Source organism: Lampetra planeri, chromosome 38 (assembly GCF_965212315.1).
Source record: "Lampetra planeri chromosome 38, kcLamPlan1.2.h2, whole genome shotgun sequence".
Classification (NCBI taxonomy): domain Eukaryota; kingdom Metazoa; phylum Chordata; class Hyperoartia; order Petromyzontiformes; family Petromyzontidae; genus Lampetra; species Lampetra planeri.
The window spans coordinates 5,537,607-5,652,019 of NC_136144.1; the positions used below are offsets into that span (position 1 = coordinate 5,537,607).

A 114,413-nucleotide genomic window follows, 5' to 3' on the forward strand; every position below is an offset into this window, starting at 1 on the left:
GAGGTAGTTAACATCTCCTAGCCACCATGGTAATGATAAGAGAAAGAGAGAGAGATGCAAACTTCAAATATACAGCGGGCGTCAGGGTCGTGATGGAACCCACGCTCTCCTGTGTACCAGGCGAGGTAGTTAATATACAGCAGCAGGCGTCAGGGGTCGGGATCCAACCCACGACCTCCTGTACACCAGACGAGGTAAACATAACCCTGGGCACAAGCGATCAACAAACACACATGCAAGATGCCCGGTTCGAATCTCGGTGAGCCTTGGAAGCCAAGTGGGCACCGCGATGAGCTCTCGATAAAAGAGCCCCATTGTGTCGACCATAAATCGTGGGCAGGGCGGGCGGGCGCTAAATAAAGGAACCGTCGGGGGTTAAAAAAACACACACAAAAAAAAGAAAAATCCAGATCACTTTATTCAGTGTGCCCTGAACTCCACGGTTACATCACGCCGTGGCCCCCGCACACACGCGCGCGCACAAAAACTCGCACGGGGCCTCTCCGCTCACAGCCTTTTGTCAGCATCGTCCACGCATTGACCCTGATTGATGATGTCTCTTTTGGGGGACAATGTGGTGGTGATGGTGGTGGTGGTGGGGGGGGGACCACCCCCCCCCCCTAGGGGGGCGGTGAAGCGAAAGGACAAATTAATCGCCGCACAAGTCGGAGCGGTCGTTTGTCACGGCCCTGACTGCAAGAGGGGAAGGGTTGCGAGTTCACCCTGGGGTGTGAGTGTGCGTGAGAGTGTGTGTCTGTGTGTGACTGTGTGTGTGACTGTGTGTGTGACTGTGTGTGTGTGACTGTGTGTGTGTGTGACTGTGTGTGTGTGACTGTGTGTGTGTGTGTGACTGTGTGTGTGACTGTGTGTGTGTGTGACAGTGTGTGTGTGACTGTGTGTGTGACTGTGTGTGTGACTATGTGTGTGACTGTGTGTGTGTGTGACTGTGGGGAGCGGTAGTGTAGCGGTTAGCGCGCTGCGCTATGAACCCAACGACCCGGGTTCGATTCCCGTTCACGGCCAATACCAGTGACGATTATCTGAACCGGTTCTGGGCCTCCCCTAGGTCGACTCAGCCTCAAATGAGTACCTGGTGCGATGTGTAAACATTGCCACTAGGGAGACAAAGGCGGTCGGGCGTGGTGCTGACCACCCACCCCCTCGTGTACCGTTCCGGCCTTCATAGGTGCTCGCTAACAGCACTTGCCCCAACAGTCTGTTCAGGCTATACGGGGGATCTTTGTCTTTGTGTGCACTTGTATTTTAGAGGAAAAGTTGGGGGGGGGAGGGGGCTTGCGTCTCACAAACTCTGCCGTAGATTCATCGAACCTCACGGCCTGAGTTCCGAGTCCCGCTCACGGCCAACACGACTGATAGAGAACATCTTACCCGGACACTGGGCCTCCCCTAGGTTTACTCAGCCTCAAATGAGTACCCCGGTGCGGTGTGTCGTAAACATCGCAACTGGGGAGGGGGACGGGGGGGGAGACAAAGGCGGCTGTGCGTGGTGCTGGCCAATAAGGTTGCTGCTCGCTAACAGCACTTGCCAAGATATACCAAAAAAAACTAAATTTCGATTTAAAGCTTTCGTGACTGCAGGGAATCATCTTCTTTGTTCTTTTTTTTTTACCGAAAGAACCAAGGAGAAAACAAACTAACAAAAATCCGTTCAGGCTAAATATAAACGCGGGCTTCTTTGTTCTTTGTGCGTTCGACACCAAGAGTTGGACGCACGGAGGCACGGGGAGTTCTAGATCCGTCCTCTGCGGAACATCTTCGTAAATCCGGTGACTGCGGTTTAAACTTTAAACACCAAATCGTTCCGTTTTTCGTGAATCATCGTCAGTGAGCCTGGAGAAGTTACTTGGTCCAACGGGAGACCCCATCGTGCCTGCATCACAGGTGCTATAGGCTCGTGGTTTTCAATCTTTATTTTGGCTCCTGTCTAACACCCCCACCCACCCACCCCCTTACTCTTTCGGTAAAGTCACGTAGGTATACAAATAATAGATCATCGTCATCAGCTGTGGTTGTCCCACCTGATGACGATTGCTTGTGTTGCGATCGAAAATTCGTGATTTATTAATTTTCTACCTACGTGACTTTACCGAAAGAACCAAAGAGCATGGATTCCCGCAGTGACGAAAGCTTCAAATCAAGACCCCCACCCCTTGTTGAATTTTGTATCAACTCAGTAACCGCCCCCCCCCAACCTTGCCTGACACAACGTGGTGCATGAGAACTCAATGCACGAACTGTGAACGTCAACATTTTCTTGGTTCTTTCGGTAAAGTCACGTAGATGGGAAATAATAAAATAATTCTCACCTGAGGACGGCTGCTTGCGTTGTGGTCGAAACGTCGTGAGAATGATTTTATTATGTTTTATTTTTATTATTTTATTATTTCCCGTCTACGTGACTTTACCGAAAGAACCAAGAAGATGAATCCCTGCAGTCACGAAAGCTTTAAATCGAAATTTAACGTCAACATTTTAACCAATTGTCCATGTTGTGTCCCTAACTGGCTGAGTAGTTGCGAGCGAATAATGCACGGTCGTAGCAAAGCGCCAAATCAAGTTCGTAGCAAAGGAGTCAACATTGGGGGGGGGGGACCAAATCTTCCAGGATGTCTGGGGGTCCCAACCCAGAAAAATATCTAAATTTGAAAACTCATTTCCTGCCTATAATATTAAAAAATTCACTAACACATGGAATGGATATTTTTTAACAATGTCTAATAGTGTATTGTATTACATTGCTCTGTTTTAACTTTTTTGACAATTTCTTGTTTCATTGTATGTAATGGCAGAGATAAGGGATTAATAAAGTACAACCATAACCACAATCATATAAACAGAAATCTATGCATTTGTAGTGGTGTTAACTACTCGCTGTTCGCAAACTGTGAGAGAGCGGATCGTAAACAAGGTTTTCCCGCTCAATCAAACGGTCAGGGTCAAATGGGGTGAGGTAGGATCCAAACGCCAGATTGGGAAGGACCAATCGGAGGGTCCCACAAGGTGGCCGGGGATTGGACAACCCGGCCACGAACAGGTATAAAAGCCAGAGCGCTGAGAGCTCTTGGCGAGTTCTGCTACACGAAGACCCAAGTCGGCCGAGGACATCTAGGACCCTGGACCAAGCCCTCCAGCCCTTATCAGGGCTAGGGCTCAGAGTAACCAGTGGTCGGCGAGAGATCTCCTAGGTCCAGCCAGAGGACGCTGTGAGAGCAGGGAGATTAGAGAGCCTGCAAGGTCCGGAGGCTGTGTCTCCTCAGGGTAACGGGTGAGGGGACCATATACCCCTTAGTGTGATAGGGACTGTGTATTAAGATAATAAACCGTGTGTGCCATAAATAAATTTAGAAGTCCGTCCTTTACAACACTACACATTGTTATATGAAGACAAGTCCAGATATTGTGGCCAAGGTTTAGCAAATTGTTGTTTTTATTTACATAGCATAGCAATTTTGTTTTCATAGCAATATATTGGGTGGGACATTTTGAGCATATTTGAATATTGGGGGGGGGGGTGGGTGATGTGTGTCCCCGTAATATATATTATAATTACAGCCTTGGAATAATAAAACAAAGTCATCGGACGCTCTGCGTGCGGTGATGCTCGTTATGTGACGCATGGAAACCAACATTGCTCTCGATTAAAGTTTAGAAATAATTATAATCATAATTTAATTGCATAAAGTGCCCTTTAAACAATTGTGCTTTTTATATGCATAGTTCTAGATTACCACTTGGATCACAGCATGTTATATCGAAGTTATTTAATTTCGGCAGATTCACGCCTGATTGTTCTACCCAATGACTCTCACGTGTACGATGTGATTTCACAACATTTATAAATCAACTCGCGTTATCCCCTTTGGGGCCGTCCATAAATGACGTCACGCACCTAGGGGGGGGGGTTGAGAAATGTGACGTCACATCAAATGCGCCACTTTAAATAAATATAGACAACACGTTCTACTTGATTAAATATACGTTTTAGTATTTATTTTCTCCTACAACATCAGAGTACAGCGCCAAATTAAATACCCACTACAATGACAATAGTTTAAATCCATTTGAAGCATGTTTTATTTTCAAAATGGAAATAAGGTTTTGGGGGGGGGGGAGCAGAGCTTTGTGACGTCATATTTGAGGGGGGGGGGGTCTGACTTTTTGTGACGCCGTGTGACGAGGGGGGCGGGGGTCAAAAATCGTCCAAAATCGCGTGACGTCATTTATGGACAGCCCTTTGGGACATTGCCACGTTACCCCTCAGGGGGTCCGCACAACCCACCCCCCACCCACCCGGTTACGCTGTGGGCAGCAGAGGGCAGCAACATCCATTGTTAGCCTGTACTTCTATGCTTCCGTGCCTTCGCTTCTCTCCCCGGGACAAACCCTACAACTGCACAGTGAGGTATGATCAAATAGTCACCCACCATTCACGCTACGTGGGTAGGGCCTTCATCCAGCAGTGCATTGACTATGTCTGATGATCATCATAATCCATACCTAGTAGTGTAGTGTATAGTGTAGTGTACAGTAGTGTGTAGTGTATAGTAGTGTAGTGTATAGTGTAGTGTATAGTCTAGTGTAGTGTATAGTAGTGTAGTGTATAGTGTAGTGTATAGTCTAGTGTAGTGTATAGCAGAGGTGGGACAAAGTCATTGTTATGCAAGTCCAAGTCGAGTCGCAAGTCATCAAATTCATGACTCGAGTCTGACTCGAGTCCAAGTCACATGACTCGAGTCCACATCTCATAGGTGGGACAAAGTCATTGTTATGCAAGTCCAAGTCGAGTCGCAAGTCATCAAATTCATGACTCGAGTCTGACTCGAGTCCAAGTCACATGACTCGAGTCCACACCTCTGGTGTATAGTGTAGTGTATAGTAGTGTATAGTGTAGTGTATAGTAGTGTAGTGTATAGTAGTGTATAGTGTAGTGTATAGTAGTGTATAGTGTCGTGTATATAGTAGTATAGTGTAGTGTATAGTGTAGTGTATAGTGTAGTGTATAGTGTAGTATATAGTAGTGTAGTATATAGTGTAGTGTATAGTGTAGTATATAGTAGTGTAGTGTATAGTGTAGTGTATAGTAGTGTATAGTGTAGTGTATAGTGTAGTGTATAGTGTAGTGTATAGTGTAGTGTATATTAGTGTAGTGTATAATGTAGTGTATATTAGTGTAGTGTATATTAGTGTAGTGTATAGTGTAGTGTATAGTGTAGTGTATAGTAGTGTATAGTGTAGTGTATAGTGTAGTGTATAGTGTAGTGTATAGTAGTGTATAGTGTAGTGTATAGTGTAGTGTATAGTGTAGTGTATAGTGTAGTGTTTAGTAGTGTAGTGGTGGTGGTGTTGCGCCACCATTGGGTTATTGCCCCTCCCCCCTCCACCATCTGCGCGTGCCCACAACGGCACAACCACGGGGCTCGCTCCCCTCGCAACGAACATCAACCATCGCCCGCCAAACTAGTGTACAAAACTCAGGGCGCTCGGCAGATTCACGGCTGGTTCATAAGCCAACTGGCTACATTCTTGATCATTAACATCGCGTTATTGTCGTTGTTGTTTCACGTATCTCCACGCCGTTTCTGTTAACGATACCGTTATGTGAAGGCCTAGGAGGACGGAGCGAAGCCTACGCGCTTGCCTGGATCCCTCGGCCGGGTCGAGCGCTCCCTGCTCCCCGTGATCGCGTTGGGTGGGGGTAGGTCACCAGCGGCAAGTTACGCATTTTATTTTATTTCTTTTTTGTGTTTGCGCGCAGTGGTTATTTATTTTAACGCGGCATTTATTAACGATGTTGGTGTTTTCCGTTGCTCTAGCAAGTTGAACGTGTGCCTTTAGGAAGTCTGGCTTTTGTAAGAATGTTAAGTGCTGCATAGGTAACGTAGTGTATATGTTATATCAATGCTATTGTTGCAGTACAAAGTCTCGCATACGTCGAATATACATTTTAATAACGTCTGGCTCTGGTAATGATTTTAATATAAAGTGATAACGGCCGTGGAGATTAAGTCGGCATTGCGAGAGCTCAATACGACCTCGCTTACTACTAATTATATACAACCGATTTAAGATGTTTTAAAGCAGGATAATAAACAACGTTAACTCGCACGAACTGTTGGAACAATTACTGATCCTGAGCAGAATCATAAAGAGGGTCTTAAACGACACACGCCGATTAACAACAGGATTTTAAATCGACTCGGGACATTTGACGGAACGAGTGAATACATTCTGAGATTATAGCCACTCGGCAATTCTCATTGTTTCTAAGTAATAAATTGTCAAAAAAAAAATCGATCAAGCCGGTCTGTTAAGAGAGCCTCCTCCATATCCTTAGGGGTATATTTCGATGTCCAAACGGGTTTCAGACGAAAGCACGGTGTGGATTTAAAGCGATTCAAAGCATCTTTATTTACGACTACCCATCCATTCGTGAAAACCGTGCCAACGCGTAACTTGAAATTGCCCCCCCAAAAAAAAAAACCCAGACACGTCAGGGCATTGATTGGGGCACATAAAGCCGTGTAGTCAGTTTCATAGCGATTTGCTTCTGGGCTTTTATAAGTTATTTTACGAAAACGTGATGGATGAACTGACGGACAGATACAATATTTACTGGGTATAGCAATATGTAGTCTTATCAGCTTTTCCTTTATACGCTCCGGGGCAAGTGCAGAATCATAAGTTGTCAAAACATTATTAGAGAACACAGAAAGATCAGACCACATTTCCATCACCTCAATCGCTTCTTAGGTAGTCCTCAATTGAATCAGCAACCAAGTGCACGATCCTTCTCTATCCGATCACTTCAGTAATTGATTACTCGGGCGATTATTATTTAGGTCATTCGACTAATCGGACAACACAAATATTTGGGGAGGGAAAAAAAGTGGCATCTCTCTGCGCACGTGTGCCGCTGGACGGGAGGCAATGGACGGGGCTTGGTGACATCATCATCAGCTGCATCACTCTGGGCGTGGCTTGTAAGCGGGGTTTCCCACCTTCGGAAGGGCAATATGTGGGGGTGACCTCCATTTTTAAAGGTCGCCCGAGTGATCGACCACGCACAAAGTACATGCTCGATTATAATTTTTAGTCGCTTAATCGCCTTCATCGTCACACTGCCCCAGCTATAATCTCCCGCCCTACTTGCCACGAAAGGGACACCTCCACCGACCCACCTCTCCAGGCGCTTCACGTAACGGAACCACCGTCATGGGCTTACACGGCAGCTCGCTGAGATGGTTTGGCACCAAACGCTCGGAAGGCGATCTGGACGGCAAGGTGTCCGCGTGGTGCAAGCGCTCCCCCAGCTACGACCACAACTGGACAGACCTGCACTACGCAGCCAGCCGGGGTGACCTCCACAAGCTCAACATCCTCCTGCACACGACAGGTAGCAGATGTGCCGTGTGTTGCGTGCTGTGCGTGGTGTGCAGGTTTGAAAGTGTGGCGTGGAAGAGGAGGGCGCCCGGGTGGTTCAGAGGTCAGAGTGTTGGGCTGACGCCGCTGAGATGCTGGGTTCTGATCTGGGTTTTAGCAGCCTCTGATTCAAAATAATTATTAATTGTAATGAGTTGATGGTGTCTGCCTCTATACCAATGCAAACATATACGGTAGTAACATACTGAGAATTAAAGATAATGGTTTGACTGTCGTCCAGCGGACATCCGAATGCGGTTTGTGGACCAGAGGGCAATTAAATGGTAATCAGAAGTAGTTCTGTATTATCTGATTCCTTGAGCCATTTCCCTACATGAAGGGCTGCACTTGCTGTACACGAGTTCTGAATGGATACTCGGACTCCATTACCTTTAACCCCCAATAGCACAAGCAGGTAATTTTTTTTTGTTTTACTCGGCACCACTTGTGTGAGCTAAACATTGATCGAGCTATTGAGTGCAGGTGGTGTAAGTGCTCCAGGTACCACAGGCTGGACAGTGGGTGAAACTGCACAGCAGGTGCCCCCATATCACTCTGTGTACCAGGACCCATGCCGTCCACTGGCTCACAACAAACAAAACATGGTGGCCTCGCGCCTGGCGAATGTACAGCTACGCCTTTGCTGTTGGAACTGCTTCTTGTGTGTTAGTTTGTTGTCCTTGCCCCCCGCAACCTCCGATCAGCACGGTTGACTACGTACGGTGCGAAAGAAGTTCAACATACACACGTACATAGACACGCATAGTCACTCACCCACTCACCCACTCACATAGTCACTCATCCACACACTCAATCACCCTCCGATTAGAACGGTTGGCTACTTAGTGCGAAAGAAGTTCAGCGTACTTAAGAAAGCGGCGGATCGTTCGTGTGTGCCACCGCGCTGTAATTGGACATTCGTCAGTGGCTGCTACGGCTCGGTAAACTCGTTACAAACTCTTGTCGCCATTTGCCCACCGATTTATCATCCCCCGTCGCGCTATCGGCGTCAAGCCTCTGAGACGTTGGAGCCTCGTTCGGAAGTGGATATCACAGAGCCGCAGCGCTTTCCCCACCGGATATCACAAAGCCATCACTCGTGATTCCTTCAAGTGACCTCCAATCCACTAATTAGAGGGCAGCACTTTTCCCACCGGATGTCACAGAGCCGCCACCCGGGATTCCTTCAAGTGACCTCAGATCCACTAATCGAAGGGCAGCACTTTCTCCACCAGATATCACAGAGCCGCCACTCGGGATTTCTTCAAGTGACCTCAGATCCACTAATCGAAGGGCAGCACTTTCCCCACTGGACATGACAGCCACCACTCGGGATTTCTTCAAGTGACCTCCGATCGACAAATTAGAGGGCAGCACTTTCCCCACCGGATATCACAAAGCTAACTCTGAGATGTAAATCTTCTGTTGAGCTCCCCCCCCCCCCAATTCGCGCTGCAGTGATTTCCCCCCCCCCCCCCCCGCCGCCCCCCGCCGTTTTTTTGCAATGGCATCAGACACCGACTCGTGCGACCGCAAAGACTTCTACGGGAAAACGCCGCTGTACTGGGCGGCGTACAAGGGTCACAGGGCGTGCATGGAGCAGCTCATCGGCCACGGCGCGGACGTCAACAGCCAGTGCAAGCACGGCAGCACCCCGCTGCACACGGTCATCGGCCTCTACCCGGACTGCGCCATCCTTCTTATACAGGTCATTATCACCGTGTGTCAATGGGGCCTTGTAGAGGTCATTATCACTGTGTGTCAATGGGGCCTTATGAAGGTCATTGTCACTGTGTGTCAAAGGGGCCTTATAGAGGTCATTATCACTGTGTATCAATGGGGCCTTATAGATGTCATTATCACTGAGTGTCAATGGGGCCTTATTCAGATCATTATCACTGTGTGTCAATGGGACTTTATGAAGGTCATTATCACTGTGTATCAATGGGGCCTTATAGAGGTCATTATCACTGTGTGTCAACGGGGCCTGATACAGATCATTATCACTGTGTATCAATGGGGCCTTGTACAGGTCATTATCACTGTGTATCAATGGGGCCTTGTACAGGTCATTATCACTGTGTGTCAATGGGGCCTTAAACAGGTCGTTAGCACTGTGTATCAATGGGGCCTTTTTTTCCAGGAAGTGGCCCCGAAGCTTGCCATAACGTAAGGGACCGTGGTGGTTTACAGCCAACGTCAGTTGAGCGTTGGCAATTAGACCCAAGCAGAAACATAACATATACAAATGAATGTTTTATAATACTTTTTTTTATATATAGAATATATTATTGTCATCAGTATGACATGAGTATACCACGTTTTCAGTCGATACCACATTGGGAAGCGGGTTAAAATTAATTACAAGATTTGAGGATACGACAACAACAACAACAGAGTGAGTTAAATAAAAGCGTGTGATAATAGGTTTTACCCTTTCTGGCAATACAACAGGTGTAAAGATGTTCAAACATCAAATAGGAACCTTTTGCAAGGCATCAAGTCTGCATTAACCACACATACTTGTGGAAAAACATGCAAAACAAACATGCTTTGATAATATATAAATGGCTATCTCTGGTGTAGGCCAATCAGTTTCAAAGACAATGCATTTATTATCGGATCATGTTTGTTTGCATGTATTGCCACTTGTACGCGTGGTTAATGCAGTCTTGATGCCTTGAACATCTTAACGCCTTTTGGCGTCATCTGGTCCAACCCATGTGAGACTAGGCTCTAAGGAAAGCTGTCTCGGGTGTGGACCAATCAACTTCAAGGACAGTGCATACATTATCAGAGTTGTGTTTTTTATTTGCATTATGACTGCAGGTATTGTGGTCTATGCAAACATGACTCCTCGTAAAAAAGGTGTCAGTTTTGTTGCCAGATAAAAGGGTAAAAAAACAATTATCATCTTAACACCTGTTGTATTGCCAGAAAGGGTAAAACCTTTTCTTATTTTCTTTTAATTTTTACCAGGTAAGGCCCACTGAGCTATATCGCTCTTTCTTCCAGAAGCTAACCGGCCATCACAAATGATAGCTGAGAACGACGTGGCTTGTCACATGGACATTTATAGCGGCTAAATACTCTCATGCGCATGTTGATTCTAAATGTGAAGGGGAAAACATCTGAGCCACCGTGGCGAGATGTTAACTACAATGACCCCTTCCACAGATGGTCTCGTCTGTGGTTTACTTTCATACTTATTAGTTTTTCCTTCTCTCAGCCATCAAATTATTTATGGTGACGTACAGCGCCTTGGAAACCTTACGTTGTAAATGTAATTTATATCATTCTCGGCACCCGACAATGCCTTCCCCTTTTCTGTGCCAGATATTTCACGTTTAAACAAATGTTTGATTTTGTTTGCGTGCCACGCAAAGACAAAGACATCCCATATAGCCTTCACCAGACTGTTGGGGCAAGTGCTGTTAGCGAGCACCTCTGAAGGTCAGAGCACGGCACAGGAGCGGGTTGTGTGGCCAGCACCACAACTGGCCACATTTGTACCCCCAGTGCCGATGTTTACACACCGCACCAGCTGCTCATTTAAGGTGAAATCGACCGAGGTGAGAGGCCCAGAACCGGTTAAGATAATCGTTGCTGGTGTTGGCCTTGAGCGGGATCGTACTTGGGTCGCCTGGTTCTGCGGGCATCACGTCTGCCGCTGCACTACCTGTATGCTGCCATCTAGTGGCAGCATCTGGTCATGATCAAAATTTCGATTTAAAGCTTTCGTGACTGCAGGGATTCATCTTCTTGGTTCTTTCGGTAAAGTCACGTAGAAGGGAAATATTAAAATAATAAAAATAAAACATAATAAAATAATTCTCACGACGTTTCGGCCACAACGCAAGCAGCAGTCCTCAGGTGAAGAACAGGTCTGTCGGGAAGACAGCGTCTGAATGACGCTGTCTTCCCGACAGACCTGTTCTTATTTTATTATGTTTTATTTTTATTATTTTATTATTTCCCTTCTACGTGACTTTACCGAAAGAACCAAGAACATGATCAAAATGTTTACCAAATAAATCAAAGTTGACAGAATTAATTGAAACATGACTGGCTGCAGGCTGATGTCAAGTTGAAAAACGCATGGCTGTGAAAGGAGTTACTCGATTATCCGTGGGTGGATTGCCCGTCTTACGGATTAACCGTGCTTGCGAAATCGATTTACGCGTGAAGGGTCAGTGGACCCAGTGCCCACTTGAGCGCACACGCGTCGGTGAGTGAACCGAGACAATAGCAACAGGTGACACATGTTTGTCCCTCATTTACAGATACTTTGCGTTGCCTGCGTTTTTGTTTTATCTGGGCCACTCTTTCCCGCTCCGTTATTAATTCATTTGTATTTTACCAGGTTAGGCCCACTGAGCTATATAGCTTATTTTCAGAAACGACCTGGCCACGAATGATAGCTCAAAAATGTGGGCTTATCACGTAGGAAATGTTTCGCAGCAAAATACTATTAAACGCTTGTCGATTCTAAATGTGGAGGGAATAACTGGAGGATCCGGAGAAATATCCACGCGACCACGGGGAGAGAGACATGCAAACTCCAAATAGACAGGCGTCAGGGTCAAGATCGAACCCACAGCCTCATGTATACCAGGCGAGGTAGTTAACATCTCGCCACCGTGGCGTCCCGCGTTACCCCCGATGACCGAGAGATGACTGTGAATATGATTTTGTCCATCCAGTTGTCTGTCCATCATCACCGACCAATCAGAACGCTCCGTACTTCACCGTGCAGGGTTGGTAAAGGCAGGGAGTGTAGATGTGGGGGCATTTCAGTACAGGGACAGCGATGGACTTAGCTGACCGCCCCCTTCTGCCCACCCTTTTAGCTGCAACGTACCGCGAGCCCTAAGAATCACCGAATGGACGAATCAGTTTTTTTTAGCGTACCAATGTAACAAAGGTCGTGGAAGCGACTTCTGGAATCCGGTCTTTATTTGTCTGTCGTTCACAACACTCCCGTCTTACTCCTTCACGCTGCTGACAGACAGCGTGAGAGGGAGAGAGAGAGACACGCGCGCGGCCACGTGGCAGCCTGGACCCCGCTCCAGCGTGGCCTCACCCTCCGTTCGTTCCAGATCTGACCACGTGTTGTCCGTCTCCACCCCTTTTAATACCCGGGTCACGTGGTACCTTTCCACCAATCCTGGTTACTCTCTATGGAATCTTCTAGACTCCATGGTACGTTCCCAGGACCACGCTCCTGACTCGTCCCCCCATTGGCTGTGGCTAAAGCCAGCAGAACCAATCCTCTACTTACAGATGTCACCTTCCCATTACGTCAGGGCCACGCCCCTAGACTTCCCCCCCATTGGCTATGGGCCAGGACCGGCAGAGCCAATCATCGTAACGAGGTGTGATCCATCAGCAACCCGGATATATCCTCACATTACACATGCACCACCCCTTCAACGAAGCCCTCCCCAATGCTCGCTGCCCCTTTTGTCAACGCACGTCGCCAACAATGAGACGATCTCTGTCCCACGACAGCACGGTGCGGACGTGAACCAGTCGGACAAGTGGGGGGTCACCCCGATGTACCTGGCGGCGTGCAACGGCCATCTGGACGGGCTGCGGCTGCTGGTGCACGCTGGTGCCGTCATGGCCTACAGGAACAAGGTAACTACAGCCTGTTGTGTGGCATCATTAGCGTCATGACCTACAGGAACAAGGTAACTGCGCCCTGTTGGGTGGCATCATTAGCGTCATGACCTACAGGAACAAGGTAACTGCGCCCTGTTGGGTGGCATCATTAGCGTCATGGCCTACAGGAACAAGGTAACTACGCTCTGTTGGGTGGCATCATTAGCGTCATGACCTACAGGAACAAGGTAACTGCGCCCTGTTGGGTGGCATCATTAGCGTCATGACCTACAGGAACAAGGTAACTGCGCCCTGTTGGGTGGCATCATTAGCGTCATGGCCTACAGGAACAAGGTAACTACGCTCTGTTGGGTGGCATCATTAGCGTCATGGCCTACAGGAACAAGGTAACTACGCTCTGTTGGGTGGCATCATTAGCGTCATGGCCTACAGGAACAAGGTAACTACGCTCTGTTGGGTGACATCATTAGCGTCATGGCCTACAGGAACAAGGTAACTACGCTCTGTTGGGTGGCATCATTAGCGTCATGGCCTACAGGAACAAGGTGACTACGCTCTGTTGGGTGGCATCATTAGCGTCATGGCCTACAGGAACAAGGTAACTACGCTCTGTTGGGTGGCATCGTTAGTGGCATGACCTACAGGAACAAGGTAACTACGCTCTGTTGTGTGGCATCATTTGCGGCATGGCCTACAGGAACAAGGTAACTACGCTCTGTTGTGTGGCATCATTTGCGGCATGGCCTACAGGAACAAGGTAACTACGCTCTGTTGGGTGACATCATTAGCGTCATGGCCTACAGGAACAAGGTAACTACGCCTGTTGTGTGGCATCATTTGCGGCATGACCTACAGGAACAAGGTAACTATGCCCTGTTGGGTGGCATCATTAGGGGCATGACCAAGCTGTGACGCGTTTGCCTCTTGCGGGATACGTTTGCGGTTCGAGACCCAACGCGGCCGGATGTTTGAGATCCCGTGCGTGACGTTATCGGAAAGAGAGTGCCGTTGTCAGGTTTGAAAAATGGGGGCGGCAGTCATCGGCCCCCCACTGCGAAGCTACTGCAGACTATGTGAAACGTAATAATGAAAACTGAACACATTCGCCAACAATATAATCTCAATTTCGATTCAAAGCTTTCGTGACTGCAGGGATTCATATTCTTGGTTCTTTCGGTAAAGTCACGTAGAAGGAAATAATGAAAATAAAACTATAAAATTATCACAACGTTTCGATTGCAACACAAGCAATCATCATCAGGTGTGAAAACCACAGCAATAAATTGATGATTGCTTGTGTTGCAAACGAAACGTCGTGAGAATGTTATTATTTTCTTTTTATATTTTATTATTTCCCTTATACGTGACTTTACCGAAAGAACCAAGAATATAAATATGATCAAATTCTAATCCTAATTTATATTAACAGAGCGCCTTCGCTCAAGGCGCTTGACATAGCTTAAAAAACGATGACAGAGTGGCATGATGTAGTTGACGGGCGTACGAGGATTGAGGAACGAGTGACAGCGCTAGGGGCGTACTTTGGGATCATGAAAGGGTAGGGGAGGGACGAGAAGGAGTGGAGGGGCGAGGGGAGGCAAGCGGAAGACAAGGAGCAACAGTCAAATATAGAATAGGCGACATTTCAGGCAGTGGGAATAAAGCAATGGTTTTATCATAACGCACAAGCAACGTGATTTTCGTCGAATCGCGATCGCGACCATTCGTATCGGTGCCCCCACTGTTCCTCGCACGTCACGTGACGTCACCGTGCTGCCCGACTAATGCGCAGGCCGTAGTCGGGGCCACCTGACCTCGCTTCACCTTGCTTCGGAGCGTCAACTCGGTGGAGTGGAAGTTGCGCCGGTGTTTATATTCGACAAAGGCAGCAACAATGAGACAACTGTTTAGCAGTTTCGCCGGAGTGTCGGATGTACTCGAAACATTTTTTTAATCCGCTCTGGAATGGTGATGGCGCTTTCATTTTTGTGTAAGTGCCAAACCAATGACTTAGCCCATCAATACTCCATATTTTCTCAGGCTGTAAATATCCGCCTTCAAAAATAACGCCCCATACGTGGAGCTAGAATTTAGGCGTTTTGAACCTGAGGTTGCCCGATTCGTGAAGCTGTCCATTGGCGGAACGGCTTACCCGAGGGGCGTAGTGAAAAGGACCCTGGGTAATTACTCCGCCTGACAAAAACGTGGCTCTCAATTTCAATCAATCGCTCAATATTAATTTTACGTGCCAATATCGCCCGCCCCCCCCCCCCCTCCCTTAAAGTGGGCATCGGTGCACATTACAGCGGAACGGGAAGAGTACGAAGGGGGTGGAGGGAGGGGGAGGGTGGCACGGAAGCAACAGGAATGAAAAGAGAAAGGCGTGACGATCCTCGAGCAGGGTGAATCGCGATGGGGAAGAAGCCCAGCCGTGCTTCCTAAGCGGGTAGCGTGGGAAAAGGTTTCGGCGGTACACCAAAAAATTAACTGAAAAGTAAAGAGACGGTTTTAATTGAATGATTCATGGGAAGAAGGAATATCGATGGAAGGGTCAATTTTCCACCATCGGGGCACACGGACAACTCGCTGGTTTTATTGACCCCTAAATTTCAGGGCATCGTGGGGGGGGCTCTGTCCTCTCCTCGCTGCAAAGGACCCCCGGCGTTAAATTTCCCCGCACGCTCCAGCGGGTGAAATGAAACTCTCCGATGCCTAACGTGAAACCCCTCCAGAGTTTCCAAAGCTAGCGGCACCTCTGACCCGACTCAAATAGAACATTTAAACAAACCCCGCAATGAGATACGCTAACACTAACTGGTCTCCCTTGGCTACGCTGCTCTTAAATGCCACCTTAGCCTGGCTCTCTCACTCAGGCTAGGGTGGCCCTCTTCAAGAGCAGTGTAGCTCTATCAGTCAGACTAAGGCACTCTTCAAGAGCAGGGTAGCTCTATCAGCCAGGCTAAGGCACCCTTCAAGAGCAGGGTAGCTCTATCCGTCAGGCTAAGGCACCCTTCAAGAGCAGTGGAGCTCTATCAGTCAGGCTAAGGCACCCTTCAAGAGCAGTGGAGCTCAGTCAGGCTAAGGCACTCTTCAAGAGCAGGGTAGCTCTATCAGTCAGGCTAAGACACTCTTCCACAGCAGTGGAGCTCTGTCAGCCAGGCTAAGGCACCCTTCAAGAGCAGGGTAGCTCTATCAGTCAGGCTAAGACACTCTTCAAGAGCAGTGGAACTCTCTCAGTCAGGCTAAGGCACCCTTCAAGAGCAGGGTAGCTCTATCAGTCAGGCTAAGACACTCTTCAAGAGCAGTGGAACTCTCTCAGTCAGGCTAAGGCACTCTTCAAGAGCAGGGTAGCTCTATCAGCCAGGCTAAGGCACCCTTCAAGAGCAGGGTAGCTCTATCAGTCAGGCTAAGACACTCTTCAAGAGCAGTGGAACTCTCTCAGTCAGGCTAAGGCACCCTTCAAGAGCAGGGTAGCTCTATCAGTCAGGCTAAGGCACTCTTCAAGAGCAGGGTAGCTCTATCAGTCAGGCTAAGGCACTCTTCAAGAGCAGTGGAGCTCTATCAGTCAGGCTAAGGCACTCTTCAAGAGCAGGGTAGCTCTATCAGTCAGGCTAAGGCACCCTTCAAGAGCAGGGTAGCTCTATCAGTCAGGCTTAGGCACTCTTCAAGAGCAGTGGAGCTCTGTCAGTCAGGCTAAGGCACCCTTCATGAGCAGTGGAGCTCTATCAGTCAGGCTTAGGCACCCTTCAAGAGCAGTGGAGCTCTGTCAGTCAGGCTAAGGCACCCTTCAAGAGCAGGGTAGCTCTATCAGTCAGGCTTAGGCACCCTTCAAGAACAGTGGAGCTCTATCAGTCAGGCTAAGGCACCCTTCAAGAGCAGGGTAGCTCTATCAGTCAGGCTTAGGCACCCTTCAAGAGCAGTGGAGCTCTATCAGTCAGGCTTAGGCACCCTTCAAGAGCAGTGGAGCTCTATCAGTCAGGCTTAGGCACCCTTCAAGAGCAGTGGAGTTCTATCAGTCAGGCTTAGGCACCCTTCAAGAGCAGGGTAGCTCTATCAGTCAGGCTTAGGCACTCTTCAAGAGCAGTGGAACTCTCTCAGTCAGGCTAAGGCACCCTTCAAGAGCAGGGTAGCTCTATCAGTCAGGCTAAGGCACCCTTCAAGAGCAGGGTAGCTCTATCAGTCAGGCTAAGGCACTCTTCAAGAGCAGTGGAGCTCTATCAGCCAGGCTAAGGCACTCTTCAAGAGCAGTGGAGCTCTATCAGTTAGGCTAAGGCACTCTTCAAGAGCAGTGGAGCTCTATCAGTCAGGCTTAGGCACCCTTCAAGAGCAGTGGAGCTCTATCAGTCAGGCTTAGGCACCCTTCAAGAGCAGTGGAGCTCTATCAGTCAGGCTAAGGCACCCTTCAAGAGCAGTGGAGCTCTATCAGTCAGGCTTAGGCACTCTTCAAGAGCAGTGGAGCTCTATCAGTCAGGCTAAGGCACCCTTCAAGAGCAGTGGAGCTCTATCAGTCAGGCTTAGGCACCCTTCAAGAGCAGTGGAGCTCTATCAGTCAGGCTAAGGCACCCTTCAAGAGCAGTGGAGCTCTATCAGTCAGGCTAAGGCACCCTTCAAGAGCAGTGGAGCTCTATCAGTCAGGCTAAGGCACTCTTCAAGAGCAGTGGAGCTCTATCAGTTAGGCTAAGGCACCCTTCGTGAGCAGGAAAGCTTAGCCAGACTAAGGTACTATACTCTTTGGTTCTTCCGGTAAAGTCACGTAGGTATAAAATAATGATGACGGACGCTTGTGTTGCGCCCGAAACGTCGTGGTTTATCTTATTTTCTACCCACGTGACTTTAACTAAAGCTCCAAAGAGTATGGATTCCTGCAGTCACGAAAGCTTCAAATCAAGAATGAGACTAAGGTACTTTTCAAAAGCAGGTTAGTTCATGAAGAGTCTACGTGGCTTTACCGAAAAAACCAAGAATATGAATTTGATAATTGTAATGCGCCTCGAGCATAAAGGCGCCACTTGAATTTGCATGAGATGATGATAATAATAATAGTTCAATTTGTAACGCGCGCAAATTTGCAGACGTAGTGGCCTGAGTTTGTAATGACCACGTTATGGCAGGCCAAAGTTGACTCAAGGTGACTATCGATGGAGGCTGGGGTATTGCCGGGGCAATTAAAGTCACCTGTAAGCACGAGCCTGTGAGATGGGTTAGGAATCAGATATAGGAATTCCGAAAGCTCATTTAAGAAGGTGTTGATACTGTCATCTGGAGGGCGATAGATGGAAATGATGGAAAAGCATTCGTTGTTAGTAGTAAGATAACCGACTGTAGATTCAACTCTTTTTTTCGTGGCGGCGGGGCGGGGTGTGAATTCTCGCCGGGCAGAAGACAGGCGAGATTCCCAAGCAGCTGGCGACGCGGGCGTCGGTGGTGTCGTGGCTGGAGGCCTGCGCCAGCACCCCGCGCTCCCTCAAGCACCTGGCGCGCGTGCGCATCGCGCGCCAGCTGGCGCGGCCGAGGAGGGAGGAGGCCGTGCGTCGCCTGCGCCTGCCCGCCGTCCTGGAGAGCTACCTGATGTTCGACGACCTGGCGCAGTGCCTCGCCGACGAGAGCCTCCTGCTGCTGCTGCTGCTGCTGCCGCCCGTGCACGGCGCCAGGGCCGACCAGCTGGGCGCCAACGACGCTGCCGACGACGACGCCGGCGGCGGGCGGACGTGAAATGGGCTGTCGCGCGACGGACGTTGCTCTCTTGCGGCGGGGCTGGTAGTGGAGGTGCGGGGAAGTTGCCGTCTACCCCTGCTGCTGCTGCTGCTGCTGTGAGCAGTAGAGAGAGAAGGGAGGCTTGGGGGGGGGGTCCCACATGGTTTTTTTTTTTTAAACCAAAGTTTGAGTGGGGGGCACGGGGAGTGGGGGGGGGTTGAGTCTTAGAACCTGGCAGACGCCTACGCGGATGTGGCGATGGGGAAAGAAGCTGCCGCCAAACCGTCTCTGGGAGGAGGCTCTGCGGTGTCCGCTTCTGCGGGCCGCTGTCACCCGACGCGACGAGTTGGTCGGCAACACGGGGGGGAGGGGGGGGGGGTAAAAGACTAACCAAGCTGAAGAGAAACCAACGTGAGCTCGTGGATTAATGCGCAACGCTTTCCGACGTCCGTTTGTCTTGGGAAGCATTTTGGTGAGCGGCATGGAAGCCTATTCGATTTGAAGCTTTCGTGACTGCGGGGATTCATATTCTTGGTTCTTTCGATAAAGTCACGTAGAAGGGAAATAATAAAATAATAAAAATATAAAACAATCAAAATTCTCACGACGTTTCGACTGCAACACAAGCAATCATCATCAGGTGTGAAATCCACAGCAATAAAATTTGAGGAAAAACCGCCACTTTTTTCAAAATTTCTTGCTGTGGATTTCACACCTAATGATGATTGCTTGTGCTGCAGTGGAAACGTCGTGAGAATTTTAATTGTTTTATATTTTTATTATTTTATTAATTCCCTTCTACGTGACTTTACCGAAAGAACCAAGAATAGGCATGGAAGCCGGCAGGTGTCTTCTGTAGCAGCGTGTGAGTGTGAGAAATTCACTTGCACATTTGCCGAGAGTTAACAAACAAACAAACACATTTTAGGTTTCGCGTCTTTGACAACGGTGACAATCTTACCGGGTGGGAGCGGGTGGGGGGAGCGGGGGGGGTTTATTGACCGAGAAATTTTGGTCGCCATTAGTTTTTGTATGCTGCTCCGGTTTCGGGGTCTTCACCACTCTTCGCTTCACTCGGCCGGACTTTTACACATTTACCAACAGCTTCGTCCATCGCGGATCATCTTCATGAGAATCACAGTGACCTTGTATAATTCACCCCCTCTCCCCCCGTCATCTTCTAGCCCGGCACCTGAGCCCCCTCTCTGGTCCTTAGTACCTTAGCCTGGCTCTCTCAGTCAGGCTAAGGTGGTATTCTTCGAGAGTGTAAGGTAGCCCTCTCAGTCAGGCTCAGAGGTCGCAACCGGGTACCCGATACCCGTACCCTACCCGATACCCGGCTACCCGTACCCGGCCTGGTATGGGTACGGGTAGCCGTTTGCGACCCTGGTGCGGCCGGGTACGGGTAAGGAATCAAAACCCGTTTGCGACCTCTGGTCAGGCTTAAGGGTAGCTCAGTTGCGCCGCCTGCACGATCGATAGCTACGCACGACATCGATTTCACGTGGCCCGCCAACACGCGCATTATTTTGGCTTCACGCTTTGCCGAACGGACACATTCCGAGGTCGCACTCGTGGCGCGCGCAGTGCTTGGCCACAGATGAACCACCAATGGCCTCGCTGCTGATCACGTCAAGGAGCATAAACCATCGTCACGCGAACTCTGGTCATCCTCGGAGCAGCGGATGTTGGCTGACCATCGATTAAAGACGGCGGCCGCCGCTTTGCACGCTTTCGGATGCCCTTCTGCGGCCGTCTGGAACGCCCTTCCTTCCGATGTTAGGAAGCCACTGGAGCTATGCACTTTTATACGTAGCTTGAAAAGTCGTTTCTTTAGAACTCCTTTTTGTGTTTAGTTCGTTGTCCTTCCCCCGCACCTCCGATTAGCGCGGTTGGCTACGTACGGTGCGAAAGACGTTCAACATACGTACATACGTACGTAGCTGAAGAACCCTGCATTGCATCACGTGTAGTGAGGTTGATGACCAGAGTGTTTTATCTTTGTACTATTTTATAACGTCTGTCGCTGGTTAATTTGCCACGTTGCTGGGCAATTTACCCGGCTATTGCCTTGCATGGTTTTTTATTTTATAACGCTCGCAAAAATTTTTTTTAAACAACGAATTTTATCGCACCCGTTCACTATGAGATAACCTCGGTTTTGTACGATACGCGTGACGGTGCATGATCACGGCCCTTTTTTGCCATTCCACTGGTGGATGATTGTGCGGTGGGGGGTGAGGGCTTACGTGAGCGTACTTTGTCGCGCCGTTCAGTGTGGGGCGGTAGAGGCGGTGGGAGCGTGGAAGTTGACGACGAGGGTGGATTTTAGATTTGAAGCTTTCGTGACTGCAAGGATTCATATTCTTAGGGTTTTTTCGGTAAAGTCACGTAGGTAAAAATTTAAATTAGTAAAAATAAAATAATAATAAAATACATTTTTCTTATTTTTTTTTACTTTTAAAACATTAAAATTAATAAAAGTAAAATAAAAATGAAAGAATAAAATTAAAATTAATAAAAGTAAAATAAAATAATAAAATACATTTTTTTTATTTTACTTTTAAAAAATTAAAATTAATAAAAGTTAAATAAAAATTAAATAATAAAATTATTTTATTTTATTTTACTTTTATGAATTTAAATTTTTTACCTACGTGACTTTACCGAAAAAATCCTAAGAATATGAGGGTGGATTTCTTTTGCCGCCGGTGCCTTCTGCCAGCCGCGGCGTTTGCTCCGCGCCAGGGGGCAGGCAACCTAAAACAACAAGGAGAGACATGTTTTTCTTTCGAGTTCGGTAAACAACAACAACAACAATATTTCAAGGGCACGTGGTTAATATGAGACGATCCTTAAAGAATAACATGACGAATCAGTCCTTATTGACCCTCGTGTTTGCTTCGGAGCAGCACGCTTTGCCGACCCCTGGCCAAGTTCAATTTGAACTTCATTGGTGAACTGGACTCCCACTATTAATAGGGTTTTTCCACTTTTTTCTGGCAACAAAACTGACACCTTTTGCAAGGAATCATGTTTACATTAACCTACAATACTTGCAGTCAAATGCAAACAAAAAACAATGCTCTGATAATTTATGCATTGTCCTTGGACCAATCAGTTTCAAGGACAATGCATAAATTATCAGAGTATTGTTTTTTGTTTGCATTTGACTGCAAGTATTGTAGGTTAATGTAAACATGATTTCTCGCAAAAGGTGTCAGTTTTGTTGCCAGAAAAAAGGGGAAACCCCCTATTAGTATATTTTGGTACTGGCAAAGGAGGTCCCATGATGGACTCCCACTAGTTAACTGGACTTTCGAGAAGAGGCATTTTTTGTTTACGAATTTCAAGAGCCGCCACCGCCCCGCGGGTTGGCTGACCCCTGCCCCATAACAACGGAGTCCGTCCGACCTCATCGGATCTTGGAAGCTGGGCAGGATTGAGCTTTGCCGGGCGACCGGCCGCGCATCATAACCTGGCGTTGTGGGCCACGGCGGGTCTACGTAGGGAGCATGCGGAGGGGCAGGACTGTGCTCCCAGATCCACGCTTCCCGCCTTTACCAACCCGCACTGCAGAGGTCGCGAACGGGTTTTGATTCCTTACCCGTACCCTGCAGAGGTCGGAAACGGGTTTTGATTCCTTACCCGTACCCTGCAGAGGTGGGAAACAGGTTTTGATTCCTTACCCGTACCCTGCAGAGGTCGGAAACGGGTTTTGATTCCTTACCCGTACCCGGCCGCACCAGGGTCGCAAATGGGTACCCGTACCCGGCTGGGTACGGGTACCCGTTCCCTACCCGTACCCTACCCGAAATGAGTGACAAACGGTTACTCACCAGTGACTCACGGCCTACCCGTACCCGTACCTGGCTGCACCAGGGTTGCAAACGGGTACGGGTAGCCGGGTATCGGGTAGGGTACGGGTATCGGGTACCCGGTTGCGACCTCTGACGCACTGAAGCAGTGTGTAGGGCTGAACGATTTGGGGAAAATATCCAATTGCGATTTTTCTGACAGATATTGTGATTTGATTTGCGATTGCATTTTTTAAAAGTCAAGCCTTCAGTTCAAAATTCACTGTGTAATAGATTTTAAACACGTGATGGAGCATTACCACGTGATACCATCAAAATATGAACTGCTCTATATATTATAATGCAATGATGAGGACTTTAAAGATATGAATTGCTTCGAACATGTTTTTATTACAATGTTTTAATTGAAATAGAATAAGTTGAATAAATGAAGTTATTATAATAATAAAATAATAAATCAATTCCAATAAGAAAGTCAAAGGACTTTTCAAATCTCAAAAAATCGCAGCCTTTGTTTAAAATTTTAAATCGATGAATTGGTCAGGCCTACCAGTGTGGTCATGACATACGGTCGGATTACCCCCCGCGCCCTCATCCAGCAGGGCAATAATAATTAGTAATAAAACATTTACAATAACTGGTGTGTTTTTTTTTTTATCTTTCGTGCAACTGTCTGTGAGAGATCGGATTTGTTTAATTTAACATGCGGACTCCAAATGTACAGCAGGCGTCGGGGTCGGGGATCGAACTCCCGACCTTCTGCGTACCAGCCGAGGAGGGTAACGTCACATCCACCATGTCGCTTGTGGGAGCTGCAATTTAAAACGCATTCCTGCGGAGGGAGCTGGTAGGAACGTTGGGTTGCTCGGTCAATGGCCAGGGTCAACGGCGGCGTGGTGTATTCCGCAAATATGGCCGACTGTGAGAGCGGGCACAAGCCGGCGTGAGTAAGTTAAACATTGAGTTTTATAAGGGCACCACGGGGTGACCAGCCCCTCACCACCCAGCCCCACCCAGCCCACCCAGCCCCTCCCCATCCTCCCCACCCAGCCCCTCCCTCCCCACCCAGCCCCTCCACGACGGACGGACGGACACAATAATCCCCTGTGGGATGGTGTAACCAGGAGGTTCCTTCCAGTATAATCAAACAGCCAAGAAGCAGCAGAAGACGCTCAGTCTCTGAGAAAGTGAAAGCAAAATTAAACGGCCAATTCTGAACGTAACGTTACATCCAAGAGAAAGGATTAAAGATGAAATGTCCCCGTGAGAGTACGGACCTCTTATCTAGCGGAACACGCAGTAACAACCGTTCCGTCCCTCGTCTCATTAACATACGGAGTATGATGATGATGGTGATGATTTGTGTGCTGCCCACGGTATGGGAACTGACAGCTAAAGGTGCAGCCCTGCAATTCCTCGCCCACGTAACTGCCGGCGAAAGGGGCTGTCCACTCGATGGTGTTCGTGGGCCGACTTCTCCACGCCAGTCAGACGCGTTGGGAAGAAGTCGGAGTGCTGCCCACACACTACCGCAACCATCACGCGGCCTTGCCCATTGACTCAACGTGGTTGTGCAGTAGCTCATTTACACCGCTCGGGGGACACTGCCGTACCGGGAGATCGAACCGGGGCGACCTGGCGATTAAACAACGGCAGCATAGAGGCAACAGTACAACATCGGGGGGATCCGCTGCACTGCTCACAACAGCTCCGCAAGAGTCGATAACAGTCGGTCACACGCCACATCAAGCAAACTAAACTCAACACTACCAAAGCTATTGTTTTATGTTACCAGGTAAAGACCTGCTGAGCTTAAATAGCTCTTTTTCAGAAGCGACCTGGCCACAAATGATAGCTCAGCCAAGTGCCTTGTCACGCGGACATGTATTATAGCAACCAAATATTCTGAACGCGTAGTGATGTTGATTCTGAATGCGGAGGGAAAAAAACCCGAGGACCCGGAGAAAAATCCACGCGGCCATCACGGGGAGAGAGAGAGAGACACGCAAACTCCAAATATACAGCAGCAGGCGTCATCTAGCCACCGTGATGATGATGAGACAGAGACGCAAACTCCAAATATACAGCAGCAGGCGTCAGGGTCGGAGTCGAACCCACGACCTGCACACCAGGCGAGGTAGTTAATATCTAGCCACCGTGACGATGATGAGAGAGAGACGCAAACTCAAAATATACAGCAGCAGGCGTCAAGTTCGGGATCGAACCCAAGACTTCCTGTATACCAGGCGAGGTAGTTAACATCTCCTAGCCACCGTGTTCATGATGAGAGGGAGACACACAAACTCCAATTATACAGTAGGCATCAGGGTCAGGATGGAACCCACGACCTCCTGTACACCAGGCGAGGTAGTTAACATCTCCTAGCCACCGTGTTCATGATGAGAGGGAGACACACAAACTCCAATTATACAGTAGGCATCAGGGTCAGGATGGAACCCACGACCTCCTGTACACCAGGCGAGGTAGTTAACATCTCCTAGCCACCGTGTTCATGATGAGAGGGAGACACACAAACTCCAATTATACAGTAGGCATCAGGGTCAGGATGGAACCCACGACCTCCTGTACACCAGGCGAGGTAGTTAACATCTCCTAGCCTCCGCAGCGTCCAGGCTGAGCCGTGCTTAGCTCCCGAGGTGTGACGAGAGAGACGCCTTTGGTGAATTGGATCCCAGGCGGAACAATGTTAGCGGATTAGCGAAATCCTGGGGGGGGTTGGAGGGCACGGGACAGGTGGTGGTGCTGCTGTACGAGCCCCGACTGCGAGAAACCACCCCATCGCCCCCCCCCCCCATGTCTGTTCCTCACTTTCTCTCTCCCGAACTCTTTCTTTATTTTACGATCAGAGGAAACAAGAAGATGCTCGGATTAGTCGGCACTTTGCTTCGTTTATTATTTAGTTGTTGTTTTTCATTGCTTTGCTTTATGTGCCCCCCCCCCTTTTTAAATGAAAGATTTTACGTGTTTTACCATTGGGCAACAAAATCAATCTGTGCTAATTTCTTTGTCGACACAAACATCAACACGAAGAAGCACGCTCTGATCCTCCCCGTTACCCCTATCCCCTTTCTCTCTACCCCCTCTCTCTCTACCCCCTCTCTACCCCCTCTCGCTCTAACCCCTCTCTCTATCCCCTCTCTCTACCCCTTCTCTCTACCCCCTCTCTCTACCCCCTCAATCTCTACCCCTCTCTCTCTACCCCCTCTCTCTCTACCCCCTCTCTCTCTATCCCCTTTCTCTACCCCCTCTCGCTCTATCCCCTCTCTCTACCCCCTCTCGCTCTACCCCCTCTCTCTCTACCCCCTCTCTCTCTACCCTCTCTCTCTCTACTCCCTATCTCTACCCCCACTCTCTGTCTACCCCCTCTCTCTTTCTACCCCCCCCCTCTCTCTGTCTACCACCTCTCTCTTTACCCCCTCTCCCTCTCTCTCTCCCCTTGCCTCTCCCCAAAGCTCTCCACCGACCCACCCACCCACTCCCCCCCGCCCCCCACCCCCCGGCAGGTATTTTTAGCTGTGTGAGAGTCCCCAGGGGGAGGGGGGTGCGAGGCGGGCACCACATCGCCAACTGCGAGGCCAGTAGCACCCCAAAGGCCACAGCGCCAGTCACGAGCCGCCCCCCCCCCGTACGACCGAGTGTGTTCCCTACTCTCTATCGGTTAGCCCCCCCCACACCTCCCAGGATAAGTTAGAACCTGGGTCCATTAGTCGCCGGGACGGTGCCCACAATCACTAATTTCCTCGGGCTCCCCCTCCCAAAACCTCGCTGGTTGCGACTCACCCCCTCCCCTCCCCCCAGCAAGCGAGACTCATGGAGCTGAACGGCCACTTCTCGTCCTGGTACCGGCTGTCGGCCTGGTGAGTGAGTGGGTGAGTGCGTGGGTGGGTGGGTGCGTGGGTGGGTGGGTGAGTGGGTGGGTGGGTGAGTGGGTGGGTGGGTGAGTGGGTGAGTTTGTGGGTGAGTGGGTTAGTTTATTGAGTGAGCGGGTGAGTACGTGAGTAGGTGAGTTTGTTGAGTGAGCGGGTGAGTATGTGGGTGGGTGGGTGAGTGGATGGGTGGGTGAGTTTGTTGAGTGAGCAGGTGAGTACGTGGGTGAGTGGATGGGTGAGTGGGTGAATGGGTGAGTAGGTGGGTGAGTTTGTTGAGTGAGTGGGTGTGTGTTTGTATGACTGAGTGAGTGGGTGGTTAAATAAGTGGGTGAGTCATCGAGTGAGTAAATGGTCGAGTGAGTGGGTGGTTGAGGGAGTGAGCCGGCAAGGGGGCGAGTGAGTGAATAAGCAGTTAAATGGGTGAGTGGTTAAGTAGGTGAGTGGTTAAACGAGTGAGTGGTTAAGTAGGTGAGTGGGTCGGTGAGTGGTTAAATGAGTGAGTGGTTAAACGAAGGGATTAGAGACCAGTGAGTGAGATAGTGAGTGGGTGAGTGAGTGAGTGGGTGAGTGGATGCTTTACTGGGTGAGTGAGTGGATGCGTTATTGGGTGAGGGAGTGGGTGAGTGGATACGTTACTGGGTGAGTGAGTGGGTGATTGAGTGGGTGAGTGAGTGGGTGAGTTAGTGGGTGAGTGAGTGAGTGAGTGGATTCGTTATTGGGTGAGGGAGTGGGTGGGTGGATGCGTTATTGGGTGAGTGAGTGGTTGAGTGGATGCGTTAGTGAGTGAGTGAGTGGGTGAGTGAATGCGTTATTTGGTGAGTGAGTGGGTGAGTGGATACGTTACTGAGTGAGTGAGTGGGTGAGTGGATGCGTTATTGGGTGAGTGAGTGGGTGAGTGGATACGTTACTGAGTGAGTGAGTGGGTGAGTGGATGCGTTAGTGGGTGAGTGGATGCGTCATTGGGTGAGTGAGTGGGTGAGTGGATGCGTTACTGGGTGAGTGGTTGAGTGGATGCGTCATTGGGTGAGTGAGTGGGTGAGTGGATGCGTTACTGGGTGAGTGGTTGAGTGGATGCGTCATTGGGTGAGTGAGTGGGTGAGTGGATGCGTGAGTGTTTGAGTGGGTGGGTGAGTGGATGCGTCATTGGGTGAGTGAGTGGATGCGTTAGTGGGTGAGTGAGTGGGTGAGTGGATGCGTCATTGGGTGAGTGAGTGTGTGAGTGGGTGAGTGGATGCGTTACTGGGTGAGTGAGTGGGTGAGTACATGCATTATTGGGTGAGTGGGTGGGTGGGTGGTTGAGTGGGCAAGCAAGCGAGTAAGCTGGTGAGTGAGTTCACAAGCAGTGGATTAAGCGACGAGTCAGTATTCGCGTTCGTTCCGATCAACAGCTCCCTTTCTTGCGACGCAGCTTTACCCGCGCTAAATGACAAAATAAATAAGCGGGCAAAGTCGCCGTCAAATATCTCCATCTCTGCACATGCCTTACATAACTCCAATCAGCCGTTCAGCTGCACTTCTGGGACCGCACACCATCAGAGGAATTTTTGATTTGAAGCTTTCGTGACTGCAGGAATCCATTCTCTCTGGTTCTTTGGGTAAAGTCACGTTGGTAAAAAAATACAAATTGTGATATATTATTATATTTTTTCATTTGAAGCTTTCGTGACTGCAGGAATCCATACTCTTTGGTTCTTTCGGTAAAGTCACGTTGGTAGAAAAATACAAAATAAATATTGTGATATATTATTTTCTTTTTCGATTTAAAGCTTTCGTGACTGCAGGAATTCACATTTTTGGTTCTTTCGATAAGGTCACGTAGAAGGGAAATAATGAAATAAAAAATAAAATAAATAAGAATTAAATAAAAATATATAAAACAATAAAATAAATTATTTCCCTTCTACGTGACTTCACCGAAAGAACCAAGAATATATATATATTATTTTTTGTTTTATTTTACCTTTCTGCCTACGTGACTTTACCGAAAGAACCACAGAGTATCGGAGGGAATTGAATCAGGACCAGCAGAAACGTCTGTCCCTGTTGTGTAAACGAACGCGGCGTGGTCGTCCCATCAGCGCGATGTTGACGACTGGGCGATCTTCCAGGGCGAGGAACCATCTCGGGACGACATGGGGACAGAGTTGAGCAACAGAACGACGTAAACGCATCACTCGAAGACAGAAAGTATGAAGAGGGTCACTGTCTGCGACTTATATTTTACACACACACACTGCTCGAGGATTAGGAGGGGGTAGATGCGGCCATCCAGGGCGGTGCGGGCACATCATTGATAGCCCACGGGGTACGGGAGTTTCACAAGGACATCTGTGTGTGATCCACCAATCCTAACTGCCGCTGCACCGGATGCACTACAGGCAGCCCGCGTGCAGCAGCAGCAGTAGTAGCCACCATCATCATCAGCAGCAGCATCATCATCAGCACCATCATCAGCAGCATCATCACCACCATCATTATCACAATCATCATCACCATCAGCAGCAGCAGCACCCTCATCATCACCACCATCATCACCATCATCACCACCCCCACCATCACCACCACCATCATCACCATCATCACCACCATCATCACCACCATCATCATCACCACCATCATCACCATCATCACCACCATCATCATCATCATCACCATCATCACCATCATCATCACCACCATCATCATCACCACCATCATCACCATCATCACCACCCCCACCATCACCACCACCATCATCACAATCATCATCATCACCATCATCATCACCACCATCATCACCATCATCACCACCATCATCATCATCACCATCATCACCACCATCATCATCATCACCATCATCACCACCATCATCGCCACAATCACCACCACCATCACCACCATCACCACCACCACCACCACCATCATCACCACCGCCACCATCAACACCATAACCACCATCATCACCATCACCACAATCACCACCACCATCACCACCACCATCACCACCATAATCATCAGCACCATCATCAGCACCATCATCATCATCACCATCATCATCACTACCATCATCACCATCACTACCACCATCACCACCATCACCACCACCACCATCACCACCATCACCACCACCATCACCACCATCACCACCCCACCACCATCACCATCACCACCACCATCACCCCCCCCCCCCCCACCACGCGAGGCAAATTCATTTAGTTCCCCAAATCGGTTCTTCCCGTGCGCCTTCACGATGTCGCTGCCGGCGCCGTGAGCCACTGTGGGCGATGGTGACACCACGCAGATCGCCCCCGTCTCTCAAGTCGCCCTGGGTACAGGGGAGGGTGGACCTTCTTCAGTCCACCCACAGTTGCAGCGACGCGCAGGGAGAGATTTCGGATGGCCTAGTCATAGGAGGAAGTCGAGAAGAAAAGTGTTGACGAATGACCGGCGAATTCACAATTGACCGCACGCACGAGCCAGGCACGAGCCAGGCACGCACCAAGGCCACAAAGGCAAAGATCCCCCCCACACAGTGTAGCACTGAACAGACTTTTGGGGCAAGTGCTGTTCACGAGTAAGCACCGTATGAAGGCCGGCACTGTGTCACATGATGGGGTGGGGGGGGCAGCACCACGCCCGGCCACCTTTGTCTCCCCAGTGGCGATGCTTACACACGCACACCGAAACCGGATGCTCCATTTGAGGCTGAGCCGACCTAGTGGAGGGCCCAGGACCGATTTTAAATAATCGTGATTGGTGTTGGTGGCCGTGAACGGGAGTCGAACTCGGGACGCCGCGTTCGTAGCGCAGTCCCGCTAACAACCGCTGCACCACCGCTCCTCTCACGATGGTCACACAGGCGCGCACACAGGTACACACACAGGTACACACAGGCACACACACACACAGGCACACACACACAGGCACTCACAGGCACACACAGGCACACACACACAGGCACACGCACACAGGCACACACACACAGGCACACACACAGGTACGCACACAGGCACACACACACAGGCACACAAGCACAGACACACAGACACACACACAGGCACAGACACAGGCACACACACAGGCACACACAAACAGACACACACACACACAATCACACATACAATCACACACACACACAGGCACATACACACAAAGGCACACAGACACACAATCACACACACAATCACACACACACAGGCACACACACACACACACAATCACACAGACACAGGCACACACACAGGCATACACAGGCACACACACACATACAGGCACACACACAGGCGTGTGACCCCTCTCCCCGGTCAACCCCCGCCCGATGGGAGGTCACTCCTTCTCTGCTGCTGCTCTCCCCACCCCTCCCACGTCCCGCCGTGACGTAGATTCAAGTCTCGACAACAAACGCTATCACGGGCTCGTGACTCTGTTGTAAAAACACGCGCACACGCATCTCAAAAACAGTGAGCAGCAAACTCTTCTTCAACCGAGCAAGGCTACGGGAGGCTTGGGAACTTTAAAGACAACATATAGAGCCGTCAACCCACACGGTTTACCACGTGTTCTCGTGCAGGGAAATTGAGTTTTCAGGCCGATACGGCAACAGCCGTTTCAATACGGACAACATATTTTTTGTGTCTATTTGTTCGTGTTTCTGCCGTGTGATGGGGCTTTGCAGGATGAATCTTGAGATTGATAAGGGCACGAGGGCTGATCAATACGGTCTGAACGGGTCTGTAACGTGGTAGGGCACTGATAAGGGGTTGACAGGTGAGTGTGTGGGTGAGTGGGTGGGTGTGTGTGTGGGTGAGTGAGTGAATGATTGGGTGAGTGTGTGGGTGAGTGAGTGGGTGAATGTGTGGGTGAGTGAGTGTGTGTGTGTGTGTGGATGAGTAAGTGGGTGAGTGAGTGTGTGAGTGGGTGGGCGTGTGGGTGAGTGTGTGTGTGGGTGAGTGAATTGGTGAGTGAGTGGGTGAGTGAGTGTGTGAGTGAGTGTGTGAGTGTGTGTGTGAGTGAGTGTGTGAGGGTGTGTGTGAGTGTGTGGGTGAGTGTGTGGGTGAGTGAGTTGGTGAGTGAGAGGGTGAGTGTGTGGGTGGGTGAGTGTGTGAGTGGATGAGTGATTGGTGAGTGAGTGAGTGTGTGGGTGAGTGAGTGGGTGAGTTTGTGGGCGAGTGTGTGTGTGAGTGGGTGAGTGTGTGAGTGAGTGAGTGTGTGTGTGGATGAGTGATTGGTGAGTGAGTGTGTGGGTGAGTGTGTGGGTGAGTGATTGGTGAGTGAGTGTGTGGGTGAGTGTGTGGGTGAGGGATTGGTGAGTGAGTGAGTGTGTGAGTGTGTGAGTGAGTTTGTGAGTGAGTGGGTGAGTGAGTGAGTGTGTGAGTGAGTGTGTGAGTGAGTGAGTGGGTGGGTGAGTGTGTGGGTGAGTGAGTGGGTGAGTGTGTGGGTGAGTGTGTGGGTGAGTGAGTGTGTGGGTGAGTGAGTGATTGGTGAGTGTGTGAGTGAGTGGGTGAGTGAGTGAGTGAGTGTGTGAGTGGGTGAGTGAGTGTGTGAGTGGGTGAGTGTGTGAGTGAGTGGGTGAGAGAGTGAGTGTGTGAGTGGGTGAGTGAGTGGGTGAGTGTGTGAGTGGGTGAGTGAGTGGGTGAGTGAGTGAGTGAGTGTGTGGGTGAGTGAGTGAGTGTGTGAGTGAGTGTGTGAGTGAGTGGGTGAGTGAGTGTGTGGGTTGAGTGGGTGAGTGTGTGAGTGAGTGAGTGGGTCAGTGAGTGAGTGAGTGTGTGGATGAGTGTGTGAGTGTGTCGGTGAGTGAGTGGGTGAGTGAATGTGTGGGTGAGTGAGTGGGTGTGTGAGTGAGTGTGTGAGTGAGTGTGTGGATGAGTGAGTGTGTGGGTGAGTGTGTGGGTGAGTGTGTGTGTGGGTGAGTGTGTGGGTGAGTGTGTGGGTGAGTGATTGGTGAGTGAGTGTGTGAGTGTGTGAGTAAGTGGGTGAGTGAGTGTGTGGGTGAGTGAGTGTGTGGATGAGTGAGTGTGTGAGTGTGTCGGTGAGTAAGTGGGTGAGTGAGTGAGTGAGTGTGTGAGTGTGTCGGTGAGTAAGTGGGTGAGTGAGTGGGTGAGTGTGTGAGTGAGTGGGTGAGTGTGTGTGTGAGTGAGTGGGTGAGTGTGTGAGTGTGTGAGTCAGTGTGTGAGTGTGTGTGAGTGAGTGGGTGAGTGGGTGAGTGAGTGAATGTGTGAGTGAGTGAGTGGGTGAGTGTGTGTGTGAGTGAGTGTGTGAGTGTGTGTGAGTGAGTGGGTGAGTGGGTGAGTGAGTGAATGTGTGAGTGAGTGAGTGGGTGAGTGTGTGTGTGAGTGAGTGTGTGAGTCTGTGAGTGAGTGAGTGTGTGGATGAGTGAGTGTGTGGGTGAGTGGGTGAGTGTGTGAGTCAGTGTGTGAGTGTGTGTGTGTGAGTGTGTGAGTCAGTGTGTGAGTGTGTGTGTGTGAGTGTTAGTGAGTGTGTGAGTGTGTGTGTGTGAGTGTGTGAGTGTGTGAGTGAGTGTGTGAGTGAGTGTGTGAGTGAGTGTGTGAGTGAGTTCGCGGGGGGCGACGCGAAACCGCGCGGGGGACCTTCTACGCTTCCCGTGTGCAGGCGGTACTTCACGCCACGGAACTCGTCGTGAGCAGTTCGCCCCCCCCCACATCCCCCCACACCCTCCCCCCCTTACATCCACTTCCCCGGCGGAACGAACAAGAGGTCCCATTGGGGATGGATTCGGTGCTGACGACGATGTCCCCGGCTGGGCATCTACGACCCGAGCTGACGTTGCCAATGTTTTCGCGATTGACTTTGCGATGGACAAAGTGCCAGAAGTCAACAGCCCCCATCTCTCTCTCTCTCTCGAGTCTCTTCCACTCTCGAACATCGCCACATACCAGGACGCAGCTGCCACCTGCAGTGCCAGATTATCCTTAGGAGCAAAAGTAGCTACATGTGTAGTAGCTACACGTGTAGTAGCTACACAAGTAGCTACTACACATGTAGCTACTACACGTGTAGTAGCTGCACGTGTAGTAGCTACTACATGTGTAGTAGCTGCACGTGTAGTAGCTACATGTGTAGTAGCTACATGTGTAGCTACTACATGTGTAGTAGCTACTACATGTGTAGTAGCTGCACGTGTAGTAGCTACATGTGTAGTAGCTACATGTGTAGCTACTACACGTGTAGTAGCTACACGTGTAGTAGCTACACGTGTAGTAGCTACACGTGTAGTAGCTACACGTGTAGTAGCTACACGTGTAGTCGCTACACGTATAGTAGCTACATGTGTAGTAGCTGCACGTGTAGTAGCTACGGGCCCCGCACTTTCAAGGGCCCCGCGCTAAATGCTTTCACGCTATCAATTCCGGTTCAGTGATTCTACACTTGCTCTATTACTATAGTACTATACCGCCTTCAACTTTTACGAGCGACTGGGTATTTAAGGTTAGCGATTTGTCGTATTACCGACTGTATAGAAAATTCAAAAATACAATTACTTTACCAACGAACTCGTTTTGTTTTATTGCAGCATTGCTATTAATTACGATGCCACCTTAAACGACTGTGTCATCAAAGTTCGGTGACTACTTGTTGTAATCCCTTGCTAGGGGCCGCCCATAAATGACGTCACGCACCTAGGGGAGAAGGGGGGTTAGACATTTGTGACGATGTGTGACGAGAGGGGGATGAGAAATGTGACGTCACGTCAAAATGCGCAACTTTAAATAAATATATAATAGTTATAACAACACTAATTGCTATAACAACACTCCTACAACATCAGAGTGCAGCGCCACATTAAATATGCACTACAATGACAATAGTTTAAAGCGATTTGAAGCGTGTTTAATTTTAAAAATGGAAATATGGTTTTGGGGGGGGGGGGGGGCAGAGCTTTGTGACGTCATATTTGAGAGGGGAGGTCTGACTTTTTGTGACGCCGTGTGACGAGGGGGGGGGGATCAAAAATAGTCCAAAATCGCGTGACGTCATTTATGGAAGGCACCTTATTAAATATTTTCCAACGTCAAATTGGCATTACCTGAACGGGGAAGTTTATAGCGAGATTACACAATATTGTGCAAATGTGGCACTCATGCGGTTTACATATTACGCGAGTCTGGTTGACACGTTAAGTGACTTTATTAAATCCTTTATCAGTCCCTCCAGAAAAACGCGATTATGCGATCGCAAGATTTCACGCAAAATCAGCCAAAGTCCGCATATTTATGCGGGGGGCGCGTTTTTTCAAATACGCCGCACTTTCGCCGCATAAATTGCAGATTTCCGCGCGCAAAATATGCGGGCTTGCATGATTTCATAATCCCCGCATTTTCGTTGCAAAAAGTCACATATATCTTAGCAGAAAGTTGAAAAATGTTGCGTTTACTTCACACAAGCGCAGCCATTTCCCCTGTTGCCATGGGAACGTTATGAAGTGACGTCACTCATTACGCGACATCATTGAAAAGCTGCAAACCCCGCGATGCCAATGAAACCATGATGAAGCCCGCACATCTTTCTCATTTGCCAACAAACATAAGCGCAAAAGACCGCGCAAAGCAGTTCCCCAGTGTGTTACATGACAGTGGGGGCAAATTATTTTGCATAGCTACCTCTGTAAAACAGGAAGCACACATTTTATTTTTTAATATTTTATTTATTCATTTTTACAGAAGTTGTAGCATATTCATTTTGTAAAGCTACAGAACTTGTTCGACTCAATGTTTTGTAAGTTTGAGCCATCTGTTTGTTAAGGTCTGAAATAAAACAAGATGAGAACTTAAATATTCCCAGCACTTTCTGTGATGTAGTATGCTTGCTTATCATAGGAAGTAATAAGAAATGACTCTTTACATTAAAGTAGTAGCCTAGTGAATAGGGTGTTGGGGGAATCACTTTTTTTCTCTTTTTCATCAAACCGCAATTTTTGCAAGTTCCCGCAATTTTTGCAAGCTCCCGCAATTTAATCGCATAAAATTGCATAAATATCCCGCATATTCCATCGCATTTTTTAAGAAAACGTGCCGCATAATCAACGATTTTTGCCCGCAACAATCACCAAAAAACTCCGCGTTTTTCTGGAGGGACTGCTTTATATTAAGTTCGCTTGCTTGCTGCTTGCGTGCTTGCGTGCTTGCTTACGACCGTGCAAATTTTTCGGTTGTTTTTTAACCCACTTCCCGTGATCCAATCGAGCTGACATTTTGCACACAGACTCGTTGTCCGTGACAATTAATTTTCATGAAAAATATTTTCAAAATTTTACACTGTTTAGGGAATTTTTTTAAAATATTTAATTACCAATTGCTTAATGCTGGCAGACAATCATCTGACCCATAGGTGGCAGCCATCTCAAGCCAGAGGACGAGAGGACTCTAGCCGCCACGCATATAAAGGATTTAGAGTGAAAAACTTTGTTTTTACGGGTTAATTTTTTAAGCTATTGAAGATTGCATGCCTGAGGTTGATGTCAGTTGTGGTGAAAGTGGCAGTCTCACAAGATAAAATTGAAGCCGTGCGAATGATTCACAACCGCACAATGATTCGTGAAAGCTGACCGGCTCGTGACGTTCTTGTTGTTGAATCTTTTATTTGACCATTCACAGTTTCATGAGCACAAGAAGCAGGTAACGGTTCCGTAGCGCCGTTCCATGGCGAGCAATGTTTGTTGGACAGTATTTTGGACGTACTGTGCTTGGGGGGCGGGGGGGGAATAATTAAAAAAAAATAAAGTTAAGACGTGGACTGGAAAAGAGAGAGAGTAGGGAGAGAGGGGGTAGAGAGAGAGGGGGGGGGGGGTAGAGACTTTTGACTTTTCAACAACTTTTATTGCCGCCAGCAGCAACAGCACTGGAGGCGATTCCGATATGAAATACACAAAGTCACAGGCAAACAAATGAAAACAAACGCTGTAAATCCACGCGCTGTGGCGCTAAATGCACCGCGCGAGAGGGAAGGGGGTAAGAAGGAGGAGAGCGGAGCGTGAAATATGTTGTGACGTAAAGCAGAGCATTGAAAAACTAACGAAACGATGAACGAAGCAAAGTGCCGGCTACACCGATAATGTTCTTGTTTCTAGATTTGAAGCTTTCGTGACTGCAAGGATTCATATTCTTAGGTTTTTTTCGGTGAAGTCACGTAGGTAAAAAATTAAAATTAATAAAAGCAAAATAAAAATAAAATAAAAATCACGACGTTTCGGAGGCAACACAAGCTGTATCAAGTGATACAGCAAGCGTGCTGTGACCGTTCCACCTGAAGACGGAAGCTTGTGTTGCCTCCGAAACGTCGTGATTTTTATTTTACTTTTTTTAATTTAAATTTTTTACCTACGTGACTTTACCGAAAAAACTTAAGAATATGAATTCTTGTTTCCTCTGATCGTAAACAAAGAGAGTGAAAGAGAGTTGACCCCACTCCCTCGACGTGACCGACACGTGGGAGCGTCGCCATTGGCCGGTGCCGGCGCCACGTGACCGTGACGCTGCTTTATACTGAGACGGGAACAATGGTGGCGTGGGTGAGGAGAAACCCGGAGTGGCACGTGGGGAGGGGAGGGGAGGGGTGGGACAAACAGCTGCGGGAAGAGACTCCCTCGTACGGGAATCAGACCAACCTGCCAACCCCCCCCCCCCACTTTACCCCCCCGCACTCTTTCCCCCACCTCACATCACCTCCCCCCACTGTGACCCCCCCCAGCCCCACTTCAGACCCCCCTCCCCCCACGCTGTCCCCCCCACCCTTACTTCATCCCCACTCATCTCCCCCCTATTTCACCCCTCCCATTCACCTCCCTCCCACTTCACCCCCCCCACCCTGTCCCCCCCTTCACCTCCCCCCCACTTAGCCCCCCCCCCACCCTGTCCCCCCCTTCACCTCCCCCCCCCCCACTTCACCCCCCCACCCTGTCCCCCCCTTCACCTCCCCCCCACTTAGCCCCCCCCCCCACCCTGTCGCCCCCTTCACCTCCCCCCCCCACTTAACCCCACCCCCTGTCCCCCCCTTCACCTCCCCCCCCCCACTTCACCCCCCCACCCTGTCCCCCCCTTCACCTCCCCCCCCCACTTCACCCCCCCACCCTGTCCCCCCCTTCACCTCCCCCCCCCCACTTAACCCCACCCCCTGTCCCCCCCCTTCACCTCCCCCCCCCCACTTCACCCCCCCACCCTGTCCCCCCCTTCACCTCCCCCCCACTTCACCCCACCCCCTGTCCTCCCCTTCACCTCCCCCCCCCTTCACCTCCCCCCCACTTTACCCCCCCACCCTGTCCCCCCCCACCCTGTCCCCCCCTTCACCTCCCCCCCACTTCACCCTCCCACCCTGTCCCCCCCCTTCACCCCACCCCCTGTCCCCCCCTTCACCTCCCCCCCACTTACCCCCCCACCCTGTCCCCCCCACCCTGTCCCCCCCTTCACCTCCCCCCCCACTTACCCCCCCCCCCACCCTGTCCCCCCCACCCTGTCTCCCCCTTCACCTCCCCCCCACTTCACCCCCCCCACCACCACCACACGCGGCAGAGTTGAGCTGAAACAACACAGAGGGGGGGGGGGGGTGCTGCTGAACCTCGGGCGAGGGCAACTTGAATGAAGCGGGCAATGTCTCTTCCTGGCCCTCCACGCAAAATACAAAACATAATATACAAACTGTAGCAAAGCGTTCCCAAGCACAACCCCATCGCGGCGAGCGTGGCGTTTCAGCGTAAAAAAACAACACAGACAATTTTTGTTTTCGATTTAAAGCTTTCGTGACTGCAGGGATTCATCTTCTTGGTTCTTTCGGTAAAGTCACGTAGAAGGGAAATAATAAAATAAGAAAAATTAAAACATTAAATAATTATCACGACGTTTCGGCCACAACGCAAGCAGCCGTCCTCAGGTGAAGAACAGGTCTGTCGGGAAGACAGCGTCTGAATGAAACACCACCAGGCTTGGAGCGTATATTTAAGCTGGGTTAGAGGTGGAAGAGCGCCTTGACAAAAGAAATTGCATATCAAGAGGAATTTAGCATATTTATGGGAAATGCAGATATGGGATTAGTCACTACTTGTGAAATGCGTAGGAGGTGGGCGGGGGGTTTCACACAGACAACAACAAAGACATTGAATCAACGCTGGTGGCCTGCCAGATGTTTATATCGTCAAAGATATGGGGTTGGTCCTATATTGACGGACAATTACACTGCGTGACGATGTGAAAACGGGATCGAGTGTTTCCCCCTCGAACCGCGTCGGTTTTTCTCCGGGCGCTCCGGTCCCTTCTACCAAGTTGAACGCCCCATTAATTGAGCCGTCGACACCTTCATATGTAGGGGACCGCCAGAGCTTGGGGCAATCGTTGGCTACCGCCGGCTCATCGGCGGCCGCTGCCGCTGCCCGGCTCCTCCCACCTCCACGCAACGAGCCCAGAGCGGAAAACCACGTGCGAGCGTTTCACGTTGAAGTCATCATCATCGTCACTATCATCACCGTCACTATCATCGTCATCATCATCGTTACTATCATCATCGTTACTATCATCATCGTCACTATCATCATCGTCATCATCACCATCCTTCACCACCGTCACCATCGTCATCATGATCATTGTCATCATCATCGTCACTATCGTCACCATCATCATCGTCATCATCATCGTCACTATCGTCACCATCATCATCATCGTCCGTGACTCCGCAAAAATCTGTTGTGGGTTATTTTTTGTGCTCAGTTCCGTTCCGTTCCCGCACCCCGCGGGCTCGCAGTGCCACCCGCACACCCACATACACACACACACCCACATACACCCACATACACATACATACACACACCCACATACACACACACACCCACATACACCCACATACACATACATACACACACCCACACACACACACCGACATACAACAACAACAACCGCCATTCGCCACTAAGTGGCGGTGACGTCACCACGACGCTTGTGCCAGGCCATGTGCACCCTGAGGCCACGTGAAGTGTCGAACGCCCGCTGGCAGGAGGTCACGGGGCAGACCCAGCAGGTGCCACGGGTCGACTGACCGAGATGACCGAGATGACTGGCTGATGCACCACCTGTGCCCCCTACTGTGCCAACTTGCTGTGCTTTAGCCACCCGGCGCTCCGCTCGTTGTTGTGAGCGTCGCTCCTCCGCCCTCCGTTGTTGTTGGAGGGCGACTGCCTCCAACTGCCCAGTAGCGTCCTTCACGAGCCTCCTCCACTGAGGCCGATCTTGACACCGCTGGTACCAGTCATCGGCAAGTCCACTCAGCTCCACGTCCTCCTGTACCACATCACTCCATCTCTTCTCTAGCCCGTGCCGCGCCCGTTTAGCCCCCTCGATCCGGCCGAACAAAAGCTGTTTAAGCATGCGGTGGCTGGGCATGCGGGCTACATGACCCAGCCAACGCAGCCTTGCCTGCCGGAGGAGCTCACTGATGGGACTTTGCCCAGATCTTTCAAGGACTTGTGAGCTCCTCACACAATCCAGCCTGGTTAAACCCAGGATGGATCGTAGGCAGGCCAGCCTAAATGTTTCCAACCGGCGAAGATGCTCCACTAGGGGGGTCCACGTTTCGCAAGCGTAGAGAAGGGAGGGAATGACCGTGGCCGAGAAGACCTGAAGCTTCGTGCGGAGCGACAGACCAGGTAGCTTCCACACAGCGTTACGCAACCGATGAAAAGATATTGCCGCTCGACTGATTCGGAGTGAGACCTCTGCTGTTAAACTGGAGCCGGTCATAAGCACACTGCCCAGGTATGGGAAACTCTCCACTCTCTCCACAACTGCCCCATCACCGATTGGGAGTTGTGGGGGTGGAGTGCCCGATGGTACAAAATACCCAGGCAGGTGCTTAGTTTTGGTGGGGCTGATGGTAAGGCCCCACCTCTTAGTGGCACGCTCCAGTCTCAGCAGCAGCGTCTCCAACTCCTCTTCTGAATGAGCAGCTATTACCAAATCATCGGCATACATAACGTGGTTGACCAATAGGGAGCCATCCCTTGATCGCACCCGGGCGTCGATCAGCCTCCCATTATATCTGTACCAAATGGTAATTCCCCCGGTACAGCTATTGAAGGTTTCAGGAACTACGCAGTCGAAATAGATGTTAAATAATGTGGGAGCCAGAGGACATCCCTGTCGCACCCCAAGGTGTACAGGGAAAGGCTCCGACTCCCGGCCACGTAGTTTTACCCGGGCCCGCTCACCATCATGAAGGTCCTTAATGATCGTGAGCAGAGGGTCAGGGACTCCGAAAGCACGAAGAACAACCCAGAGCCCAGTCCTACTGATGGTATCATAGGCCTTGACCAGGTCAATAAAGCAGAGATGTAGGTCTTTTTGGAATTCCCTACACCTCTGCTGTAGCAGACGGACAGAAAATATGGCATCTGTGCAGGACCGCCCTTTCCTGAAACCGCATTGGGGCTCCGCAAGCCTCTCCTCAGCGTGCCTAGCAAGGCGATGTTGAATAATCCTTGCCAGGACCTTACCCAGCACACTGAGGAGTGAGATGCCCCTGTAGTTGTTACAGTCGGTACGGTCCCCCTTCTTAAAGAGGGGGACCACCAGGGCATCCTTCCAGTCCTGCGGAACCCGTCCAGTGGTCCAGACTGTTGTTATGATGTCATATAGGGCAGTCTGTGCACAAACGCCACCCTCCCTCAGCATTTCGCTTGGGAGATCATCTCTGCCCGGTGCCTTTCCTGGTCTCAGACTCCAGATCGCCCTCAGTACTTCCTCAACAGCTGGTACCTCAGCCAGCCACTCACAGGGGGTGACCTCTTCCAATATTTGAGGCACCGCAGCCTCAGCAGGGTTATCCCCACTTTGTGCCATGATGTTTTCCTGGCTGAGAGATTTTCCCTCCCCCAGGACCTCACAGAAATGCTCAGCAAATCTGCAAACCTGTTCCTGGGGGTCGGAGATTGGATCACCGTTTTTTCCTCTAATGATGGTAATAGGTGTGGCGCTGCAGGTTACTTGTTTGATGGAGTTAAATAGTGATTTGTGATCGCGGGCCACTGAGGCAGACTCCATCTCCTCAGCAACCCGCGACCACCACCCATCCTTACAGCGCCTTACGGCTCTCCGAACCTCCGAGCGAAGGCTGCGGTAAACCTCCTCATTCTCTGACGTGGGATGCTGTAGGCGATGAGAGTGGGCCTGTCGCTTTTTCTCAATTAACCTGAACACCTCCTCCGTCAGCCAGGGTTTCTGGGGAGGTCTGGACCGCGTACCCAAAGCAGCCATTGCAGCTGCATGAGTCACAGTCTTAAACCTCGCCCATTTACCCTCGACATCAGGTGGAGTGGGGGACGATGCCAACCCCAGCTGCAAGCAATGATGAAATTCTCGCTTGCAACTTTCATCAGCTAGCTGAGACCAGGCCACTTTTGGTTGGAGTGGGGTCCTGGGTGTACACCCACCACCGGAGTGGAAGAATGGCAGGCGCATCTTACAGATGACTAGTCGATGGTCAGAGGTCAGATCAGCTCCACGGTAGGTCCTGGTGTCAAGGACATGGGCTCGCATCCGCTGGTCCGTCACTATGTAGTCCAGCAGATGTTCTTGCTTGGACCCGGCATGTATCCATGATGTTGTGTGGATGCGCTGATGCCGGAAGAGCGTGTTGGTAATTACAAGCCCATGGGCTGCACAAAAATCTAGCAGCCTCCTACCGTTATTATTGAGCTGATCTGGCCCATGCCTTCCAATCACTCCAGACCAGGTGCCAGCATCATGACCAACTCGGGCATTGAAGTCACCCAACAAGATGACTCTGTCCCGAGTGGCCACTTTAGCCAGCACCTGTGACAGGAGGTCATAGAAAGCGTCTGACTCATCGGCTTTGCCTGCATCCCTCCACGGATGTTCGTCTTCGGTGGGGGCATAAGTAACCACGACCACCACTCCTCGCCTCTGGTTGATGGGAAGGCGAGCCCAAAGTATCCTGGGGCTTACAGCTTCCCACACCTCACCGCCACGCTCCCACGCCCCCTTCATTCTTTTGTTCAGAAGAAGAGCCACACCCTGTTGTTTGGCAGTCTCCTGCCCCGAGTAGAGGACTGTCCACCCCTCATGGTGGCAGGAGCCAGAACCGGTCCACCGGACCTCCTGAATGCCACAGAGATCCAGGCGGTACCGGTCCAGCTCCCGACAGAGGAGTGGCAGCCTCTCCTCCGCAGTGAGCGTTCGAACATTCCACGTGGCCATCCGCAATGGTTTTTCGTTGTTTCTGGAGGAGCCCCGAGGGTGAAAATTCAATCTCCTACATACATACACCCCCACAAACACACACCACCACATACATATACCCCCACACACACACCACCACCACACACACCACCACACACATACACACACCCATACACACACCCCCACACACACACCCACATACCCCCAACATACACACACCCACACACACCCCCACATACACACCTACACACACACCCCACACACCCCCACACACTCACACACACACTCCCACACACCCCCACACACTCACACACACACTCCCACACACCCCCACACACCCCCACACACACACACCCCCACACCCTCACACACACACTCCCACACACCCCCACATACACACACACCCCCACATACACACACATACACACACCCACACACACCCCCACACACCCCCACATACACACACACACACATACACACACACCCCCAAACACACACACTCCCACACACACACACCCACACACACACACACCCCCACACACACACACCCCCACATACACACACCCCCACATACACACACACACCCCCCCACACACACACACCCCTACTCCCCCCACAAACCCCACCCCATCCACGGCTATTTGTGGATAGCGGCGGCGGGCAATGGGAATAGCAAGCTGGGCCTGCCAGGTCGTTAAGTGAGCTGCTCCCCACCCCCTCCCCACTCCCCCTTCGTGGTGGTTGTGTATGTGGTGGTGTGTATGTGTGTATGTTCATATACTGTCGGACCGTATGTAACCAACCGTGAGTGTGTGGGTGAGTGAGTGAGTGAGTGTGTGGGTTAGTGAGTGGGTGAGTGTGTGGGTGAGTGAGTGGGTGAGTGAGTGAGTGGGTGAGTGTGTGAGTGAGTGTGTGGGTGAATGAGTGGGTGGGTGAGTGAGTGGGTGAGTGAGTGAGTGAGTGTGTGGGTTAGTGAGTGGGTGAGTGTGTGGGTGAGTGAGTGGGTGAGTGAGTGAGTGGGTGAGTGTGTGAGTGAGTGTGTGGGTGAATGAGTGGGTGGGTGAGTGAGTGGGTGAGTGAGTGTGTGAGTGTGTGGGTGAGTGATCGGGTGAGTGGGTGAGTGAGTGTGTGGGTGAGTGAGTAGGTGGGTGAGTGGGTGGGTGAGGGTGTGAGTGTGTGAGTGGGTTAATGTGTGGGTCAGTGGGTCAATGCGTGGGTGGGTGAGTGTATGTGTGTATGTTGAACTTATTTCGGACTGTACGTAGCCAACCGTGAGTGGGTGGGTGAGTGAGTGAGTGGGTGAGTCAGTGGGTGAGTGAGTGGGTGAGTCAGTGGGTGAGTGTGTGGGTGAGTGTGTGAGTGGGTGAGTGGGTGGGTGAGTGTATGTATTTTCAACTTCTTTTGCACCCTACATAGCCAACCGCGCTAATCAAAGTTGCGGGGGACTGACAATTAAACTAAACATAAAAAGTTATGTAGTTCTAAACAATCAGTGGTGTCTGACTGGGTTCGAACACCGCGTGTCTGGGGCCGTCCATAAATGACGTCAATCACCGGGGGGGGGGGGGGGGGTCAGACATTTGTGACAATCTGTGACGAGGGGGGGGGGGGGTTCAGAAATGTGACGTCACATCAAAATGCGCCACTTTAAATAAATATAGACAACACGTTCTACTTAATTAAATAGACTTTTTAATAAATGTTTTCTCCTACAACATCAGAGTGCAGCGCCACATTAAATACGCACTACAATGACAATAGTTTAAAGCGATTTGAAGCATGTTTTATTTTTGGGGGGGCGGGGGGACAGAGCTTTGTGACGTCATATTTGAGGGGGGGGGGTTTGACTTTTGTGACGCCGTGTGACGAAAGGGGGGGGGAGGGCAAAAATCGTCCAAAATCGCGTGACGTCATTTATGGACGGCCCTCTCTCGCGCCCGTGACTGTGATGACGACACATGATTCAACTCGGGTGGTCAGAGTCAGGTGACTCATTATCTTCGTACGTGCGCACGTTGAATTTCTTTCGCACCGTACGTAGCCGAGCGTGCTCATCAGATGGTGCGAGGGTTGGACGTCAGGCTACACGCAAAAAGCACTTCTCAATAAACGAATTTTCAATGTCTAGTGGTGTCGCGGTGTACGGTAGTGTCGTGTGTAGTGCGCTATATAGCGTAGTGTAAAGAAGTGGAGCATGTGTAGTAGTTTATAGTGTAGTCGTGTAATGTATCAGAGTGGATTGTAAGGTCGTGTGTTGTGTAGTAGTTTGTTCTGTACATTGAACTTCTTTCGCACCGTACGTAGCCGAGCGTGCTAATCGGAGGTGCGGGGAAAGGACAGCAAACTAAACTACAAACAGCAGTTCTAAAGAAATGAGTTGGTCAATCTGGACGATGATTTACAAGTGCATCGCTCCAGTGGCTTCCTAATACCGGAAGCAAGAGCGTTCCAGACGGCCATGGAAGAGGCGCATCTCAGAGGTCGCAACCGGGTACCTGATACCCGTACCCTACCCGATACCCGGCTACCCGTACCCGGCCGGGTACGGGTACGGGTAGCCGTTTGCGACCCTGGTGCGGCCGGGTACGGGTACGGATCGGCCGTGAGTCACTGGTGAGTCACCGTTTGTCACTCATTTCGGGTAAGGTACGGGTAGGGAACGTACCCGGCCGGGTACGGGTATCCGTTTGCGCCCCTTGTGCGGCCGGGAATGGGTACGGGTAAGGAATCAAAACCCGTTTGCGACCTCTGGCGCATCTGAGAAATTAAAAAGGACCACGACCTAAACACAAAACGCAGTTCTATGGAAATGAGTTTTCCTCGGAATCCATAGGCGTACATATAGAGACGCAGAGATAGAACGGCAACACATTTTAACCTTTACTTAATGGGACTTTACTCCCCGCTTATGAGAAATTAATACGTATCGGGGGGGGGGGGTGGGGGTTTGATTGCCATGTGATGAATACCTCCCACACGACAGGGCATGTGAGAAGATGGCTCTGGTCCCGTGGTGAGGATTAGGGGTGATTTAAGGGACCTTGGAAGAATGTCCATCACCTCATTAGTAGAATGGCACGTGACCCAGCGCTGTGCGGGCAGTAGCGAGGGTTGGTGGGTCACCGCAAACTCAGATGTTTGTCGTAGGAGAAGGCAGTGACCACAATGCCTTGCCAGCTGGTAAAATACTAAATAGTTTACTTTAAGTTTCGATTTAAAGCTTTCGTGACTGCAGGGATTCATCTTCTTGGTTCTTTCGGTAAAGTCACGTAGAATGGAAATAATAAAATAATAAAAATAAAATATAACAAAAATTATTCTCACGACGTTTCGGCCACAACGCAAGCAACCATCCTCAGGTGGAGAACAGGTCTGTCGAGGAGACAGCGTCTGAATGACACACCCCAGGCTTGGAGCGACTACCACCTGAGGACGGCTGCTTGCGTTGTGGCCGAAACGTCGTGAGAATTATTTTATTATATTTTATTTTTATTATTTTATTATGTTTTGTTTTTATTATTTTATCATTTCCATTCTACGTAGTTTAGTTGAAGTTTAGAACCACGATTCGCCGCTTTATTGAGCTTATCCAATTGTGGCCGGTCGCTTCTGAAAGAATAAGAGCTACAGTACGTAGCTCGGTGGTGGAATTTCAAGTAGTTTCGTTTTAGTTTAGAACGACGATAAGCCACTTTCGGTCTTTCGGTAAAGTCACGTACATAGGTTCAATCGAAACATCGTGAGAATTGTATTGTTTTATATTTTTTTATTTCCCTTCTACGTGACTTTACCGAAAGAACCAAGAATATGAATTTATGCAGTCACGAAAGCTTTAAGTCAAGAGATAAGCCATTTAGTTGAGCTATTATCTGTTGACAGGTGGCTTAAAAAAAAAAACTTTCCAGCTCAGTAGGGTCATGCCTGGTAAGTTAAAAATAACGGTGAAATGATAATTGTTTTTTTACCCTTCTATCTGGCAACAAAACTGACACCTTTTTTACAAGGAGTCATGTTTGCATAGACCACAATACCTGCAGTCATAATGCAAACAAAAAACATAACTCTGATAATGTGCACTGTCCTTGAAGTTGATTGGTCCACACCCGAGACAGCTTTCCTTAGAGCCTAGTCTCACATGGGTTGGACCAGATGACACCAAAAGGCGGTGAAATGGTCAAGAGTTTAACAAACATTTGCGCCCCCCCCCCCCACCCCCGGCGTTGCAGGCCGGAGCTGGAGAGCGGCGACGGCTCGCCGGGCCCCACCGCAGAAGAGGAGTGCGGCCACAACGGCGGCGGCGGCAAGGAGCAGGAGAAGGATGACTCCGAGGGGCGTCACGGTGGCAAGGAGGAGCAGGAGGAGGAGGACCCACGCCGCCGGCCCAAGGACTCGAGCGGCCACGGCGACTCGGACTTTGGAGACGGCCAAGAAGATCCGCAGGATTACTGTCCCGGTGAGGGATCCGCTGCCCATCTGCCAGAGGTCGCAAACGGGTTTTGATTCCTTACCCGTACCCGGCTGCACCAGGGTCGCAAACGGCTACCCGTACCCATACCCAGCCGGGTACGGGTAGCCCGGTTTCGGGTAGGGTACGGGTATCGGGTACCCGGTTGCGACCTCTGCCATCCGCAGGATTCAATGGGAGGAGGGACAAATCGTCGTCGTCGTGAATTGTTAGAACAGACCGTGGCACACGTAACACGTTCCCTTCGGAGTGGGCAGGTAGGAACTTGATTAGACAGCGCATTCGTGCGATCCGTGTCACGCGGCGCAAGCTGCGTGGCAAAACTCGAGGGCGTGGCTCTATGCACGACAGACAGACAAATCATCCCTGGTGGGCAGTGTGGAACTGTTGTTCCTGCCTGTATAACGACGCAATTGCCCGATCCACAAACGCAAAGGAGAAACAACGCGGCGGTAACACCGCCCCGCGCTGTCTCCTGACGCAGCTGTCTGATGGGCTTCACCGCCTGGATGTGGAGTTGTCGTCGCTGCTCTGCGTCTACACCAGCAGCAGTCGTACGAAAGATGAAGATCGTTCGAAAGAAGTTTTGCTGGCTGGCTGGCTGGTTTGTTGGCTCATTGGATGTTACGCCCGGAGGGAGGGAGGGAGAGAGACGCGTTCACCCAGAGCTCCGGCCTTTACCTCTAAAAACTTTATTTTTCTCACCCTTTTTTCGGGATTTATTTTCACCAACAGTAAGTGTCTTGCTTTATACACATCTGTGATCAGTTTGTTTGTTAATTTAGACTTCCTTTCTCTTTCTTTCTTTGTTCTTTTCTGTTGTTTTCACTGTTCAGTGCGCGGCTGCGCTCACTGCAGTGGAAAGGTGTGTTTGTTTGTTTTTCCGCACAATCCTCTACTTTTATTTTGATAGTTGATTTCATAATCACGCTTTTCTTTGCTTTCTTTTCGATCTTGAGTTCCTTTAGTAATCTTTGAGTTTTGTGATTCTTTTTCGTGTCTTTTTTCGTTCCTTTGTCTGGTGTGCTCCCACGTGTTTCACACCCGTGTTCGCACTGTACCACACCGGCCGGTGTGGGTGCAGGGCAGACATCCCCTTTAGAATCCCCTCTTGTTTATTGCTGCGAGCGTGTTTACATTATTTTATTTTTATTGGTGTGCTTTTTTTCCTACGTTTTCGTTTTTTTTCTTCCTCTTGTAAAAAAAAAAACCAAGGACTTAAAATAATTGTACTCTCTCCAGGGGAGCTTTGGGTGGGCAGCAGTAACAATAATCAGCAGAAGGTGGTCATAACACAGATTTGACCATCTTTATATGGAATTTTTGTTACGTTTCTTGTTTTTTTGGTAATTTTTTCCTGACTTTAGAAAGTAGAGAGGTTTGCTTTCGTAGTTGTGTGTGACATCTCACACACGTGAAGATGTCCACCCGACCCGCAACAACGTACGCGAAAGCTACCGCACCAACGCAAGACCCGTCTCTGGGGTCTGCAAGGCGCCTGCAGCAGCACCCAGAGCCTCCACGGGAGGCTGGGATCCGCTGCCCGGCTTCTCACGATGTTCCGATTGAAGTTTACGTGGATGCGCTGTGCGCCATCGTGCCAGGGGGCTCGATAAGGTACGCCTCCAAGGTGAGCGGAAGAGTGGTTTTCTTCATGGAGTCTGAAAAGGTGGCAAATGCCGCCATGGAGGAGGGGATGACGGTTGGCGATTGGCACCTTACCTTGGAGCCAATGTCATCACCGTCGGTACGCGTGATCGTATCCAACGTCCCCCCCTACATTCCCGATAAAGACATCCAAGATCACCTGGCTAAGTTGGGCACGCTGACTTCCAACCTTCAGCGTGTGCCTCTGGGCCTCAAAAATCCTGCCTTGAGGCATGTCTTGTCTTTTAGAAGGCAGGTCTACATGCTGGTGCCCAATGGGCAGCTTGAAGAGGGCTCCTTTGTGGTCATGAATGGAGGAAGGGCCCATAGGCTGTTTTACTGCAAGGACGTGCTAAAATGCAACCTTTGCAAAGCAGAGGGGCATGTTAAAAAACACTGCCCGATGACAGCAAATGCCCAATCTACCAGCGAGACAACGGTGGAAAAGGGTGATAAAGAGGCACACCCAACAAGTGACTCAGGAGAGGGTCCCTCACCACGGAGATCACACGAGGTGGCGGTAGACCCCGCTCCAACCCCAGCTACTGCCATGGAGACTGAGGCTCAGCCAGCCACCCAGTCATCATCGACAGCCGGACCTCTGAAGAGGAAATTTACGGAAGACTCGGCTTCATTATCTCCAGAGACCAGTGGGGATGAGGTCAGTCCCTTTAAAGATCTCCCAGAGTTGGAGTCGGACATCGCACCGACGCCTGGGGGAGATGCGGAGAGCACTGGTGGCAAGGACGGGGTCTTCGCCATCCCAGATGCCCCTAAAAGTGGGATACGCAGAGGGAAGAAGCCCCGTGCAAGAACCAAGCTCAAGCGCAAGACGCCTGATGAAAATATGGAGCCTGAGATGGAAGCGGAGGAAACCGCAATCTGCGAAGTGGCGAAGGACACAAGTGAAGAGGGTCGCACTTCAGACCTCGACGACGCGCCCAGCAAGGGGGCCGAGGCCTCCCAGGAAACGCGAGCAGCCAAGAGCGCGGAGGAGCCCAAACAGGACCCCGGCGAGGCAGCAGCGGGGACCAGGAAGAAGAATGAAGCAGCAGCACAGGAGGATAAAGGCAAGCTGTTTGCAGGCGACATTTGCGACGTTTGCAGACAGCGGTACAAGAACCGCCCTGGGCCGGGCTGTCATTACACGCACAGCCGCTTAGTGGATGAGGAGGGCGAGGACAAGGACTCGCGGCCCGCCACACCTGTCACGCGCCGCTCGGAGGACCTCAAAGCCAAAAAAGGTCCTGATGGGCTGGCAAACCCTAGCAACTACTGCGATTTGGAGAACAAGGAGACGGGACAACCGGAAGAATTGGTTTCCTGCTCCGACTGTGGACGTCCTGCACACCCGTCCTGTTTGGAGTACACTTCAAACATGATCACCGCCATCAAGACTTACCGTTGGCAGTGCATTGAGTGCAAGCGCTGCAACATTTGCGGCGCCGATGAGAATGACGACCAGCTGCTGTTTTGCAATGACTGCGACCGTGTTTATCACATGTATTGTTTCAGCCCTGCCATGTCTGAGTACCCAGGGAAAGGCTGGAGTTGCCACCTTTGCCTGGACTTACTCAAAGTAAAGGCATCTAAACCAACCAGTCATAAGATGGGATCCTAGATGCCAACATCCTTGAATGATGACTTAATTCTCAAGGGCATACCCAATTAGTAAACTCAAGTTTGAGCTACGGTTGTCTCCTGTTGCAATTGGTATATTAGTGGAGTATTTTATATCACAGAGGACAATATAATCTGAGTAGACCTAATGTACAACAACCAGATCCTATGTAATTTGTGTGCGTATGCGCCGAATTTTGAGAATGTTTGTAGATTTTATTTTTATGCTGTGTACCTGCTTGTGGAAAAGAGAGAGCAGTACTTTCCGCGGGGTTTTTCTTTTGTTAGTTTTTTTTACTGTTTGGCGTCGGGTTGGCTCCCCATGAGGGTGTGCTCACTGCCATTGCTTACCTAGGTACTACATGTTTTGGGTACCGACCATCCCCGTGTGCTGGCTGTTTACTCAGTGCTGTGTTTGGTCACCTGATATGCTACACGGTCTGCAGTAAGTAGTTACTGTGTACTGCAGCTGATGTTCTTTTTAATTATTGTAATGTTCAAGCTTGCTTAGGGATTTAGAAGACATTTAATAAAAGAATGGTAAAAAGAGGAGGGGAGGGGGGGGGGAGGGGAGGGAGGGGAGGGGAGGGATGGGAGGGAGGTCAGGCAGGTGCCTTCGCCGCTATGGTGCTGCTAGCGCAGCAGCAGCAGGGGATCTGGTGATGGGTATTTTGAGGGTGAATTGTTTTCTTATTGGTGTCAATGAACACCGTAACACATAATGGGACTAATGTTACACGGGAAACTCGCATTAAATCATTGATTAAAAAAAATACAAACAAACGACATGATGAACGAAGTAAAGTGCCGAAAGACTGAGCATCTTTCTCGTCTGATCGTTTAAAAAAAAAGGAGGGAGGGGAGGGAGGGGAGGCAGTTGCCTTCGCCGCTATGGTGCTGGTAGCGCAGCAGCAGGGGATCTAATGATAGGTTTTTGAGGGTGATTTGTGTTTCTTGTTGGTGTCTATGAACACAGTAACACACAACGGGACTAATGTTACACGGGAAACCCGCGTTAAATCTTTGATTAAAAAAGGGAGCACATAAGCAAACAAAAAAATACAAAAAAACGACAAGATGAACGAAGTAAAGTGCCGAAAGACCGAGCATCTTTCTCGTCTGATCGGTTAAAAAGAAAAGGAGGGAGGGATGTGCTCGTTCATATAATGTACGGTACCATCATGCTAGATGAGGTAAAAAGTATTCCTGGCTGGCTTTCTGGCTGGATATCACATCCGGAGGGAGGAAGGGAACGAGAGACGGACAGACGGTGACATCCAAAGGACGTGGCGCGCTGATGTCATATTCTACATTAGATTAGGACAAAAAGTTTTGCTGCCTGGCTGGACGTCACGTCCAATAGACGTGCTGGTTGCTAGCTGTTGTTGTTGTTGTTGTTCCTGTTGTTGTTGTGCTTGTTTACACGGGGAAGCCTCGCACCGAGTCGCGTGATTCACTTTCAGGAGGGTCCTGCCAAGTTTTGCGTTTGCAGGATGGGGAGGGGAGCGATGCTCGTTATGTGTGCGTGTGTGCGCGTGTATGTGCGTGTGTTCTTTCGGTAAAGTCCTGTAGGTAAAAAATGAAATTAAAATTAATAAAACAATAAAATCAAGTGATGCAGCTAATCTGGCTGTGACGGTCCCACCTGATGACGGAGACTTGTGTTGCCTCCGAAACGTCGTGATTTTATTGTTTTATTTTTATTAATTTTAATTTAATTTTTTACCTACGTGACTTTACCGAAAGAACTAAGAGTATCTCTCTCATCTCTCTCTCCTCTGTCTCTCTCATCTGTCTCTCATCTCTCTCTCCTCTGTCTCTCTCCTCTGTCTCTCTCCTCTGTCTCTCTCCTCTGTCTCTCCTCTGTCTCTCTCATCTGTCTCTCATCTCTCTCTCCTCTGTCTCTCATCTCTCTCCTCTGTCTCTCCTCTGTCTCTCTCCTCTGTCTCTCTCATCTGTCTCTCATGTCTCTCTCATCTGTCTCTCATCTCTCTCTCCTCTGTCTCTCATCTCTCTCCTCTGTCTCTCCTCTGTCTCTCTCCTCTGTCTCTCCTCTGTCTCTCTCCACTGTCTCTCTCCTCTGTCTCTCCTCTGTCTCTCTCATCTGTCTGTCATGTCTCTCTCATCTGTCTCTCATCTCTCTCTCCTCTGTCTCTCATCTCTCTCCTCTGTCTCTCCTCTGTCTCTCTCCTCTGTCTCTCTCCACTGTCTCTCTCCTCTGTCTCTCTCCTCTGTCTCTCCTCTGTCTCTCTCCACTGTCTCTCTCCTCTGTCTCTCCTCTGTCTCTCTCCACTGTCTCTCTCCTCTGTCTCTCATCTCTCTCCTCTGTCTCTCCTCTGTCTCTCCACTGTCTCTCTCCTCTGTCTCTCCTCTGTCTCTCTCATCTGTCTCTCCTCTGTCTCTCTCCTCTGTCTCTCTCCTCTGTCTCTCCTCTGTCTCTCTCCTCTGTCTCTCCTCTGTCTCTCCTCTGTCTCTCTCATCTCTCTCTCCTCTGTCTCTCCTCTGTCTCTCCTCTGTCTGTCTCCTCTGTCTCTCCTCTGTCTCTCTCCACTGTCTCTCTCCTCTGTCTCTCCTCTGTCTCTCCTCTGTCTCTCTCCTCTGTCTCTCCTCTGTCTCTCTCATCTCTCTCTCCTCTGTCTCTCCTCTGTCTCTCCTCTGTCTGTCTCCTCTGTCTCTCCTCTGTCTCTCTCCACTGTCTCTCTCCTCTGTCTCTCCTCTGTCTCTCCTCTGTCTCTCCTCTGTCTCTCCTCTGTCTCTCCTCTGTCTCTCCTCTGTCTCTCTCCACTGTCTCTCTCCACTGTCTCTCTCCTCTGTCTGTCTCCTCTGTCTCTCCTCTGTCTGTCTCACAGGCGGCTACCACCCCGTGCGGAAGGGGGACCTCTTTGACAGCCGCTACCACGTGGTCCGCAAACTCGGCTGGGGACACTTCTCCACCGTGTGGCTCTGCTGGGACACGCGGTGAGTGCCGCGAGATGTCAACCACCTCGCCCGGTGCGCAGGAGGTCGTGGGGGGTTCGATCCGGACCCTGGTGACGCCTGCTGTATACAGGCTGTTTAAAAGAGATGGACCCAATTTCAAAGCAGTATATTTTCACGATGGCAACATGGTACAATTACACGAAAAGTTACAAACGGTTTAATGAGTTATCAAGTTTTACTAACCATTTTATAAATGCTCCATGTGCCCTCCGCCGGCTGTACGGACAACATCGAGACGATAGTTGAATTCGTCCCAAACGCCTCTCAAAGTGTCTTCTTCCACTGAGGTCACCGCTGCCGTGATTCTGTTTTTGAAGTCATCCAGATTATTCGCTAATAGTGGCACAAAAAAACCACGATCTTTTGTGCGACCACGCTCTTTGACATTGTAGGATCAATGCCAAAACGCCGTTGAAACGCACGCTGCAACGCAATTACGGATTCAGTCTTGCTGAACTGCAGAAAGCAAAACGCCCCTCGTGTGTTGCGGGGTCACCGTCTTGCGAATGACTGAGGCGAGGGGCTGTTTGTGCGCTGGGAGAGGCATCGAGCGGTGATCATTTAAAACTCTATGCCCCTCCCACTCTATGCCCCTCCCACTCTATGCCCCGCCTTCTCTAGGCCCCTCCCTCTCTGTGCCCCTCCCTCTCTATGCCCCTCCCCCTCTACACCCCTCCCTCTCCATGCCTCGCCCTCTCTATGCCCCTCCCTCTCTGTGCTCCTCCCTCTCTATGCCCTCCCTCTCTAAGCCCCTCCCTCTCCATGCCCCGCGCTCTATATGCCCCCCCTCTCTATGCCCCTCCCTCTCTATGCCCCTCCCCCTCTACGCCCCTCCCTCTCTATGCCCCTCCCTCTCTATGCCCCTCCCCCTCTACGCCCCTCCCTCTCTGTGCCCCTCCCTCTCTATACCCCCCCCTCTCTATGCCCCGCCCTCTATATGCCCCGCCCTCTCCATGCCCCTCCCTCTCTATGCCCCGCCCTTTCAAGTGGTAAGAGTTTCATTAATGGGCGGTTCGTGGTTGCAGAGATATAGCGATTTCAAATCGGGTCCATCTTTTTCAAACACCCAGTGTTTGGAGTTTGAATGTTATGAACACAAACCGAAGTTCTAAAGAAATTAGTCTTCGTGTCTCTCTGTCTCTCTCCCCGTAGTCGCGTGGATTTTTCTCCGGTTCCTCCGGTTTTTCCCTCCGCGTTTAGAGTCAACGTCGCGCCTTTAGAGTCTTTGGCTGCTGTACATTTCCACATCACGAGCCACTTCGTCGAGCTAAGATTGACGATGGCCAGGTCGCTTCTGAAAAGAGCCTCACCTGGTCACATTAAACATCGTTTAGTTTTCGTTATCATCCCCGTCATCTTTAAATCTCTCCCTCCTTGCACCCAACCACCGCAAATAAACCTCCCCTGTGCATTAATCAGTCCCCTGTCCTTCACCTCCTTCACTTTCCTCTCTCAAAGTCCTTATCACCTCTTCATCATCGCCCATTCCCTTCCCTCTCCCCTCGCCCCTCCATCCCTTCCCGTCCCTCCCCTACAGCCAGAGGTCGCAACCGGGTACCCGATACCCGTACCCTATCCGATACCCGGCTACCCGTACTCGGCCAGGTACGGGTACGGGTACCCGTTTGCGACCCTGGTGCGGCCGGGTACGGGTAGGCCGTGAGTCACTGGTGAGTAACCGTTTGTCACTCATTTCCCAACGTCTTGTCTCTTATCACAATTCAAGTTCCTAGAATCAACCCACCCGCGCCTGCAACATGGCTTCATCCCAGAGGTCACAATCAGGTACCCAATACCCGTACCCTACCCGTACCCGGCCGAGTACGGGTAGGGTACGGGTACGGCCGGGTACGGGTACCCGTTTGCGACCCTGGTGCGGCCGGGTACGGGTACGGGTAAGGAATCAAAACCCTTTTGCGACCTCTGCCTACAGCCCATCCGTGACCCCCACGTGCCCTCACGGTCACCGATTCCTCGGCCCTTGCACCGGCCCTGCCATCTAAATCGCTCGATGTTTGGTCTCACGCTTTTTAAACTCTGCACGGAGCTCCTTGAGCTTAGGCGCTCTGCGTTGCAGAAAGAAAAAGATCACGATCAGGGTCATCATCATCCTCACGGTCTTCTTGTCGTCGCAGGCGTCATCATCGTCACCGTCGGAACGTTGTTACCATCATCACAATCGTCATCATCAACGTCATAATCATTGTCGTCATCATTGTCGCAATCACGTCACCGTCATCATCGTCATCATCGCCGTCGCCAACAATCGTCGCCATAGTCAACACCATCGTCATCATCATCGTCGTCATCATCATAAGTGTTGTCATCATCGCCATCGTCATCATTGTTGTATCGTCATTGGCATCATCATCATTACCGTCATCATCATCACCGTCGTCAGCATCATCATCATCACCATCGCGATCACCATTATTGTTGTATCGTCATTGGCATCATCATCATCATTACCGTCATCATCATCACCGTCGTCAGCATCATCATCATCATCACCATCGCGATCACCATCATTGTTGTATCGTCACTGGCATCATCATCATCATCACCGTCATCGTCGTCATCATCGTGGTCATAATCATCGTCGTCATCGTTGTCATCACCATGACGACTTCTCTGCCTCTCACCCTCAACTGCGATGGTTGCTCACGTCGCGCTGATGAGCGGTGATGAGTGGTGATGAGCGGTGATGAGCGGTGATGAGCGGTGATGAGCGGTGATGAGCGGTGATGAGCGGTGATGAGCGGTGATAAGCGGTGATGAGCGGTGATGAGCGGTGATGAGCGGTGATGAGCGGTGATGAGCGGTGATGAGCGGTGCCGAACGGTGCGTTGCGTTTGCCGCGTCCAGGGTCAAGCGCTTCGTGGCGCTCAAGGTGGTGAAGAGCGCCCTGCACTACGCGCAGGCAGCTCAGGACGAGGTCAGCATCCTGCAGCGGGTGAGTGGCGGCGACACTCCGGCACCCGGCGCGGTCTGTGTCACGCGGAAAGCGTTCCACCTCGCGGAGGGTGAACAGGAACCGCTGAACGAGGACCCCCCCAGCCACCCCCATCAACACCCCCATCCACACTCACCGCACACCCCCACCCTCCCCTACCAACCCACCAACATGCACCCCCCACCCACCCCACCCACCCCACCCACCCCCACCCACCCCCACCCACCCAACCCACCAACCACCCACCCAACCCACCAACCACCCACCCACCACCCCTACCCACCCACCCCAATACACCCCCCCACACCCACCCCACCCACCCCCACCCACCAACCACCCACCCACCACCCCTACCTACCCCCCCACCCACCCCCACCCTACCTACCCCCCACCACCCCCACCCACCCCCACCCCCCCACCCACCCACCCACCACCCCTACCCACCAACCCCAAAACCCACCCCCCCCCCCTACCAACACCCACTCACCCCCACCCCCCCACCCACCACCCACCCACCACCCCTACCCACCCCAATACACCCCCCCACACCCACCCCCCACCCACCCCGACCCACCAACCACCCACCACCCCTACCCACCCCCCCCACACACCCCCTCCCATCCACCGGCGTGTCGCTCACAGATACGGGAGGCGGACTCCGAAGATCCGTACCGGGAACGAGTCGTCGCTCTGCTCGACAACTTCAAAGTGTCTGGGCCGAACGGAATCCGTATCCCTCCGCAGGGTGGGGCGGTGGTGGGGTCGGGGTCTCTACTTTAAGTTGATGTGCCTGGCGCCCTCAGGTCCAGCAGTTCGTGAAATGGCACGTCAGATGGGAGTGGTGGGGTTGTTGTTGTTTGTATTAAAGTGGTGGAGTAGTTATGGTGACAGTTAGGAGGACAGGTGGGAGTGGTTAAGGAGGGGATGGGGTAGGGGTGGTGATGGGGGCAGGTGAGTGAGTGGGTAAGTGAAGGGGTGAGTGAGTGGGTCAGCGAGCGGGTGGGTGAGTGAGTGGGTGAGTGAGTGAGTGAGTGGTTAAGTGAATGGGTGAGTGAGTGAGTGAGTCAGCGAGCGGGTGAGTGAGTGGGTGAGTGAGTGGGTCAGCGAGCGAGTGAGTGAGTGGGTGAGTGAGCGGGTCAGTGAGCGGGTGACTGGGTGAGTGAGTGAGTAAGTGAGTGGGTGAGTGAGTAGGTGTGTGAGTGAGTGTGTGAGTGAGTGAGCGGGTGAATGGGTGAGTGAGTGAGTGGGTGAGTGGGTGAGTGAGTGGTTAAGTGAGTGGGTCAGCGAGTGAGTGAGTCAGCGAGCGAGCGAGTGAGTGAGCGATCGAGGCTGGGCGCAGGTTCGAGGGAGGCACAGAGACGGACGACTGCGAGCGTAGCGCACGGGATGGCACAGAGCTAGTGACGTGGCGAGTGGTGCGAGGATCAGAGGGTAGGTGCAAAACCGTCGGGCTTCCCTTGACGTCACGGTGGACATGTGCATGGTGTTCGAGGCGTTGGGGCAGCAGCTGCTGCTGTGGATCGTCAGGGCCAATTACAGCGGCATCCCCATCCCCTGCGTCAAGACCATCATCCGCCAGGTGGGGCCCGTCGTCACCATCGTCACGCAATATTTTCATCGTCAGCGTCATCCATTAAGGGGCCGTCCGTAAATGACGTCACGCGATTTTGGACGATTTTTCACCTTCCCCCCCCCTCGTCACACGGCGTCACAAAAAGTCAGACCCCCCCCCTCTCAAATATGACGTCACAAAGCTCTGCCCCCCCCCCCCGCCAAAACCATATTGAATTATTTTAATAAAAACATGCTTCAAATCGCTTTAAACTATTGTCATTGTGGTGCGTATTTAATGTGGCGCTGCACTCTGATGTTGTAGGAGTGTTGTTATAACAATTAGTGTTGTTATAACAATTATATATTCATTTAAAGTTGCGCATTTTGACGTGACGTCACATTTCTCAACCCCCCCCCCCCCCTCGTCACACATCGTCACAAATGTCTGAACCCCCCCCTAGGTACGTGACGTCATTTATGGACGGCCCCTTTGAGTTGCAAAAGAACTAAACGCGTTCGTCAATGACACCGCGGCGCCTTGAAGCGGATGAACATGTGGAGCACAGCTGACGGATTTCAGGCAATGGGGGCCTTCTTCGTAGCGTGCGTGCAATGAAGAAGGGTCATTGCCCGAAACGTCGCCTATATATTTTTTAGTAATATTTTGTGAACAGAAAAGGCTTATGTCACAGATGTCCCGTCGGGGCAGGTCAGAACGTCGCAACAACAAATACTAAATCGCAAACACGGCGGGAGTGCAAAGTCTCGTTCAAGTAAACAAATCACTTTTTTTTTAAATACAAATAAAACTAAAACAATGTTTATATCTCGGCAGGCAAAACCCCACCATCGATTCGTTTTCACAAGCGACGACTCGACGGAAGCGGGCGGCTTTCCGTCGAACCCGTTTAATTTTATTTTGCGAAAGAGACGCGCAATTTGCGGTGTGTGAGCGACAGTCTGCCGTCATCCCTGTCACGTGTCCCCCACGTGTCCCCCACGTGTCCCACCGCGTGTCCCCCCGCGTGTCCCTCCGCGTGTCCCCCACGTGACCCCCCACGTGTCCCCCACGTGTCCCTCCGCGTGTCCCCCCACGTGTCCCATCACGTGACCCCCCACGTGTCCCCCACGTGTACCCTCACGTGTCCCACCACGTGTCCCCCACGTGTCCCACCACGTGTCCCCCGCGTGTCCCCCACGTGTCCCCTCACGTGTCCCCCCACGTGTCCCCCCACGTGTCCCCCGCGTGTCCCCCCACGTGTCCCCCACGTGTCCCCCCACGTGTCCCCCACGTGTCCCACCACGTGTCCCCCACGTGTCCCCTCACGTGTCCCCCCACGTGTCCCCCCACGTGTCCCCCGCGTGTCCCCCCACGTGTCCCCCACGTGTCCCCCCACGTGTCCCCCACGTGTCCCACCACGTGTCCCCCCACTTGTCCCCCACGTGTCCCCCCACGTGTCCCCGCAGGTGCTGCAGGCCCTGGAGTACCTGCACGCGCGCTGCGGGGTCATCCACACGGACATCAAGCCCGAGAACGTGCTGCTGTGCGTCGGGGACGACTACCTGAGCAGGCTGGCCGCTCACGCCACGGCAGGCCGGCGCGCAGCTGTGCCGCTGCAGGTGTGCGCGCACCTCCACCGCCCCCCCCACCAACCCCCCACCAACCAACCCACCCACCAAACCCACCCACTACCCCCCCCCCCCTCAACTACCACCTACCCCCAGGCTGAGTCGATCTAGGGGAGGCCCGGGACCGGTTCAGATAATCGTCACCGATCTCGGCCGTGAGCAGGAATGGAATTCGGGTCGCCGGATTTGTAGCGCAGCGTAGCGCTAAGCCGCTACACTCCCACCCCACCCGCCTCCCCACCAACCCCCAACAACAACAACCGGCATTCGCCGCTAAGTGGCGGTGACGTCACCACTGCGCTTGTGCCAGGCTATGTGCACCTTGAGGCCACGTGAAGTGTCCCAGGTGCCATGGGTCGACTGACTGAGATGAGTGGCCGATGCACCACCTGTGCCCCCTACTGTGCCAACTCGCTGTGCTATAGCCACCCGGCGCTCCGCTCGTTGTTGTGAACGTCGCTCCTCCGCCCCACCCGCCTCCCCGACCATCCACACACTCACCTCCCCACCCACCCCGCCTTCCCATCATCCGCCTTCCCATCGTCTAAGCAGGATGACCGCGAATCGCAAAATCACCGCTAGATCCACCGGGCACTGGATCGCGAGCGCGCACCGGAGCGTCGTCTCCCCAGCCGTAACAGACGGCGCCCGTCGTTCCGCTCCTCGCAATCATCCGCAGGAACCTCCGCGCAGGTGGAGGGAGCAATCGTACGGCAGGAGGGAAGAGGAGGAAGAGGAGAAACGCAGAGCGGCGATGGCGACGACGACGACGAGCGAAGGAGCCCCGCGACCCCAGCGACGACTCCGCCCGGCGAGGAGCGACGAGGAGGAGGAGGAGGAAGAAGGGGGGGCGATGAGCAGCGGCGATGATGGCGAGGGATGGGGAGCGACGGGAGGGGGCGAGGGTGGGCAGGAGGGCATCGAGTTTGGGGAAGAATGGGGGGTGATGGGGAGGGAAGACGAGGAGGAGGGGGGGGCAGGCGGCAGCGACGATGGCGGGGATTGGGAGGTGATAGGGGGCGGTCACGGCGAGGACGGGGGAGCATTGGCGAGGGAGTACGGGGAGGATGGGGACTTGATGAGGATTGAGTATTGGGAGGCAGAGTTGGTAGGGAGGAGTGAGGATGAGGAGGGTGGGGGAGCAGGGGGGAGTGAGCATGGGGGAGAAGGGGTGAGTGAGAACGGGGTGGATGGGGGAGCAGGGGGGAGTGAGGATGGGGTGGATGGGGGAGCAGCGGGGAGGGAGGATGGGGTGGATGGGGGAGTAGTGGGGAGTGAGGATGGGGGAGAAGGGGTGGGTGAGAACGGGGTGGATGGGGGAGCAGGGGGGAGGGAGGATGGGGTGGATGGGGGAGCAGGGGGGAGGGAGGAGGGGGGAGCGGTGACCTTGGATGAACTCTCTTCGCCAGCCACTCCGCTGCACGGTGGGTCCCACGTTCGTCTGCCGCGGTGTCAACGCGGAATTTGAACGTTCCCCTTCCACAGAAATGTTTCGTTCTGCCCAGGAACGGACGCAGAGAATAAACTATAAAACTTAACGATGAAATAAAATATGTTTAATATGCCAGGTAAGGCCCGCTGAGCTGTGTAGCTGTTTTTTCAGAAGCGAGCTGGTCGTCACGAATGAGTGCTCAACAAAGTGGCTTGTCATCATCACGTGGACATTTACAGCGGCCAAACACTCTAAACGCGTGACGTTGTTGATTTTAAATGTGGAGGGGGAAACCGGAGGACCCCAGAGAAAAATCCACGCGACCACGGAGAGAGAGAGAGAGACGCAAACTCAAAATATACAGCAGGCATCAGGGTCGGGATCTAATGCACGACCTCCTGTACACCAGGCGAGGTAGTTAACATCTCCTAGCCACCGTGATGATGATGAGAGAGAGACACGCACAAACTCCAAATATACAGCAGCAGGCGTTAGGGTCGGGATCGAACCCACGACCTCCTGTATACCAGGCGAGGTAGCTAACATCTCCTAGCCACCGTGGCACTCAATGCTGGCTTCCGTCCCATCTCTTGGCACCCACCAAACAGCTTTGCAACAAATGAGCCACAATACCTCGCTGTTCTCGTCAAGGATCATAAACCATCACCACGCAAACTCCATTCATCCTCGCAGCAGCGGCTTTTGACTAACCGTCAAACAAAGACGGTGTTCACCGCATCGCGCGCCTACAAATGCTCTTCTGCGGCCGTCTGGAACGCTCTTCCTTCCGAAATTAGGAAACCGCTGGATATATATGCGTGCTTTTAAATCATCATCTGGATTGACAAACTCATTTCTACAGAACCGCTTTTTATGTTTAGTTTGTTGTCCTTACACCCGCACCTCCGATTAGCACGGTTGGCTACGTACGGTGCGAAAGAAGTTCAACATACATACACACATAGGTCGATTGTGACAAATGAACGTTGCTTTTTGCACATAAGTCGAAAGCATGGATATCAAACCACAAACTAAAGTTGCGTTTGTGTGGTTTAAAAAAAAATAAGATTTAGGAATATTGAGGAAAAGTCGATGTACTAATAGGGGTTTTTCCCCTTTTGTCTGGAAACAAAACTGACACCTTTTGCAAGGAATCATGCTTACATTAACCACAATACTTGCAGTCAAATGCCAGAAAAAAGGGGAAAAACCCTAGTAGTATATTTTGGTACTGGAAAAGGAGGTCCCATGATGAAAAGTCGATGATTACAAAGAGTGAACCGACAAGTTGCGTGGTGTCGGTGATTGGCCGCAGTCGTGCCGAGCGCTGCGGATCTGCTGCCAGACATCCTGGACCCGGCAAGCGCCGAACATCTCCTCGTGAAGGTCGTCGACCTGGGCAACGCCTGCTGGGTGGTACGACCTCCTCCACCTCCTCCACCTCCTCCTTCACCTCCTCCTCCACTTCCTCCTTCACCTCCTCCACCTCCTCCTCCACCTCCTCCTCCACCTCCTCCTCCACCTCCTCCACCTACTCCATCTCCCCCTCCACCTCCTCCATTTCCCCCTCCACCTCCTCCTCCACATCCTCCTACTCCATCTCCCCCTCCACCTCCTCCACCTCATCCATCTCCCTCTCCACCTCCTCCACCTCCTCCTCCACCTCCTCCGCCTCCTCCAACTCCTCCACCTCCACATCCTCCTCCACCTCCTCCTCCAGCTCCTCCACCTCCTCCTCCACCTCCACCTCCTCTTTCTCCACCGGCCTCATCCATCACCTTCTCCATTACCGCCACCGCCGCCACCATCACCACCGCCTCACCCAAAAACACCAACGAAATCTAATTCACCACCACCATTTACATCTTCCATCACCACCACCACAAATGTCACCTCGCCACTTACACCATCACCACCAGCACCTCCACCAGTGTCACCTCCACCTCGCCACTTACACCATCACCACCGTCTCTCCGCCTTGACAAAGATTCACGCACAGTCACACCTCACCACCGCTACATCCATCAATATGACCACCACCACCACATCTGCTCCCACCATCATCTCACCACCTCACCACATCGATCACCACTATCGCCTCCACCACCACCACCCACCACCATGACGACCACCTCAGATCTTCCAACATCATTGTCATCACCTCCTCCACCTTAATTACGACACCACTACCTCATCACCGCTATCACCACCACCAATCACCATCTCATCGACAGTATTCCACCACTATGATCACCTCCAAAGACAAATATCCCCCGTATAGCCTTAACAGACTGTCGGGGCAAGTGCTGTTAGCGAGCACCTATGAAGGCCGGTACAGCACACGAGAGGGTGGGTGACCACCACCACGCCCGGTCACCTTTGTCTCCCCAGTGGCGATGTTTACACATTGCACCAGGTACTCATTTCAGGCTGATTCGACTTAGAGGAGGCCCAGGACCAGGTTTGCCGGGTTCGTAGTGCCCCATGCTAACCGCTGCACTCCCCGCTCCCCTATTACCACCACCACCACCATCACCACCACCACCACCATCACCACCACCACCACCATCACCACCACCACCACCATCACCACCACCACTCAGATCTACAAGTCACCACCACAGCCATCACCACCACTATCACAACCATCACAACCACTCAGGTCCACAAATAACCACCACCATCACCACCACCACCACCACTCAGGTCCACAAGTAACCACCACGACCATCACCACCACCATCACCACCATCACCACAACCATCACTCAGATCCACAAGTAACCACCACAGCTATCACTATCACCATCGATTATGTTTGTGGGCAAGTGCTGGTCGAGAACACATCAATGCAGGCCAGGACCAACGCTCAGCCGCCTTTGTCTCCCCAGTGCTGATGTTTCACAGCAACACCAGGTACTGTCTTCAATTAAGGCTGAGTCGACCTAGCGGCGGCCCATGACCTATGCCGTGACCACAACGCATTGACCTCTGTGCCGTGACCTCTGTGCCGTGACCCCTGTGCCGTGACCTCTGCTGTGACCTCTGTGCTGTGACCCCCGTGACCCCTGTGCCGTGACCTCTGTGCCGTTATCCGTGACCCCTGTGCCGTGACCTCTGTGCCGTGACCTCTGTGCCGTGACCTCTGTGACCTCTGTGCCGTGACCTCTGCCGTGACCCCCGTGACCCCTGCCAGGACAAGCACTTCTCGGACGACATCCAGACGCGGCAGTACCGCGCCCTGGAGGTGCTGCTGGGGGCCGAGTACGGAACGTCGGCCGACATCTGGAGCACCGCCTGCATGGTCCGCAGCTAGTACCACTCCACTAGTACCACTAGTACCACTAGTACCACACCACTAGTACCACTAGTACCACACCACTAGTACTGCTAGAACCACACCACTAGTACCACACCACTAGTACCACACCACTAGAACCACACCACTAGTACCACACCACTAGTACCACACCACTAGTACCACTAGTACCACACCACTAGTACCACACCACTAGTACCACACCACTAGTACCACACCACTAGTACCACACCACTAGAACCACACCACTAGTACCACACCACTAGTACCACACCACTAGAACCACACCACTAGTACCACACCACTAGTACCACACCACTAGTACCACACCACTAGAACCACACCACTAGTACCACACCACTAGAACCACACCACTAGTACCACACCACTAGAACCACACCACTAGTACCACACCACTAGAACCACACCACTAGTACCACTAGAACCACTAGAACCACACCACTAGTACCACACCACTAGAACCACACCACTAGAACCACACCACTAGTACCACACCACTAGAACCACACCACTAGTACCACTAGAACCACTAGAACCACACCACTAGTACCACACCACTAGAACCACACCACTAGAACCACACCACTAGAACCACACCACTAGAACCACACCACTAGAACCACACCACTAGTACCACACCACTAGAACCACACCACTAGTACCACACCACTAGTACCACTAGTACCACTAGAACCACACCACTAGTACCACACCACTAGTACTGCTAGAACCACACCACTAGTACCACACCACTAGCACCACACCACTAGTACCACTAGTACCACTAGTACCACACCACTAGTACCACACCACTAGTACCACACCACTAGCACCACACCACTAGTACCACACCACTAGAACCACACCACTAGTACCACACCACTAGTACCACTAGTACCACTAGAACCACTAGTACCGCTAGAACCACACCACTAGAACCACTAGTACCGCTAGAACCACACCACTAGTACTGCTAGAACCACACCACTAGTACCACTAGAACCACTAGAACCACTAGTACCGCTAGTACCATACCACTAGTACCACACCACTAGTACCACACCACTAGTACCACACCACTAGCACCGCTAGAACCACTAGTACCAGACCACTAGTACCACACCACTAGTACCACACCACTAGTACCACACCACTAGCACCGCTAGTACTACACCGCTAGTACCACTAGTACCACACTACTAGAACCACACCACTAGTACCACCCCACTCGTCTCATATCGCGGTGTCCATGTGTCCCTCTGTCTCACATCCCAGGCCTTCGAGTTGGCCACAGGAGGATATCTCTTTGAGCCGCACTCGGGGGAGGGATACTCCAGAGACGAGGGTTCGTGAACAGTCGCACTCACAACCACACACTCATAACCAGTCTCACAACCACACTCACAACCACACTCACAACAACAGTCTCACAACCACACTCACAGTCACACACTCACAACCACAGTCACACACTCACAGTCACAACCACACACTCACAACCACAGTCACACACTCACAGTCACACACAATCACACTCACAACCACACTCACACACTCACAGTCACACACTCACAACCACAGTCTCACACTCACAACCACAGTCACAACCACACTCACAACCACACTCACAGTCACACACTCACAACCACAGTCTCACAACCACACTCACAACCACAGTCACACACTCACAACCACACTCACAGTCACACACTCACAACCACAGTCTCACAACCACACTCACACACTCACAACCACAGTCACACAACCATACTCACAACCACACTCACAGTCACACACTCACAACCACACACTCACAACCACACTCACACACTCACAACCACAGTCTCACAACCACACTCACACTAACAACCACAGTCTCACAACCACAGTCACACTCACAACCACACACTCACGACCACAGTCTCACACACTCACAATCACACTCACAACCACAGTCTCACACACTCACAATCACACTCACAATCACACTCACAACCACAGTCTCACAACCACACTCACACACTCACAACCACACTCACAACCACACTCACAACCACACTCACACTCACAACCACACTCACACACTCACAACCACACTCACAAACACACTCACACTCACAACCACACTCACAACCACACACCCACAACTACACACTCACAACCACACACTCACAACCACAGTCTCACAACCACACTCACACAATCACAACCACACTCACACACTCACAGTCACACACTCACAACCACAGTCTCACACTCACAACCACAGTCTCACGACCACACACTCACAACCACACTCACACACTCACAACCACACTCACAACCACACTGACAGTCACACTCACAGTCACACTCACAGTCACACTCACAACCAGTTATACACTCACAACCACAGTCACACACTCACAATCACACTCAGAACCACAGTCACAGTCACACACACAGTCACACACAGTCACACAACAACAACAACAACAACCGCCATTCGCCACTAAGTGGCGGTGACGTCACCACGACGCTTGTGCCAGGCCATGTGCACCCTGAGGCCACGTGAAGTGTCGAACGCCCGCTGGCAGGAGGTCACGGGGCAGACCCAGGTGCCACGGGTCGACTGACCGAGATGACCGAGATGACTGGCTGATGCACCACCTGTGCCCCCTACTGTGCCAACTTGCTGTGCTTTAGCCACCCGGCGCTCCGCTCGTTGTTGTGAGCGTCGCTCCTCCACCCTCCGTTGTTGTTGGAGGGCGACTGCCTCCAACTGCCCAGTAGCGTCCTTCACGAGCCTCCTCCACTGAGGCCGATCTTGACACCGCTGGTACCAGTCATCGGCAAGTCCACTCAGCTCCACATCCTCCTGTACCACATCACTCCATCTCTTCTCTAGCCCGTGCCGCGCCCGTTTAGCCCCCTCGATCCGGCCGAACAAAAGCTGTTTAGGCATGCGGTGGCTGGGCATGCGGGCTACATGACCCAGCCAACGCAGCCTTGCCTGCCGGAGGAGCTCACTGATGGGACTTTGCCCAGATCTTTCAAGGACTTGTGAGCTCCTCACACAATCCAGCCTGGTTAAACCCAGGATGGATCGTAGGCAGTCACACACACACACAGTCACACACACAGTCACACACACATTCACACACACACAGCCACACACAGCACACACACAGTCACACACAGTCACACACAGACACACAGACACACACAGTCACACACAGTCACACAGACACACATAGTCACACATAGTCACACACAGACACACACAGTCACACATAGTCACACACAGTCACACACAGTCACACACAGACACACACAGTCACACACAGCCACACACACAATCACACACAGACACACAGACACACATAGTCACACATAGTCACACACAGAGACACACAGTCACACACAGTCACACACACAGTCACACACAGTCACACACAGCCACACACACAGTCACACACAGCCACACACAGTCACACACAGTCACTCACAGACACACACAGCACACACAGTCACACACACACAGTCACACTCACAGTCACACACAACACGCACAAAACACACAGTCACACACACAGTCACACACGCACAGTCACACACAGTCACTCACACACACACAGTCACACACAGACATACACAGTCACACAGTCACACACAGTCACACACAGTCACACACACAGTCACACACACAGTCACACACAGACATACAAAGTCACACAGTCATACGCAGTCACACACAGTCACACACAGTCACACACAGTCACAGTCACACACACAGTCACACACACAGTCACACACAGACATACAAAGTCACACAGTCATACACAGTCACACACAGTCACACACAGTCACACAGTCACACACACAATCACACACAGTCACACACAGTCTCACACACACACAGACACACACAGTCACACACAGCCACACACACAGTCACACACAGACACACAGACACACACAGTCACACATAGTCACACACAGAGACACACAGTCACACACAGTCACACACACAGTCACACACAGTCACACACAGTCACACACACACAGTCACACACAGTCACACACACACACAGACACACACAGTCACACGCAGTCACACAGTCACACACAGTCACACACAGTCACACACACACACACAGACACACAGTCACACTCACAGTCACACACAACTCACACAACACACACAGTCACGCAAACACAGTCACTCACAGACACAGTCACACAGTCACACACAGTCACACACAGTCACGCAATTGATCTGCAATTGCTCCAGGAATGGATTAGAGCATTTGAGTGTGTACACACGTGTGTGCTGACATGTGTGTATGTGTGTGTGCGTCTCGACTCAGCCTGAAATGACTACCTTGCGCGGTGTGTAAACATCGCCACTGGGGAGACAAAGGCGGCCGGGCGCGGTGCTGGCCACCCACCCCCTCGTGTGCCGTTCCGGCCTTCACGAGCGCTCCCTAACAGCACTTGCCCCAACAGTCTGTTAAGAGGCTATACGGGGGACCTTTGTCTGTCTGTGTGTGCGTGTGCGTGCGCAGACCACATTGCACACATCATCGAGCTGCTTGGAAACCTCCCAAAGAGTTTTGCGATGTCCGGACGATACTCTCGGGAAATATTCAACAGCAAAGGTCGGTGCACCGCGCAGAGTGACACCCATCGATAACTCACGCGACCTCCCCCCCCACCCCCACCCTCAGCCCTTTCGCAAAACATCTTAATATGTAGAGGAGTCCAGAGCTTGGGAAATGTGTTGCCAGCGCCGGCTCACACCCCCGCCTGCACGGCTGCCGCACTGCAGCTTGTTAGTGGCTCCTCGGCGATTGTGTGAGATGCAGATTTGCACGGACTGAACGATGCTACACGAAAGCAAACGTGATTGTTTGTTATTATTATTATCGGGGAGTGGGGCAACCGTGGAGTTGGCGAACGAATAATGATCAACGTTTGAGAAATGTGTGACGCACGCAGTTTTGCCGTTCGCTCTCAGAGAGAGTAGAGGGGAGTGATCCAGAGGCATGGGAAACCACACGTTCACGGCGCTGTCAATGATTGCCCAAGCTCTGTCATCCTACATTGGGGATGTTTGGCCACCTCCGTAAACGAGTGAGAAAAACCCACGCTAAGTGAGAGGGGGCAACCCTCGATCCCCCGCAACGCTGAATGGCCTTTCCTCTCGCACGTCCAATACTCGATTCTTTGCGGTGGGTAAACAATGTCTTTCAAAAAGCGCCGACGCTACTACTACTACTACTACGCCTCGCGAAATAAAAAAACTTTACGCTGAGCCGGTCGCGCGTTCCGAGGTTCAGCGGTAAACATGGACCCGCCTTGCGAAGATCTCGGAACAGGAAAGGGTTAATTGGCCGTATACAACTTTTATACAGTAGACTCTGGATTATCCGCGTGCGATTTATCCGATTTGCGGATGGACCACGCACACTGAGATTTTGACATAAATTAATAACTTGTGGATTTTCCCCTTAAGCCCCAAATTATTCATCTGAAAACTGTTTTACATTGTTATTCTTGGAAATGTCTATCGCAAGCCATGTGCTTAAACCGAAAAAATAGGGTGCTCTGGCTAAATCCGAAATCCACGTGATCGCCACTACAGTACAGTAGTTGCATATCTTCACAACAGTGGGCGGGGTTTTATTGACGTCGATAGGCGTGACTCCGCTGCTATACACTCCGTGGTCCGAATCTTCTTCTGGGCGGGAGCAGGAAAGTGTCATCACCGATGGCGCGCATCGATCGGTCGATCGGTAGTTTTTGGCATAGAGATCCGCACATTATATGGCTAGAGTAGAACCCCTCTTAACGACGGTAATTGGTTCCACGAAACCGGTCAAATTATTTGGTCGTTAAGCGAGTATATGTTTCCACTTCAAAGCGCAGCAGACACTGAACGTAAATAATGCCCCAACGCTCATGAATGGACGTCGCTGATTGGCCGATGCCCAGTCAGACGATTTTGGAGCTCGCCGATTGGCCGAAAATTGGCAGTCGCATGCTCGTCGTAAGCCCGTCAGTAAGCGAACACATTGGGCTCTATGGAGGCACTACACTACTATACACTACACTATACACTACTATACACTACACTATACACTACACTATACACTACACTATACACTACACTATACACTACACTACTATACACTACACTATACACTACTATACACTACACTATACACTACACTACTATACACTACCATACACTACACTATACACTACTATACACTACACTATACACTACACTATACACTACACTATACACTACACTATACACTACACTACTATACACTACACTATACACTACTATACACTACACTATACACTACACTACTATACACTACCATACACTACACTATACACTACTATACACTACACTATACACTACACTATACACTACACTACTATACACTACACTATACACTACCATACACTACACTATACACTACACTACTATACACTACCATACACTACACTATACACTACTATACACTACACTATACACTACACTATACACTACACTACTATACACTACACTATACACTACACTATACACTACACTACTATACACTACACTATACACTACTATACACTACACTATACACTACACTACTATACACTACACTATACACTACACTACTATACACTACACTATACACTACACTACTATACACTACACTATACACTACACTACTATACACTACACTATACACTACACTACTATACACTACTATACACTACTATACACTACTATACACTACACTATACACTACACTATACTCTACACTATACACTACAATACTATACACTACACTATACACTACACTACTATACACTACACTATACACTACACTACTATACACTACACTATACACTACACTACTATACACTACACTATACACTACACTATACACTACACTACTATACACTACTATACACTACACTATACACTACACTACTATACACTACTATACACTACACTATACACTACCATACACTACACTATACACTACTATACACTACTATACACTACACTATACACTACCATACACTACACTATACACTACACTACTATACACTACACTATACACTACACTACTATACACTACACTATACACTACACTATACACTACACTATACACTACTATACACTACACTATACACTACACTACTATACACTACTATACACTACACTATACACTACACTATACACTACACTATACACTACACTACTGTAGGGTTGTTACGGGAGGGCTGTAGGTGCATGGGATCCAACGGGGAATAAACACAGTGGGCGGAGCTCCGGGAGTACACGGGGGGGGTGCCCGCAGCGACGTCCGCATCAGGCAGCCTGGGGGGTTGTGATCCTGACGGGGGGTATAAAGGGGGAGGACAGAGAGAGCTCGTGGCTGAGTCTGGGAACGAAGGAGGAAGAAGGAAGATCTGCTAGTTAGAAGCCCTGGACTCCCCTCGACGCCGCCCTTGTAAGGGCTGCGGAGGATCGAGCCAGAGGCGTGGTTCCGTGAACCAGGGTCAGTACCCTGGGACTCCGGAGACCGTAGCCCGACTCACCAGTGTCGGGCCAGTTAGCCTCCCCTAGCCCGTTAGTGGAGGACTTGGGGTTAGGTCAGGATTAGCTAGGGTGTATCCCCAGTTATCCGGGTGAGGGGGCCGCTACCCCCTCTAGTGCTGTCCTGTACCGACAACTTGTAATAAAGATACGTGTGCCTCAACCTGGGTGTCCAGCGTACTTACCGGTACTTCACTACTATACACTACACTATACACTACACTACTATACACTACACTATACACTACACTATACACTACACTATACACTACACTACTATACACTACACTATACACTACACTATACACTACACTATACACTACACTACTATACACTACACTATACACTACACTATACACTACTATATACTACACTATACACTACACTACTATACACTACTATACACTACACTATACACTACGCTACTATACACTACACTATACACTACCATACACTACACTATACACTACACTACTATACACTACACTATACACTACACTACACTATACACTACACTATACACTACACTACTATACACTACACTATACACTACCATACACTACACTATACACTACACTACTATACACTACACTATACACTACCATACACTACACTATACACTACACTACTATACACTACTATACACTACACTATACACTACACTATACACTACACTATACACTACACATTGGGCTCTATGGAGGCCCGTCGTTAAGCTATTAGTCGTTAACAGGGGTGATCGTTAAGAGGGGTTCTACTGTATTTTTGTATTCTCCGAGATTTTGAATTATTCGCGACTGTCCTCCCCGTCATGAGCGCAGATAATCTCGAGCTTACGCTATATGTAGAGGATCGCAGAGCTTGGGTGGGTTATGTGTTGCCGGCTCACCGCATTGCTGCCTTCCCCGCTTGTCTGCTGTTCCCGTGTCGCTGTCTGCCAGTCATCTCAGTGAACTCATGACACCTGTGCCTTCATGTGACCTTCTGCCAGCAGCGAACCTTCCGCACTTCACGTGACGGCCTTAACGAGCACATAGCCTGGTACAAAACTAAAAACGATTTTGTTATTTTACCAGGTAAGGCCCACTGAGCTATACAGCTGTTTTTCAGAAGCGACCTGGCCACAAATGATAGCTCAGCAAAGTGGCTTATCATTACGTGGAAATTTATAGCAGCCAAATACTCTAAACGCGTGATGTTGATTCTAAATGTGGAGGAGAAAACCGGAGAACCCGGAGAAAAATCCACACGACCACGGGAAGAGAGTCATGCAAACTCCAAATATACACCAGGCGTAAGGTTCGGGATCGAACCCACAACCTCCTGTATACCAAGCGAGGTAGTTAACATCTCGCCAGTGTGGCACAAGCTAGGCTCTATGTACGTTAAGGCCGTCACTTCGCAACGAACGATGGCTGTTGCTGTTTTTTGTTGCTGCTCTTTTGGTGGTGGTGAGCCCGCGTGTGGGGAGCGGTTGTGCAGCGTGGTCACGGCAGTTCACCGCATTTCGTGACCCCCGTGACCCCCCGCAGGAGAGATGAGGCACATCGACGAGCTCACGCCGTGGGCGCTGCCCGACATGCTGCTGGAGAAGTACGGCTGGAGCGCGGACGAGGCGAACGCCTTCGCTTCCTTCCTGCTGCCCATGCTGGCGCCCCGTCCCTGGCGCAGAGCCACGGCCGCACAGAGCCTCGACCACGAATGGCTGCAGCAGGCCTAGCGGGGCCCAGGCTATAGCCCATGCCATCGTCATGACGATGAGCGGTGGCGGGGGCGGCCCTGTAAAGATGGGGTGAGTGGACCTGGAGACACCAAGAGAGAGATACGCAGAGAGAGAGACACACACACAGAGCCTGGGCCACTCCTGGCTGCAGCCGGCCTAGGCAAGGCCCACGCTGAGGCGATCGTGGTCAAACCTATGATGGCTGCGCAGATGGGAGTCGGGCAGGGCGATGGGACATGGAGACGTGGAGAGAGACAGATGCCGATAGACAAAGACAAATCTTTTTGGGATGCCTGAAGATGCGGGGTTCCTGTGCACTTGTGGTGTAGAGCTAACTCTAGACGTGGGCTCTAGGCCTGCCGGATTCAGGCCTGGCGAGGGCTTGCTTACTAGGCCTCCAAGTAGAATGGCCACAAACGCTCCTCAAACTGTTCTAATCGGCGTGCAATTTCTAACGCGCACAATATGCCACAGACATAAATGACCGTGACTCTGAGGCGCGGAGTCGAGTCCAGTGTCCCGTGAAAACGGGGCGAATCTAAGAGGCAGGGCCTTTAAGTGTCTGTGAAATGCCCGTGTAGATTGAGGGCTGTGAATGTGACGCAGGATGGCGTTCCAGACGGCAGGGCCTGCCACGAAGAGACGACAACTGGCAGTGACGGCCCTGATCTTTGCAATAGCGGGTAGGAGGCCGTGAGTCACGCTCGCTGCTGCAGAGACTTCTGCCGTGCGCTGCGTTGCAGGGTGACGGTAGGGTGAGCGAAGAAAGATACGGTGGACGACCGAAAGCGGTGGTAGAGACAGCAGGTGATCTTGTAGCTGGCCCTGCTGGTGATGGTGGGAAGCTAGTGGAGGAGGGAGTGTAGGCAGGAGATCTTGTAGTTTGTTATGGAGGGAGGCGAGGGAATTTCGCCGATGATGACAGGTGCAGAGGATGTTTTGCAGCCGCTGTAGTTTCTTGAGGTTTACTCGATGAGAAATAAAGACAGACGGAGATTGCAACAGTCGGCCATGCCACGGGCGAGGGTGTCGGCGATGTGGGTGGTGATGAGAGAACGTAAATGACGGAGGGCCCTGAGGTGCTCGTTGTCACATCTGATGATGCGGTAGGTGTAGTAGGTAAACATGGAAGGATACGACACAGCTGAGAGTGACGTCGAGGAACGAGATGGATAGTGGAGCCAGCGACTAATATTCCGGAAAGCTGGTGGGCAGGGGGGAGCGCAGATGTGGTGCTTGGGATTCGGAAGAGAATTCAAGGAGAGAATCTCGGTGCCCAGCACCACTCCCTCCGGAGAGCCTCTCTAAGTCGAGAGGTGGCGGTGGCTGTGCCTGGTGCCCGGTAGGACGCAGGAATGGCCGTGTTGACACCCGGAAAGCCTTGCGAAGAGAAAAATCACAATATTTTGGGGGGGGCCCACCTCGACTGATAATGTAGCTACTACGACACTCATTATAATTAATGAAGTCACTACGTCACTGATGTCGCTACTACGACACTGATAATGTCGCTACTACGCCACTAATAATTCCGCTACTACGACACTTATAATGTCGCTACTACACCACTGATAATGTCGCTACTACGACACTTATAATGTCGCTACTACACCACTGATAATGTCGCTACTACACCACTGATAATGTCGCTACTACACCACTGATAATGTCGCTACTACACCACTGATAATGTCGCTACTACGACACTGATAATGTCGCTACTACGCCACTAATAATGTCGCTACTACGACACTGATAATGTCGCTACTACACCACTGATAATGTCGCTACTACGCCACTGATAATGTCGCTACTACGACACTGATAATGTCGCTACTACACCACTGATAATGTCGCTACTACACCACTGATAATGTCGCTACTACGACACTGATAATGTCGCTACTACGCCACTAATAATGTCGCTACTACGACACTGATAATGTCGCTACTACACCACTGATAATGTCGCTACTACGCCACTGATAATGTCGCTACTACGCCACTGATAATGTCGCTACTACACCACTGATAATGTCGCTACTACGCCACTGATAATGTCGCTACTACGACACTGATAATGTCGCTACTACACCACTGATAATGTCGCTACTACGACACTGATAATGTTGCTACTACGACACTGATAATGTCGCTACTACAACACTGATAATGTTGCTACTACGACACTGATAATGTCGCTACTACGACACTGATAATGTCGCTACTACACCACTGATAATGTTGCTACTACGACACTGATAATGTGGCTACTACGACACTGATAATGTCGCTACTACACCACTAATAATTCCGCTACTACGACACTTATAATGTCGCTACTACACCACTGATAATGTCGCTACTACGACACTGATAATGTCGCTACTACGCCACTAATAATGTCGCTACTACACCACTGATAATGTCGCTACTACGACACTGATAATGTCGCTACTACGCCACTAATAATGTCGCTACTACGACACTGATAATGTCGCTACTACACCACTGATAATGTCGCTACTACGACACTGATAATGTCGTTACTACGCCACTGATAATGTCGCTACTACGACACTGATAATGTCGCTACTACACCACTAATAATGTCGCTACTACGACACTTATAATGTCGCTACTACACCACTGATAATGTCGCTACTACGACACTGATAATGTAGCTACTACGACACTGATAATGTCGCTACTACGACACTGATAATGTCGCTACTACGACACTGATAATGTCGCTACTACACCACTAATAATGTCGCTACTACGACACTTATAATGTCGCTACTACACCACTGATAATGTCGCTACTACGACACTTAAAATGTAGCTACTACAACACTGATAATGTCGCTACTACGACACTGATAATGTAGCTACTACGACACTGATAATGTCGCTACTACGACACTGATAATGTCGCTACTACGACACTGATAATGTAGCTACTACGACACTGATAATGTCGCTACTACGACACTAATAATGTCGCTACTACACCACTGATAATGTCGCTACTACGACACTGATAATGTCGCTACTACACCACTGATAATGCCGCTACTACACCACTGATAATGTCGCTACTACGCCACTGATAATGTCGCTACTACGACACTGATAATGTTGCTACTACGACACTGATAATGTCGCTACTACGCCACTGATAATGTCGCTACTACGCCACTGATAATGTCGCTACTACGACACTGATAATGTCGCTACTACACCACTGATAATGTTGCTACTACGACACTGATAATGTCGCTACTACACCACTAATAATGCCGCTACTACGACACTGATAATGTCGCTACTACGACACTGATAATGTTGCTACTACGCCACTGATAATGTCGCTACTACGCCACTGATAATGTCGCTACTACGACACTTATAATGTAGCTACTACACCACTGATAATGTCGCTACTACACCACTGATAATGTCGCTACTACGACACTGATAATGTTGCTACTACGACACTGATAATGTCGCTACTACACCACTGATAATGTCGCTACTACGACACTGATAATGTCGCTACTACGCCACTGATAATGTCGCTACTACGACACTGATAATGTTGCTACTACGACACTGATAATGTCGCTACTACGCCACTGATAATGTCGCTACTACGACACTGATAATGTCGCTACTACGCCACTGATAATGTCGCTACTACGACACTGATAATGTCGCTACTACACCACTGATAATGTTGCTACTACGACACTGATAATGTCGCTACTACACCACTAATAATGCCGCTACTACGACACTGATAATGTCGCTACTACGACACTGATAATGTTGCTACTACGCCACTGATAATGTCGCTACTACGCCACTGATAATGTCGCTACTACGACACTTATAATGTAGCTACTACACCACTGATAATGTCGCTACTACACCACTGATAATGTCGCTACTACGACACTGATAATGTTGCTACTACGACACTGATAATGTCGCTACTACACCACTGATAATGTCGCTACTACGACACTGATAATGTCGCTACTACGCCACTGATAATGTCGCTACTACGACACTGATAATGTTGCTACTACGACACTGATAATGTCGCTACTACGCCACTGATAATGTCGCTACTACGACACTGATAATGTCGCTACTACGCCACTGATAATGTCGCTACTACGACACTGATAATGTCGCTACTACGACACTGATAATGTTGCTACTACGACACTGATAATGTCGCTACTACGACACTGATAATGCCGCTACTACACCACTGATAATGCCGCTACTACGACACTGATAATGTCGCTACTACGCCACTGATAATGTCGCTACTACGACACTGATAATGTCGCTACTACACCACTGATAATGCCGCTACTACACCACTGATAATGTCGCTACTACGACACTGATAATGTCGCTACTACGACACTGATAATGTCGCTACTACGACACTGATAATGTCGCTACTACGACACTGATAATGTCGCTACTACAACACTGATAATGTCGCTACTACAACACTAATAATGCCGCTACTATGCAACTAATAATGTCGCTACTACGCCACTAATAATGTCGCTACTACAACACTGATAATGTGGTGGCTACGCCACTGATAATGTAGTTACTACGCCACTGATAATTTCGCTACTACACCACGCTACTACACCACTGATAATGTCGCTACTACACCACTAATAATGTCGCTACTACACCACTGATAATGTAGTTACGACGCCACTGATAATGTAGTTACTACACGACTGATAATGTAGTTACTACACCACTGATAATGTCGTTACTACAACACTGATAATGTAGTTACTACGCCACCTTCACATGCGAAGGGCTCGCAAGTGACGTCATCACATCTACACCTCTATTTAAGAGAACGAAACAGGCGGATTTCCCCACAAATCTGGCTGTCCGCCTGATGATGCTGGTTGTAATTACTGGCGAAACGTCGTACTCAGATTGTAAATGTTGTGGCTTGGCTCTCCCACACACCGGTGTGCTGTACTAGTATACTACACTATATACAACATGATACATTACACACTACACTATACACTACACTATACAATATACTACTATACACTACACTATACACTACACTACTATACACAATACACTACACTACTATACACAATACACTACACTATACACTACACTACTATACACTACACTACTATACACAATACACTACATTATACACTAGTGCTGTACTAGTGAGGAATTGGCCACGTTCCGTTTACGTGACAACCCTGACCAGTTGGCTGTGTCGGGTGGTGGTGGGTTTCACGACACATTTATATATTTACGCGATCTAACCCCAAAATAAATAACTAACCTCTGTTATGGTTGGGAGAGCCGTCTTGCACTGCGCGTGGCTTCCGAGACGAAGTGTCACCGCAATAACGTGAAATTTGTATTTATATATTGCACATCAGAGCTGCCTCCACAGCGCTCACGGATACGGCACGTGGAGATGTATCGATCTATTAGATGCTTTAGATTTAAAGCTTTCGTGACTGCAGGGATTCATCTTCTTGGTTATTTCGGTAAAGTCACGTAGAAGGGAAATAATGAAAGAATACAAATAAAACATAATAAAATAATTCTCACGACGTTTCGGCCACAACGCAAGCAGCCGTCCTCAGGTGAAGAACAGGTCTCATTCAGACGCTGTCTTTCCGACAGACCTGTTCTTTACCTGAGGACGGCTGCTTGCGTTGTGGCCGAAACGTCGTGAGAATTATTTTATAATGTTTTATTTTTTATTATTTCCCTTCTACGTGACTTTACCGAAAGAACCAAGAAGACTATTAGATGCTGTACATATATTGACGACGACGACGATGATTACACCGCACTGTTCGGCATGTTGTTAATTCGCTGTTCGGATGAAGGCTGCGTCGGTGATGGGGGAAGAGGGGTTTTGGGGGGGGGGGGGGGAGTTTGTCTGACCATACTTCACCACGTTGGTACAATGGTGGTGGTGGTGGTGGGGAGGGCAGGCGAAGGACCTCTTTAGATGTCGCTTGGCCTGCTGACGTTAGCCGTGGCCGAGAAACCGAACTCCGATCGCCGTTCGTTGCGCGCTGTCGCTAACCGCTGCGCCACCGCTCATTCCGCCCACCGATGATGATTCTGATTCCGTATTGTTCAGCACATCGGACCCGGCGCGGCAATTCAAACTAACGCACGCCTCTGTGCGCCCAGGAGGGTGAATTGGGTAAGGGGCCGTCCATAAATGACGTCACGCACCTAGGGGGGGGGTGGGGGTCAGACATTTGTGACGATGTGTGACGAGGGGGGGGGGGTGTTTGAGAAATGTGACGTCACATCAAAATGCGCAACTTTAAAAAATTATAGACAACACGTTCTACTTAATTAAATTTACTTTTTAATAAGTGTGTTTTCCTACAACATCAGAGTGTAGCGCCACATTAAATATGCACTACAATGACAATAGTTTAAAGCGATTTGAAGCATGTTTTATTTTGGGGGGTGGGCAGAGCTTTGTGACGTAATATTTGATGGGGGGGGGGGGGGTCTGACTTTTTGTGACGCCGTGTGACAAAGGGGGGAGGTCAAAAATCGTCCAAAATCGCGTGACGTCATTTATGGACGGCCCCTAACGCGCTCATGGTCGATCCTGCAGGTCGCGTGCTGTGGGGTGGTGAAGTGTGGGGTGACTCCATCCATTATATTTTGCTACTGGCAAAGGAGGTCTCATAATGTAAATGCTCACCCAGAGCCGTCATTACTCTGATGGTCCGTTGTCTTTGAGTTATGCGCCTTTTGGCGTCTTCTGGTCCAACACCGTATAAGACTAGGCTCCATTTCGTGGCCAGTTCGTTCGGGTAGAACCCCACCATGCATTGGCATCGTTTATCCACCGCAGCCCGAGTCTACAGACGCCTTACAAGTGCAATTTTGACCGCAAGTGTTGTGGTTAATGCAAACATAATCCCTTGTATAAAGGTGTCAGTTTTGTTGTCAGGAAAAAGGGTACAAACCTATTACTATATCTTGCTGCTGGCAAAGGAGGTATCATAATTGTAAATGCTAATCCCGAGCTCTCAATACTCTGATGGTGCGTTGTCTTTGAGTTGTGCGCCTTTTGGCGTCTTCTGGTCCAACACCGTATAAGACTAGGCTCCATTTCGTGGCCAGTTCGTTCGGGTAGAACCCCACCATGCATTGGCATCGTTTATCCACCGCAGCCCGAGTCTACAGACGCCTTACAAATGCAATTTTGACCGCAAGTGTTGTGGTTAATGCAAACATAATCCCTTGTATAAAGGTGTCAGTTTTGTTGTCAGGAAAAAGGGTACAAACCTATTACTATATCTTGCTACTGGCAAAGGAGGTATCATAATTGTAAATGCTAACCCCGAGCTCTCAATACTCTGATGGTGCGTTGTCTTTGAGTTGTGCGCCTTTTGGCGTCATCTGGTCCAACACCGTATGAGACTAGGCTCTAAGAAAAGCTGTCTCGGGTGTGGACCAATCAATTTCAAGGACAATGCATACATTATCAGAGTGTGTTTTTTTATTTGCATTCTGACTGCAGGTATTGTGGTCTATATAAACATGATTCCTCGTAAAAAAAGGTTTCAGTTTTGTTGCCAGAAAAAAGGGTAAGAAAACCTAAATTTCGATGTAAAGCTTTCGTGACTGCAGGGATTCATCTTCTTGGTTCTTTCTGTAAAGTCACGTAGAATGGAAATAATAAAATAATAAAAATAAAACATAATAAAATAATTCTCACGACGTTTCGGCCACAACGCAAGCAGCCGTCCTCAGGTGAAGAATTATTTTATTATGTTTTATTTTTATTATTTTATTATTTCCATTCTACGTGACTTTACCGAAAGAACCAAGAAGGTAGTAAACCTATTATTACTATCATAATTAACTCCATCCTCTTCCAGGACGCACTCGGCAGGGTGGAAGAGGAGGCCAAAGACCCCCTAGAGTGACCGCTGCATTGTAACTTTAAGATGTTTTCTTGTTCATGTTTTTGTTTTTTGTTTGTTGCGGTTGCACCCGATTCAAGAGCCGAATGGCTCACAGGGCTATACCTGATAAATGAACTTGAACTTGAACTTAAGCCGGGAGTGAACGCTGCACCCCCTGACGGTGCGAGATGTCCTTTCTGGGGGGCAGCGAGACGTGGCCAGATTCTATGTTTGGAAAGTCACATCATCGAAAACACAAATTTAGCACGGGGCACTTGAGTTACGACTACTAAAACTTGATTTGAAGCTTTCGTCACTGCAGGAAAAGTCACGTAGAAAGAACAATAAATGAAATAGAATACGACGTTTCAATTGCAACACACAACATAGACACACTCTGTGTGTCTATGTTGTGTGTCTCTCTCTCTCTGTGTCTCTGTGTCTGTCTGTGTGTCTATGTTGTGTCTCTCTCTGTGTGTCTGTGTTGTGTCTCTCTCTCTGTGTGTGTCTCTATCTGCTTGTGTATCTGTCTGTGTGTCTATGTTGTGTGTCTCTCTGTGTGTCTGTGTGTTGTCTCTCTCTGTTTGTGTGTCTGTCTGTGTGTCTATGTTGTGTGTCTCTCTCTGTGTCTCTGTGTCTATGTTGTGTGTCTTTCTGTGTGTCTGTCTCTATGTTGTCTCTCTCTGCTTGTGTGTCTGTCTGTATGTCTATGTTGTGTGTCTCTCTCTGTCTCTTTGTCTGTCTGTGTGTCTCTGTGTCGTGTGTCTCTCTCTGTGTGTCTCTGTGTTGTCTCTCTCTCTGCTTGTGTGTCCGTCTGTGTGTCTCCGTGTCTGTGTTTTGTCTCTCCCTCAAATTTAGTTCTACCTGATGACGACTGCTTGTGCTGCAATCGAAACGTCGTATTCTATTATTCAATTTATTTTCTTTCTACGTGACTTTACCCAAAGAACCAAAGAGTTACAACTACTACTTCAGAGTATTTGGGTCTTTCGGCAAAGTCGCGTCGATGGGTTAAAAAAAATCCCCAAAAACTACGACGTGACCGAAAGACACAAAGAATATGAATTCCTGCAGTCACGAAAGCTTTAAGAGAACAACGACTTCGTTTAATCAAACCCGCCTACGTTTTTGTTAACATTAAACTTTTATGTTCTTGGTTCTTTCGGTAAAGTCACGTAGAATGGAAATAATAAAATAATAAAAATAAACATAATAAAATAATTCTCACGACGTTTCGGCCACAACGCAAGCAGCCGCCCTCAGGTGAAGAACAGGTCTGTCGAGAACACAGAGTCTGAATGACTCACCCCAGACGCTGTCTTCTCGACAGACCTGTTTTTCACCTGAGAACGGCTGCTTGCGTCGTGGCCGAAACGTCGTGAGAATTATTTTATTAATTATTTTCTTATGTTTTAATTTTATTATTTCCATTCTACGTGACTTTACCGAAAGAACCAAGACGATGAATCCCTGCAGTCACGAAAGCTTTAAATCGAAAATTAAACTTTTAGTTTTAAACTATTGAGAATCAAAAGGGCGTAAATGTTAATAAGGAACCACTGCTTTCGAGAAAGCTCTCTGGAGCCGAACCACCCTATTAGTCGAGAACCTTCCGCCAGCAGTGCCGCGAGCAGGCACTTGCAGGGCCGCGCCTTTACCTCCTTGATTGATCCTCGTGTCGAAGTGAGCTGCGCGATCGCCTCGTTCTCGCCGGGATCCTTCAATGTCCTGACTTTTTTTTGGCTTTCACATTGAAAACAAGCGCCGAGGGAAGTTCCCCGACGAGGGATTGTTGGTTAAAATTCAAGTTCATGTATTAGGTGTAGCCCTGTGAGCCATTCGGCTCCTGAATCTGGTGCAACCGCAACAAACAGAAAACAAAAACATGAACAAGAAAACATCTTAAAGTGAATATGTGACTATGTGCAAACAGAAAATCCAAGAATAGACAGCAAAATATTGCAGAAAAAGCACTGTACACCGACGCTGTGTGCAAAAATCCCAGTGGGATGCAAGTCAAACAACAACAACAACCACAAGACAACTTAGATTACGGCCATCAGTCTAACTCCGTACTACAACAAACAAACATGGCCAAACCTAAAAACTTTTCGAAAATCACCAAAATAAAGCCATAAAAGCAATGAAACAGTGATCATAGGAACTGTATTGTTGGTGCAACAAGCTCGACTGTACGTACTGTATGTTGAACTTCTTTCGCACCGTACGTAGCCTAGCGTGCTCATCGATGTTTTGTTAGTGTACAGGCCAGACCTTCATTTGTTACTCGATACTTTCCGGAACGCTGCGAGGCCACCTTAGAAGTAGAGATCGTCGGCGTAAGGCACTACCACTAGAGTACAAATTTCGCCTATCCGTAATATTCCTGTAAATTACTTTAGTGGTGGTGATACTGCTGCGTTGGCAGTGTTGCACAAGCACAAATAATAACAACAACAACAACAACAATTCTCAACGCGTTTGCCAATGGCACTGTGGCACTCACATAATTTATACGTGCCGTGAATAAGGCCCATTGCGCGAACCGTCGCCTCCCGTACACGTGTAGAGGAGTAAAATGGGGACGTGACGTCAGGTGTGCCGTTCAGTGCGATGACGTCACGTCTCCTAGGGTACTCAAGGGATACCCCGTGACGTAAGCGGGGTCACTGTGGGAACGGGTAGAGTAAGCAGGGTGAAGAGGGAACCAGTGGGTAGAGAGAGAGGGATCGAATAGGGAGTCTGGGGAGAAGCCGGTGGTAGCCGTAGAGGTGCTTCTCTCTCCGGCGGTCGGTGAAGTCGGCAGAGTCCACGATCCGACACGAGAGAGAGAGACCGGAGCTAGCCGGCAGGGACCCGGACTCAGAGTAGGACCCCCCAAGCCCCTGGGAGTTGTGTACCCTGCTGTGTAATATTGTAACAGCTTAAATAAACCCTGGCGAAAGCCCTTAACTTACCTCCGTCTCCGAGTACGTCCGTCGGCACATCTCTACACATGTATCTTGTGGAGGCCCACGCAGTGTTCTTGGTGAACGAGTCGTCGTCTTCCATGACCCTGTGGTCATTTTGCCCTCTGTAATCCCTACGTTCGTGGCACGACGAACAGGTTCGCAAAGGCGAGAGATGGCTGGCGGTCGTGACACATGCCACAGTGGCCGTCTGGAGTTGTCGGCGAGCCGTCGGCGCGCGATTTGGCCAACCGCCTTGCGGAAGGGGGCCGATGTGATGCACCGAAGTTTACTCGGCGGTGGCGCACGCCGAGATGGAGAGACGGTTGCACGGCGAGCGAACCTTCGGGATGGTGATCTGGTGATCGCCGAAAGTTGGCCGCAACTGTAAGGACGCGTAACCCCGGATAGACGGAGTCGGCTTCTTCGCTGGTGATGGACAAGAGGTTCGTGATATTTGTTGACCCCTTTGGTTGACCCTTGTCTGGAAATCCCCGCTGGTAGCCTGTTCTGGTTAAATAAAAGTCAACGAATCTCTCTCTCTCCCTGGTCGTGGTGGTGATGGTGGTGATGATGATGATGATGGTGGTGGTGGTTACACGCTGCATCAGGTACACATTTAGGTACGAAGAATCGACCTACTACAGGGGAGGTCCGGCAGCGCTTCGGACATCGCTAATCGTGAATCGTGTTTGGTCGCGAAGGGAAGGCTACGTACACACACAATGTGACGTTGTCTACCAGTCAAGTCGCGCCCTGGAAAACCGGCGTCTTAGCTCAATGGGCTTTGCAGTACAGTGACGAACAAACCTGTCCGTATGTCAAGTTGCCTGTTCGGAGCAACAGTCGTAAGGGGCCGTCCATAAATGACGTCACGCGAATTTGGACGATTTTTGACCCCCCCCCTCCGCCCTTAGTCACACAGCGTCGCAAAAAGTCAGACCTCCCCCCCGTCAAATATGACATCACAAAGCTCTGCCCCCCCCCCCAAAAAAAAAAAACATGCTTCAAATCGCTTTAAACTATTGTCATTGTAGTGCGTATTTAATGTGGCGCTGCACTCTGATGTTGTAGAAGAAACATTTATTAAAAAGTCTATTTAATTAAGTATAACGTGTTGTCTATATTTATTTAAAGTTGCGCATTTTGATGTGACGTCACATTTCTCAAACCCCCACCCCCCCCGTCACACATCGTCACAAATGTCTGACCCCCCCCCCCCTCCCCTAGGTGCGTGACGTCATTTATGGACGGCCCCTAAGTTCATACCGCCGCATAATAGATGGGGGTGGTGGCATCTACATCTGCAGAACGTGAAGAACCAGTAGCATCTACATCTGCAGAACGTGAAGAACGAGTGGCATCTACATCTGTAGAATATGAAGAACCAGTGGCATCTACATCTGCAGAACGTGAAGGACCAGTGGCATCTATATCTGCAGAACGTGAAGAACGAGTGGCATCTACATCTGTAGAATATGAACAACCAGTGGCATCTACATCTACAGAACATGAAGAACCAGTGGCATCTACATCTGCAGAACATGAAGAACCAGTGGCATCTACATCTGCAGAACGTGAAGGACCAGTGGCATCTACATCTGCAGAACGTGAAGAACCAGTAGCATCTACATCTGCAGAACGTGAAGAACCAGTGGCATCTACATCTGCAGAACGTGAAGAACCAGTGGCATCTACAGAACGTGAAGAACCAGTGGCATCTACATCTGCAGAACGTGAAGGACCAGTGGCATCTACATCTGCAGAACGTGAAGAACCAGTGGCATCTACAGAACGTGAAGAACCAGTGGCATCTACATCTGCAGAACGTGAAGGACCAGTGGCATCTACATCTGCAGAACGTGAAGAACCAGTGGCATCTACATCTGCAGAACGTGAAGAACTAGTGGCATCTACATCTGCAGAACATGAAGAACCAGTGGCATCTACATCTGCAGAACGTGAAGAACCAGTGGCATCTACATCTGCAGAACGTGAAGGACCAGTGGCATCTACATCTGCAGAACGTGAAGAACCAGTAGCATCTACATCTGCAGAACGTGAAGAACCAGTGGCATCTACATCTGCAGAACGTGAAGAACCAGTGGCATCTACAGAACGTGAAGAACCAGTGGCATCTACATCTGCAGAACGTGAAGGACCAGTGGCATCTACATCTGCAGAACGTGAAGACCCAGTGGCATCTACAGAACGTGAAGAACCAGTGGCATCTACATCTGCAGAACGTGAAGGACCAGTGGCATCTACATCTGCAGAACGTGAAGAACCAGTGGCATCTACAGAACGTGAAGAACCAGTGGCATCTACATCTGCAGAACGTGAAGGACCAGTGGCATCTACATCTGCAGAACGTGAAGAACCAGTGGCATCTACATCTGCAGAACGTGAAGAACCAGTGGCATCTACATCTGCAGAACATGAAGAACCAGTGGCATCTACATCTGCAGAACGTGAAGAACCAGTGGCATCTACATCTGCAGAACGTGAAGGACCAGTGGCATCTACATCTGCAGAACATGAAGAACCAGTGGCATCTACATCTGCAGAACGTGAAGAACCAGTGGCATCTACATCTGCAGAACGTGAAGGACCAGTGGCATCTACATCTGCAGAACATGAAGAACCAGTGGCATCTACATCTGCAGAACGTGAAGAACCAGTGGCATCTACATCTGCAGAACGTGAAGAACCAGTGGCATCTACATCTGCAGAACGTGAAGGACCAGTGGCATCTACATGTACAGGTGATTATACAACTTTTAGAGCCATTCCCCGTGTTTAGTGGACATGCCAAGCAACGTGTTTGGTATCGACAGGAGTAAAGTTGGACTTACGAACAAATCGACTTTGGAACGGACCTCTGGAACCTAACTCGTTCGTTAACAGAGGAGTCCGTGTACTCGGGGAAAAATAAACTTCCGAACTTCTAACACAATCTGCGGTTAACCCCAGTCTCCAGCAGAGGGCAGTGTGGGGTCACTGTACATCCTGCCCATAAACAAACATAAGCTGGGTCTCATTCCATCACCAAGTCCACAGGCCAGTTCGTCCGGTTCTCGTGACCTGATACGGGTCAGGGAACATCAGTCACTGAGCACATGCCATGAGTGAGACGGAATTATCCAAGCGCTTCGGTTTTTTAGAACAAGTGTACGGACATTGCCATTCCATAAGAGGTTGTTTTTGGGTTAGATCGAGAAAATATGAATGTGTCGTTAAACCCGCCACCACCCGACGCAGCCAATTAGTTAAGGTTTGTCACGTAAACAGAACGTGGCCAATTCGTTACTAGTACAGCACTAGTGTGTAGTGTAGTATACTAGGACAGCACTAGTGTATAATGTAGTGTATTGTGTATAGTAGTGTAGTGTATAGTGTAGTATATAGTGTAGTGTATCGTGTTGTGTATAGTAGTATAATGCATAGTGTAGTGTATAGTGTAGTGTATAGTGTAGTATACTAGTACAGCACACCGGTGTGTTGGCGAGTAAGCACACAACATTTACAATTCCACCACGACGTTTCGCCAGTAACTACAACTAGCATCATCAGATGACAGCCAGATTGTTGGTGAAATCCTCCTCCTGTGTCGTTCTTAAATAGAGCGATAAATGTGATTCGTCACTTGTGAGCAAATCAGGTGCGAGATTGGCAATGCAGCAGTAGATTCTTGAATGCATCTGTGCGGACCTTTGAGTGTTACTCCGGACAGCCCCGTCTCCGTCTCACGCGAATTCAAACGTCCCCGTTCTATATCCATTCTGCTCTGTACATGTACTTACAGCCCCTTTCTATATCTACTAGTGGATGAAGGAAAGCTTCATCCAGTTGTTTGACCATACTTCACCACGTTGGTCGGTGCAGGTCAGTTGACGGAAGGTGAAGGGGGGGGGGCTACCCAGGATTGGTTCAGATGTTGGCCGTGGATGGGAATCGAACTCAGCTCGCTGGTTCCATGCCTGCGCCTTTGCCTTTTACAAATCGCGAGCGGTGGCGGCTGCGATGCTGCGCGTGTATCTTGCCTGTGGTGGATCCAGCGCTGTGGAGGCAGCAGCAGCAGCGAGGGTTGGTGGGCCACACAGTGACCGCACAAGCGACAAACGTTGCGGGGAGCTCCCTTCCCCGTGCGCATCATCCAGGTGCCCCGTACCCTGCCCGGCTCGCCACCAGCAGGATGCAGGAGGGCAAAGTGTGGACTGGTAGCCAGTGCCGCAATTATCCCAGTAATAAAAGTAGCTGCACGTGTAGTAGCTGCACGTGTAGTAGCTGCACGTGTAGAATAGTTATTTTGATATTTTTTATTATTTTATTATTTCCCTTCTACGTGACTTTACCGAAAGAACCAAGAAGATGAATCCCTGCAGTCAGGAAAGCTTTAAATCGGAATTTAACATAATATTATAATTATTAAATGTGTACACGGACGTACTGTGGGTAAGAAGAAGAAAAGGAATATTCCCATGAGATGTACTCTGGCAAGTTTCCATACTTCAAATCCATGCTCACCAAACACAAAATCCCCAAGACAGCCCTCTCATATATTTGTTAATTTATTTTTAGTATTTCCTCCCGTATAAGTGGGAAGGAAGTTTTAAGTCAAATAAAATTACTCTGCGTGGTAGGACGGCAACTGCCCTGCCACCAATTGCTTTGTCCACGTATCCCGCGTCCGTCCCTGGCGGGTGTTAGCGATGTGTGTATGTGTGTGTGTGTCGATATATGTACGTTGAACTTCTTTCACACCGTACGTAGCCAACCGTGCTCATCGAAAGTGCGGCGATGGTGGTGGTGGAAAAATGTGGAGCGTTTGCGGGAGTTCGCGTGATGATGGTTTATTGCTCCGAGACGAGATCGGCCGACGGTCTACGTGGGTGCATTTGTTGTGGGGAGCGCTTTGCGCGTAACGAGTTGCGATTTGGCCCTTGCACTGAGGATCTGTCGCGGGAGAAGAAAACTTCAAATCTCCCACTCGGCGTCTCAGGAAGCCACTGCACGTTGCAGATGAGAGCGCATCGACAAACACAGACGGTCCCATTCATTGCGGAACTCTGCCCGTCGTTACTAACGAAGAAAGATTGACTGCTAAAAAAAATTAACAAAGAGTGGGCCTTTGACAGGGCACATCACGGTGCAAAGAGACTGGCGACGGAATGGAAGTCAAAGGAGGGAGAGAAACGCGCCAGACATCACCGCCACCGGCAGAGTCATTACAAGCCCCTATGCTCAATTCAGGAAACGTATCAACGCTTATCGATGCTTAAACATCTTCCAACGTGGCTATTTGTTGCTGGACGCTTGGAAGGGAGTAATTGTTCTTTTGACCCTTTTCCCGGCAACTGTGTGAGGTGAGCTGAGCTCTCGTCAGCATCGCAGCGATATGGAATCGTGCAAAAAACATCCTCCAGGCAGTGGATAGACCATGACCAATGACGATGCTGCTGCTGCTGGTAAAACTCAACTATTTTTGTTTCATATTCTTGGTTCTTTCGGTAAAGTCACGTAGAAGGGAAATAATTAAATAATAAACCTATTAAATTCTCATGACGTTTCGACTGCAACACAAGCAATCATCATCAGGTGTCAAATCCACAACACGAAAATTAGAAAAAGTGACTTTACCGAAAGAGTCACGTAGGTAAAACATTAAAATTAATAAAAGTAAAATAAAAATAAATTAAAAAATCACGACGTTTCGGAGGCAACACAAGCTTCCGTCTTCAGGTGGAACCGTCACAGCACGATAGCTGTATCAAGTGACGGTTCCACCTGAAGACGGAAGCTTGTGTTGCCTCCGAAACGTCGTGATTTCTATTTTTATTTTACTTTTATTAATTTAAATTTTTTACCTACGTGACTTTACCGAAAACAACCTAAGAATATGAATCCTTACAGTCACGAAAGCTTCAAATCTAGAATTTACCGAAAGAACCAAGAATATGAATCCCTGCAGTCACGAAAGTTTTACATCAAAATATTTGTGTTTTATTCTATCAACGAAGGCTCACCTAGCTGTCAAGCTCTTTTTCAGAAGCGGCCTGGCCATAATTGATAGCTCAGCGAATTTGGCGGCTTATCGTGTGGAAAAAAAAGTACAGCAGCCAAACACTCTGAAACGCGTGACCTTGATTCTAAATGCGGAGGAGGAAAAAACCCCCGAGAACCCGGAGCAAACATCCACTCGACCACGGTGTCGGATTCGAACCCACGACCTCGTGTATACCAGGCGAGGTAGTTAACATCTCCTAGCCATCGTGATGATGGTGAGAGAGAGAGAGACACGCAAACTCCAAATATACAGACATCAGGGGTGGGTTTGAACCCACGACCTCCTGTGTACCAGGCGAGGTAGTTAACATCTCCTAGCCATCGTGATGATGGTGAGAGAGAGAGAGAGACACGCAAACTCCAAATATACAGACATCAGGGGTGGGTTCGAACCCACGACCTCCTGTGTACCAGGCGAGGTAGTTAACATCTCCTAGCCATCGTGATGATGGTGAGAGAGAGAGAGAGACACGCAAACTCCAAATATACAGACATCAGGGGTGGGTTCGAACCCACGACCTCCTGTGTACCAGGCGAGGTAGTTAACATCTCCTAGCCATCGTGATGATGGTGAGAGAGAGAGAGACACGCAAACTCCAAATATACAGACATCAGGGGTGGGTTCGAACCCACGACCTCCTGTGTACCAGGCGAGGTAGTTAACATCTCCTAGCCATCGTGATGATGGTGAGAGAGAGAGAGACACGCAAACTCCAAATATATAGACATCAGGGGTGGGTTCGAACCCACGACCTCCTGTGTACCAGGCGAGGTAGTTAACATCTCCTAGCCACCGTGGCGCCCACAGTGCACTGTGCCGTGAACCCAGCCACCTGAGTTAGATTCCTGGCCTCGGCCATGGGCATCGGTGGTGCGTGATTTGCTTCGACAGCTCGCAGTGACCGGCGCGGTGAAGTATGGTCAAACAACCCCCTTAACTGACGCGCCACGGGGAGAGAGGCCTTCATCCAGCACGGATATCCCTTTAACAGCGGCTAAAAGGTGGAGCGCATTAGGGCGCAACTGTCCAATGTTGATACCCCTCTAACTTAGAGAGAGAGAGAAAGAGACGGCCCCATATATTTCTTTGTCAAATGTGTTTGTGCGTGTGCGCGCGTGCGTGCGTGAGTGTGCGCGTGTGTGTCCCTACAGAGGTGGGGACTTTAACAATCGTGTAAGTGCTTAGGCGTTTAAGACCCGGGGCTAAACATCCATTGCCATTTGGGTGAATGCACTCCAGGCATCCTCGCCCCATTGCCCGTCTGACTGACATCTCGCATAAAAGGGACACACACGGCCATATATACATGAAGGAGGGAGTGAGTCAGTGTTAGGGCGGGGGGGCGGGGGTTAGGGGAGTGTGTGCGGGGAGGGGGGGGAAACACAGGTGAGGCAGCTGAGACAGGATCATTTGTATAAACATACAAAGACAAAGATCCCCCGTATAGCCTTACCAGCATTTTGGTGCAAGTGCTGTTAGCGAGCGGCACCTGTGAAGGCCGACACGGCGCACGAGGGGGGGGGCAGGGTGGCCAACACCGAGCCCTGGCCGCCTTTGTCTCCCCAGTGCTGATCTTTTCACACACCGCACTGGCAACTCATTTGAGGCTGGGTCGACCTAGGGGAGGCTCGGGACCGGTTCAGTTAATCCGTCCCCGGTGTTGGCCGTGAGCTGGATTCGAACTTGGCTCGCCGGGTTCGTAACGAAGCGCGCTAACCGCTGCGCCACCGCTCTCCACACATACCAACATAGCTGTATGCATAAACACACGCACACATAGACACACACACACATACCAACATGCCTGGCTAATACCCAACGAACTTGCATACTTACTTGACATGCATCTCCTCGCATGGCCTACACGGACTGTTGGGAGCAAGCCAACACCACTCCCGGCCGCCTTTGTCTCCCCAATTCTGATGTTTCACAAGAGGGGGGTGGGGGTGGTGTGGTGTGTGCACCCCACGATCATCACCTCGCTGCTGACCTAGTCAAGCAGAGTAGACCACCACGCGAACTGCGGCCGACACCTTCACAGCGGTCGCAACTTAAACATCACGGGGCGCTTTCAGACGCGCTTCTGCGGCCGTCTGGAACGCTCTTCCTTCCGATGTTAGCAAGCCACTGGGAGCTGTGCACTTTAAAAATCGTCATCTAGATTGAGAAACTCGTTTATTTGGAACTGCTCTTTAGTGTTTAGTTTGTGTGTCCTTCCATCCGCGACTCCGATTAGCGCGGTTGGATACGTACGGTGCGAAAGAAGTTCAACAACTCACTTGATGCAGCAAATCTGGCTGTGACGATCCCACCTGATGACGGAGACTTGTGTTGCCTCCGAAACGTCGTGATTTTTTATTTTTTATTATTTTATTTTTTATTAATTTTAATTTCATTTTTTACCTACGTGACTTTACCGAAAGAACTAAGAGTATGAATCCTTGCAGTCACGAAAGCCTCAAATCTAGAATTAAGTAGTTCAGCAACATACAGTGCATGCAAGTGTGGCAATGCACACCTATGTGGGTATGGTACCGTAGCCAACACACATCATGCCCCGACCACCTTTGTATCCCCCAGTTGCTTGACGTTCAGCCAAAAGCCGCGAGCATCAGTGGAGTGGGCTTGATGATTCACATTATTGGTTATTTCGGTAAAGTCACGTAGAATAAAAATTCACGTAAAATAAAAATTCTCACGACGTTTCGGCCACAACGCAAGCAGCCGTTCTCAGGTGAAGAACACAGCATTCGAGAACATTAGGACGCTGTCTTTCCGACAGCTCTGTTCTTCGCCTGAGGACGGCTGCTTGCGTTGTGGCCGAAACGTCGTGAGAATTTTTTTATTTTATTATGTTATATTTTTATTATTTTATTATTTCCCTTCTACGTGACTTTACCGAAAGAACCAAGAATATGAATCCCTGCAGTCACGAAAGCTTTCAATCGAAATTTGACGATTGAATGTTGCCTTGCCATTCTTCGTCGGTGCACCACGTGAGCGACACTTGTCCCAACACCCTGTCGAGGCTACACGGGGTGAAGGGGGGTCTTTGTCTTTGTCGCGTGTTTTTTATTCTGCCGACTCGTGATAACAACGCGAACTTACGAACGTCTCGAACTGAAATTGTCCCAAATCTTTGCTCGTGTTTCCTATTTTTTTTTACAAAAATTATTAAATAGACACAAGTTCCCTAGGCGTGTAGATCATCAAAGTTATCTTTTGTCATTTCCTCTCAAAATGTTTTTGTTATTTTTTTTCAGTGTGTGTGTGGGGCGTGTGGGGAGTGGGAGGTGAGGGTGGTGAGTGTTGTTGTGAGTTGAGTGCTGGTGTGAGTGGGGAGCGGTGGTGCAGCGGTTAGCGCTACGCTGCGCTACGAACCCGGCGACCCGGGTTCGATTCCCGCTCACGGCCACCACCGGTGACGGTTATCTGAATTGGTCCTGGGCCTCCCCTAGGTCGACTCAGCCTCAAATGAGTACCCGTGAGGCGTGTAAACATCGCCACTGGGGAAGACAACGGTGGTCGGGCGTGGTGTTGGCCACCCCACCCCCTCGTGTGCCGTGCCGGCCTTCATAGGTGCTCGCTAACAGCACTTACCCCAACAGTCTGTTCAGGCTACACGGGGGGTCTTTGTCTTTGTGTATGAGTGTCTGTGCATGTCACTATGTGTGTGTGTATGAGTGTCTGTGCGTGTCACTGTGTGTGTGTGTCACTATGTGTGTGTGTGAGTGTTTGTGCGTGTGTGTCACTATGTGTGTGAGTGTGAGTGTCTGTGCATGTCACTGTGTGTCTGTGCGTATCACTGTGTGAGTGTATGTGTGTCACTATGTGTGTGTGTCTGTGTGTGTCACTATGTCTGTGTGTGTGTCACTATGTGTGTGTATATGAGTGTCTGTGTGTGTGTCACTATGTGTGTGTGTGTATGAGTGTGTGTCACTATGTGTGTCTGTGTGTGTATGAGTGTGTGTCACTGTGTGGGTGTGTATGAGTGTGTGTTACTGTGTGTGTGTATGAGTGTGTGTCACTATGTGTGTGTGAGTGTCACTATGTGTGTGTGTCACTGTGTCTGTGTGTGTCACTATGTGTGTGTGAGTGTCACTATGTGTGTGTGCCACTGTGTCTGTGTGTGTCACTATGTGTGTTTGTGTCACTATGTGTGTGTGTCACTGTGTGTGTGTGAGTGTGTCACTGTGTGTGTGTCACTGTGTGTGTGTCACTGTGTGTGTGAGTGTGTGTCACTGTGTGTGTGTGTCACTGTGTGTGTGTGTCACTGTGTGTGTGTGTGTGTCTGTGTGTGTCACTATGTGTGTATCACTATGTGTGTGTGTGTATGAGTGTGTGTAACTATGTGTGTCTGTGTGTGTATGAGTGTGTGTCACTGTGTGTGTGTGTATGAGTGTGTGTCACTGTGTGTGTGTATGAGTGTGTGTCACTATGTGTGTGTGAGTGTCACTATGTGTGTGTGTCACTGATCGACGCCCGGGTGCGATCAAGGGATGGCTCCCTATTGGTCAACCACGTTATGTATGCCGATGATTTGGTAATAGCTGCTCATTCAGAAGAGGAGTTGGAGACGCTGCTGCTGAGACTGGAGTGTGCCACTAAGAGGTGGGGCCTTACCATCAGCCCCACCAAAACTAAGCACCTGCCTGGGTATTTTGTACCATCGGGCACTCCACCCCCACAACTCCCAATCGGTGATGGGGCAGTTGTGGAGAGAGTGGAGAGTTTCCCATACCTGGGCAGTGTGCTTATGACCGGCTCCAGTTTATCAGCAGAGGTCTCACTCCGAATCAGTCGAGCGGCAATATCTTTTCATCGGTTGCGTAACGCTGTGTGGAAGCTACCTGGTCTGTCGCTCCGCACGAAGCTTCAGGTCTTCTCGGCCTCGGTCATTCCCTCCCTTCTCTACGCTTGCGAAACGTGGACCCCCCTAGTGGAGCATCTTCGCCGGTTGGAAACATTTAGGCTGGCCTGCCTACGATCCATCCTGGGTTTAACCAGGCTGGATTGTGTGAGGAGCTCACAAGTCCTTGAAAGATCTGGGCAAAGTCCCATCAGTGAGCTCCTCCGGCAGGCAAGGCTGCGTTGGCTGGGTCATGTAGCCCGCATGCCCAGCCACCGCATGCCTAAACAGCTTTTGTTCGGCCGGATCGAGGGGGCTAAACGGGCGCGGCACGGGCTAGAGAAGAGATGGAGTGATGTGGTACAGGAGGATGTGGAGCTGAGTGGACTTGCCGATGACTGGTACCAGCGGTGTCAAGATCGGCCTCAGTGGAGGAGGCTCGTGAAGGACGCTACTGGGCAGTTGGAGGCAGTCGCCCTCCAACAACAACGGAGGGCGGAGGAGCGACGCTCACAACAACGAGCGGAGCGCCAGGTGGCTAAAGCACAGCAAGTTGGCACAGTAGGGGGCACAGGTGGTGCATCAGCCAGTCATCTCGGTCATCTCGGTCAGTCGACCCGTGGCACCTGGGTCTGCCCCGTGACCTCCTGCCAGCGGGCGTTCGACACTTCACGTGGCCTCAGGGTGCACATGGCCTGGCACAAGCGTCGTGGTGACGTCACCGCCACTTAGTGGCGAATGGCGGTTGTTGTTGTTGTGTGTGTCACTGTGTGTCTGTGTGTGTGTCACTATGTGTGTGTGTCACTATGTGTGTGTATATGAGTGTCACTATGTGTGTGTGTGTCACTATGTGTGTGTGTGTGTATGAGTGTATATGAGTGTCTGTGTGTGTGTGTGTCACTATGTCTGTGTGTGAGTGTCACTATGTGTGTGTGTCATTATGTCTGTGTGTGTGTGTCACTGTGTGTGTGTGTCACTATGTGTGTGTGTGTCACTATGCGTGTGTGTGTATGAGTGTATATGAGTGTCTGTGTGTGTGTGTGTGTCACTATGTCTGTGTGTGAGTGTCACTATGTGTGTGTGTCACTGTGTCTGTGTGTGTGTCATTATGTCTGTGTGTGTGTGTCACTGTGTGTGTGTATATGATTGTCTGTGTGTGTGTAGAAGAGGCTGTCGTGACTGCTGCGTCTCTCCACGCGTGCCTCACTATGTGTGTTTGTGTGTCACTGTGTGTGTGTGTGTGTCACTATGTGTCTGTGTGTGTGTGTGTCACTGTGTGTGTGTGTGTATAAGAGGCTGTCGTGACTGCTGCGTCTCTCTCCACGCGTGCCTCACTATGTGTGTGTCAGAGTGTGTGTCACTATGTGTGTGTCACTATGTCTGTGTGTGTGTCACTGTGTGTGTGTATATGATTGTCTGTGTGTGTGTATAAGAGGCTGTCGTGACTGCTGCGTCTCTCTCCACGCGTGCCTCACTATGGGTGTGTGTGTCAGAGTGTGTGTCACTATGTGTGTGTCACTATGTCTGTGTGTGTCTGTGTGTGTGTATAAGAGGCTGTCGTGACTGCTGCGTCTCTCTCCACGCGTGCCTCTCCGCTTCCTGGCAGCGCCCCGAGCCTGACCCGCCTTTGTTTGCTGTTTTTAGTGAAATTCCCCTCCCCCCCCTCCATCCCCATCACCCCCCTCATCATCGCCTCGTCACCATCCGCGTATTTACCTCGTCAGACAAACATCACCATCACTCTCCTCATCACACACCCACCACCATCACCATCACTCTCCTCATCACACACCCATCACCATCACTCTCCTCATCACACACACTTCACCATCACTCTCCTCGTCAGACACACATCACCATCACCATCACTCTCCTCACCACACACACATCACCATCACTCTCCTCATCACACACACATCACCATCACCATCACTCTCCTCATCAAACACACATCACCACCACCATCACTCTCCTCATCAAACACACATTACCATCACTCTCCTCATCAAACACACATCACCATCACTCTCCTCATCAAACACACATCACCATCACTCTCCTCATCACACACACATCATCATCACTCTCCTCATCAAACACACATCACCATCACTCTCCTCATCAAACACACATCATCATCACCATCACTCTCCTCATCACACATACATCACCATCACTCTCCTCATCACACACACATCACCACCACCATCACTCTCCTCATCAAACACACATCACCACCACCATCACTCTCCTCATCACACACACATCACCATCACTCTCCTCATCACACACACATCACCATCACTCTCCTCATCACACACACTTCACCATCACTCTCCTCGTCAGACACACATCACCATCACCATCACTCTCCTCACCACACACACATCACCATCACTCTCCTCATCACACACACATCACCATCACCATCACTCTCCTCATCAAACACACATCACCACCACCATCACTCTCCTCATCAAACACACATCACCATCACTCTCCTCATCAAACACACATCACCATCACTCTCCTCATCAAACACACATCACCATCACTCTCCTCATCACACACACATCATCATCACTCTCCTCATCAAACACACATCATCATCACTCTCCTCATCAAACACACATCATCATCACTCTCCTCATCAAACACACATCACCATCACTCTCCTCATCAAACACACATCATCATCACCATCACTCTCCTCATCACACATACATCACCATCACTCTCCTCATCACACACACATCACCACCACCATCACTCTCCTCATCACACACACATCACCACCACCATCACTCTCCTCATCAAACACACATCACCACCACCATCACTCTCCTCATCACACACACATCACCATCACTCTCCTCATCACACACACATCACCATCACTCTCCTCATCACACACACATCACTATCACCATCACTCACCTCATCACACATACATCACCATCACTCTCCTCATCACACACATCACATTCACTCTCCTCATCACACACACATCACCATTACCATCACTCTCCTCATCACACAAACATCACCACCACCATCACTCTCCTCATCAAACACACATCACCATCACCATCACCCTCCTCATCAAACACACATCATCATCACCATCACTCTCCTCATCACACATACATCACCATCACTCTCCTCATCACACACACATCACCACCACCATCACTCTCCTCATCACACACACATCATCATCACCATCACTCTCCTCATCACACACACATCACTATCACCATCACTCTCCCCATCACACACACATCACCATCACTCTCCCCATCACACACACATCACCATCACTCTCCTCATCAAACACACATCACCACCACCATCACTCTCCTCATCACACACACATCACCATCACCATCACTCTCCTCATCACACACACATCACCATCACTCTCCTCATCACACACACATCACCACCACCATCACTCTCCTCATCACACACACATCACCATCACCATCACTCTCCTCATCACACATCACCACCACCATCACTCTCCTCATCACACACACATCACCACCACCATCACTCTCCTCATCACACACACATCACCACCACCATCACTCTCCTCATCACACATACATCACTATCACCATCGCTCAAGCACATCACCCTCCCTCACCTCATCAAACACAAATCACTATCACTCATTCACCTCATCGAACACCTCAACACAACCACGCCATCATTTACCTCGCCGTGCCATGTCGAGTTACAAGGGTTGTGGTGGGATGCCCAAGTGGGTAAATAAGCAACCCGCTAACTAACTGACCATCTGCATGACTAGTTAACTACCCTGCCTAACTCACTCACTTACTGATGGCCCCAATGTTCGAATTGACTTCCTAGCAGGCTGACTGCCTAACTGACAGGCAGTTTTAATTAATCCATAAATAGAGGTTAGTTTGGGTTAGATCGCGTAAATATATAAATGTGTCGTTAAACCCGCCACCACCCGACACAGCCAATTAGTAAGGGTTGTCACGTCAACAGAACGTGGCCAATTCGTCACTAGTACAGCACTAGTGTGTAGTGTATAGTAGTGTAGTGTATTGTGTATAGTAGTGTAGTGTATAGTGTAGTGTATAGTGTAGTGTGTAGTGTAGTGTATAGTGTAGTGTATAGTGTAGTGTATAGTGTAGTGTATAGTGTAGTGTATAGTAGGGTAGTGTATAGTGTAGTGTATAGTGTAGTGTATAGTGTAGTGTATAGTGTTGTGTATAGTGTAGTGTATAGTGTAGTGTATAGTAGTGTAGTGTATAGTGTAGTGTGTAGTGTATGGCGTTGTATATTGTTTAGTGTAGTGTATAGTGTAGTGTATAGTGTAGTGTATAGTGTAGTGTATAGTAGTGTAGTGTATAGTGTAGTGTGTAGTGTATGGCGTTGTGTAGTGTTTAGTGTAGTGTATAGTGTAGTGTTTAGTGTAGTGTATAGTGTTGTCTAGAGTGTAGTGTATAGTGTAGTATACTAGTACAGCACACCGGTGTGTTGGAGAGCCAAGCCACAACATTTACAAGGACAATGCATATATTATCATAGTGTGTTTTTTTTGTTTGCATTTTGACTGCAAGTATTGTGGTTAATGGAGACATGGATACTCGTAAAGAGGTTTCAGCTTTGTTGCCAGAAAAAGGGGAAAACCCCTATTATTATATTTTGGTACTGGCAAAGGAGGTCTCATGATGTAGATGCTCACCCCGAGCCCTCGTTACTTTGATAGTGCAGCATTGTCTTTGAGCTGTACGCCTTTTGGCGTCCTCTGGTCGAGCACCAATTGGGTCGAGGCTCAAAAGAAAGCCGTCTCTGGTGTGGACCAATCAGTTTCAAGGACAATGCATTATATTTCGATTTAAAGCTTTCGTGACTGCAGGGATTCATCTTCTTGGTTCTTTCGGTAAAGTCACGTTGAAGGGAAATAATAAAATAATAAAAATAAAACATCATTAAATAATTCTCACGACGTTTCGGCCACAACGCAAGCAGCCGTCCTCAGGTGAAGAACAGAGCATTCGAGAACATGAGGACGCTGTCTTTCCGACAGCTCTGTTCTTCGCCTGAGGACGGCTGCTTGCGTTGTGGCCAAAACGTCGTGAGAATTTTATTTTATTATGTTTTATTTTTATTATTTTATTATTTCCCTTCTACGTGACTTTACCGATAGAACCAAGAAGATGAATGCATTATATATTATCATAGTGTGTTTTTTTTGTTTCCATTTTGACTGCAAGTATTGTGTTAATGCAGACATGAATCCTTGTGCAAAGGTTTAAGTTTTGTTGCCAGATAAAGGGTGAAAACCCCTATTATTATATTTTGGTTCTGGCAAAGGAGGTCTCATGATGAAACAGCTTAGGCCTTAAGGGGGGAAGGCCTTCGTCCAGCAGTGGACGAAGGCTGCTGATGGTGATGTATGTATGCTGAACTTCTTTCGCACCGTACGTAGCCAACCGTGCCCATCGGAGGCTGCGGGGGAAGGACAACAAACTTAAGCACAAAAAGCGGTTCTCAAAAAATGAGCTTGTCAATCGAGATGATGATGATGATGATTTAAAGGGGCCACAGCTCTCCCAATGACTTCCTTTAATATCGGAAAGGAAGGAAGGAAAGGCAGAGCGTTCCAGACGGCCACGGAAGCGCATCCGAAAACGTGCGACGCGGTTGACCGTCTTTGTTCGATGGCAGATGATGGTGGTGGTGGTGGTGATGATGATGGTGGTGGTGGTGGTGATGATGATGGTGGTGGTGGTGGTGATGATGATGATGGTGGTGGTGGTGGTGGTGATGATGATGATGATGGTGGTGGTGGTGGTGATGATGATGATGGTGGTGGTGGTGGTGATGATGATGATGGTGGTGGTGATGATGATGAACCGCTAAACAAGACGTGACAACGATTCCTATCCGCTCTTGCTTACCGTGCAGCAGAGGTCGCAAACGGGTTTTGATTCCTTACCCGTACCCGTACCCTACCCGTATACGGCCGGGTACGGGTAGGGTACGGGTATCGGGTAACCGATTGCGACCTCTGGGATGAAGCCATGTTGCAGGCGCGGGTGGGTTGATTCTAGGAACTTGAATTGTGAGAAGAGACAAGACGTTGGGAAATGAGTGACAAACGGTTACTCACCAGTGACTCACGGCCTACCCGTACCCGTACCCGGCCGCACCAGGGTCGCAAACGGGTACCCGTATCCGGCCGGGTACGGGTAGCCGGGTATCGGGTAGGGTACGGGTATCGGGTACCCGGTTGCGACCTCTGCCGTGCAGTCTGGTCTCGCTTCCCCCCCCCCACCCCCTTCCGAAGGCCCGTGCCAAACACTGTCCCACCAAAGTGTTGAGCTGCCTCTGAGAATTGACATCTGTTCGCGGATTGGCGGTGGCTTTGGGTGGTCTTCGTCCAGCAGTGGATCGTACATAGCTGACGATGACGATGATGATGATACGAGTTTCAGAGTAAGTCTGGACATTTTTTTTTTATCACGCGTTCGTGTAAGTCCGCAAGAACGCGCTCTGAATGGATATTTTTTTCTTAATTAGAAACACGCCTTTAGACTCTTCAGATTATTTTGCCGGTACAAATGCCCAAATGATGGGCCACTTTGTTGAGCTATCATTTGTGGCCAGGTCGCTTTTGAAAAACAAGTTAATACCCCAGTGGGCTTCGTATGGTAGGATGGGGATGATTTAGTGTTGTGTTTGTCTGTGTTTGGGTGAGTCGCTTACCTCTCGTGTACTTTGCACTGCTATCGTGTTGCATTGTATTTGTTGTTGTAACGATTCTTACCCGTCCCGACTGGACATCTATCAAAAAAATAGCATATTAGCTCATCAGATTCCTCCAGTATCAGCACATTTTCTGATTCTGTATGTATGCTGAACTTCTTTCGCACCGTACGTAGCCAACCGCACTGTTCGGATGGTTCGGGAGGGCGGGTAACAACAAACTAAGCAGCTCTAAAGAAATGAGTTTTCAATCAAGAAACTCAACACGCCGTGTGTGTGTGTGTGTCTTTAAAAAGGAACTAAATTATATATATGACTAGCTTTACTACCCGGCTTCGCCCGGGGACTTGGATTCACCACGCCCGGCCGCCTTTGTCTCCCCAGTGGCGATGTTCACACAGCACACCAGTTCCTCATTTGAGGCTGAGTCGACCTAGGGGAGGCCCAGGAACCGGTTCAGATAATGGTGTTGGCCGTGAGCGGGAATCGAACTCGGGTCGCCGGGTTCGTAGCGCGGCGCGTTTAACCACTCCACTACAACGCGTGACGCTTCCACGTGCGCGGGTCACGTGACAGATGTGACGTCACAGCTCACTTGCCGTGCAAAAAGTTAATGCATCATTGAGCTCCCCCGCCCCCCCCCCCCCAAAAAAACCACACAAAAGTGTATTTTTATAATGTTTGCATGGTGTACAGTCTGGAAAGTACCCACATGGCAAATTTAAAGTTTGTTGCATGTCCGGAAGTACGCTAAACATTTTGAACAGACACACATACTCACAACTTTGCCTTTTAATATATGGAGATAGGTGACGTTTCGGGCAACGACCCTTCTTTATAGAGCATATATATAGAAAGGGCGTTCGAGAGACAGAGTGGATGGTAAGACAGTTTAACATGTAGGCGTTGGCGACCAATAGTATCCACAATAGAGGTTGTTTAGGGTCACATTGCGTCGTACAACTCTGGATGTAGCCCGATGTTGCGTCACGGTACTCGAATTGTCAGTGCTGTGGGTTTATTCTCAAACACACCGGCGTGGTGAACGAGTAACTAATTCATCTTCTTGGTTCTTTCGGTAAAGTCACGTAGACGGGAAGTAATAAAATAATACAAATAAGACATAATAAATTTATTCTCACGACGTTTCGGCCACAACGCAAACAGCCGTCCTCAGGTGGAGAACAGGTCTGTCAAGTAGACAGAGTCTGAATGTCGTGAGAATTATTTTATTATGTTTTATTTTTATTATTTTATTACTTCCCTTCTACGTGACTTTACCGAAAGAACCAAGAAGATGAATCCCTGCAGTCACGAAAGCTTTAAATCGAAAGATTAACTAATTGACAACGTTTTGTTTACGTGACGAACCTTAACTAACTGGTTTAACGACACATTTCTATTTACGCGATATAACGTAAAAAACAAAACCTCTGTTATGGATGGAAAGAGTTGGGAGCCTGCATTTGTTGACACCACAGGGGCCTGATAAACATAACACATTTTTTTTTAAAACAACACCAGGAACTTTAAGCACGATACCACCCAGCAGATCCTTCGTAGCAACGGCTCACATTTCCACACAGGGCCATTATCATTATTGATCGCGTTTAGGGGCCGTCCATAAATGACGTCACGCGATTTTCGACGATTTTTGACCCCCCCCCCCCCTCGGCGTCACAAAAAGTCAGACCCCCCCCCTCAAATATGACGTCACAAAGCTCTGCCCCCCCCCCCCCAAACCATATTTCCATTTTGAAAATAAAACATGCTTCAAATCGCTTTCACTATTGTCATTGTAGCGCGTATTTAATGTGGCGCTGCACTCTGATGTTGTAGGAGAAAACATTTATTAAAAAGTCTATTTAATTAAGTAGAACGTGTTGTCTATATTTATTTAAAGTTGCGCATTTTGATGTGACGTCCCATTTCTCAAACACCCCCCCCTCGTCACACATCGTCACAAATGTCTGACCCCACCCCCCCCCCCCCAGGTGCGTGACGTCATTTATGGACGGCCCCTTAGCTGACTGTACTTTGAACCTGGCGGGTCCCGAGTTCGAATCCCGGCCACGGCGAACGTTCATCCTTGAGGTCCCACCACTCTGCCCGTGGTGTGGAGAGGTTTGGTCAGTTCAGTTTCAGTTACATTCATTAGGTATAGCCCTGTGAGCCATTCGGCTCTTGAATCGGGTGCAACCGCAACAAACAAAAAAACAAAAACATGAACAAGAAAACATCTTAAAGTGACTAAGTGCAAACATAAAATCCAGGAAAAAACGGCAAAAATTCCAGAAAAAGCACCGTACACCAACACTGTGTGCAAAAATCCCAGTAGGATGCAAGTCAAACAACAACAACAACCACACGACAACTTAGATTTAGGCCATCATTCTAACTCCGTACTACAACAAACAAACATGGCCAAACCAAAAAACTTTTCGAAATCACCAAAATAAAGCCATAAAAAGCAATGTAACAGTGATCATAGGAACCGTGACCGAATTTTCACCAAAAACGACATAAACAACATGTACCACCAAACCCTGCAGCCATAACCTGTCACGAACGTGACTCAGCGAGGCCTTAAGTGGAGGCTGTAAATTCAAGCCCAGCGGAAAAACCAAAATCGCACGATTCATCCACCCTGCTTCATGCTGAAGTTCACTATGGATAACGTACGGCCCTTTCTCAAGCTCCACCGCTGGATGAAGGCCTCTCTCCCTGTGGCGCGTCAGTTAAGGGGGTTGTTTGACCATACTTCACCGCGCCGGTCGATGCGAGCTGACGAAGCTATCACGCACCACCGATGCCCATAGCCGAGGCCAGGAATCTAACTCAGGTGGCTTGGTTCACGGCACAGTGCGTTGTGGACGCCACGGTGGCTAAGAGATGTTAACTACCTCGCCTGGTATACAGGAGGTCGTGGGTTCGAACCCACCCCTGATGTCTGTATATTTGGAGTTTGCGTGTTTCTCTCTCCCTCACCATCATCACGATGGCTAGGAGATGTTAACTACCTCGCCTGGTACACAGGAGGTCGTGGGTTCGAACCCGCCCCTGACGCCTGTTGTATATTTGGAGTTTGCGTGTCTCTCTCTCTCTGTGGCCACGTAGATTTTTCTCCGGATCCTCCGGTTTTTCCCTCCACATTGAGAATCGACATCACGCATTTCAGAGTATTTGGCGGCTATAAATGTGCACGTGATGATGGTTAGTAACTCCGTTGGTCTGCAATTTGTGAAAGCCAGGTCGCTTCTGAAAAAGAGCGATTAGAGTAGATCAGTGGGGCCTTACCAGGTAATATAAAAAATAGTTTAATAAAAAAAATGGCTACATCTTCTTGGTTCTTTCGGTAAAGTCACATAGAAGGGAAATAATAAAATAATAAAAATAAAACATAATAAAATACAATTGTATTTTATTAAATAATAAAAAAATAAAACATAATAAAATACTATTGTATTTTATCATTTTTTATTATTTTATTATTTCCCTTCTACGTGACTTTACCGAAAGAACCAAGAAGATGAATCCGTGCAGTCACGAAAGCTTTAAATCGAAAATGGCTACATGTAACTCTATGCGTCTCTATGTAACTTTCTGGATCTCTATGTGACTCTTTGGCTCTATGTGTCACTCTATGTAGCTTGCAATGTCCTGGAACCACCACCGCTGCCCACGATGCTGGGCTGTGGACGTCCTTCTAACAGAGCTTCAACTGTCAATAAATGTCCACGTGATGTGAAGCCAATCCGTTGGGCCATCATTTGCGATTGGTCGCTTATGAAAAAAGATCTATATTGTAGCTGAGTGGGCCTTACCTGGTCAAATAAAATTCTAGATTATTCTAAATTTGAAGATTTAGTGACTGCAATGATCCATACTCTTTGGTTCTTTCGGTAAAGTCACGTAGATGAAAAATAAAAAGAATAATAAAAAATAATAAAATAGTTTTAGTTATAGTAACCGCTGCACCACCACTCAATCAACAGCTCCCCCCACCTCCTCCTCCTCCTACTGCCTCCTCCACCAACCTGGTGGCCATAACCCAGACCGATATTTCAAGCCGCTAACGACCCCAAATCGCTCTTTGAAAGAGAGACGCCCCAATCGTGGAAGGGATCGGGTTTACGGGGTCGTTGTTTTTTAGGAGGGACGCGGTCGTTAAAGCGGCCCACGCCACGAGTCCCCTCTGCCCAGAGGTCGGGGTTAACAGCGGGGGGGAGAGGGGGGTGCGGAGGGGTTGTGGACAGGACCCCTGTTGGGGGAGCCACGGGGGTCCTCCCGTGACCGACCAGCCGAGCGTGCGTCGTGAATCGTGAAGTCGTTGGGGCCATTAGGACGACCCGACTGTAAAAGCCTCTAACACGGAAACCGCGCAGTGGATGGTGGTGGTGATGGTGGCGGATGGTGGTGGTTGGTGGTGGTGATGGTGGTGGTGATGGTGGTGGTTGGTGGTGGTGGTGATGGTGGTGGTTGGTGGTGGTGATGGTGGATGGTGGTGGTGGATGGTGGTGATGGTGGTGGTCGGTGGTGGATTGTGGTGGTGGATGGTGGTGGTGATGGTGGTGGTTGGTGGTGGTGATGGTGGTGGTTGGTGGTGGTGGTGATGGTGGTGGTTGGTGGTGGTGGTGATGGTGGATGGTGGTGGTGGATGGTGGTGATGGTGGTGGATGGTGGTGGTGGATGGTGGTGGTGGTGATGGTGGATGGTGGTGGTGGATGGTGGTGGCGGATGGTGGTGGTGATGGTGGTGGTTGGTGGTGGTGATGGTGGTGGTTGGTGGTGGTGGTGATGGTGGTGGTTGGTGGTGGTGATGGTGGATGGTGGTGGTGGATGGTGGTGATGGTGGTGGTCGGTGGTGGATTGTGGTGGTGGATGGTGGTGGTTAGTGGTGGTGCTGGATGGTGGTGGTGGATGGTGGTGGTGATGGTGGTGCTGGATGGTGGTGGTGATGGTGGTGGTGATGGTTGGTGGTAGTGATGGTGGTGGTGATGGTGGTGGTTGGTGGTGGTGCTGGATGGTGGTGGTTGGTGGTGGATGGTGGTGGTGATGGTGGATGGTGGTGGTGATGGTGGATGGTGGTGATTGTGGTGATGGTGGCGGATGGTGGTGGTTGGTGGTGGTGATGGTGGTGGTGATGGTGGTGGTTGGTGGTGGTGGTGATGGTGGTGGTTGGTGGTGGTGATGGTGGATGGTGGTGGTGGATGGTGGTGATGGTGGTGGTCGGTGGTGGATTGTGGTGGTGGATGGTGGTGGTGATGGTGGTGGTTGGTGGTGGTGATGGTGGTGGTTGGTGGTGGTGGTGATGGTGGTGGTTGGTGGTGGTGGTGATGGTGGATGGTGGTGGTGGATGGTGGTGATGGTGGTGGATGGTGGTGGTGGATGGTGGTGGTGGTGATGGTGGATGGTGGTGGTGGTGATGGTGGATGGTGGTGGTGGATGGTGGTGGCGGATGGTGGTGGTGATGGTGGTGGTTGGTGGTGGTGATGGTGGTGGTTGGTGGTGGTGGTGATGGTGGTGGTTGGTGGTGGTGATGGTGGATGGTGGTGGTGGATGGTGGTGATGGTGGTGGTCGGTGGTGGATTGTGGTGGTGGATGGTGGTGGTTAGTGGTGGTGCTGGATGGTGGTGGTGGATGGTGGTGGTGGTGGTGATGGTGCTGGATGGTGGTGGTGATGGTGGTGGTGATGGTTGGTGGTAGTGATGGTGGTGGTGATGGTGGTGGTTGGTGGTGGTGCTGGATGGTGGTGGTTGGTGGTGGATGGTGGTGGTGATGGTGGATGGTGGTGGTGATGGTGGATGGTGGTGATTGTGGTGATGGTGGTGGATGGTGGTGGTGATGGTGGATGGTGGTGGTGATGGTGGATGGTGGTGGTGATGGTGGATGGTGGTGATGGTGGTGGATGGTGGTGGATGGTGATGGTGGATGGTGATGATGGTGCTGGATGGTGGTGGTTGGTGGTGGATGGTGGTGGTGGTGATGGCGGTGGCTGGTGGTGGTGCTGGATGGTGGTGATGGATGGTGGATGGTATTGGATGGTTCTCCCGATCGCGTAAATGTGTCGTTAGGCCCGCCACCATCCGACACAGCGGATGGTGGCCGTCCATGAATGACGTCACGCGATTTAGGACGATTTTGGACCCCCCCCCCTCGTCACACGGCGTCACAAAAAGTCAGACCCCCCCTCAAATATGACGTCACAAAGCTTTGCCCCCCCCACCAAAAAAAAATATATAAAACATGCTTCAAATCGCTTTAAACTATTGTCATTGTAGTGCGTATTTAATGTGGCGCTGCACTCTGATGTTGTAGGAGAAAACATTTATTAAAAGTCTATTTAATTAAGTAGAACGTGTTGTCTATATTTATTTAAAGTTGCGCATTTTGATGTGACGTCACATTTCTCAACCCCCCCCCACCCTCCTCGTCACACATCGTCACAAATGTCTGACCCCCCCCTCCCCCCCAGGTGCGTGACGTCATTTATGGACGGCCCCAGACACGCGGAATGTTCTTTACCCCCCTCTCCACCCCAACATTACAGATTAATTAATCACAACGCGGTTTCCCCATAACTCGCTGTTCTGCAGGAACGCGACTGCTACGACCACCACGTGACAGGAGAACGTGACGGACGGTACTCGGCACGTGTCGCGTTTTGTTGTCCAGGCAACACAAATCCTCACATCTGGACTGCAAGCCAGAGGTCGCAAACGGGTTTTGATTCCTTACCCGTACCCGGCCGCACCAGGGTCGCAAACGGGTACCCGTACCCTACCCGTACCCGGTCGGGTACGGGTAGGGTACGGGTATCGGGTACCTGATTGCGACCTCTGGGATGAAGCCATGTTGCAGGCGCGAGTGGGTTGATTCTAGGAACTTGAATTGTGAGAAGAGACAAGACGTTGGGAAATGAGTGACAAACGGTTACTCAACAGTGACTCACGGCCTACCCGTACCCGTACCCGGCCGCATCAGGGTCGCAAACAGGTACCCGTACCCGGCCGGGTACGGGTAGCCGGGTATCGGGTAGGGTACGGGTATCGGGTACCCGGTTGCGACCTCTGCTGCAAGCCCAGCGTGTCGCTTGAAGCCGTGACCCACGTCGTGACCGGGCAGGGCCGGCCCGGGCCGGGCTGCCCGGCTTCGTGCCGAGGGTTTAATTCCCACGATTGCACCCAAGGGGGAACCCCGGTGCGTGTCCGACGTTTCGCTCCACGTGCTGGGAGCTTCTTCAGGAACCAAGTTCAATGGCGCGGCTCCAGTGCAGTGAATCGTAGAGCTTCGGGTGGTCCAGTAATTGCCGAAAACGATGACAGTGGGAGAACGATTCAGATGATCACCTGATTCACAATTAACCGCACGCGCCACTCGCACACACACAACAAAGATAAAGATCCCCCGTATAGCCTTCGACAGACTGTTGGGGCAAGTGCTGTTAGCGAGCACCTATGAAGGCCGGCACACGATGGAGTGGGTGGACAGCGCCACGCCAGGCCGCCTTTGTCTCCCCAGTGGCGATGTGTTTACACACCGCACCAGGTACTCATTTGAGGCTAAGTTAACCTTGGGCCAGACGTCCCAGAACCGTGAGCGGGTTCGTCACCACGGCGCTTGTGCCAGGCTAGGTGCACGTTAAGGCCACGTGAAGTGTCGAACGCCCGATGGCAAGAGATCACGGGACAGACTCAGGTGCCACGGGTTGACTGACTGTGACGACTTGGGTTGACTAACCACTACACTATCGCTCACACACACACTCGCAACACACACATACTGCCAACACACACACACAGTCACAACCAACACACACACACAGCCCCAACCAACACACACACACACATTCCCAACCAACACACACACAATCCCAACACACACACACAATCCCAACACACACACACAATCCCAACACACACACACACAATCCCAACATACACACACAATCCCAACACACACACAGTCCCAACCAACACACACACAGTCCTAACCAACACACACACAATCCCAACACACACACACAATCCCAACACACACACAGTCCCAACCAACACACACACAGTCCTAACCAACACACACACAATCCCAACACACACACAGTCCCCACCAACACACACACACAGCCCCAACCAACACACACACACAGCCCCAACCAACACACACACCCCAACCATTCCCGCACGCCGCGTTGAAGTTCGTTTTCGGGAAAAGGGGAAGAGCGGGGAGCCTTCGACACGGCTGGCGCTCGCTCGCTCGCTCGCAGCAGCAGCTGCCAAGCTCGGCTTCACATTTCGCCCTCGCTCACCACGACCACCACCACCAACCACCACCACGTGTCGCTTCAACGCCACGTGTCGCTTCAACGCCACATGCCGCTCACCACCAAGCACAACAACAACAACAACAACTATTTATGAATGTGTACACCCCCCCCCCCTCTCGCCACCCCCCCCCCCCCCCCCCCCGTTATTGTGTCAGCCCTCTGCCGGGAGGAATCTTCATCTTGTCACGCGGGTCGGACTTAGGGGATGGGGGCCGATGGAGATATTTGTAATAGTGAATTAATATCGTAATTGATATAGAAATATAATAATGAATTCATATCGTAATTGATATACTAATATGATGATTAATTAATATCGTAATTTATATAGTGATATAATAATTAATTAATAGCGAAATTCGTATACTAATAGAATAATTGATATCGTTATTAATATAGTAATATAATGAATTAACATCGTAATTATTATAGCAATAACACAATTATTTATATAATTATTATTGTAAGCACATTTTTTTTATATCGTAATTTATATATCATTATTAATGCGTTTTGTAATTTATATAATAATGTAAGAATGTATTCATATCGTTATCAATATAGTAATATCACAATGAATGCATATGGTAATTAATTTCGTAATATAATAATGAATTAATATCGTCATTTGTATAGTAATAAAATGAATTAATATCGTAATTAATATTGTAATATAATGAATTCATATCGTGATTTTTATAGTTATATAATAATGAATTAATATTGTTATTAATACAGTAATATCATTAATTCATATTGTAATGTATATAATAATGTAATAATTTATTCATATCGTTATTAATATAATAATGAAATCATATCGTAATTAACATAGTATTAAATTCACATCGTAATTAATATAGTATTCAATTCACATCGTAATTAATATATTAATACCATAACGAATTAACATCGTAATTAATATAGTAACATATAATAAACATTAACACTCCTCCTTATTCACAATTGGTATCTCATTTGCCAGTAAAAAATATGATAATTGGTTTAACACCCTTTTATCTGTCAACAAAACTGACACCTTTTTTACGAGGAGTCATGTTGGCATAGACCACAATACCTGCAGTCATAATGGAAAGCTGTCTCGGGTGCGGACCAATCAACTTCAAGGACAGTGCATACATTATCAGAGTTATGTGTTTTGTTTGCATTATGACTGCAGGTATTGTGGTCTATGCCAACATGACTCCTCGTAACAAAAGGTGTCAGTTTTGTTGACAGATAAAAGGGTAAAAAAACAATAATCACTCCTCCTTCTTCCCTACGGCTTGCAAGCCACAGGTTTTCTGGACGATTTCGATTTAAAGCTTTCGTAACTGCAGGGATTCATCTTCTTGGTTCTTTCGGTAAAGTCACGTAGAAGGGAAATAATAAAATAATTAAAATAAAACATGATCAAATAATTCTCACGACGTTTCGGCCACAACGCAAGCAGCCGTCCTCAGGTGAAGACGCTGTCTCACCGACAGACCTGGTCTTCACCTGAGGACGGCTACTTGCGTTGTGGCCGAAACGTCGTGAGAATTATTGTATTATGTTTTATTTTTATTATTGTATTACTTCCCTTCTACGTGACTTTACCGAAAGACCCAAAGAATATGAATTCCTGCAGTCACGAAAGCTTCAAGTCAAGAGTTGATGGTCTTAACCCGGTGACCAATGACTGCAAGAAATCCCAAACCCCCAATGCATTCATTCCGATTCCGCATTTAATCTGGCTACATTACAGCTCTGATAAGTATATAAACATCAGCTTGATATTTCTATTTAAAGCTTTCGTGACTGCAGGGATTCATCTTCTTGGTTCTTTCGGTAAAGTCACGTAGAAGGGAAATAATAATATAATTATAATAAAACATAATAAAATAGAGAATAGTTTTTTTTATAATGTTTTATTTTTATTGTTTTATTATTTCCCTTCTACGTGACTTTACCGAAAGAACCAAGAAGAAAAATGCGGTAAATTAGTGGCTACTTTAGCACACCAGTGTGCTGGAGAGGAAACCCACAACATTAACGACATGAGTTTGACGTTTCGCTGATGATTACAACCAACTTCATCAGGAAATTTGCCGACAATTGTAAAGAAGTCTTCCTGCTTCTGATGCAAGGTGATGTCATCACTGCGAGCCTACCAGGTGCGAAGATCAGAGGGGTGGTTAAATTTCTATTTAAAGCTTTCGTGACTGCAGGAATTCATATTCTTTGGGTCTTTCGGTAAAGTCACGTAGATAGGTTCAAAGAAAAAACAAATTACAAAAAAATAACTAAAACTAAGACGTTTCGATCGCAACACAAGCGTTCGTTCTTCTAAGAATATAACATCAAATCTCTGCACTTGACAACCCGGTTCAATCACAACTCAATGTGTGTGAGCTCATGGATGTCTATGTAAGTCTGTGGGTCTCTGTGTAACTCTGTGGGTTTCTGTGTAACTCTGTGGGTATCCGTGTAAGTCTGTGGGTCTCTATACGTCTATGGGTCTCTGTGTAAGTCTATGGGTCTCTGTGCAAGTCTGTGGGTCTCTGTGTAAGTCTATGGGTCTCTGTGTAAGTCTGTGGATCTCTGTGTAAGTCTACTGGTCTCTGTGTAAGTCTGTGGGTCTCTGTGTAAGTCTGTGGGTCTCTGTGTAAGTCTGTGGGTCTCTGTGTAAGTCTGTGGATCTCTGTGTAAGTCTACTGGTCTCTGTGTAAGTCTGTGGGTCTCTGTGTAAGTCTTTGGCTCTCTGTGTAAGTCTGTGGGTCTCTGTGCAAGTCAATCATGCCCGGGCTTAGACAATCGACTCACTGCAATTGAGGTTCGCGGTTTAATCACGGCGAGGTCGTTGAAACCCGGACTCGAACCCATGAGCCTCAGCTCTGCGTCCCGGCTCGATGCCTCTGGTCTCCGAGCAGCCGAGTGGGGGGCGGGGGGGGGGGTGGACGGTGGGAGGGAGGCGCCTTTTGTGCCAGAATGTCGCCAGCGAGTGTAAAGGTGGTTAGTAACTTTATTTACGATACCCGGGGACAATCCTTTTTCTCCCTTTGTTTTGCGCGCAGATTTGAATGTAAATGCGACCCCAACTGCTGCCAGCCCAGGCGTGGTGTCTGCCACCAATTAGCCTCCAGCCGCCCACCTCCAATTCATCCCAGAGCAGTGGGTTGACGACCTTCTGTCTGACGACCCCGACGACTGGCAGTCCAGACCGGCCTGGCACAGACTGGCACAGACTTGCACAGACTTGCCCCCTCCAAAGACAAAAGATCCCACCGCCCCAGCCGCAGTAGCCTGCGACAGAGTGTCGGGGCAAGTGCTGCTAGCGAGCGCCTATCGAAAGCCGGCACGGCACACGAGGGGGTCAGCACCACACCCGGCCGCCTTTGTCTCCCGAGTGGTGATGTTTACGCACTGCACTAGGTACTCATTTGAGGCTGAGTCGACCTAGGGGAAGAGAAGGCCCAGGACCGGTTCAGATATAATCGTCACCGATGCTGGCAGTGAGCGGGAATCGAACTCGGGTCGCCTGGTTCGTAGCGCAGCTTAGCGCTAACCACTACACTACCGCACCCCACATTGTCTCACACACACACAGATACACACACACACAGACAGATACACACAGACAGACACACACACACCCACACTGCCACACACACACACAGACAGATACACACACACCCACAAAGATACACACACACCCACACAGATACACACACACCCACACATATACACACACACAAACAGATACACACACACAAACAGATACACACAGACAGACACACACACACCCACACTGCCACACACACAGACAGATACACACACACCCACAAAGATACACACACACCCACACAGATACACACACCCACACAGATACACACAGACAGATACACACACACCCACAAAGATACACACACACCC

The 114,413-nt window shown here is 49.8% G+C and overlaps 4 protein-coding genes and 1 long non-coding RNA gene across 5 annotated transcripts in view; 4 read left to right on the forward strand and 1 right to left on the reverse strand.

Moving 5' to 3' along the window:
* The first annotated feature begins 5,402 nt into the window (after positions 1–5,402).
* Positions 5,403–18,913, forward strand: LOC144731239 (ankyrin repeat and SOCS box protein 11-like). The gene is made up of 5 exons (XM_078612259.1): positions 5,403–7,001; positions 7,180–7,414; positions 8,955–9,148; positions 12,952–13,080; positions 18,445–18,913. The coding sequence occupies exons 2-5, from the start codon at positions 7,234–7,236 to the stop codon at positions 18,775–18,777; spliced, it is 837 nt and encodes a 278-aa protein (XP_078468385.1). The 5' UTR covers positions 5,403–7,001; positions 7,180–7,233; the 3' UTR covers positions 18,778–18,913.
* An 837-nt stretch (positions 18,914–19,750) lies between these two features.
* On the forward strand, positions 19,751–23,214 carry LOC144731240 (uncharacterized). Its single transcript, XR_013587928.1, has 2 exons — positions 19,751–22,351; positions 22,434–23,214. It is a non-coding gene; the product is annotated as an uncharacterized LOC144731240 (long non-coding RNA).
* Positions 23,215–26,408: 3,194 nt separating this feature from the next.
* LOC144731164 (SRSF protein kinase 3-like) lies at positions 26,409–73,703 on the forward strand. Its single transcript, XM_078612128.1, has 13 exons — positions 26,409–26,455; positions 46,866–47,092; positions 53,221–53,329; positions 56,216–56,303; positions 56,946–57,035; positions 57,778–57,882; positions 59,325–59,477; positions 60,166–60,391; positions 62,234–62,334; positions 64,114–64,221; positions 65,533–65,602; positions 68,805–68,897; positions 73,387–73,703. Exons 1-13 carry the CDS (start codon positions 26,409–26,411, stop codon positions 73,572–73,574), a joined length of 1,605 nt encoding a protein of 534 aa, XP_078468254.1. The 3' UTR covers positions 73,575–73,703.
* On the forward strand, positions 47,745–50,915 carry LOC144731241 (uncharacterized). The gene has a single exon (XM_078612260.1). It carries the CDS (start codon positions 48,525–48,527, stop codon positions 50,370–50,372), a length of 1,848 nt encoding a protein of 615 aa, XP_078468386.1. The 5' UTR covers positions 47,745–48,524; the 3' UTR covers positions 50,373–50,915.
* An 11,093-nt stretch (positions 73,704–84,796) lies between the features above and the next one.
* The window catches only part of LOC144731165 (inositol 1,4,5-trisphosphate-gated calcium channel ITPR1-like), a 233,752-nt gene continuing 204,135 nt past the window's right edge, over positions 84,797–114,413 (reverse strand). Inside the window, exon 53 of the mRNA XM_078612129.1 lies at positions 84,797–84,892. Within this exon, the coding sequence (XP_078468255.1) occupies positions 84,797–84,892 (96 nt within the window). The remainder of the gene's footprint in view (positions 84,893–114,413) is intronic.

Bases quoted from the DNA above. Each gene is read 5' to 3' on its own strand.
- LOC144731241 (XM_078612260.1), top strand. From the start codon at position 48,525: ATGTCCACCCGACCCGCAACAACGTACGCGAAAGCTACCGCACCAACG.
- LOC144731239 (XM_078612259.1), top strand. From the start codon at position 7,234: ATGGGCTTACACGGCAGCTCGCTGAGATGGTTTGGCACCAAACGCTCG. The intron at 7,415-8,954 runs GTAGCAGATGTG...CAATGGCATCAG, and splicing joins CATCCTCCTGCACACGACAG to ACACCGACTCGTGCGACCGC. The intron at 9,149-12,951 runs GTCATTATCACC...GTCCCACGACAG, and splicing joins GCGCCATCCTTCTTATACAG to CACGGTGCGGACGTGAACCA.
- LOC144731164 (XM_078612128.1), top strand. From the start codon at position 26,409: ATGGAGCTGAACGGCCACTTCTCGTCCTGGTACCGGCTGTCGGCCTG. The intron at 57,036-57,777 runs ATCCCTCCGCAG...GTCACGGTGGAC, and splicing joins CTGGGCCGAACGGAATCCGT to ATGTGCATGGTGTTCGAGGC. The intron at 64,222-65,532 runs GTCCGCAGCTAG...CTCACATCCCAG, and splicing joins TCTGGAGCACCGCCTGCATG to GCCTTCGAGTTGGCCACAGG.